The 128,692-nt window shown below is 32.9% G+C and overlaps 9 protein-coding genes and 1 pseudogene across 13 annotated transcripts; 5 read left to right on the top strand and 5 right to left on the bottom strand.

The window, feature by feature from the left end:
• Nucleotides 1-24,263: 24,263 nt before the first annotated feature.
• LOC103490989 (F-box protein PP2-A11) lies at nt 24,264-26,395 on the bottom strand. Its single transcript, XM_008450756.3, has 3 exons — nt 25,753-26,395; nt 25,543-25,661; nt 24,264-24,849 (listed from the first exon to the last, which is right to left on the bottom strand). The coding sequence occupies exons 1-3, from the start codon at nt 26,077-26,079 to the stop codon at nt 24,429-24,431; spliced, it is 867 nt and encodes a 288-aa protein (XP_008448978.1). The 5' UTR covers nt 26,080-26,395; the 3' UTR covers nt 24,264-24,428.
• An 8,249-nt stretch (nt 26,396-34,644) lies between these two features.
• Nucleotides 34,645-37,845, top strand: LOC103490990 (scarecrow-like protein 28). The gene is made up of 2 exons (XM_008450758.3): nt 34,645-34,812; nt 34,933-37,845. Exon 2 carries the CDS (start codon nt 35,540-35,542, stop codon nt 37,523-37,525), a length of 1,986 nt encoding a protein of 661 aa, XP_008448980.1. The 5' UTR covers nt 34,645-34,812; nt 34,933-35,539; the 3' UTR covers nt 37,526-37,845.
• A 1,327-nt stretch (nt 37,846-39,172) lies between these two features.
• On the bottom strand, nt 39,173-45,070 carry LOC103490991 (plant UBX domain-containing protein 8). Of its 2 annotated transcripts, XM_008450759.3 has the most exons (11): nt 44,801-45,070; nt 44,262-44,332; nt 43,530-44,112; nt 43,349-43,429; nt 43,156-43,268; nt 42,044-42,251; nt 41,731-41,931; nt 41,516-41,647; nt 40,097-40,240; nt 39,960-40,016; nt 39,173-39,628 (listed from the first exon to the last, which is right to left on the bottom strand). In XM_008450759.3, exons 1-11 carry the CDS (start codon nt 44,882-44,884, stop codon nt 39,521-39,523), a joined length of 1,782 nt encoding a protein of 593 aa, XP_008448981.1. In that variant the 5' UTR covers nt 44,885-45,070; the 3' UTR covers nt 39,173-39,520. The 2 variants fall into 2 exon arrangements, with proteins under 2 accessions (XP_008448981.1, XP_050942484.1); XM_051086527.1 differs by lacking the exon at nt 44,262-44,332 and having other exon boundaries at nt 44,801-44,962.
• A 9,230-nt stretch (nt 45,071-54,300) lies between these two features.
• LOC103490992 (uncharacterized) lies at nt 54,301-55,942 on the top strand. Of its 2 annotated transcripts, none has more exons than XM_008450761.3 (2): nt 54,301-54,668; nt 55,103-55,942. In XM_008450761.3, exon 2 carries the CDS (start codon nt 55,105-55,107, stop codon nt 55,834-55,836), a length of 732 nt encoding a protein of 243 aa, XP_008448983.1. In that variant the 5' UTR covers nt 54,301-54,668; nt 55,103-55,104; the 3' UTR covers nt 55,837-55,942. The 2 variants fall into 2 exon arrangements, with proteins under 2 accessions (XP_008448983.1, XP_008448982.1); XM_008450760.3 differs by having other exon boundaries at nt 54,302-54,548.
• Nucleotides 55,943-57,655: 1,713 nt separating this feature from the next.
• LOC103491133 (uncharacterized) lies at nt 57,656-61,270 on the top strand (annotated as a pseudogene).
• A 3,015-nt stretch (nt 61,271-64,285) lies between these two features.
• Nucleotides 64,286-68,275, bottom strand: LOC103490993 (WPP domain-interacting protein 2). Its single transcript, XM_008450762.2, has 3 exons — nt 68,008-68,275; nt 66,480-67,700; nt 64,286-65,290 (listed from the first exon to the last, which is right to left on the bottom strand). The coding sequence occupies exons 2-3, from the start codon at nt 67,603-67,605 to the stop codon at nt 64,602-64,604; spliced, it is 1,815 nt and encodes a 604-aa protein (XP_008448984.1). The 5' UTR covers nt 67,606-67,700; nt 68,008-68,275; the 3' UTR covers nt 64,286-64,601.
• Nucleotides 68,276-79,661: 11,386 nt separating this feature from the next.
• Nucleotides 79,662-83,794, top strand: LOC103490994 (uncharacterized). Its single transcript, XM_008450763.3, has one exon. It carries the CDS (start codon nt 80,670-80,672, stop codon nt 83,622-83,624), a length of 2,955 nt encoding a protein of 984 aa, XP_008448985.1. The 5' UTR covers nt 79,662-80,669; the 3' UTR covers nt 83,625-83,794.
• Nucleotides 83,795-86,901: 3,107 nt separating this feature from the next.
• LOC103490995 (uncharacterized) lies at nt 86,902-94,137 on the bottom strand. 3 transcript variants are annotated; one of them, XM_008450764.3, is made up of 4 exons: nt 93,845-94,137; nt 92,588-93,041; nt 90,554-91,724; nt 86,902-90,248 (listed from the first exon to the last, which is right to left on the bottom strand). In XM_008450764.3, exons 2-4 carry the CDS (start codon nt 92,755-92,757, stop codon nt 87,300-87,302), a joined length of 4,290 nt encoding a protein of 1,429 aa, XP_008448986.1. In that variant the 5' UTR covers nt 92,758-93,041; nt 93,845-94,137; the 3' UTR covers nt 86,902-87,299. The 3 variants fall into 3 exon arrangements, with proteins under 3 accessions (XP_008448986.1, XP_016900617.1, XP_008448987.1); XM_017045128.2 differs by having other exon boundaries at nt 93,978-94,073; XM_008450765.3 differs by having other exon boundaries at nt 93,803-94,034.
• Nucleotides 94,138-103,307: 9,170 nt separating this feature from the next.
• On the top strand, nt 103,308-112,375 carry LOC103490996 (chloride channel protein CLC-f). Its single transcript, XM_008450767.3, has 9 exons — nt 103,308-104,148; nt 104,894-105,299; nt 105,431-105,625; nt 108,537-108,991; nt 109,128-109,232; nt 110,313-110,546; nt 110,650-110,856; nt 111,304-111,524; nt 111,802-112,375. Exons 1-9 carry the CDS (start codon nt 103,684-103,686, stop codon nt 111,881-111,883), a joined length of 2,370 nt encoding a protein of 789 aa, XP_008448989.1. The 5' UTR covers nt 103,308-103,683; the 3' UTR covers nt 111,884-112,375.
• Nucleotides 112,376-112,806: 431 nt separating this feature from the next.
• On the bottom strand, nt 112,807-118,432 carry LOC103490997 (probable WRKY transcription factor 2). The gene is made up of 6 exons (XM_008450768.3): nt 118,028-118,432; nt 116,659-117,158; nt 114,825-115,013; nt 113,804-114,678; nt 113,552-113,710; nt 112,807-113,474 (listed from the first exon to the last, which is right to left on the bottom strand). The coding sequence occupies exons 2-6, from the start codon at nt 117,124-117,126 to the stop codon at nt 112,922-112,924; spliced, it is 2,244 nt and encodes a 747-aa protein (XP_008448990.1). The 5' UTR covers nt 117,127-117,158; nt 118,028-118,432; the 3' UTR covers nt 112,807-112,921.
• Nucleotides 118,433-128,692: the final 10,260 nt, after the last annotated feature.

Consider the following 128,692-nt stretch of genomic DNA (forward strand, 5'->3'; position numbering starts at 1 on the left):
CTACATAAAAGATGGTAAGTAATGAAAAGTACTCAAACTCAAATGGAAAGTCTGAAATAAAGATAAGCGGAAGCGGTAGTCCCTATGGCCCTTCACGGTCTCACTTCGGGTCGCTCGCCAGCTTGCCCTTGCCCTTGCCTCGTCCTCTTCCTGAAAACATAAAATGGAGAGAGTGAGTATAAAAATACTCAGTAAGGGACCCACTACTAGTCCCACTAGGTGCCTGTTAACTTCCTGTTAGAGTCCTGATAACTCGTACCCAATCTCTGGCACGTTCCCGAACACGTGCAATCATGCGCTCCCGTAGGAACGTAGCTCTGGTCTTCGGTGCCCCGGGGGACACCTAGGACAGTCGGGATGCGAGGACCCCGTCGAGTCACTCGAGTCATATCTATATCCATGCTAGACTGGTGTCCCGTCGGACCACACAGTCCTCAATAGGTGGTGATCCCGAAGGACACCCATGCAGGTACGACTCTAACAGATTAAGCTAACAAGTACCCCAATTGCAGCATACATACACATGGCATCAGCATATAACATGTCACATAAATCATCTCTACACTCTCCGTCCCGACATTCGTCGTAGCCATAACAGCTCTTGCCACACATAACAGGCTATAGTATAACTATATCGTCATTTGCATCATACTAACATTTATCTCAGACAACGTACTGTCTAATTCTTAACATGAAACGTCGGGGCATACATGGTCTCATACTTCTAAACATGAAGCTAGTAGTAGAATCTCTTACCTGGAGATCTACTTGTCGAGTCCTAACCGCGAGGCAGTACGCTTTCCAAGCGACGAAGTCCTAACTGTTTAATATGCCAAAATTCGTAATTAGGTCGCCAACGACTATCGGTTCAAGACTCATTTGAAATAACTTACCCTAGAGAGGTTGCAGTGCTCGAGCCCCCCTGCTGAAGAATTCCCGCGCTGCAGCAATTACTGGGTCCAAGACGTCCCTTAAGGAAAATAACTTAATTTTAGTCCCAAATTAATTTAATTGACGTCCGAAGCATGGAGTCTTACTGGGAAATGCCACAATAATTAATTAAATTACCAAAATTTAGGTGGATGGAGCCAATTTGGTCTTGGCGGCTCGGCTGGAAGAAGACAGGGACCGGCTCGGCTTGCAACAGGGAGGAGATGCGGCTCGGCTACGCGGAAACGCGCGGCGCGGCTTCCCACGCGGACGCGGCTCACACGCGAAGAGGGCTGGACGCGGCGCGGCTTCAGTTTCGGCTTCGGGCGCGCGGACGTGGAGCGGCTCCGGGTTCGTTCGTCGGCTGGAGGCACGCGTGGCGGATCGGCTTCGAGTGGCGGCTGCGGGAGACGGCTGTGCGCGGATCGAAGCGGCTCCCTTCGGCTCGATCGGAGCGGCGCGGCTGGCTGAACTTCTCAGATCGACGCGGCGCGGCGAGCTTCGGCTGCACGGATCGGCTTGATCGAAGCGACGCGACGCGGCTCGGCTATCCACCTGATCGGAGCGGCGCGGCGTCGGCTGTCCTCCTTAGGTCGAAGCGGCGCGGCGAGTTCCGGCTCGGCTGGCGGCTGCGGATTCGGCTGCAGACGCGCGGAGGATGGTTCGGCTTCCACTCGGCTTGCAGACGCGCGGTGGATCGGCTTCGGCGCTTGCTTGAAGCTGGCGGCGTGCGGCGGCGGGCGGCGGCGGCGCGGAGAGTGGCGGCGGCTAGGGTTTTCTCCTTTTTTTTTTCTTCTTTGGGGAGATGAGGAGTCTCACGTCTCCCAATGCCTCTTTTTAAAAGAATTTCCAAAAATGATAAAAGAATTTAATAGCCCCCTTTTTCTCTCTCCACCCTTGACCCTTTCCAAGGCAAATAATTAATTTGCCACTCCATTAATTGACTAATTTACCCCTAACTTCAATAATTAATATAAAAAGAAAAAAACAGCTTTAGTTTAATAAGAATAATATTAACCACACTTAATATTAATATTAATGGTCAAAACAATAAAAGAAAACCGAAATTGTTGGGCGTTACAATCTTCCCTCCTAAAAAACTTTCGTCCTCGAAAGTTCTAATCCTCGAACAGCTCGGGGTGTTGGGCTCTCATGTCCTCTTCTTTTTCCCACGTTGCCTCTTCCACTCCATGGTTCTGCCAAAGGACTTTAACCAGTGGAATTTCTCGACTGCGAAGCTTCTTGACCTCCCTTGCCAGGACCTCGACAGGCTGCTCCTCGTAGCTCAAGTTCTCGCTAATCTGCAGTGGCTCGAAGTCCACCACATGTGTTGGGTCTGCGACATATTTCCTCAGCATGGAGATATGGAATACGTCGTGCACTGCAGTAAAAGATGGGGGTAGCGCCAAGCGGTAAGCCACGGGGCCAATCCGCTCCAATATCTCGAACGGCCCTACGAAGCGTGGACTCAGCTTCCCCTTCTTCGCGAACCTCAGAACACCCTTCATGGGTGCAACCTTCAGAAAGACCATATCTCCCACTTCAAACTCGAGGTCCTTACGTCGTACATCAGCGTAACTCTTCTGTCTGCTCTGGGCTGTCAGAATACGAGCTCGGATCTTCTGTATGGCTGCGTTGGTAGTCTGCACTAACTCGGGGCCTAGCATCCTCTGCTCTCCAACCTCGCCCCAGCAGACAGGGGATCTACAGCACTTGCCATACAGAGCCTCGAACGGTGCCATACCGATAGTAGCCTGGTAGCTGTTGTTATAGGCGAACTCCATCAGATGCAGATGGGAGTCCCAACTTCCTGAAAACTCTAGCACGCAGGCCCGCAGCATATCTTCCAAAATCTGGTTCAATCTCTCTGTCTGACCATCAGTCTGGGGGTGAAATGCCGTGCTGAAGTCCAGCCTCGTACCTAATGCAAGTTGAAGTCCCTTCCAGAACTTCGATGTGAAACGAGCGTCTCTGTCTGAAATGATGGATACGGGTACTCCATGTAGTCTCACAATCTCTGTCATATATAACTGCCCCCACTTACTGGCAGTGTAAGTGGACTTCCCTGGCACGAAATGGGCCGACTTCGTGAGTCTGTCGACCACAACCCAGATCACCGTGTAGCCCTTTAGGGTCTTGGGCAGTCCCGTAATAAAATCCATCGACACACTCTCCCACTTCCACCCTGGCACACTCAGGGGTTGCAGCAACCCTGCTGGATGCTGCCTAGGTGCCTTCACCTGCTGGCACACCAAGCATCTACTGACAAAGTCTGCCACATCCCTCTTCATGCCCCTCCACCAATAGACACTCCTTAAGTCCTGGTACATCTTCGTACTTCCAGGGTGCATGGTAAACGGGGAACTGTGAGCCTCGGTCAAAAGCTCCGTCTTAACTGCGCTGTCTCCCGGCACACACAGGCGTCCCTCAAACATAAGGCCATCGTCAGAGGATATGGAGAAGTCTTCACCTTGCTCTGTCTCTACCATACGACGTTTCTCTGCCAAGTAAGGATCATTCAGCTGAGCAGCGATGATCTTTTGCCTCAAGGTTGGCTGAACCGACAACTGAGCCAACTGTGCGGTAACCTCACCTACTGAGACTGCAATCTCGGCTCTCTCAAAATCCCTGAGTAAGGGGGTCTGCTTGGTGATTAGCGCTGCTGAATGTGCAACCTTCCTACTCAGCGCGTCAGCCACTACATTTGCTTTACCTGGGTGGTACAGGATCTCGCAGTCGTAGTCTTTCACCAACTCGAGCCACCTCCTCTGCCTCATGTTCAACTCCTTCTGAGTGAAGAAGTACTTCAGGCTCTTATGGTCGGTGTAAATCTGAATCTTCTCACCGTACAGATAGTGCCTCCATATCTTCAGTGCAAAGACTACAGCTGCCAACTCCAAGTCGTGGGTAGGGTAGTTCTGCTCATGAATCTTCAACTGGCGGGAGGCATAAGCAACTACCTTACCTTGCTGCATCAGGACACAGCCCAGTCCCTTCTTGGAGGCATCACTATAGATCACAAAGTTTCCCGAACCATCGGGCACTGTCAGGACTGGTGCAGTCACTAGCTTCTGTTTGAGCTCCTGAAAGCTACGCTCGCATGCTGGGCTTCAGACAAAAGGGGTTCCCTTCCTGGTCAACTGGGTCAACGGGCTGGCTATACGTGAGAAGTCTTCCACGAACCTCCTGTAGTAACCTGCCAAGCCCAATTACTTCGAATTTCACTAACCGTGGACGGTCGAGTCCAGTTGGTCACCGCTTCAATCTTTGCGGGATCTACTGAAACTCCCTCACTGGAAACCACGTGGCCAAGAAACGTCACCTTCCTTAACCAGAATTCACACTTGGAGAACTTGGCATACAACTTGTTGGCTCGAAGGGTCTCCAAAACCTGGTGTAAGTGCTCCTCGTGCTCCGCCTCAGTTTTTGAGTAAATGAGGATGTCGTCAATGAAGACTATGACGAACGAGTCTAGAAAGTCCTTAAACACCCTGTTCATCAAATCCATGAATACTGCAGGAGCGTTAGTCAAGCCGAAAGACATCACAACGAATTCGTAATGTCCGTACCTCGATCGAAAGGCCGTCTTGGGAATGTCACCATCCCTAATCCTCAACTGGTGATAGCCTGATCGCAGGTCGATCTTGGAAAAGACGGTGGCTCCCTGCAACTGATCGAACAGGTCCTCAATCCTGGGCAAGGGGTAGCGGTTTTTGACTGTCACCTTGTTCAGCTCTCGGTAGTCAATACAAAGGCGCATCGACCCATCCTTCTTCTTCACGAACAATACTGGGGCTCCCCAAGGCGACACCCTGGGCCGGATGAAGCCTTTGTCCAGCAACTCCTGTAACTGGACCTTCAACTCCTTTAGCTCGACTGGAGCCATTCTGTAAGGGGCCCTCGAGATAGGGGCAATGCCCGGCTCTAACTCGATGGCGAAGTCTACTTCTCTGGGAGGCGGAAGTCCTGGGAGTTCGTCTGGGAAAACGTCGGGGTACTCCCTCACCACTGGTTCAGACGATAGGGAAACTTCTGGCTCTCTAATATCCACTACGCTTGCCAAGATGCCCCAAGTTCCCTGGCTGAGTAGTTTACTAGCCTTCATGGCTGAGATGACCTTGGGTATACATACCATGCCTGCCCCCCTGAATTTGAAGCTAGCCTCGGAGGGAGGGTTAAAGACAACTTCCTTGCCAAAACAGTCTATATTTGCATGGTTGGCTGACAGCCAATCCATGCCTAGTATCACGTCAAAATCCTGCATGTCTAACACTAGCAAGGTCACGTCTAACATACGATTCGCTATCTCTACCCGACATGCCTTTATTTGTTCTTTGGACAACAGGACCTCCCCAGATGGAGTAGAAACCGACAAAACACTACCCAAAGGCTCTACCTCCAAACCCACATGCTGAACGAAAACGGAGGATATAAACGAGTGGGATGACCCAGAGTCAAATAGCACAAAAGCATAATGCCCCAAAATTGGGAGCGTACCTGTCACCACTGTGCCAGCTCGCTCGGCCTCCTGCCGGGTAGTGGCGAAAACTCTCCCCTGCTGCGCCGCAGAAGGCTGGGGCGGTGTCGTCTCAAAGGGTTTCCGAGGACACACATCAGCAGTGTGCCCCGGCTGTCTACATCTGAAGCAGACTCCACTTCCAGCTAAGCAACGACCTCCGTGGACTCTCCTGCAGGTAGTACAAGCGGGTAGCTCTCTCAGAGTCCTCCCGGCTACTGCAAGCTCCCGTCGGTGTCTCTGGAAGACACCTCCTGACCTCAGTGTTTGCTGCGGTGCTACGTCATGCTGCGTCTCAACCTTTCTCTTCTGTCCCAAGGCTGACCCTCTGCCGGCAGCCTTAGACGAATCGGCTCTCTCAGGCAGGCTCAAATCCAGTGCTATACGTAGTGCATCAGCATGCGTGGCTGGGCGGAGGGCTCTGACAATGCCCTGAAGGTCTAGCCTGAGTCCTCTAACGAATTTCTCCGTCCTGGCAGCCTCATCCCTTACCATGTCGGGAGCAAAGCGGGACAGCATATCGAACTCGGCGTCGTACTGCTCCACCGTCATGTCGCCTTGCTCCAAGTTTAGGAACTCTTGCAGCTTGGCGTGCTTCACATTGGCAGAGAAGAACTTAGCATAGAAGTTCTCCTTGAACTGCTCCCAAGTTATTTTGCTGACATCGCCCCCCAGCATTCTCTCAGCGGTTTCCCACCAGGCGGTGCCCCTGTCCTCCAAGAAGAAGACTGCACACTGCACCTTCTGGTCTTCTGGGCACTTCATGTACCGGAAAATAGTCTCTATGGATGTCAACCACATTTGGGCCTTTGTGGGGTTGTCCATGGATCCGTCAAAAGTCTTAGGATTATACTTCCTGAAATCCCGTAAGTGTTTCGCCTCGGCCGACAGTTGAACTGGTACTGGTTGAGCTTCCTCAGGGGCTGGAGGAGCGACGGCCTGGGCCTGAACAGGAGCGGCCTGGTTCTGTTGGGCGGCAAGGAAGGGCGCCAAAGCAGCTTGCAGCATGTCTTGATAACGCTGCTCCATCGCGGCGAGATCCGCCTGGGTGACCGGTGCGTTTGGGTCGACTGCCGGTGCAACAGGTGGCGCCTCCGGCTGGCCACGACCGGCTCCTCTGCCTCCCCTACCACCTCCTCGGCGTGCACCCCTACGTGGCGGCATTCTCCCTAAAATTCACCAACAAACTTTTCACCACAAGAACTTAACACCCTATATCTAGGTCTTAGACTATTAAGGCAAAATTGTAATCTTAACATTAGCAAGGCTTTAGACATACCTGGCGAGTGCCGAAGGACCGTATAGCCATAGGGTGAAGTAAAACCAAAACAAAAAAAATGACTTACATCGTAGGTCAATCTACAGAACCTAAAACACTGTGCTCTGATACCAACTGTAACGACCCAACTCCTTATACTGAATCGAAGTCATTACTCAATATAGAACAAGTGGTTTGAGTCATAAAATTTATTAAAATGCATACGGTTTAAGAAATTTCATTTATGAAAAATTAAACAAGGTAGCCATGCAAAAAAAAAAGAGTGTAAATGCGTTCTGAAGTCCTACTCGGGCCCTATCTACATAAAAGATGGTAAGTAATGAAAAGTACTCAAACTCAAATGGAAAGTCTGAAATAAAGATAAGCGGAAGCGGTAGTCCCTATGGCCCTTCACGGTCTCACTTCGGGTCGCTCGCCAGCTTGCCCTTGCCCTTGCCTCGTCCTCTTCCTGAAAACATAAAATGGAGAGAGTGAGTATAAAAATACTCAGTAAGGGACCCACTACTAGTCCCACTAGGTGCCTGTTAACTTCCTGTTAGAGTCCTGATAACTGGTACCCAATCTCTGGCACGTTCCCGAACACGTGCAATCATGCGCTCCCGTAGGAACGTAGCTCTGGTCTTCGGTGCCCCGGGGGACACCTAGGACAGTCTGGATGCGAGGACCCCGTCGAGTCACTCGAGTCATATCTATATCCATGCTAGACTGGTGTCCCGTCGGACCACACAGTCCTCAATAGGTGGTGATCCCGAAGAACACCCATGCAGGTACGACTCTAACAGATTAAGCTAACAGGTACCCCAATTGCAGTATACATACACATGGCATCAGCATATAACATGTCACATAAATCATCTCTACACTCTCCGTCCCGACATTCGTCGTAGCCATAACAGCTCTTGCCACACATAACAGGCTATAGTATAACTATATCATCATTTGCATCATGCTAACATTTATCTCAGGCAACGTACTGTCTAATTCTTAACATGAAACGTCGGGGCATACATGGTCTCATACTTCTAAACATGAAGCTAGTAGTAGAATCTCTTACCTGGAGATCTACTTGTCGAGTCCTAACCGCGAGGCAGTACGCTTTCCAAGCGACGAAGTCCTAACTGTTTAATATGCCAAAATTCGTAATTAGGTCGCCAACGACTATCGGTTCAAGACTCATTTGAAATAACTTACCCTAGAGAGGTTGCAGTGCTCGAGCCCCCCCTGCTGAAGAATTCCCGCGCTGCAGCAATTACTGGGTCCAAGACGTCCCTTAAGGAAAATAACTTAATTTTAGTCCCAAATTAATTTAATTGACGTCCGAAGCATGGAGTCTTACTGGGAAATGCCACAATAATTAATTAAATTACCAAAATTTAGGTGGATGGAGCCAATTTGGTCTTGGCGGCTAGGCTGGAAGAAGACAGGGACCGACTCGGCTTGCAACAGGGAGGAGATGCGGCTCGGCTACGCGGAAACGCGCGGCGCGGCTTCCCACGCGGACGCGGCTCACACGCGGAGAGGGCTGGACGCGGCGCGGCTTCAGTTTCGGCTTCGGGCGCGCGGACGTGGAGCGGCTCCGGGTTCGTTCGTCGGCTGGAGGCACGCGTGGCGGATCGGCTTCGAGTGGCGGCTGCGGGAGACGGCTGTGCGCGGATCGAAGCGGCTCCCTTCGGCTCGATCGGAGCGGCGCGGCTGGCTGAACTTCTCAGATCGACGCGGCGCGGCGAGCTTCGGCTGCACGGATCGGCTTGATCGAAGCGACGCGACGCGGCTCGGCTATCCACCTGATCGGAGCGGCGCGGCGTCGGCTGTCCTCCTTAGGTCGAAGCGGCGCGGCGAGTTCCGGCTCGGCTGGCGGCTGCGGATTCGGCTACAGACGCGCGGAGGATGGTTCGGCTTCCACTCGGCTTGCAGACGCGCGGTGGATCGGCTTCGGCGCTTGCTTGAAGCTGGCGGCGTGCGGCGGCGGCGTGCGGCGGCGGGCGGCGGCGGCGCGGAGAGTGGCGGCGGCTAGGGTTTTCTCCTTTTTTTTTTTTCTTCTTTGGGGAGATGAGGAGTCTCACGTCTCCCAATGCCTCTTTTTAAAAGAATTTCCAAAAATGATAAAAGAATTTAATAGCCCCCTTTTTCTCTCTCCACCCTTGATCCTTTCCAAGGCAAATAATTAATTTGCCACTCCATTAATTGACTAATTTACCCCTAACTTCAATAATTAATATAAAAAGAAAAAAACAGCTTTAGTTTAATAAGAATAATATTAACCACACTTAATATTAATATTAATGGTCAAAACAACAAAAGAAAACCGAAATTGTTGGGCGTTACAACCTAGACCTTCAAGGGTGTGAGGTGGATGATGCAACATGGCAACTGCGTGTAGTAAAACGATGGTAAATTGAAATGGCATAGAAGCTCAAGTATCATCCACAGGGATAAAATTTTAGTTTTGCTAATCTACTTTAAAATCCAAGTGGCAAAGTGTTCTAGGATGTTGATTACATGAACTACCTCAATAATTCATGTTTAGTGCCCTTATTATTGGCTATATATACTTTTAAGTCGTGTAGCCTTTATTCTTGAGTTGTTTCATGTTTCTCTTGCAAGTTGTCTCCTAAATGGTCATGTATCGATTGCTGTTTCAAAGATTGTGAATTCTAAAGGTTGTTCTTTCCATGTTTACGATATTCTACAAATTGACTCTACGTGGATTATTTCCTTTCTTTTCCATATCAATTTCTTGTGAGGATTCTTTCCTTGCCTTGGTCGTGCTATTTAAGCTTAAGGAAATCTTTATGCTAAAGTTGTCGCATATGTTTATATTGTTATCCATTTTTGTAATAAAAAAAAATTGTGATCAAGCCTTCGTTTCATCTGTGTATGTGGCCGTTTTTTATGTTTATGGTATGTCGAAAACTTCTATGAAACCAATCTATCTATATTGCTTTAGGGAAACATAAAGTTCATTCTATTGAGAAGGAATTCTCATCAACTTAGGGAAAGTTTAAGTCAAGCTCGTGAAAGGAACTCACAAGTGAAAAGGAAAGATGTCAAGATAGAATAAGTTTTACTCATTTAAGGGGAGTCTAAGTGTATAATTCACTAATAGCAACTACTTAGAGGGAGCTAAGTGTTGAAAAGAGAAAGTATCACACCTAGGGAAGCTTAAGTGTCTAGGGAGTTAGCTCTATGATTATTTTGTAGTCTTGAGAGCTTACAGATAAGTACAACTTTGTAATCACGTAACTTATTGATATTAGTGAATTATTTTTTCTGGCACTCTACCCTTCAAACGTAGGTGTTGTATCACCTAACTGGATTACCAATTTTCTTGTGTTCTATTGTTTTACTCTTTGTTATTTTTACTATTGTGTTTTGCTTACTATGACATATTGTGGATATTTCACACTCTACAAGAGAACCATCATTACGTAATTTCAATTCATATTTAGATTATTCATGAAATTTTGTATAAACAATATATGCTTAAGTCTAGACATTCAAAATCATATTATTTTCTATAGAAAACAATCTTTTCCCATACAACTTAATTGATAACTAATTTCTTGAAACCAAATAAAGAAGTATAAAATTAAGCAAAGTTTTTAACAACTTTCACTATTAACCTAACAATATTCATGAGAGAATAATAATGAATTTAATGATATTCTTTTGGATTAAACATGCAATTCATAAATTAAACATCTAACCTAACATTCATTGAAGGTCGATCAATAAGAATCAAAACACGATAGTATAGTATTCAACAATATCCATGAAAGCACTAAAAACTAACTTAATTAAATCTATAAATAAATTCATCAGACTAAAGAGTTTAGCAATTCGTAATAGCTATTAAACACATATTTTCATACGAGTTCACAAGCGTAAACAATAAAGAAATAAGGAAAATGATAAAGAACCATTATCGAAGTACTATGTTGTCTCAAAAATCTAGCAAGAACGCCTTAATCTTCACTTTGGGAACTAAATCGACCTCCAAAATAAATTTCTTGCACTTTCTACTCCTCTCTATAGCAAAACTCACTTTAGGACCCTAGAACTTTATGATTGTGGATTAAAATTTTCAAAAATAATTACGTTTTCAAAAAATAAACGTAAAGAAAAATATTATAATGACGCTCAATGTTGCATTGCTGAAAGCTCATCTACACATCTGATTGTCATAACGTCGCAATGTTCTAATACAGCATTAGTGTAACGCCCCAAAAATTTAGATAATTTTGGAGTCAGTTATCTTAATTTTGTTTAATTAGATTTAATTTTTTGGGCGTTATTTTGAATCCATTTAATGAGAATTATTTGATTTAAGTGGGAATTAAAATTAATTAAATATTTCTTGGATGAATATTTAATTAATTAGAGGTTTTGACACGTGGTGCTTGTTGAGTTTTTATTAAATGGTAGGTTAAGAGGATTAAGTAAAGTTGTGGATTTTAGTGTTGTTGAAGTTGAATTTAATTAAATAATTATGGACGTTATTTAATTAAACCGTAGGGTGGAAAGTTTGTTGGATATTTGATAATTATATGTATACGTGGAAATATATATATAATTATTATGTTAAAGGAAAAGATAATTATATTTGTTGAAATATAATTATTTAAGGAAAAGATAGTTGTATTTTGGAGAAAGGATATTTATTAAAGGAGAAAAAGTAAAATAATTATATTTTGGAAAAATATAATTATTTGTAAAAGGATAATTAATTACTTTGGAGAAGATAAATAATAATTAATTATTGTGGAAGATAATTAATTATTTTGGAGAAAGATAAATAATAATTAATTATTGTAGAAGATAATTAATTATTTTGGAGAAAGATAAATAATAATTAATTATTGTAGAAGATAATTAATTATTTTGGAGGAAGATAAATAATAATTAATTATTGTGGGAAATAATTAATTATTCTGTAGAAAGATAAATCTTGATTATGGAGTGGAGTTGATATGGTTGGGTTAAGATAATTCATGTTGAAAGTTATATACATATAATTATTATGTTAAAGGAAAAGATATTTATATTTGTTAAAATATAACTATTTAAGGAAAAGGTAATTGTATTTTGGAGAAAAGATATTTGGTAAGGGAGAAAAAGTAAAATAATTATATTTTGGGAAAATATAATTATTTGTAAAAGGATAATTATTTTGGAGAAAGATAAATAATAATTAATTATTGTGGAAGATAATTAATTATTTTTGGAGAAGATAAATAATAATTAATTATTGTGGAAGATAATTAATTATTTTAGAAGAAAGGTAAATAATAATTAATTATTGTGGATGATAATTAATTATTCTGTAGAAAGATAAATATTGTTTATGGAGTGAAGTTGTTATGGTTGAGTTAAGATAATTCATGTTGGAAGTTATAAGTGATTTATTAGAAAAGATTTGATTGATTAAATTAATTGAGGACTTAAGTTAATTTGAGATTTTGGAGGGAAAAGTTAGTTTTGGTGGAATTGTAATTAATTGAGTATATATATATGGATATATATATTTAATTAATAATTTGGAAAAGTGTAGTTAATTATATTATGGAATATAATTATATTTATTTGGAAAAGAAAATAATTCATGAAGAGAGAGATGATTGATTTTGATTGGACGAAAAAGATATATATTTATAAGAGACAATAATGGTTTAAATAAATATATATTTATTGTAGATTTTGGTGAGAGAAAAATAATAATAATAAAGAAGTATTATTATTATTACTGATGGTTATAAATGCCTAAGATTAAGGCATTGATTTAGGAAAGATAATGGGAATAAAGATATATGTATATTTTTGGTATTATATATATATATATATATATCCTAAAAGGAAAAGGAAAAGGAAATAATAATAATTATTATTATTATTGTTATTATTTGGGTCTATAAATAGCATTGGAATGCTTAAGATGGAATTAAAGGAAAAAGAAAAATGTTCTTTATCTTCTTCTCTAAGATAACAGATTGGTCTCTTTGGAAGCTTGAGGATTTAAAGTGATGAATTAAGAGGATTTTTCGACCTCCATTTGAGTAACCTTGGTAAGCAAATAAAATTAAATTAATATTTTATTAATTTAATTTTGGATCTATTTGAGGTTTCTTTAAAGGTTCAATTGGCTAAACTTTTTAAGATCTAAATCTTGGATTTTTCCCAATCAAGGTTGAATTGGTTTCAACCCCAATTTTTAGAAAGTTAATTAATTTGGGAGGATTTTTGGATGTTAGCCAATTGCTAATTTCATTAATTAAGATACTAAGTGTTCCTTTTATGATTAGGATCAAGTTAATTGGAGAATTTTACTGTCAACTAGGGAGTACCTTTGTTTGGCTAAAATCTTCAGGTAAGAGATTCTCCTACTAGACCTTCGAACTGAATTCAAGAGACCGCATGTAATTATGATTATGCATTGATGGTAGCTAAAATGCATAACTTGATGCTACTGATAATGACTGTCATTGTATTGATGTTGATGATGATGACTGAGATTATTATGTTGATGATTGTTAATGCATGATATATTAATCACATGATTAAGGACGTTAAGATTAATACTCATGCCATGTTATGATGTTATGTTATGCTACATGCTATGGATAGGGTGTTCTGTTAACTTTGTCTATTAGAGTCGTACCTGCATGGGTGTCCTTCGGGATCACCACCTATTTAGGCCTGTGTGGTCCGACGGGACGCCAGTCTAGCATGGATATAGATATGATTCGAGTGATTCGACGGGGTCCTCGCATCCCGATTGTCTTAGTGTTACCCCCGGGTTCACTACAGACCAGCATGTCCTAGGTGCTCCCCCGGGACACCGAAGACCAGATTTTCGTTCCTACGGGAGCGCATGTTGCACGTGTTCGGGAACGTGCCAGAGATTGGGTACCATTTTCAGGACTCTAATGGGAAGTTAACAGACACCTAGCGGGACTAGTAGTAGGTCCCTTACTGAGTATATGTTTATACTCACTCTTTCTATGTTTAACATTTCAGGCGAAGGTAAAGGTAGAGGAAAGCTGGCGAGCGACAGAGAAGGATCCGTGACATGCCATATGGGGACTCAGTTTTGCTTCCGCGTTTATGTTTCAGTGTTTTAATATTCCTTTTTTAATGAAAATTTATTCTTCCCTCGTTTTAAAAAGTGTCTCTTGTCATTGTTTCTTTTTAGTAACGACCTCAGCTTAGTATAAAGAGTTTGGTCGTTACAATTAGAGTGTAGTGTGTTGCATTGTATATAGTCTAATATTTTATCAATTCTCTCGAATTTTGAGGCCATGGTCAGTTGGTGGAGCATCGCACCGTGCCTTGTTTTTTGGCAACTTCGGGTTTTCTTCGCTTCTTCTTGGAAATTTGTTTCGGCTTAGTTCTATTAACTTCCAACACTTGTTTTGTTGACAAATTTTCTAAAAACACTACAAAATACATTAAATCTAATAAAGATAACTTTAAAAGAAAGAGAATAAAGCACTTTCCAATGTTTTTTAGCAAGCATATTGGGTGGCTCGACAGGGCCTCAACCTTGGCCTTATAGGCAAGGCAGGCATCTTAGTAGTCTCTTCCTCACGTTTTTTTTACCTTCCTCCAACTCTCACATGACGATCGTTATTCTAATTTTTTTCTTAATAGTTTGAACTTTTGATCTTGTGACTTTAATCTAAAATATTTTAACCAAAATTAATACGTTCACTTTTTTCATGAAAAAGTTGCCTAACACACTTAATTTACATACAACTACATACTTTGATACCACTTGTTAGATGGTGAAGTAAGTATACATATATCTATATAATTAAATCTACCACAATAAAGAGCTCTACAACTACCAATCTATCAATAAATGAGAAACCCTTATCTAAAGTATGGTGTTTTTCCACAATAAAAGATTAAATAACTAATTTTATGTCCTCTTTTTCTTATTTGGGAGGGTGTGAGTTAATTTTCACATATGAGTTTAAATTTGGTCTTACCTTTTTTAGGATTGGGGTTGAAATTTTAGCTTTTTTTTTTTCTAAACAAAAAATATTGAAATATTGTGGCTCCTTTTATGTAGTATATATTGGTATGATATTTAAATTCAAAATTGATTACATTTTAGAGAAATGAATAAACTTAACATTGCTCTCTCTTCTCAAATGGTGAAGTCTGGGAGTTCTACATATACTTTAAAATTTTTGTGGGTTTGAAATTTTGTTCGAGAGAAATTTGATTTTTCCTAATAATTTTCCAAAGTTTCACGAATTTTCGAGATTTTTTTTCTTTTTTTTAGCTCAAGGAAATGCATAGATTTTATTTTTTCTATTTTACTATACAAAATCTTTATTTCCAAAAAAACCAAGTCTTTCCATTCAAATATTTTCTATTTGGTAGAAGAGTTAAAAGTCATTCGCTAAGTTTTAGAATATGAAATTTTGTTATATTTTAATTTTGTTACACGATCATTTAATTTGGTTATGTTTAAATTTAGTTAAATGATTGTTAAATGATTTTTTTTTCAAAATTTGGTACACGATTTTTTTAATTATTTTGCTACACGATTTCTTTATACGATCCTTTGCTTTTTTTACACAATCATTTACATTTTTTTACACGATCGTTTACATTTGGCTACTCCAATTCAAATGATTTTTTTTCAAAATTCTTTATACATGGTCTTTTATTTTTCTAGACGAACGTTTACTTTTTTTAAAACGATTTTTTCAAGATTCTTTATACACAATCTTGTATTTTTTTTACACGATTGTTTACTTTTTTACCCGATCATTTACATTTGGCTACTCCAATCTAAATGATTTTTTTTTAAGATTCTTTATACACAATTTTTTATTTTTTTTAAACGATTGTTTACCTTTTTACACGATCATTTACATTTTGCTACTCCAATCTAAATTATTTTTTTCAAGATTCTTTATACACAATCTTTTTTATTTTTCTATTTTTTTACACTACGTACAAAAGGAAAAGAAGAAAGATGATGGAAAGAAATCACAGTGAAAAAAGAAAAGAGGAAAAGTAGAAAGACCATGGAAAAGCGAAAAAAAAAAGAGGAAAAGAAAAAAACCAATAAAAAGATTAAACGACGTAAATAAATAATTGACAAATAAGAAAGATGATGAAAAGAAATTGCAGAAAAAAAAAAAAAAAAAAAAAAAAAAAAAAAAAAAGACGAAATCGTTGGAAGGAGACGATGAAAGAAATAGCAAGAGGAAGACGAATCGTAAGAAAGAAAATAAAGATGAAAAGACAAACCTGAAATATTTAAAAAATGACTAATTTTATGGGCTTTGTTATACAGATCGTGAATAGTTTGATCTTTTGTTACATTTACAGAAGTTTCCCAACTTTAAGTCTCCTTGAATAACTCTTTGGTTTTGAAAAAATCAACAAATATTTAAAATTGACTTTGAAAAATACAAGTAGCAATTAAATTCATTTTGATCTAAAATAATGAACTTTCCATGGCGTAGCTTATTAAAAGTTATAAGCTATAGTTTTAAGGATATATATATTATAAGTAAAATTAAAATCAAAGTCATAAATAACAAATATAATTAGTAGCATGAGGTCAACATCTTTTTTAGTATTAAGTTTATTAATTAATTAGTTATAATATCAATGAAGACTAGAAAGAAAAGAAGTATAATAATTCATTGATGAGAAGATATTTTTATAAGATAAATTATTTAATAATTAAAAAGGTAGTTTTAAAAAAATATGATTTAGTTCTTGTATTTTGGTTGCTATTGATTTATTATTTGTATTTTCAAATTTGCAATAATTTAATCCATAAATTTACTAGGTTACAATTTACTTTTTAAAATTTAAATTTGAGAAATTTTCATAAATATAATAAACTATTAAAATATTTACGGCCGGTAACAAATTCGTAAAATTAGTCATTTTATAAATATTCCAGATTTGTCATTCCTCGTCTTTCTTCCTTTAATCTTCTTTTTTTTTTTTTCGCTGACATTTCTTTCCATCTTTCTTCTCTTCTTTTCCTTTTTTTCTACATTGTTTAGATTAGGATAACTAAATTTAAAAAATAGTATATAGAGAATCTTTAAAAAAAATCATTTAAATTGGAGTAGCTAAATGTAAATGGTTGTGTAAAAAAGTAAACGAAACTGTAAAAAAAAAAAAATCATCATGTAGATAAATCTAAACTATCGTGTACAAAAAAATTAAAAAAATGAATATTGAGAAAATAAACGATCATGTAAACAAATCTAAATTATCGTGTAAAAAATAAAAAAAACGATCATGTACCAAAAGAATTAAAAAAAAAATTGTTTGGTTAAATCTAAACGTACCAAATTTAAAAAAAAATCGTTTAGATTTGAACTAAAATCTAAACGATCACGTGTAACCAAATTTAAACGTAATCAAATTAGTGTACCAAATATATTACGTGCGATATATAATTGAAAAAATAAATTGTAGCCAAATCTGAACTACCAAATTTAAACGATCGTGTACCAAATATATTACGCGCAGCAGGTTGTTGATGGTGTGGTTGACGAGACATTTTTTGTATTTTTCCGGTGTACCTGTGGGTTTTTTTTGTTTTCGAAATTGTTTTATATATCGTAAATATTTTGTCAATTTGTCATATTTTTTTAAAAAAAAAACCTTTAAATTTTGTAATTTAGTCTCAATCATGAAATTGTTACGTAAAATAAGTCAATAAACCAACTAGAGACTATATTTTTATAAAATACATAGATTATATATATCGTACAAGAATAAAAATCGACCTCTAATTTTAATGAATTTATTTACGTCAGGGATTAAATTGTTACATGCTAAAATATATTAAGCCAAATCGTACAAAAATTGAAAACGTGGGAACTAAATTATTACAAAATTAAAAATTTATAGACCAAAGTGTTTTTTTAATTGAATATTAATATGTAGGACATATATTATTGCATCACAATCTTATTAGGTGAGTCGAGAACTAAATCTCTAACCACTAAAGAAAAAGACTATGTCACCTATCATTGAATTAAGTTCACTTTAATCATCAAAATTTAAATTTATCTACGTATGTCGTAAAATAATAGGATGATTGTTAGAGTTTATTTGAAGTCTTACAAAGATTTTTTTTCTTCTTTTATATGTGGTAGTAGATAGAAGAATCAACTCTCTAGCTTCAATGATAAAAGTATATTATTCATATCAATTGAATTATGATCATATCCAACGTAGCCTTACCAATTATAAATATGGAATACAAATAAATTCTTAAAGAATTGTCTATATGCATTTTAATTAAAATGTTTCTAAACTTTCTGGGGTGACTAGATAAATCGGCAAAATTAAAGGTTTACACAAATAGCAAAAGAAAATTTAATTATTAAAATAGAAAAATCGAATAAATAATAAAAAAAAAAAGTGTGAAATTGTCAAAAAATACACTCACTTAATTAAAACGTTAAAGAATAACTTGGAGAGTTTCTAAATAGTTCAACACTAAAATACCCTATAACACAACCAAATACCATAGTAATTGATTGAGATGCACCTACTAAACATCAAATATAAAGCATGTGTATGAGAGGGAAGTCGACGATGGACTTCTTCCACGGTCAGACAAAGCATAGTTGATTATACAAATGAATTAAGTTGTTGTTGGTAAGTGAGTATTTGAAGGAATTGTAACTTCACGACCATGTGACTATTGGAAATATGATTGACAACAAACCCGTTGTAGAGAGTTTTGTCGTTTTAATTTCTTGTGACCAGTTTGCTTATAGGATCTTAAAAGCTAAATTTAAACACCATCAATTTTAGAACATCACTATTAGAAATGATGCTCAAAATAAAAACAAAAGCATAAAACATGTGTGCGAGTAATCAAGATCGACAACTTAGAAAGGATGATTATAAAAGATTTGCCAGAGATGATGGAATTCGAGAAAGGGTTGTTGAACCAACCATAAAAGACATGAGGTTGGGAAGGTGAAAAAGAGATTTGGAGGAGCGGCTAAGTGAAGAAGATGAGATTTAGAGTTTTTTTTTTTTTTTTGTTATACTATTTTATTTAGATTGTTAAATAATAATAATAATAATAATAATAATAATGATTATTGTAGTTGTTATTGAATAATGATAAAAAGAGTGGAGAGAAAAATAAGTTTTTGTTGATCGTAATTAATTCGAAAAGCAGTTAAGTAGAATCTAATTCGGATAATAAAATATAAATTCAAATAAATTTGAAGGATATTATAATTTCGTTGTATTCATAATTTTATTTTCATTTAAGTTTGAACAATTGTCCGTAATTTATAACTCCATCAACCACAAAAACTATGAATGTACAAAAAAAAAATACATAAAGAAGCCAAACTCATTGTAAGTGCATAACAAAAACAATAAAATCAAAGATGAACATTTAGGATGCGATTGGGGGAAGGATTGAGTTATGGACGGGTTAGTGTTATGCTAAAATTAGTGTTTTGATAAACCTAGTTTTATCATAATCCTTATTTGGAGAAAAGGTAACGTGGAAAGAATTATAATAGTGTTATGAATAAAAATATGATTGGAGAAGGGTTATGTGGATTGGGTTATGAATATTTTTTTATTTATTATTTTTTTAAAATTCAAATTGTACATATACGAAATAAATTACTATTGCATTTTTTTTTACGAAAGCGTCGAACCCCTCTTATTGCAAATTGTCTTTTTTTCCATGTCTAATGTTATTAAATTAGTAAACACAGTTGACCAATTTTGAAATAATTTATTAACAAATTGTATTGATTTTATTCTAAGTCATTTTTTAGAAATACAAACTAGTTATTGCGTTTTTGTACTTAGCTATAGCGTCGTACATTTGTTTTTGTTCCTAAAATCAAGGGGATATCTTTTGATATATTGTTTCTATAATTTTAAAAAATAATTAAATAAACAAATAAATAATTTATATTCACAACTGTATCTATATATAACCTATAATTAAAAAAAATATTATACATTTTACATGTTTCTTTCTAACCTTGGAAAAAATTTAGAGATCACTTAAATGTGTTTTTGTTAAGTGTGAAAGATTCTCAGTTAATATTGTTGTGCATGCCACAATTAAGAAGTATAATGGTGTTGAGAATAAATTTCCCTAAGAATCAGAGCTCAAACAAACGAAAGAAGAACTGCGAAAACAAACCTTTGCGCCGATGAAGAAGCTCACTTGAATTTGGAATTGTTTTGATGAAGAAGATGGTCGGCAAGAAGAAAATTTTTTGATTTGTGCCAAATATATGAAGACGTTAAAGATTTTGAAGGGGACGAAAATGGAAGGTCCAATCGTTTCTGCAACTAATGAAATACATTGAAGGTTTGAAGGGGACGAAGGGTTTCAAGAATATTGTTCGGTGGAATCTACGAAAGCAAAAGATAGGGAAGCTGAAATCTTTTCAGTTTTGAAGAGTTTCAATGTTTTCAAGAATATTGTTCGATGACCCTTTTTCTCTCAACGTTTGAATGCTTTAGTGTTTGAAAGGTTTGTGAAGAGATTGATAAGGTTTGAATCCCTGAATGCGCACGATGTGAAGAAGATATGAAATGGCTGAAGAATTATGGGTGTTAATTTTCAGGTTTTGGGGGGAAATTGGGATTTTGATAGATGTTAATTATGTGCTGGAAGTTTGATTTATATATATATATATATATATATATATATATATATTCTTTTAAGTAGTGTTTATATTATATTATCATGTTCTTAATTATTCTCTTTTGTTTTTCTTAATTTGACTTTTTTCACCTTAGTATGTTCTTGTAGATGCATTTATAAATTATTAGAATATATTAACGTGTGTTGCACGTGTGGTAATATTATTATAAGTATTTTAGTATAATAATTTCGAATATAAGAATCAAACTTTTGACTTTTAGAAAGAAATCTTATTTTATTCTTTTAATCTAAACACAACAAAATTATCAAAGATTTCAAATATTTCAAATATTTCAAGTAAATATATTTATCATAAAATTTATTGTATCTTCCGTATTTTTTTTTTCTGACAATACGTAGGATGTGGAGATTGAACCTCTTACTACAAAATCATCATACATACTTGACATTATTGATTTAGGTGCATCCTAGAAAAAATCATTCTTGAAAAGTAAAAAATAAAATAATTAATAAATTATAATTATTATTGTTTAAAAATTTTGATAATTAAAGACTTAGATGCTTGTCTTTGCTTCAAAGAGTTCTTATATTATATTTGAAAAACTCAAATTATTTTAAGAAAGATCCAAAACAATATGTACGAGCATATTTCTAATATGTTTGAGATTTTGTATTAATATATTACCAACAGCCTATGGGTAGATTAAATTGAAACTTAAATAAATAATTATAAATCTCAACTGGTAGTTTAAAAAAAATCAAAGCACAGTTTCTCAAAATAAAATGTAAAGGAAAAATAAATATAAAAGTTAATTAGAATTAAGAGATTGAGATTTGCCTTGAATCAATCTGTTTTGATACCCAAGAAAAATAATAATTTTTTCCTCAAAATTATTTTATAAATCTAAATTGGATATTTAAATAGTTTTTTTGATGGAATTTGAAAATATTAATAAAGATATATCAAAATAATATAAATAAAAAATTGAAATCACTTTTTTGTTATTTTAAAATTAGGAGTATAGAATTTAAAATCAACATAAAGATTAATAAATCAATGAATATAACGCAAGTTGAATATGGAGGAATTTTGAAATTTGAAAGAATCGCATAATTATAGAATTCTCTATAGATTTTATTTTTAAAATAATTAAATGAGAGATATAATTGAAACTAAGAATAAATATTTGGACGAAATATAATTTACAAATGATTCTCTAAGTTTAGAATATTTTTTATTAATTAAATAATAATAAATAATAAATAATATTAACTATTGCATGTAGTAAGATTTTCGTTAAAGAAAAAGAAGAAAAGAAAAAGAATGGAATATGTATTTTGTTTTCTAATTATCAACCTAATAACTTAATAGTACTAAAAAAGCATAAATAGTCCAATGAGAATAATTTAAGATAGAAAATCAAATGATAATATTGTAGATTAAAAATTTGACCATGAATAGGATTGTAAAAGAAAAGATGATTCTTCCCCTAAACCACTTTTAATATAGTTGATCGATCGTGTTACTTGGTTTGAAACAAAAGACTCAATTGTGGTTATTTTATATATTCATGATCATCCCCTTATTTAATTGACGTAGAACTTTGATCGCATTTCTAACGAACAATGTGATCGTTCACTTGACCACCACTCTCTCAACGTATCCTTAAACTAATTCAACGTATTCACATTTAATCACTCAATAAACCAAATAGGAAAGTTCCACTTGATTTTAGCTTTCCAAAATCATACGTGAGTATTAACAAAACTTCAAATACCTAGAAACTTACATAAATGCTCAATTTGACTTCGTACTTTAAACAAAAACTTCAACGTGTTACAAACTAAGATTGTTTGATTTCAAAAATAGAAATAGAAAAAAGAAATTAATAAAGGTGTAAACATTTTTAGGGTGCAAGAAAAGCCACAAATTGTTTAATTCATAAATATTTTGTAAGACTTAGGCATCCCATGAGGAGCATGGAAGTTCACATCTATCAAATGTCAAATATCAAAGTATAATTGTAATTAATGTCAACTTATTATTTCAACTATTGTTAAAAATGACATCTCACTTTCTTTGATTTTAGGCAAAGAGAACTTTAATGCAAATAAAGAAAAGACATCTCATAAAAAATATCTCTGTTATTTATTTTTTAAAATGTGTTATTACCAATTTAATGCTCATTTATTTAAAGTTCTATAACTTCATTTCAATGTGATTCAAAGTTTACTTTTTTTTTTTTTTCCTTTTGAATGTAGGGTAGAAAAATTGAACTATTTTTAGTATACATCTTATGATTATTTGGGAACATGAAAAAATTTGAATTTTTTCTTTTAAGTTAATAGAAACATAAGAATAACGTAAATAAAAAAAATGTAATTCTATCGTGGATGGTGGTTTTCAAGTCACACAATTGAATGTTCAAAACATCAAACATAAAAAGCTAAATCATGAGCAACAAAATTACAATTATTATCAACCTAAAGGAATCCCCTGATAGAACCATTTAAATAGGGCTCTCTAAGTGAATCAATGAAATTCTAAACTTCGGTTTGAAAACTAGAATTCTTAACCAAAAGATTTCAAAGAATTTTTGGAGTTAGTTTCGACTTGATAAGGGAAATACTAGCTTTAAGAGTTTTGAAAACATTGTTAAACATGATAATGGTTTTTGCTAAATCCTTGGTTCCGTCGAAGGCAAATAATTTTCCATAGCAAGCATAACTTAACCTCATGAATCAACGACAACGATGTGGACACTCACTCCGCCATCTCGAAAAGTTGCATCATAGTTCACCTTATAGGAGCCTAGGGAAGGAGTTGACTAAGGAGGGGCCTTCTTAATGATAAGGAGAGGACGACCTAGAGGTGGGCAGTGAACCTAATGAAGTTCTCATGTTTTTAGTTAGAAAAAGATAACAAAGTTACATTTTGTAAATTCAAAACCAAACACACATATTTTTCGATATTCGAACATTAGAAAGAGGTAAATTTTCCATCAAGCACTATGATATTTAACCACAAAAAAATTTTCACTAAATACTCAGTTTTATTCTTAACGTTAATGTCTATTGGATTACATAATTTTTATCACTATTAAAAGTAATTTTCAAATTTCACTTCATTATTTTAAATTGATTAATAGACATTAACATCAAAGATTGGGAAGGATATTTGGTGAAAAATCAAGGATACTAGTGTAAATATTGAAACCTAGGGACCAAATTGAAACTTTCCACGCCCATTGTGTCAATCCCAACTTATAGTCATAGGATTACGTGTGTAAAATGTAACAATTTGATACATATTGGCCAAACAAAAACTAAAAGTAGAAGTATAACATTTTAAAACATATTGGTCAAACGAAAACTAGACCCAATTTATGAAGACCAAAAATGACTTTTTTTTTCCTTCTTTGGAGTAAAGTAACGAAACTTAAAAGCTAAATTGAAACAAAACTTAAATTTTAAATATAAAATTATAACATTTTGAAACTTAAAAATTAAAATTGAACCAAATTCAAAACCTTAATACCAGGAGTATAAGGTTTGAAATGGTTCAAAATATTAGTACCAGAAGTATAAGGTTCGAAATGGTTCAGATGGAAACTAAACCAAAGATATCAGATTCAAACCACCTAAACCAACGCTTTGATTGTTTAAACATACGGTTCAAAAGATTTTGGGTTTGGTTTGTTGCAGTCTTAGGCTATAATTTCAAAGAGACAATAAACAAAATTTAGCCACTGAGAAGTTGTTTTCAAATAATATAATGTTTGTGGAAACAAAAGAACTGATTCAAGAACCACTTTGATACAACCCTGCTTATTCAAAACATATATGAGATCTGCCAATAAATAAACATTAACGAAACAAAATTAAGTAATCAATCATTTATGTAATTAAACATTGCCTCATTTCCAACACAAACAACTATAGGCTTAGAAAAAATAAAGCCAGTCATTTGAGAAGCTTTCATAACCTCATTCAGCTATATATTTTTACAATAATCTCTACCTATGACAAAATTCAGACCAAACGAGTCAACGACGCTGGGATCTCTGTTTATACTCGACTGGGAAAATCAGCACCGAATCTAAACAGAGGCCACCTTTCGTGTGCGTGCAGTCAATCTGAGTCATAGAGAATTTGATTCTTGTCGATTCGTTTCGAGCATCGACATTGAAATTACCTGCGTGATGTAGCGTCCATTTCCCAGCTTCGTCTAAATAGCATTGAGTTTTGGCATGCTGACCATCTGAAGTCCAAAGCTGGAATTGCACGGGCTTTATATTCCAGCCATGAACGTGCTCAAGGTTATAGATTCGACGGCCAAACCTCTTTGATGTCCGACCCAATTGCAGCCTGAAATATAGGCTGTAAGTTCCTGGTGGAAACGGAAACTCGACCTCTCCACCAACTTCAAACCACCATATTTGCTGAAGATATGCAACAGTTTGGAACCTACAAGCAAGAAAACGAAAAACCATTGTCAGTTCCAACTCACCGGCGCAAGCGATAAAACCTTGAATGGAATGTGAATTAGGGCTCAACAGTGATCTCAAGATTTAGATAGTTCAAGTTCTTCAAAACAATTAGGTTTATCTTGTAGTTTATCTATTAATATATTTGGATTCTATCAATTTGATATCCATACGAGCCTTGAACAAGGCAAACCATGCATCTTATTTCAGTGATCACACAAACTTATACATATCCCTCCAGTTCTATCAGCTTCAAAAGATCATTAAATGTCAATGAGATAACAAGGCTTCATCCAGAATACTACTGAAAACGGTATGGATACACATATGAAACGCTTTGAATAAGCATTCCATTTAAGATGCTTAGGGGGTAGAGAGTTAGATATATTTTCCAGATGAATCAAGATAAAACCTAACATTAGGCCAATCATTGTTCTTACAAACTTGGAATGTTTGTTTCAAAATGAATCAAGCAGATGTAACAAAATGAAATTAATAAAAAGCAAGATCCAGAAATATATTCCATGAAATTGATCACCAATTTAAACAGGAATGATAAACAATAAGCATAAATTGATTACCACATCCTAATTCCACAAGATTCATTGCAATGCAATCAAAAGACAAAGACAAATTAGTTCATTTTCAATATTGATAGAAGAATTTGACTTACCTCGATTCTTCGGTGGAAATACGATTCCAATACCTCCGATCATCAATCCCAGTAATCCTCAAATCCATAGAAGAAATCGATAAGCAAATACCACCTGAATATTTATCCAGCCAAACATTCTGAAACAAAAACGAAAATAACAAATAGTCTTACAATTTGCCCTAATTTAACAAAACCAAAGAACACCCACCAAAACATAAATGAAATTACCTTATTTCCACCATCTAATTGATTCAGCTGACAAAGTCTCGTATAAATCTCTCTTTTACACATAACCAAACCAACATCCCCAATCAGTCGTTGAACAAGAACCCTATAATTAGAGGGCAATTTAGAGTCCCAAACGAAATCAGCCCACGACGCGCCGCGAAAAGCCCTATTCATCTTTCCAAGAATACAAATCTCCACCGGAGTCAAATACTTCAAAACATCCGCCGCACAGCTCTCCGGTAGGTCCCCGAGACCGGGGAACGGCGACGACGACGGTGGCTGAGACCCATTATGGAGGCGGAAAAAAACAGAGAAATTAAGACCCATTAGAGAAAGAAGATGATCATGAGAGAAGGAACAAAAGGGGTAGTTTGTATAAGGGAAAAAGAGAGAGAAGGTAATGGGGTTGCTTGGATTTGTCAGATTATGAGAAAACTGAGGGTGAAGAGGTGTTTGTTTTGTGAAAAGAAAGTGAAGGGAATCCAGCGAGGAATGATATGGACGGAAAGCAGAGGGGGATGCTGAGTAGATTTTTGAGGAATTGAAGATTATTTAAGAAAAGAAAGGAAGAATTTTGGTTGTGGATTGTGGACTTTGATGCCAATCTCTTTCCGTCCAAGAACAAATATTTACATTAATGGCTGCTTTTGTTTTTAGAAAAAAAAAAAAAAAGGATAAATAAACAAGTTAATACAGTTGTCCAATTTTAATTAGGATAATGATTTTTATTGATTTGTTTTTCTCAAAAAAAAAAAAAAAAAAAAAACATTTTTGAGTTCCTACGCTTTTATGAAAATAACATTTGATCTTTAAATTTTATTTATTAACATATTCGTCTCTTACATTTTTATTTTTCTAGCAATGTAGTCTTTAAATCCTTGTGGGGAACAATTTAGTTTTTTGTATTATCAAATTTATAACAAGTCAATTTTATTATTTTGCCATATAAGATATGTATTTGATAAAGATATTGAATTCCTCGAAATATTGAAATTTATAGTTTTAGTTATAATGAATTCGGTGGAAAATGTATGATGTGGATCCATCTCATATAATTTATTTTCTCTTAATTTATTGGATGGTGTTGTTTGTGTTTGGCTTTGGAAAAATTGCTTTTTTAAGTGTTTGAATTTTGAAATATAGGTTGTTGAATTTTTAAGAATTTGTTTATTTGAGTATAAAAAGTTTTCAAAAAAGGGTAACTTTTTAATCCTAACATTTCTTTTAAAAAATTGGGTCGATCTTTTTTTATTATTATTTTAAATAGGTGTATGATATTTTTAAATTGGAAAAGATCTTCTATAAAAAAAAATATATATATATATATATCTCTTTCCCTCGAATTACTTTTTAATTTCTTTTTCTCATATAAAATGGCATATAATTAATTAAATAATTTAAAACAATTTACTGTACTTTAAAGGTTGAGATTAAAAGAATGTATTTTGAGAATACTCTTAAAAACTTAACTAAAACGAAATTATATATATTCTTTGAAATTCGAAGATTAAAAAGTAATTTTCAATGTAAGTTTATCTTTTTACTTAGAATTTTGTAAGAGTGGTAGGATCAGAATCTCGTTTGTTATTGTCAAAATCACTTTTAAAAGAATTGATGTTTGGAAAATATTAAAATTGATTTTTAAAAAATCTAAAATTATTTAGAATTTCATTGCACTCCTAATAGGATGATGAACATATTCCCTCTCTATTACTCAAATGTTAAACACGTTGACGTGTGTAGTTAGCAAGGTGTTTAAAGGAAAGTGAGCTAGTTCGAATCAGAAATTTTGTGGTCAATAATACTCTCGTTTATAATTAAACCACTTTGACTCTAATCAAAAAAGAAAATTGTTTGATTAAAATCTTATTTTAAGATGGTCATTTTTTCAATACGTTACTCAAAGCTAATATTCATAATCTAGTGCGGAAGGATTTAATTTGTCAAATTAAGTATATCGTTACCATTCATCTTTTATCTTATAACCCATTGGAAAATTCTTATTATATCAATGAATTTTTCATAAAAATGTTAATGATAGTTAGCATAAAATAATTGAAAAAAGAAAACATTGCATAAAATAAGAATATATAACACATTTTCTATTTGTTCAATTTTTCATAAATAAAAGTAAATATGTATAACATTAGTATAGTTTATATTATGCTTTATATTATACTTATTAATGTTCTAAAAGATAAAGAATTTGGAGGACTAATTTTCTTTATTAAAGAAAATGGAGCACTCAATTGTTCCATTGATTATTTTATGTTATATTCTGTATTATTATCAAATGTATTTCTCAAGTTGGATTAGAAATATTCCATCAAATTGTTTAGTTGGGAATCAAGATAGGATAAGGACCAAATAACAACCAGAATCAATTCTTACTTCTTCAATCATTAAAAACAACGATAAAAAAAACATTATAAATTAAAATATTTATAAATACAGTAAAATTTCATCATAAGATCGTGATAGGATACTGTAATAGATCGTAATAGACTTATCACGATCTATTATCGTTTATTACTAAAATGATCACTAAGATAATTAGAATTAGAATTTATAATATATAGTAGGAGAAACAAGATAAATGTAACCGATAAATTTACTTGGCTTAACCATAGAAGGAGATTTCAATAATTACAAGTCTCTAGTTATTAACAAACTCAATCGATATCTCTCGTATCAATTTAGCTTTGCCAAATTGATTTTTATTTCATGTATAATATAGCATATAATCATTTATGATCGCCTTCTTAATCTAACCTAACTAATTAGATTTTTTCAAGAGAAAAAAAAAATCTAACCTAACTTAGGTGGACTTATAATAAAATCTTAACATCCCTAAAATAGTTATATAAGTATAGAATGATTTAAGTTCGAGTCTTGCTTAACCATTCTTGTCTTTTTTCAATAAATATATAAACTTCATGTGATTTTTCTATATATTATATCAAATATTTAAATTTGCTAATTCTTAAAATATCTCTAGTATGAAAGATATTGTCTACGTTAAATATTATTCTCACTTCTTTATTTTTAGTTTCGTCCAAAATTAATTATCCAGGCTATTACAATTCATATCAAACATGGTTGTCTACTCAAGTCACTGCATTTCATATATCTTCGAATATGTGAATTGAAAAATATAAATGAGATTTTCGTTTATTTATTATTATTATTATTTTAAGAAAAATGGAAAGATTTGGCATAATGAAATAGTTTTCATAATAATTATTCTAGAGTGGAATATTGTGTGAAATAGAATAGGATGAAATTTGGTTTTGGTGTGTGGTTGGATGGGCACACTGATTTGTGTTTTCAAAAACCCAACCATTGCCAAAAAGTCAAATTAGAGCAAAACAAAGTCAACAAAGATGAGCCTTCAAACTCTCCAAATTTTATATATATACCTTTCAAAAAAAGCCCCTTTTTTTCTCACTATATATAGTTAATAAACAACTTATATAATATTAGAGTCAACGGTGGTCACCCATCGTCAATATATTTTTATAATTTTATAATATTATTTACTTTTAAGTATAGAAATCTTCATGGTTCGTAGATTTGGTCCAACTCAAGTATTCACCATTTAGCCAACTAAGCTCCTTGCCTATGAGGTTGAGGCTAATTAAGAGTTGGTCTCAATCGTTCAACTTCCTCTTCCTCTCCATATTGCGTGTCATTGTTCTTTCTTTGTTCTAATTTAGTTCATTTCAACCATTTTTATTAGATTTTTATTCTTTTGATTCGAAATCACTCTAACATTAACTTTCAGTCTCATGCATATTTGGTTCATTAAGATTTTGCTTAATGTTGATCTTTTCATAAATGTCATACCAGGTATCCTACATATATTGACTTGACTCATCATCTTGATTGGTATTAAGTAATTCTTTGAACAATACTCTAGACTCTTACCAACAAATAATCAAGGTGTGATCCCTGGATTATTATATTTGATGATGACCCATGATTACTTTGCATTAATTTCAATTTCAAAAAGCAATATTCTCTCAACCATACAATTCTTAATTATAAAAGAAAAAAATAAAAAAGGAAAAAGACAAGCAAAAGACAGCAGCAACAAAAGAAGAACATCCGACATGTCGTCATCATAATAAGACCCTTTTTAAGCCCATTTATTATAAAACTCTTCCTCTGAAATTACACGTCAAAAATAATAAAAATGTAGAAATCGTAACGTAGAGAAGTAGAGTTTGTACTGTTTAAAAACTTTACACGTTTGTGTTTGTTCATACTAACCTACTACCCTTCACATATCCAAATTTTCACACGTATTGTCTATACATATATAATGAATAAGGCATTAATTATTATTTTAGATATGAATGCTTTATTCTCCATTAATTAAAAGGATATATTTCTTTTACAAACTTCATTTATTTTTTTTCATACAATGGATCCTATTGAGAACGTAGTCGACCCATGGACCCCGGTCTCCTACTAGTCTCATGCTTCTTGGGGATGTGTGGTTTGTGACTCTATTAAATCTCTAGTTCTCTTGTTGGATGTCAACATACATTCTTGTTGGAGCACTAAAAACTTGAAAGTTTCGACAAGTTTTATAACTATGTATTTAACATATTTACTTTTCACAATTATTGATAAACTTAGAATGTGTTTGAATTATCTAGGAAAAAAAGTGTTTTTCTAGAATACGTTTTCTTTTAAACACATTCTTGAAAATGAATTTAAAATATTTATATGTTTGGTTAAATCTTTTTATAAATGTTTATATATATAATTTTGTTTGGTTTGAGATATACAAAAGTATTTATACTTAAGTCATATTAGCGTAAAGGACCGCTAAACATTATTTTTTTCGTATTAAATTTTTTTAAACAATTTTATTTTAGAAGCAGAAGTATTTTTTTCATATTTAAATCCACAATCATAAAAACTATAATCGATCTTCAACAGCAAAACGTAATAGTAATAAATTTTCTTAAATAATATAATATCAATTAGACATGAGAAGTAATGCAATTCGATCATTTTTTCATTCATCTCTATTTCACAAATTGAACCTTTGTTCTTCATTGACATTCTTATAATTTATTTCATCATTTGAAGGTAGTTAGGAAATTTTAGGTAATTTTGAGAGTTTGAGCCAAATCATGCAATCTCGAGGCTAATCCTGGTGATGACTGGTTGAGGTCAAGGCCAAGAAAGCTTAAGAAGATATATCCTAGGACATATCTCAGAGCTTTTTAGGTCGAGTTGAAGGATAGAGTGGTTGTTGAAATAGAATTCGGGCCAACTCGGGAAAGTTTCCGAGTGAGATTGCCTAATTAAAAATGGAGAAGAAAGATACATGGGAGGAAGAGGGGTAGTAGTATGAAGGGTATTCTCATAATTTCAATATAAGATGAAAAAAAAACTATGAATTATTCCAGTCAATCACTTGATAATTCATTTTTCTAAAAAATTGATTTTGACTGATTTCTCTAAAATGAATTATTTTAAAAACTGGTTTTCTAAAAATACATTTTGTGAACTTGTTAAACAGTACCACATTTTTTTTTCAAAGTTAACATTAATTTTTACAAATTTAAGCACTTCAAAACGTGAATCAAACACACTCTTAATCTACAATTATGCATCTTCGACCTATTAACTCTCTATCTAGAAGGTCGAACGTTCCTTTAATCTCTATAAAGCTATGGGTCTAGTAGTGCTATATTTTGCTTCTTGAGAGCCACCTATATGAAATAGACCATATAGTTTCAACTGGTTTCCCTTCTCTCTACCACTTATATTTAACATCGTCAACATATATAATGAACCTTCAAACGTTCAAATTTCTCCGCGACTATGTCAACCAAAAACAAGTTATATTAGATCTTCGTTTATTAACTATTTAAATTTGTATCTTTTTAAATGTATTCATGCATGACCAATAATTTCCTCTATTAATGTTTTGTTTTGTTAATTATTTGTTTCTTAACCATATTATTTCTTTAATCTATTCAAGTTATATATAAGAAAGTACAAAAAAGAAAAGAAATTTACTAAATTTTCCTTTTTCTATGAAGAAAAAGTGAATGCTATATTATACAAAAATAGAGATAAAAGAAAAAAAGACAATTATTGGATGAGCCTAGAAGTCTCTTTCTTCTTTACTTTTTTTTTTCTTTTTTTTTTTTTTCTTTTTTTTTTTTTTTTTGCCATCTTAAATATCTAAGACATAAACCATTTTTAATTTTCAAAATCACCTAAATTTAAATTAAAATTTTAATACAAATTCTTAAATTGATCGACAAATAAATGATAAGAATTAACCCAACATTATACATTTGACAAAGCATAGCATATACGACAGCGACAAAAGAAGATATTACGACATGTCGTCATCAATAGTACCTTTCAATATCCCCTTTTCTAACAATTTATTGTAACCAAACATTTTTCCTTTGGAGAGAGTTTGGATCGTCAAAATTTAAATAATAAACAAAAAAAATAAATTTATTTATTAATTAAGTATTAAAAATGAGGAATTGACATTTGGGAATAATGTAGGCCATTGTTGGATTATGAAGTGTGTGAAAAGTTTACACGTGTGCTTGCTCATACGAGCCTACTACAATCACAAATGCTCAATTGGACACGTTCTATGTTTCTATTTCTTTGGCTCGTCTTCTTTTAGTATATAAGAAGAAAAAATGCATCTTTTAACTTTTACTCGATAGCAACAGCAAATTTGTAATTTGGGGAAGAGAAGATCTGCCAAATAAAATAAAGTGGTTCTGATACCTAAATTAGTAAGAGATCTAGAGAAGAGAAAAACATTAGAAACTTAGATACCTCATATGGAGTTTGTTCTTGCGAGATTTTTTAATAAATCTAATTCGTGGAAAATTAACTTTTACATTTATATTGGATTAGCTTCTAATTTGTTGATTAACTTGAATCTGCCTCACAACTTTTGGAGCATTATACTCTTCATATCTTCAGAGTTTTCGAGTCTTATATGAACTTACGAACTTAAGAGTTTGAGTTCCGATCTTCGAAAGGTTATAAATTTAAAATCAATTTAAGCTTGAATCTTAAAAAATTCACGGAAGTTTTAGACTTTGAAGTATTCAATCATCAAAATATTTATAAAATTAAGTTGGATTTGAGTTACAATCTCTTGAAATTCAAGAAATATTTAACCTTTTAAGTCTTCAATTTTTCAGAAACTTGAAGGTTTTGAGAACTTTAGAGCTTTGATATTTAAATCTGGAGACTCAATACTTTGTCATCAAATTGTTCACCCCTCCCCCCTAAATGAAAGGGGAAAGCAAGATAGAGGTTTTACATGGGCTTGGGCTTCAAATGGGCCCAATATCTTCCTGGCTCAATTTTCTTTCATGGGCCTGAATTACATTGGTTCTAAAGAAATTTAGTTACCCAAATCAATCTTGATTTTCGTTGGAATGAAGTTGTACAATTTAGTTGGTTGAAAAAGAATTGCTCATTCAACATAATCATAAAGTTTATAAAGAAAAAGTCGACTTAGATTGTTTTTTAAGGTTTTTAAGTTACCATAGGAGTTTCTTATTTGACTAAGGTCGGTTTCAGCCTCGACCTTGATCAAGCGGTTTTTCTTTCTTTTTTTTCCCTTTCTTTTGGCTATATCTTGGACTTTAAGTGTGACTTTAGGTCAATGCATGCATAAAACATGTCTCGTTAGATATTTGCTAAGGGTTAGTTCTGACCATCAAAAGAATAAGATAAAGATGGTTTGCTTCTCCTTCAAGATTGGGGCGAGCTAACTTGGCCAAGAATTGATTCAATTACTTTGTCCTCTCTTCTTTGGCAACCATCAAAAGGAAAATGAACGAGTTGGCCTCAACCTCAACTTTTAATGGTGAGGCAGGTCAATTGGGTCGAGAAACTTAGTAATTGCTTCGCACGAAACTTCATCAACATCTCTTATATGGTACGTCACATGCTTAATTTAGGTTTGTTCACAATGAGGCAACACTCTTAGTTTTGACTTCTTCCCACAAGTCTAAGAGGCCTTCCTACATGTCTAAAATTGTCCTCCACAATAATATTGATAATCTTTGTACCAAAATAATAAATCTAGAAAATAGTAGAAAATTGAATTGATATGTTAAAAATAAATCTAAAAAAGAATAAGAAAATAGTAAACAAAAAATTGAGACCTAAGACAAGCCAAAAAAAAAAGAAGAGAATTGGGTCTTTTAGGCCAACGGGTGTCTCATCATTTTGGTTAGAGATCATTCTTTTAAAAGAAATCTAAAATAAGATATTTAAACTTAAACCATAAATTTTTAACTGCATCCGATCAAGCAGAAGCCAAAAGAATGGAGATAGAGGAAAAATGATGTTAAACAGCGATGAGATCATGTGTTGAGGGTATATTGATAAATGTGTGCAATAAAGGTATATACAAGAAAATGCTAAAATAAAGAACAACAAATGAGAGTCAATTTGAAATTTCATTTAACCTTTGCATATTTTTTGTTGAATAGCAATGCGACGTGGAAAGGTTATTTATAAAAAAGAAGGAAGGTAAAGGAAGGAAGGAAGGAAGGAAGGAAGGAAGGAAGGAAGGAAGGAAGGAAGGAAGGAAGGAAGGAGGGGGTAAAATTCCAAAGGTGAAAAAGCAAAAATGTCATTCTAACGTAACCCAACGGTCGGTCTACGTAAGAAATAAATAATTAAATAGTTTATCGAGGAACTCACGTGCACCGCACGTGAAGTGGAAAGAAATAGAAACTGTACTCTCCAAATTTTCTTCTTCGTTCAACGGTCATATTCCACCGACATACTTCAACGGTCACTTACACCCTCTTTCTCCACCCTCCGATCTAAATCCAACGGACACCCATCATCGTCCCCACAGTCCATAATACTCTTTTCTCCCTCTGGTCCATCGTTTTTTGTTTCAGTGCTGCTAAATCAAATCAATCACAGATAAACTAAGAAGAGAAGAGAAAGGAAAGAAGAAGGAGGAGAAGAAGAAGAAGAAGAAGAAGAAGGAAGAAGGAGGAGGGAAATTGACAGAGACAGAGACAGGTAAAATTTGGAAATTGAATTGAACACAAAAAAAAAAAAAAAAAAAAGAGACCAAGAATTTCTGATTCTCTGTGTGTAATCTTAATGGGTTTTTGTGTTCTTCTTTCTCTGTTTGTTCAGTTGTTGGATTTGGATGAATGTTGTTGTGCGGATTTGGGGATTTGGTTGTTTTGATTAGATTTTGGTGTGATGGCTTCAACCTCTGTTCTGAGTATCAGATTTTGCTTCGATTTCAATTCTCGAGTATGGTTCTTCAATTCTCTTCTGCATCGGTTTGTAAGTAAATCTTCTCTCTGTTTTTTGCAATGAACTTCCTCTGAAACTTTGGGAATCCGATGATTTTCTTTTCCTAGGCAGCAGCAACATTCTTTCATTCTTTCTTTTGGGGGTTGGGATTGAATTTTAGGACACACATTTTGATATACACACACAGTGTTTCTTTTGATTCTTCCTTTCTTTCTCATCGGATTCCTCTTGTTTTTTCTTTTATTTTTTTTGTTCATATGATTTTTTTTTCTTTTGTAGAATTCTTCACACACTCACGTAGTTTTATTCTTTGTAGTTCTTAAAGGGAATTCTTTTTTTTTTTGTTCTTTTCTTAGATTATAAACACTAAAAGGAATTTAGAAAAAACAGAGGGAAAAAACGGGAAAATAGAATTGTGGGGGTGTGTTGTGTTGATTCTTTTTAGAAAAAACGAAGCAAAAGAGTTGGAAGAAGATAGAGGATGTTGGCTGGGTGTTCTAGTTCAACATTGCTCTCACCAAGGAATCGATTGAGAAGCGAAGCACAGCCGCCATTTCCAGCTTGCCATTTGCAGTTGCCAACTTCGATGAGCACACAGAGATTGGATTTGCCCTGCAGCTTTTCCCGTTCCAAAGACGCCTCTGCCTCAGCTCGATCCCCGTCAATCCGTCCAGTTGCGCTCTCTGTTGAGAAGCAGAACATTAGACTCCCACCGCTATCCGCCACCAATCAGCAGATCAAGCAAGAGTTTTGGAAGGGGAAAGGTAAGAACTTGAAGAGAATTGCAGAACAAGTTGGGTTTGATGATGATGATGATTCTTCCATTAGCAGTGCCAAGAGGAAAAGAGAATGCAGCAGAGACGACACCGCCGCAGACGGGTTAATTCTCAGCCAATTCGGAGGTGGGGGTGGGAGTTTCTGGTTTCATCAGCCTGATGTGGATGAAGGATTCTGTTTTCTTCCTGGAAGTGAAGTAATTTCGTCGCCGTCGCCATTTTTGTCGGAGATCGCCGATTTGGGAGAAGGAAATGATGGAGAAGAAAGCAGCCATGTGAAAGCTCAAGAAGCCTCCGGTTCGGGTTCGGGTTCGAGTTCATCATCAGAAAGTGAGAGATTTGCATTGAGAAGAAGAGTAACAACAGAGAATGTGTCAGCAGCAACAACAACAACAGTGCAAGAAATTGGGAATGGAAGCTCAAGAAATCCTTCATATCATCACCATCAAGCTTCTGATTTGGAAAATGAAAGGGAAGAAGAAGAAGGGTTTGAACTGATAAGTCTTTTAATGGCATGTGTAGAAGCAATTGGATCAAAGAACATTGGTTTGATTACCCACTTGATCGATAAACTTGGAACTCAAGCTTCACCAAGAGGTTCATCACCAATTACACGTTTGATTGCATATTACACAGAAGCTCTAGCACTTAGAGTGAGCAGAGTTTGGCCACAGGTATTTCACATAACGACACCGAGGGAATACGATCGGATGGAGGATGATACGGGGACAGCGCTACGTCTGCTAAACGAGGTGAGTCCAATCCCAAAATTCATCCACTTCACAGCAAATGAAATGTTCCTAAGAGCATTTGAAGGGAAAGATAAGGTTCACATCATAGACTTTGACATAAAGCAAGGCCTGCAATGGCCAAGCTTGTTTCAAAGTTTGGCATCTAGAGCAAACCCACCAAGTCATGTCCGAATCACTGGGATCGGTGAGTCGAAGCAGGAATTGAACGAAACGGGAGACAGATTAGCAGGATTCGCCGAAGCATTGAGGCTGCCATTTGAGTTCCATGCCGTGGTGGATCGGTTGGAGGATGTGAGGCTGTGGATGCTTCATGTCAAGGAGCAAGAGAGTGTAGGTGTAAATTGCATACTCCAACTTCACAAGACTCTCTATGATGGCAATGGAGGAGCATTGAGAGACTTTTTGGGGCTTATCAGAAGCACAAACCCAAGCATTGTTGTCATGGCTGAACAAGAAGCCGAGCACAACGAACCGAGGTTAGAGACACGAGTTGCAGCTACACTGAAGTACTACGCCGCCATATTCGATTCCCTTGACACAAGCCTTCCACCCGAAAGCTCGGCCAGGTTGAAAATTGAGGAGATGTTTGGGAGGGAGATAAGGAACATGATAGCATGTGAAGGAAGGGAGAGGTATGAAAGACATGTTGGATTCAAGAAATGGAAGAAGGATATGGAGCAGCAAGGAGGGTTGCAATGCATCAGGATTCACGACGATCGAGAGCTTCTCCAGACTCAATTCCTCTTGAAAATGTATTCATCAGCAGCTCATGGATTCAATGTAACGAAGATTGAAGAAGAAGAAGAAGAAGAAGAAGAAGAAGGAACAGCTCAAGCAATTTGCCTAACTTGGGAAGATCAGCCACTTTACACTGTCTCAGCTTGGTCACCAGCAGAAGTTTCTGGGAGTTCATCTTCATTTAACCATCCAACTTCTTGATTATTTTTTTTTTTTTAATACCATTCTTTTGATTTCAATTGTAATTTGTTATACAAAAAGGAAAATTCTTTGTAGGGGTAGAGAAAAGAGAGCATAGAGAAACGGGGTGATTTGATTATTCTTTCATTCTTTTGTTAAGTATTAATATTCTATAGAATATCATATAGGCAATGTTATAAAAAAAGAGTCTATATTTGATTTGTTGTAATTCTTTAATTCTTTTGTGCAAGTGTTCATTACAATTTCTTTAAGTGATGTTAGTTTTTGAAGGTCAGCACTACTTCTTCTATTCAATAAAGAGATACAACTTCATTGATTTATATTCATATTATTTTGTTCCTTCATTTTAATTCCATTGCTTTATCTTTCTTTATGAGTATTCATGTTTTCATCTTAACCTCCTTCATTGAAGAAAAATAGTGGAGGTTGTGAGAAATAATGTTCAAAAGAATTGGGATACTTTTGATTGTCAAGTATTATATTTAAAACAAAGATGTAGATTAGATCATAGATGAATATCATTTTTAGATTTTCCAAACATGATACTTGGGTTCAGTACTCTCGGTTTACATTGATCATAAAATTTGGTTCTCAAACTTAATATCTCTATAGTTTAAAACAATCTAAGCTTTGATATCAATTCTTTTGAATCAGATATTTAACTAAAAAGATGAGGAAAGATTGGTCAATAAAAAAGGTTGCCACATGAATTTTCTAAAGAAAAAGATACTTGTATCCAAGGACCTTGATAAATAAAAAAACACAGCCTAATTTAAAAGTTATTTTAAGAAAATAAATGTTTATTAAAAGAAAAGGGAAAAACTATCTTTTCTATTCTCATTTATTTTAAAAAAATACTAGAATTAATCAAGCATGAATTTTAAATATTGAATTGGTTTTTTGCATAAATTATTCAAATTCCAAATGTACCCCAAAGTAGGGACGTCATGTAACTGAAATTTGTTCTGTATGGACAAATTTAGGACTCAGATGGGTTACATCTAAATAGGATGGGATAGAGTTGGATTAGAAAGTCTACACTCTATGAGCCCACAAAAAACGATAAACATTGTCGGATGAGATCAATTCACGAGAAGATTTCCCAGATTTCCCTTTTCCATAGTCTTTCTTACCCCTCTTTCACCCACCCTCGTACATGCACCATTAAAATGGAGCAAAAATGCTGACGAAGAGTTCATGTGGATTTTCCACTTAAAGAGTCAATCCTACCCATCCAAGAACTTCAAACCCATGTCTTGAATTTTGAAACAAAATTGGCAAAGTGAAAGTTGTAGAACGACAACAAAAGACAAAACGGTAAGTGGCAAGAGCGAGAGAGTTAATGAGTTGAGATATTGTGAAAGAGGACTGAATCACACCAATGCGCCAACCTGGACCAAACCAGTTCGAGTTCTTACACTCCTCCTACCCCAAAGCATGCCTCGTCATTTGTTCAGAATCCTTGATTAATAATAATAATAATAAAAAAAGCTTGAATCTTGTCCTAAACTCTTAAACAACTTGACTTGAGCCATCACAGACCTTACCCCATGTTTTCAAAATAAAGATCATCCTTCCAATGACAAGTTGTAATTTTGTGAAATGACTAAAAGATGAGAAAATTTGAGATACCAAGACAATGTAAAATCAGAAACAAAACAATTTGGTGAATCTATTCTAAAGATTTTTGGCTAACCATCATCTGATATATGCAATGTTTGAGAAATGAATCGAACTAGTCATGTACAAAGCAGCAGCCACAGAATCCAATAATGATTTCTAAAATCATCGTATTAACAGGAAAAAGCTGCAAACAGGCAACCTCCACGGCACAAGGATCAAATATTTTGCACTTCAAACACCATTATTCCGCCTTAATGGTTCTATTTTATACCTTCAAATGCCCATCTCTGTTTCATCCACACAGAAAGCTCCAACAGAGAGGGAAGATGTAGTAGTTTTCATGTATATATCATTTAACTGATGCGGTTTCAACTAAATCAACTCGAGATACAATGCTTCTTGTTTGCTGTTTAGTCCGAGTTCATTCAATGTTAATGAACCCTCTCCATCTCCAAAAGCTTTTCGAGGATATGGCCTCACCTGTTTTATGAATATAAAAATCAGATGAAATCTCCAAAATATTAAACCATAGGTATAGTCTTTAGTCTCTGTATTAGTCCCCATAACTTCTGATGAATAAGTATTTCAATCATACAAAAGTAAATGTGTATTCTTCAAGCAAATGATCAAATAATCAAATGTCTCTGTTAGGTTTTAAAAATAATTTTGTTTGTTTATGGACAAAAAATCACACCCTTCCAATTTTTGAGAATATTATGGTCTTGAGAGAGAGACAAATAAAAGTAATATCTGTTAGTCCAGAAACAGGCCACATGATATTTGCGCGTCAAAGCATATGGAATGTACTCACCAGTCTGTAGGAGCCAGGCTTGACAACTCTACCAATATCAATGAAGTCCAAGAGACACTACAAAACATATCACGGGCGGTTAGGCAAAGAGGGGTATAGAATTCAAATCCACCATCGGCAATCTTTATAAAATTCACCTGTAGCTTATCAGTTTTGAGAAACCGACGACCGCGGCGACTGCCATCTGGCATGCGCACTAATAGTGTCACAGCATTCTCGTCATCTGTTCTTGGTTCACTAGGAAGAGAAGCTTCTATTTCTGCTAAGCGTCTTTCAAGTTCCTGCTAATTAAGAAACCATGGAGTGAACATTTCGAACAGACAATTGCTCATTGTTACTAAATTCCAGAAAGTGCAGACATTCTACAAAGCATCATACTTGAAATAGTGGGGATTGAAATCTCAAACATCCTCAGGAAAGGAATTACAGTAGAAATTACACCTAATCAACTCAAATAAAACGTTTTGGAAAGGAACGTTTGTTTGAAAAACAAATTTCAATTTGAATATCCTCATATTGATCACAACAATGCTATGTTATCCAAACCCTACTTTTGGACCATTAAAAAGCAGCCTTTGAATAAATAAGAATGTGAGCAACAACTTCAGTTTGGTATAGAAAAAAATGATAACCTCCAGTTAATATCAAGTTACTTAATAGATAATAAAATAAAGCAGGGATATCGATGTTAACAGAAACCACAAGGACATGTCTATTAAAAATATGTAATATATAAAATAATTTTCGTATATTTTAATGAAACTCACACTATGAATTCTGACAGTACTACCTTCTGATATTTTCATATTAGGCATCTAAAAGAAGTATTGAAATATGCAATGCACTACTGCTCTAAGAGGTCGAAGAAACAAGTTAAATATTTCTAGTAATAAAAGCCATAATCATTTAACATTCTATACAATATTCCAAAGTACTTGCGCATTTACATATTCCTTTTGGAAATAATAAGCCTGATGGTTTACTCTAAAATTTATTGTGTACTTTACCTACATTTCATTTTATGCTCATTGTATAAAAGTATTATCAAATGACAACCAATTATCTGAGAGGAAATGAATTTCTTGATGCGCTGTTCTGGTTAACAATTGCTAGTGATATGTTTTGCAATCATCCAACTCGTGATCAATTTTTCAATTAGGTGTTCAACATGTGTTGTAAAAATCACATCTGGTGAGTCTAACACAGCACATTATTACACCACTTTGTCCCCTTCTTAAATCACCCAAAACCTCAAGGTGATGTGATAGGGTAAAAATAAATTTAATTATATATCATCTAACAAGCCTATACACCACATAAGATAAAATTCATAGCTATAATAGTCACTAGTAATATGTAATGTCAATAGTGAGTACTCAGAATAGAGTACAATGTTCCGTGCGAGAGTGAATTCCCTAAGAGCACAAAAAGAGAGCATACAGACATAACACACACATAACCTCTTTAAAATATTTATGTATAGTATTCTATGAATTAAAAAGGTCGGATGGGAAAAAAAATCTACACAAGAGAGATACACAAATGATCACAATTACCTTCTCAGCATCCAATTTCTGACGGGATTCTTCCTCTCTTTGTCTTTCTTGTTCACGAACAGCTGCAGCTTCTTCCATGGCCTTTAATTCTTTTTCTCTGTCAGCTTGCAAGGCCGCAAGATACTCATCATCCTGCATGGGTAAGTGACTTGCAATTAGACACAACAAATAGCAACAAACTGAACAGCTTTTCAATTAAAACACCAAAGCCAAACCTGCTGTTCCCTTATCAAACGCTGAGCTACTAAAGAGGGAGAAGGAGGGCGAGGGGCTGGCTGGACATATGAACCTTGATTTCTCATGAATTCATGTGGTGCAGATGGAAAATGGAACGAACTTCCTTCAGAAGCTCCACCAAACATGGCAGCCTCCAGCATGACTGCTTCATCATGTTCCTCTGAAGAAATTCCACCCCACTTCAATAGAGAAGTGTCAACAGTTAAAACGGATAGTTATAAGACAGCAGCTAGGAAAAAAAATCTCAATATAGAAATTAAGGTAAAAGCACGGGCATGCCAAATGCTGTACCACATCAGAAGGAAAGATATTCCCATTGTGCTGTGGATTATTGCTAGTATCAGAATGCTTGGGACTAGATGCAAGGTTTACATCTACTTCACCCCCCTTTGCAGGCTCTACATAGCTAGTGGACTTGCGTTTAGACCGATGCCTAACTAAATTATCTTCCTCTAGGTCTTCAACTTCGTCTTGAGCAGACGTGCTTCCTGTTTCCATCCTGAATTTTTCCAATATAACATCATCAGACTTTTTTGTCAAACAATACAACACAAATTACAGACTCTTCTCAGAAGGCATCATAATAAACAAGGCCATCAATGATAATTTATGTTAAGGCTTAGATTTAGATTCTTGTACCTTTTAAAATAATTGTGGCAACTCTACTTTTAAGAAAATCCATTTTGAAATGAAGTAAATTAGTTTTTGGTTAATATTAATTTAAACCTGGAAATATGATATCGTGCTTGAATTTATTTTTTCTATATCCATGAGTGTCTGGACCAGCTATACATACATTGACTAATTTCACATGGCAAGCTGCGTGACCCTATAACATTTGAGTGTCAAAGAAACTTGTAGGAAATTAATCACTGCGTAGTGGTCACCATAGATTGAACTCATGATCTCTTAGTTATCCTGCTTGAAAAATTAATACTAAATTGTTGTGCTTTAACTATAATGACCAAAATAGGCGTAAAACTCCAGTTATTTTTACATTGTTATTAACGTCTAATTTATTATAGGATAATTATTTAAAGTTCTATAAAATTAAAATTGCAGGTAAAATTTTGTTTAACATAAATTATTTGATAGAAAGTTTGGGAAAACCAATTGTTACAAAAAAAGAACATTTATGGAAGGATGGAATTGGATTTAAAAAAATATATATTGTGGAGAAGATACAAAATTTTAGGATGATTGATTTCGAAGCTTCTATCCACCTGATAGCAGCCAGATTGAAAAGTGATTCAATCTAGATAAATGTAATAAACAGTCATTTTACCAAATCAAGACGGTTAAGATTTTCTCATAATTGCTTTTGGTCACTCCAAAAGTGATCCAAATGCTCCCTAGATCTAGCTAGAATAGTTTACAAATAATACAATTGTTGAGAAGAATACCTTCCATTCAGTCCTCTGACTTTCCTCAGCTCCACATCCACCTCAGTTGACTTGGAAGCTTCTACCTTCGACCCTCCAATATTCTCCACTCGCTGAGGAAAACCCTCCTCTGGCTGTATTGTCAATACAACTTAACCATGAGACGGTATAGGCTTTTAGACAAAAAAAAGGGTTTTTTAAGATAAAAACAAACCTTGACAGATGAAGCTTCAGGTGAAAATTCAAAATTATCTACGTGAGAAAGGTGTTCTTGAGTTCTAATGTTGCTTAAATCCTGTCATTAATGTAAAAAGCCAAATCAGTATATACCACAATACACTCAATGCCTCACATCAAATAAAAAACTCCACCACATTTTTAGCGTTACTGCATACAGTGTGCGTAGTTATGGAATCACTCGGGTAAGCTTGCCCAACATCCTTCTTTGAAGCCTCAATTGCAGCACGAATCATTTCTTCTTCAATATCATTTGTGTCCTGAAACTCATCACTTTCAAAGGCACCAGATATAGCATTTCTGTCACGAGATATGTTACTTGCAACAGCCCGATGGTCTAAATCTGGTGCATGTGCTATAGACGTAATGGGAGGTTCTTCATCTTCCCCATCATCAACTACTACAGTCCCATGAACCTCTGGACCATGGGCATCTGGAATCCCAGTGACATCCTCAATTGTCGGCTCATGGGCTGATTGGTTAGATGGTCGACTACCATCTCTAAATTCTATGGGAACCTCCCTCAACTCTCTTGGATGAGTCACAAGTGGACCAGACCTTGTAAAATCAGAAGAGCGGTCAAAGAACCCCTGGCGCAGATTTTGATCAAGTAATGAAAAGGGATTCATTATCTCTCTAGCTGTAGATAGAAGAGACCGAGGAGGACCCTGGGGTTCAATTTCAACTGGATCATCAATGTCCATGAAATCATATTCACCAGAAACAGAGGCTTGACGTGCGCTGGAGAAAATGGGAAGAGTTCAAGTTCATCATTCAAAACATGGTTAGATACAATACACGCGAAAATAAAAAAGTATAGATATTCAGGTAAGCAATTCAATTCCTTTTACAAACGGAAAAATAGAAGTTTAAACGAACTAGTAGCATACTTTACAGACGAACTTCTATCTCCTTCATTGAAATAAGCATTCACAGCAGCATTGAGATCAGAACCATGTGCCTAAATGTAACACCAAAAGAAAAGGAATTGATTTATTGAAGCAATTCACAACCAAAAAAAGAAGTCAATCTCACCACCAATGCTTTAACATTTACATTCTCCTAATCTCTACTATCCCACATCCCAGCAAAACACACACCCCACGAACTGCCAACAAATATATCCAAGAGACCAAAACTTACCAAATTTAACTAAAAATTCACAACCCACATATCCATACCTAAAATTAAACAAAAATCCATAAAAACAAAGTAAATTAAACACTCCCATTAACAACCCACAAAATCAGCTTCAGAAGCAATGACCTAAACCTAAAGTCCCGAACTTCCTAAACATCAAACATCAACAACAGTAAACAAAAATCAAGCTGAGGCAAAATCATCATCTTCCCATCAGCAAGAAAGAGCAGAAACGCGATTATATGAAACAAAAGAAAAAAAATGGGGAAAAAGAATATAGAAATGAAACCTCAAGGCTTTGAACGGCAATGGCTTCAGAGGCACCAGTGACGCTGATGAAAGTATCAATTGCTTCACGAGAAGGCATCGCCATAGAAATCAGAGATTAAAGAGGAATTAGAGAAGGAGGGGAAGTTGATCGGAGAAGTATAATGTTGGCGAAGAAAAATGGCTTGAATTGAAGCGGACGTAAGGAATATAAAGAGATTGGTATTGGAAGCGGAAAGCGCTGGAGAGGAAACGTAACGGACAATTAACCTAGACACGTGTGTTCTACAAACTTGTTGGCAATCCAAATACCATCCCTAAACTCTCCTTATTTACACCATTTCATGCCCCAAATTTATCAATAACTTACCATCTTTATTAACACTTCATTTAATGATATATATTATTTGCCATCCTACACCTTACCTCAACTATTTATAATTTCTAAACATGACGTGTTATTGATGGCTCCAATGAACTAGCAGTCTTCAAGAGCTCTTGATAATCCCACATTCCAATGGGTTCAACAACATGATCAGCATGCATAAGGCTAGCGTGTAGGAGATCAACGAGAGTCAAAATTATTCACCCTGTGATGCACTAGCATTGATTCATAAATTGAGGGAGGAGACTACTTACCTAGACTTGTACGACTCTCGAATCTCGTTGAACTAGGGAGAAATGTGTCTTCAAGATTGAAAGCATGGAGTTATCATCAACTTCTACTCATGTTGGACATTAGACTTAAGGAAAGTTTGGGGTTGTAATAGAGAAGCTTTTGAAATTCTTTTGAATGTGGAATTTTTCTTTTAGAGAGTTTTCTCCAATTTTAGAAATATCCATATCCCACATTTGCCTATATATTTAACCTAAAACAAAAACCAGTTGCATTAGCTCATTACTCACTGAAGTACATGATATTTACTTTGTCTTTTGTTACTACAAGAAATTTGAGGATTCTCGACACACAAAATGGCGTCAGAAGAAGGAACGTCGTGATAGATGGCTATTCTTGATGTTGTGTTGCATATGTCGGGACACGATGAAAACATTGTTTTAATATTATCTTTTCCCGACGTGTCATGAAGAACGTAAAAAAAAAAAAGCCAGACCCGACTATTCTCAACGACTTACATGAGACGTCGGGATAAACTCGAAGATTAATTATGTGTTAGAGCAAGAGTTCTGATGCCATGCATGTAGCGTCGAGAATGGGGACACTTGTTCCCGACAGTTCTCAATCGACGTCGAAAATAGGAATATAGTTCCCGATGGCTTGCACGGGGCATCGGGATAAACTCAAGCATTAATTATGTGTCAGAGCAAGAGTTCTGATGCCATGTATGTAGCTTTGAGAATGGGGACACATGTTCCTAACACTTCTCAATCGGCGTTAGAAATAGGTAATATAGTTCTCAATGGCTTGCACAGGCCTCGGGATAAACTCGAACATTAATTATGTGTCCAAGCAAGATCCTCGACGCTCCATGCATGGCGTCGAAAATGGTATACCTACTCCCAACGCCATTAGTGATTCATTAGGACTGTTTCTAACTATTTTCAACGAATCACTAATGGCGTCAGGAGTTTCCCTATATATTTTGTTTCAGTTCTCTAAAAGACAGAACTAAAATTTCGAAGAGAACTAAATAGAGGAGAAGAGGAGAAGACGTCTGTCGCGCCGCTGCCTCACCCTCGCAGCTGTCTGCCTCGCCGCTGTCGTCTCCCTCTCCACCGTTCTTCCATTTTTGGTAAGTTATAAACCATTTCTTGTTATAAAGTGTAATTTTTGAAACTTAGTTGTTACTGTAAAGATATTAAACCATTTGCATTGACTTTCTTTTGATTTGGTTGCATCAAATTCGTAAAGAAAGGAAGGATTTTAGTGTGAAAGACGAGAATTTGGGGAAGTAATTATTGGAAACTTAAGCGAATCAGTTATTTTCAATGATGTTCAAGGACGAGGTTTCCAAAGAAATACTCGCGCAATGGATTAATCAAGGCATAAGGTATACTAAATCTCTGTACTATCATCGCTTTCTATGGGAAGTCTTAACTATTAGGATGAGTATTAGTCTTCTATTATGTTCTGCTTTTGCTGTATTTATTAATATTGCTACTTGATTTCTATATGGTAGAGGAATGTAATTATGAATAAGAGGGCTGCAAGTGGTATAGATGACTTATACCTAGAATAGGATGTCACAATTTAGAAATTTGGAAGGTGCTGTTTTCTTGTTGATATACATCATGTATCTAAAATTGATTTTTGATACATTACAACGTTCCTTTTTTTTTATCCATGAGTTCATCAATAGTGGTTTTCTTGCACTTGTTTAAACTATCATTGGGAAATTTGAATTGAATTCCAGTTGAAATGTATCATTTATTTCCTTGGGAAAACTAGCTCAATAAGTTATAGTTTGATTTTAAAAGAGTTAAAATATATGGCATGCTCATTTTAATACCCTACTCTTGATGGTTGTTCTGATGATTGTTGTGTTGTATGTATGTTAAAATTCTGATGGTTGTTCTATTGTATGTGTATTAATGCTTTTGAATGTATATTGTATGTATTTTTTATATCAAACTTGTTGTGTATTTCATAATTATATACAATGGAGGAACTCAAACAAAGAAAGGGAAGTTAAACATTATTTTAGCTAGTATGATCAAAGAGACATGGACAACATGTGTAAAGAGGGTAGTTTGACATTATTACGAGCCGCGTCCGGAGAAAAATACAAGCTTGCTTCAAAGAAAGACCCTAACTCTGGTGGTTCAGGAAATTGATTCGGAAGAGAGGAGCAGAAAATGAATATACAAGTGGGAAACTTTCTATAGCTTACCTGTTCGGTTGTCGATCTTGTCATTTTCTGCTCCTCTCTTCCTAATCAATTTTCTAGAACCACATGAGCAAGGTTTGTTTCTGTTTGAAGCAACCTCGTGTTTCTTCTAATGCAACTCATAATAATGTTCAACTTTCCTCTTTGCACATTCTGCCCATGTCCCTATGATCATACTAGCTATAATGATGTTGAGCCAATGTGCAGAAACTGGCGTCAGCGATTAGAACTATGTTTTTAAGTTTTCATTTTTACTTTGTATTATTCATGTAATTTATATTTGAATTACTGAACGTATATTTTTTTAATATTTCAATTAATAATAAATTTGATTTGATATTTTAATAATTTTTTTAATTTTACGTTAATTCTAATTCAATTTGGAATTATAATAATTTTTATTAATTTTAGATTAATTAATAAAATATAAAATTTTAATAATTTTTTATTAATTTTACGTTAATTAATAAAAAAAATTAAACCAGAAGCCAGTCTCGATGCCGCGTACTAGACGACGCCGATGTACATGGTGATGTCAGCAGTGAGGTATTTGCAAAGCCGTTAACAAGCGTCGATAGTTCACCACTGCTGACGTGTTGACCATGTCGGCGAAGAGTGCGTCGACAGTAACCATTTGTTGACGTCGTCCCGTTTGCACGTTAGGATTACCTCTCACGACGTTTTTGTCGACATTGGTTTCTGTGTCAATGTAGTCTCTCTTGATGCATTTTTAGCTTCTACTAACGCATCTCTACGTCGGCATACCCCCTTCTTCTTGTAGTGTGCATTGTCCATAAATTTGACATATAATACAAAAATCTGCTACATTAGCTTATCACTCACTTGAAGTAAATGATAGTTATTTTCTCTATTACATTAGCCATAGATTTGACCTAATACAAAAACATGTTGCATTAGTTCATCGCTCAGCTGAAGTAGATGATAGTCATTCTCTTTTGTTGCACTAGTCGTAGATTTGACCTAATTATATCAAAAGCCCTCTACGTTAGGATTATTAATCATATTATGCTCGTCGTTTCTCACTTTTAATTTGTGCCCCTTTGAAAAAATATCCCAACTCGATATGATACTACAATAGGTCCTTACCATATTATTGTGTTATCCTCTCCATGCATATTCTAAGAATACAGTTAATGTTATAATGGAGTTGGCTTATTGTGATGGTGTCTTTTCTTTTGTTAAGTGCAATTTTGTTGCCCACCCTCGCTCAAGCTATTTATAATTGTGCTTGTTGTCTGCTATCTTTTCCTTTCTAAGAAGTGCATGACGCTTATTGAGACTCTTATTTTACTGATTACGTTTTCTTTTTTTCTTTGTAAGGAGTTTGTGGTTAGCTTCTTTGGCTCGATGAAGTTTTCTTTTTTAGAACAAAAATAAGCAATATCATATTCTAAACTTTTTAATGAGAAATAATGAGAAATGTATAATGATAATTAAAAAAAATATATTGTTTATTAAAAAAGATCAAGTTATTTAATAATTATTTTTTTAAAATATATTGTTTTCAATTATTTCGAACTTGTTTAGATTCACTTTTTAAATGTTCTCCTATTTTTACTTATAAATACTTAGGGACCGTTTGCAGCGAGTATTAGATAAGATTATAATAACCTCATCCATCTATCGTAAATACTATTTAAAAACCCCCAATTCGCTATAGACACCATTTCAAAACCTCCATTTGCTACAATATTTGCTATTTGTTATAGTTTTTGTTACAAATTCTTGCACTAAATTAGAGTACGCAGCGCCAAACCAACCAGAACACAATAGCCATATAATCACAAAGTAAGCGATAAAAGAATAAACGACACAAAGATATATAGTGGTTTGACCAGTTCGATCGACATCCATTTTGAGAACCAGCTTGGAGAGATTTTATTAAGAGTAAATTCAAGATACAAATTACAGATCCAAAATAATATGCAATCTGTAATATTACCGCCGTATCCGACTTTACCGTCGATCAAACACCAAGAAACTAAGAGAACCATGTGTCGTATGTTGCCTTTGATATCGAGACCCAAAACCATTGAAAATTGCCTCCTTTGACCGGAGACGCACGTGTCAAACACCCACTGCAAACTACCATAAACCAGTCGAAGCAAGCTGTCCCAAATGGTACCCAAACATGTCAGAACCCAAATGTCGTCGAAGCTTGCCGTGAGGACGTCGGAAGAACCTAGCTGAAACCAACTTGTTGAAACTCACTGTCACTATCTGAAAAACAAGACCCAACTCTGAAAAATGCCGCCGAAAAACCAGTTGCTACTATTCTTTATTCGTCGAAAAATGCTGCCAGAAAAAACACCAAGTGCACCCCAAACGTAGACTACCGTCAGGCCGTCGCGATCTCTCTTCTCTCTTATGGTGTGTGCAAAGAAAAGTCTCTCTCTCTCTCTTTTGTGTAACTACGTGTGGCTACCCCTATCAATTTCAACCTTATTCTTTTCTTTTAACCTAAAATAAAGAAGATTTGACATATTTGCAAAAATGTCATTAGGTATAATTACCATTTTGTCCTCAACTTAAAAAACTCATTTTAACCACTTAAATATTTATCACTTTTCTACAAATCTCCCTTATGACAAACTATTTAAGACACCTAATTGATTCTCCTAATCACCTTATTATCCAGATTTAACCTTCAACTCATCTAACTGGTAGCTAAACCTATGAGCTGGAAGAACCTTGTCTACAAAACTAACCTTATGCCTAGGCTTACTGTCACCTCCTGGCTTGAACCACTTTAGTTGAATGAGTTTTTGATTAGGAATCTTTGTAACCAATGACCATGTCTGATTCTTTCGCAAAATGAACAACTTTGCTTCCATAGCATCCTTTTGTTGTTTCTTCGAATCAAATACAATATTGTCACTACAAACTCCCTCATCAATCAAAGTCCTCTCCTATTGAAACTGTACACCATCAAATTCAGACTGCTTTGTACCCTCTATTTGTGAAACTAGTGGTGACTGATCACTAGATACATCTGAACCTTTGCCTGATAATCGTACTCTAGAATCAATTCTAACCTTTGTCACAACGTGATCAACTGTCTGCTGTTTTTTGTTGCTCTAATGTTGTAGTAGCACTACCTGAAACTGTAGTACCTTCAAACACATACAGATCATTCCTTGATGTTCCCCTCAGTTTAACCAAAGAACCCTTGGTAACTTTCATAACTCCATTCTTAAATTTTATGGTATAACTTGATCTATCTAACTTACTAAGAGATATTAGATTACGTTTAAGTTCTGGAACATACCTCATATTAGTAAGCATTCTGATCATCCCGTCATTGTGTTGCAATTTGAACCAAACTAGTTTCCTTTACTTCACAAGTACCATTATCACCCAATAAGACTTTTCCCCCATCGCTTTTTTGAAAGTTAATAAGAAAATTTCGATTATGAGTCATGTGAAATGTGCACTCTGAATCCATGATCCAAGCATCTTGTATATCCTTGTGAGACACCATCAAGACCTCTTCTGAATCATACTCATCAGTAACATTCGCTTCATTGTCTGCATGCTTGCTACTCGATGCTTCCATGCTCTTATTCAAAGGGCAATATTTCTTAAAGTGTCATTCTTTATGACAAAGGAAACACTTTCTAGCTTCCCCCTTTGAATTCATCTTGAAACTTTTCTCTTTGCCTTTCCAACTATTTTTATCACTTCTTCCTCTTGCCATAAGTAACTCTCTATCCTTGCATTCTTTCTTAATTTCGAGATTTCTAGTCTTCAAAGCATCCAACACTTTACTCATGGTCAATGAATCCCAATCATATTTAAGAGCTGTTTTAACCTCTCGATATGATTCTGGTAATAAATTTAAAAGAATCACTATTTGATTCTCATTCGACATCTTCTCACTGGTGTTATTGAGATCAACTACAATCTTATGAAATTCATCTAGGTTCTCTTCTAAGCCTTTACTTTGGTTCATCTTATATCCAAATAATTTCTCCTTTAGATATAGTTTATTTGGTAAGAACTTTGTCAAGTAAAGACTCTCTAGCTTTTTCCACAACTCCCATGTAGTAGTAGCCTCATCCACTAGCCTAAGCACTTCATTTGACAAATACAGAAAAATCGTTGAGTATGTCATTTCATCCATATCCCTTTTTTCACTTTCTGTAATATTTTTTTGGAAGTCTCTCTTTATCTAAGATTTTAGCTACTTTATGTTGAACCAAAATAGCTCTAATCTTTTTCCTCCAAAGAGCGAAATCACCTTTCCCATTAAACTTAGACACACTTTAAACCGTGTCGAAACCATCTTTGCAAAAAATGATTTAACCAAGATATGCCAACGGCGAACTACTACATAAAACCCAAATCTTCTTTGGATCGAATGGAGCTCTGATACCACTTGTTACGAATTCCTGCACTAAATCAGAGTATGCAGCGCCAAACTAACCAGAACACAATAGCCGAATAATCACAAAGTAAGCAATAAAAGAATATACGACACAAAGATATATAGTGGTTCGACCAATTCGGTCTACATCCACTTTGAGAACCAGCTTGGAGGGATTTTATTAAGAGTAAATTCAAGATACAAATTACAAATATCAACAAAGTAATATGCAATCTGTAATATTACCGCCTTATCCGACTTTAGCGTCGACCGAACACCAAGAAACTAAGAGAACCACGTGCCGTATGTTGCCTCTGATATCGAGACCCAAAACCATCAAGCATGGACTATCGCCAAGTCATCGCGATCTCTCTTTTTCTCTTTATATGGTGTGTGCAAAGAAAAGTCTCTCTCTCCTGTGTAACTACGTGCGGTTGCCCCCTATCAATTTCAATCTTCTTCTTTTCTTTTAACCTAAAAAAAAGAAGATTGACATATTTGCAAAAATGTCATTAGCATAATTACCATTCTGCCTTCAACTTAAAAAACCTATTTTAACCACTTAAATATTTGTCACTTTTCTACCGTTTTTACTATATGAAATTCACAATTTCTTTATTCTTTGCTATAGTATTTATTATTTTCTTCTCAAACTAAAATAATCCATGCCCACAAACACATAATATTATAACTCAAACTAAAATATTATACATTCCAAACATAAACTATTATAACTCCATTATAATAACCTATTACTATATAACTCACTTATTATCCCAAACATCTGTTAAAAGTAAATTCAATCAAAATTTACCCAAAATGAAACTAATTTTTTAAAATATTTAATATCGTCTATGTTTGATGTAAAAAAAAATATGATAAATTTTTTTAGAGTAAAATAATTTATTCAAGGATTTAAAATTTGATATTACCTAATAACCATCGAGGAGCAAAACGAAAATATAATGTTTCTCCCCTCAACCCTTAGATTCTATAGATAAAGATGAACTATTATTGTTGTTATTACTAAATCAATTTGAATGAAATTTAAATTTGAACCTTTAAAATTTTAGACGTATGAAAGTATATAGACCAAAATCAAACAAAATGATCAAAACGATATTTAAATAAAAATTAATTACCAAATCATAATTGCATCTCTTATTATATAAAACAAAATTTTAACTTACACTCTATGTTTAAAGCAAAATTTTCTAGTACTAGATTACATATGACCTCCATTATTAAATTAGTTATTAATTATTAATTATTCTTAAATATAGTTTATTGTTATAAGTAATAAATAGAAGTAGTATAAAAAATGTTCCTGTAATAATAATAATAATAATAATAATAATAATAATAATAATAATTATAATTATTATTATTATTATTATTATAAATTTAGGAATAATTAATGAGAAAATTTTATAATTAATATTAAATACCAGGAATTAATGAGAGATAAATTAGGAAAAAATAAGGTCATATTTTGTGGTTGAAGCTAGAAGAAAATGAAAGAAAATTCGATTAAGAAAAATAGTAATTAATTTTCTCTCTCTTTTATTTTGAAGTTTATTTTAGGTTAGACATTATACTAAATTTGTTTTTAGCTATTGAATTAAATAAGTAATTTAAATTCATATCAAAGTAAGTTGCAAGTAAGATATATTCCTACATCTGCAATGTTATTTTCTTTTATTTTAAAAACAATTAAAAATAGCAAAGAAATTCCATATTGTATGTGTATATATATATTATAACTCGAGACCAAATGGTCAAAATTAGAATTCATGACATAGGGAGGGACGATTAAATAAATTAGTGAAAATTGTAATATATATTTAAAGTTTTTAATCCAATTTAATTAAAGCAATAAGTTTAATAGGGGAGTCTAAATAATTGTTCAACATCCCAAACAATTTAGACTACCTAACCAAAAAGTAAGGGTTGAGTTGGATTAGTTTTGTCGTTTGATTGGATTAAACATTTTCATTTTTCTTACCGGGTTAGGCTGCAAGTTGGCTAAAAATACTTTGAGAGTTAACCAACTTAACCTGAATTTTATATATATTGACCCTTTTCTTTTGTATAAAGTTGGACTACTTTTTTATGGATTATTTATGAAATTTTAATATTTTTCTTTTAAGATGGTTGATATTTGTAATTTTGTATTACATATTATTAATATTGTATATTTAAATTTAATAAAATTTTAATAATTAATTGTATATTATCGTATTTAAAATTTAAAGTTATAATCGACCATTCAACTCAACCAACCTCCCAATTGGATCGAATATTATTTGGGTTAAACCAAACCCAACCATCCGACCAACCCAAATTTAGGGTTCGAATTCGTAAAAATTTGAAAAATTTAGTGCCAGATTTGAGTTTTGATCCCCTCCAAAACCTAATTCTTTTGTAAGACCTCCGCCTTCTTCTTTTTCCTACGATCTTCTTCCCTTATCCTCATTTATTCTTCACCGGCGACGGCAACGGGTCCTTCCCACCAGCCGGATTCTGACGATTGAACGGTACAAATTACATTTTTATTAAGATGGTTTAGATGCGTTTTGATCCTCGAGACACTATGTTGTTGGAGCTTCTCGAAACACCATGGTTGTTGGAGCTTCAAACGATTAAAGAGTAATAGGGTATATGTTTAGAAGTAATTTTATTGACAGTTGTGATTTGAATCTGATTATATAACCATTTTAATATTTAGTTTTTCACTTTTTCAAAGGTAATTCTGAATGATTTTGAACGTGTTTTTTTTTTTTTTTTTTTTGTGACTACTGTTTGTTTGTTTTTGTATATATTGAAAGTTTGATGATATGCTGGATTGGGAGAAAGAGTTTTCTGTACAGATTACTCAAATTTAGTTTCGTTAATTTCAATGACCCGAATGAAAGCTAATATTAGACATCAGTTTGTTTGACATTAGTGCAACCAAATTTGGATTATCCGTTGAGAAAAAACACTCTCTGCGAAATGAGTATCGGTTGTTTTTGTTAGGAAACATGGTAGAAAGCAAATTATTAGATACTCCCAACATCAATTTGTTTGAAACACTATAATGTTGGTGCAGGAATGAGTAAATCACAAGGGCCATCATCCCTCAAGAGAAAAAGGCCAGATTTGGGTACGAAAAATTCCTCTGGAGGAGCTCTAATTGGGCAAGAAAAAGTTCTTTATGACCTAATTTGCAGCAAGCAAAGCATGGGGATTTGCACTTTTGATATGAAAAGAGAGACAAAGTTTGCTGAAAGTGTAGTAACAAAATCCCTCAAGTCTCTTCAAACCAAGGGCCTGATAAAGATAGTCCAACACTATCAAAACAAAGGCAAGAAATTCTACCTATCAAACGACTTCGAACCGGCTAAGGAATTAACCGGCGGTAACTGGTATCGTGATGGGGAGCTTGACAAAGACTACATCAATACTCTCAAACAAGTTTGTGCAAGAATGATACAAAGGAAGAAGTTGATGACCATTGAAGGAATTGTGGAGTCTTTCAAACAGAGTGGGGCTTTCAAAGTAGAGTTGTCAAGAGAGCAAATTGAAGAGATTGTAAATGCTTTGGTGTTGGACAATCAAGTGATGGAAGTGAAGAGCTCTGGATTTGGTGAATTTGAATTCATTCCAATTGGGAAGATTTGTTATAAGTATTGTACTCAAGGAGGAGGCCTCAAAGGGGAGCCTAAAATAGGAGCAATGGCTTCCATTCCATGTGGAGTTTGTCCAAGGATCACTTATTGTACCCCAAATGGCATCATTTCTCCTGCCACCTGTGTCTATTATACCAAGTGGTTAGATTTTTAAGTTTAAACATTTTGAAGATATATACACATAATGTGCATATGTATTTAAACTTCTCCAAGTTGTTGGTGTTTTTTTCCTATTAATCTATTAGTCCTTCAAGTTTCAATTTAGGTGAAGGAAACTTTTAAGATATTAATCTCAGCTAAATTCCAAACATGGATTCAACTCATTTTTTTGATGAGAATGGTCATTTTTTATGTGGAGGAGAAATAATGATACGAAAGGAAGGTTTTTAATAAACAAACTAAACCATCCTGAGTTGGCCTAGTGGTAAAAAAATTTAAAAATTTAATGGGTTCAATCTATGGACGTAGAACTAATTTTATAACACCCAAATGTTGTAAGTTGACCAGAAACTCATGGATATCAAAATTAAAAAAAAAAATCCTATAAAAAGTAACAAAATAAATCAACTATGTTTTCTCTACTTATAGTAACCAAATTCCATTTCTTAATATATATAATCAGTATCTTCCACTTAATCTAACAACCAAACTCTACTTCTTTAGAGATTCTCAAGATTAAAAAAAAATGCACAATAGTTTTATAAAAAAAAAATCATTAAATTATATATCATACGAGATAATATTGATATTATATATCTTTTAAAAAAGTATTATTATATAAAGGGAACTTATTTTCAATAGGGTAATTACTATATATTTATGAAAAATACCCCTTTATATAAATGAGATAAGGGGTATCTACCCTAATTTGATTGATTACTTCTATATTATTACAATCAATAGGAAAAGACAAAAAAGACAAATAGTTAGATCATAAGATTAAGATAGTATTCTTAACGAGATAAAGTTAATGAAAAAAGGAAAGAAAATTATTTTCATTTCCTTTAAAGAAAATAACAACAAAATAATCAATTGCAATTTCCTTATTAGCATACATTGAAGTTTAAAAAAAATTATGTTTGCGACACCTAAATGATAAGGAATTGTTAGCTTTTTTCCATAAAAATAAATGTGATTTAATTTGTAGGTGTTCTAACAAATGGTAAATGTAAATTATTTTAGTCACATATATGTACAAATTCAAGTTGGACCTGATGAAGAAAATCTATGAACTCAAGAAAACTGATCCGAAATTGATCAACTCAATTATGGTTTGGGGGTTTCGGTCAAGTAGAATGGGTTGGTCGGTTCATCCGGTTTTTTGAACAAAAAATCTTCTTAGTTGGTCCAAAAGGTTAAAGATTGAAATTCTGGAGCCCCACGTTTAGAAACTAAAAAAAGAAAATTCATTTTTTGCCCTTTGACAACAAGTGCTATATATATACAAGGTGGCCATCAAACTCTAACATTGATTATGAAGCCATGTTTAAAATTTCCCAAACAGCAAAAAATTTTAAATAATAATAATAAAAAGAGAAAAAAGAAAGTAGTTTAGTAAAAAATCAATCCCTAATCCGTACACTTTATATATATATATATATATATATATATATATATATATATATATATATATATATATATATATATATATATATATATATATTAAAAAAGAAATTGGTTGAATAATGGTTATGATGATGCAACTAATTGGAAGAGATTACAAAAAGTAATTAATCCCCTTCCATATTTTCATCCTTTTAAACAAATCCCTATGATTCTCTTGGAGATTATTTAGTGATTTTCTCCAATAAACTTGTAGATTTCCTTATAAGTTATATTCACTTATAATTCAATCACACTTAATAGGTAGATTAAGATCATAAGAAACCCTAAACTCATATATGCTCTCTTCCTCCCTTTGAGCTTTTGAGCTTTTGAGCTTTTGAGCTTTTGAGTGTTCTTGATTCAATAATATGAAGTTTTATTTGGAAGGTCATGAAGAAGAAAAGTCTACAAAATGTAAATGCGAAGTATGCAATAGAGAATTCAATTCCATCAAAGCATTGTATGGCCATATGAGGTCTCATCCTGATAGATCATGGAAGGGTATCCAACCACCAATCTCCATCGCCTCCTCCTCCTCTTCATCTTCCTCTTCGCCTCTGCCCTCTTGGTCTCTTACTGCCAAAAGGGGCTGTAAGGGCATTAGCTGTGTCACTGCTGCCCCCTCCTCCTCTTCCTCGAGATCTTCCTCTTCAGAAACCGAAGCTAAACTCGAATCTCTTTATTCTAATCCCGATGTGGTGGAGGATCAAAGAAAGGTGAAGAAAATGAAGAAAATAAATGAAATTGAGTTGAAGAAAGTATATAAATGTAATAGTTGTGAAAAAGAGTATTTGTCTCACCAAGCTTTGGGAGGCCATAAATCCCGTCACCGCAAATCCAAAATTTTATTACGTACCAGTTCGAATTTGACGACTCGTACTCATCAAGAGAGGAAGATTCTTAATTTCGATCTCAATGAACTCCCAACTATGGAACACGACGACAACGAAGAAGTTAAAGCAAGTATAGGTTAGCTGGTTAGATAGAAGTATGTGTCTTCTATCAAGATATATATATATATATATATATATATATATATATATATATATATATATATATAATTATTGTTCATTGTTCCATTTTTGTATCCATATATAATGCTAGCTGCTGCCTTCTCTCTTGCTGTTTGTAGATTTAAACTAAGACTCTACTTCAATCTCTATATGGATTCTGAAATTTGGAGCTTAGAATTCTTCTTCTTTCATCTTGTTTTTGTTCATTAATTCAATTTTTTTCTGGGATTGTGTTCATAATTCTTGTGTATCTTCTTTCCACTAATTCATGTTTTATATATAAACATGATCAGTCGGGATTGAAAAGAAATTTGATTTTGATTCTGAGATTTTGCTTCGGCTCCTTGTATAATTGATTGGGTTGCTATGTTTATATTTGGGGTTTCCTTTTTTATACTTTTTGAAAATATATGTATTTGAAAATAGTGTCTGCTTCTACTTTTTTGACGAATGGTTTGGGAAACGATCATAGTATTCATGAAAAGCCTTAAGAGTGAGCATAAGAGGCTTAAAAATAAGCACAGTGATCTCTCTCATGGTGGGTGAATGCTCATATGAGGTTAAGAGGGAGCTTGGGTGAACTTTAGAGCTTTAGAGCTCAAAAAATGGAACCAGTACTAGAGAGTTCTTCAGGATTAAAGGAGGTTTGAAGAAGCCTAGAGTGAGCTTAGAGTGAGCACAAAAATGAGCCTAAGAACCCTAGAAGAAGCATAAGGAGCATGTACCATGGATCAGCTTATCTTAGACCACGCTATGAGTCTACAGAAGTCATAGGAATGAGAACTCATGGAAGCTTAGTTGGAGCTCAATATACTATAAGATGTTCAAACTTAGCTCAGAAGACATGTAGAATTCATGGGAGCTTAGTTGGAGCTCAATGGAACCATGAGGTGTTCAGGTTCAATAATGGACCCATAAGAAGTTCAGTTAGCTCAGAAGTCGTGAATAAAGAGTATTCATGAAAAGTCTTAAGAGTGACTGCTCATATGAGCTTAGGAGGAAACTTGGGTGAGCTTCAGAGCTCAAAAAATGGGATCAGCAGAGAGTTCTTCAGAGTTAAAGGAGGTTCGAAGAAGCCTAAAGTGAGCTTAGAGTGAGAACAAAAGTGAGCCTAAGAACCCTAGAAGAAGCATAAGGAGCATGATCTGATCGGAGACCAAGCTGTGAGTCTAGAGAAGTCATAGGAGTGAGAACCCATAGAAGCTTAGTTGGAGCTAGCTCAATAGACCTATAAAAAGTTCAAAGTTAGCTAGACATGTAGAATTCATGGAAGCTTAGTTGAAGCTCAATAGAACCATAAGGAGTTCAAGTTCAATAATGGACCCATAAGAAGTTCAATTAGCTCATAAGACGCAAATAAAGAGCTCAGAGTTAGCTTTAAGGGCTTAGAAAAATTTTAAAGTAAGATTAGATGATCAAGTTTAATATGTACAATCTAACTTGAAGTTATTTTCCTAAATCTGGTAAGCGATGTTAATAATAATTTGTCATATATCAAGATTGATATATTACTTTAAAGTTATTTAAATATTATTCTAAAATTTATAAATATATAGTATAATTAATTAATTTAAAGACTTCATGAAGATTAGTTTTTTTAGTGGGGAATAATAATATATGCTATTTAAGCTAAGAAACTCCTTTCTAACTTAATTAATTAGCCGACTCTTTTTTAATAACTTTTAATTTATTTGATATTTATAGAGAAAAACAAGGTAATTATATCTACCTACAAAGATTTTCTTTTAATCTAAAAAAAAAGGAAATATTAGATAGAGAATGAATTTATTTAATTAAAATGAATGAGAGATTATTATGGAAATATATATAAATATGTAATATTTATTTTATTTATAATAAATTTTAGAACACACTTTTACGTTTTGTTTTTATTATAAGTTATATTTTCCTCACTTCACTAAAAAAATTAAATTCGATTCAATAATTTTTATAGTTAATTAATAAACATTATTAAATCATAAAATATTTCAAATTAATCATTAATTTTTTTTTTTATTCTTAAAATTTATGAACCAAATAAAAATTAAAACTAAAAATTTTAAAAATAGAGATGTAATACCTAAAATCATTAGGAAACTAATTTAAAATTTAAAAAGATATTATTTTTCTTCACTTTTGTAGTTTCCTATTTCCTTATAGAGTTGGATTTTGATGTATATACAGAATCCAATCCAAGTGAGTAGTGAGTTTAAGTTCGATTTGCTCACTTTCTTTATACATTCAACAATATTGGATGAATAACAATGGCAATGCACACAGGATGAAAATCAAGCTTAGGAAATGCATGCAACGTCGCCTCCACGGTGGATGGCGACAAAAATGATGATAATAAGCAGTTCTGGTTCCATTGGTGATCATATATGAGCTGGTTTGATTGTGAAACAACAATGGAGAAAGGATTATTAGTCCAACCTCCAACCGCCACTGCCACCCGGCCACCAAGCCCCCTCTCTTCCTCTCCGTCTCCTGCCGCTTCTAACGTTGTTGTTGATTGTCTTAAATTCGTATCCTCTTGGTCTCTCAGGGGTCGGAGAGGACGGAAAAGGACACCTCCTCCACTACCTCTCTCTACCGCCACCACTATTTATGTTATCGCTAGGGATCAACTCAACATGAAAAGGTCGAAAATTGAAACACATTCTGATCACAAGAGACCATTGAAAAAGAATGGGGGTTTTGGAGAAGGAATATATATGTGATAAATGCAGCAAAGTATTCACAAATCCAAGAGCATTGGGAGGACATAAGTCGAGCCATTACAAACTCAATAAAACAAACGATACTCCCATTAAAAAGGAAACTACTACAACCTCTGAACCGAAGATTACGATGTCGTTAGATTCATGGATTTTGATCTCAACGATCGGCAACCCAAAGACGAAGAAACAACTCTTGTATCTTTCTGTTTGCATCTTTGAGTTTAAAATGGATCAACCTTGGTTTGGTTGATGTAAAATACAAAATATTTTAAACTCTATTTTCTTCATTTTTTTAAGTTCAGCAATATAGATTCTTGGTCTCTTAATTATAAGAGTATGTTATGTGGATTGAACTAATGTTTGTTAATGTTAGTCAGTTGTTAAGTTAATTGTATGAAGTTGTTAATATTAATTGCAGTATATGAAAATTAGAACACTCCAAACCAATATATTATTACCTCAAAATTAGTTTTAAATGTTAAAATATAATTATTTTGAATTAGTTTTTTCAAGAGAGAATTAGAGGCCGATGGATGGGACACACTCATACATCTCAATTAGGTTGACGCACGATGCAAAAGATACATAAATTTTACAAGATGTGCCAAAGTTTGAGAATACAAGAAGAAGAAAGAGAAGTCTTCCAATTTAAGGATATGTTATTTGCATAATAATTACAATAGAGATTAAATATAAGGTGTGTTTGGATTACATTTTCAAGTGTTTAATTTAAAAGATAAGTTATTTCGAAAAAAAATTAGAATATTTGAAAATCACTCAAAATAGTTTGTTTTTTAAATGTATTTTAAACAATTTTCACAAAAAATGAACTTAATCAAAAAAAGAATTTTTTGAAAAACATTTTTTTCTTAAATCACAAACAAACATATCCTTAAAATTTTTTTGATATTATTTTATTTGTATTTTCCTTTTTAACGAGTGCAAAAATGGGTTTCATGTGTTAGTGTTAGAGATGTCCAATTTGGGACATTTTCAACTATTTAGAAAATACGTAAAATCTATCAAATTCTCACGTTAAATTTAGTTTTTTTTGTTATATTTAGTAAAAATAAGAATTAACTAACTTAAAATCACCACGTTTGAAAGGAAGAAAAACTTATCAAATGGTTAAATTGCTCATTCGTATGAAATATATTTAAAAGGTTTAATTTTTTTTAAAAAAACTAAAGATTAAAATTTAATTATTATACAAAACATTATATTTTAATATCAACTATATATATAATATATAATATATAATATATAATATAATCAAGGAAAGGTAGGGAACATAATCCTATTGCTGCTCCTTTTCCATTTTTCATCCAATTAGAAATTGCTTTGACTCATTCTAAAGAAATAAAAGTGATGTAATTTTGAAATTAAACCTAAATTGATTTGGAAAACTCTTCAAAACTTAAAAATCTAAAATATATAATTTTCTTTTTCCCTCTCTCTCTCTCTCTCTATATATATATATATAAAGCAGTCTTTGTGTCGAAGTCCGATTCGTTGACTTCCCTAAGCAATACATTAAACTTCTCAATCCTTTTAGTTTCTCTTCGTATTATTATTCTTCTCATGAACCCCTAAACCCTAATCTCTAATTCTTTCCACCACACCTCTCCATATCTTATCTCTATTCTCAATGGATCACAATGGCAATTCACTCCGGATCAAGATCAAGATCAGAAACAGCGATGTCCCAGCTGCCAAGGTGGACGACTGTAACGACAACGATTGCAAGAAGCAGTTTTGTTCCATTGATCATATGGGGTTTGATTCTGAAACACCAATGGACAAAGGCTTATTATTCCAAGCTTCAACTCCGATGATCATCGCAGCCACCCGAGGAAGCTCTCCCTCTCCCTCCCCCACCTGTGATATTGTTGATTGTTCTAAATTTTTACACTCTTGGCCTCTCACTGGCCGACGAGGGCGGAAGAGCATCTCCTCTGCTACCACCTCCTCCTCCACTACCACCACCGATACTGTAGTTGATGTTATCTCTAGTGATCGACTCAACACAAAAAGAGTGAAGACTGAGACTCATTCTGATCACGAGAAGTCTGTGCGTGCTAAAGAAAATAAGAATAATGGGGTTTTGGAGAAGAAATATAAATGTAACATGTGCAGCAAAGTATTCGCAAGTCCAAAAGCATTGGGAGGGCATAAGTCTGGCCATTACAAAGCCAATAAAACTGTTATTGCCATTAAAAAGGAAAATGCCAATGCTGCCATTGGAACGACCATTGAACCGAAGATAATGGTGTCGACAGTAGCTTTGTCAACTGATCGAACCGATCAGAAGAGCCTAGTGATGGATTTTGATCTCAACAGGCTACCACCCAAGGAAGCCATTCTTGAATCTTGCTTTCTGCATCTTTAAGTTTGGGAGGGTCATTCTTTGGTTGGTGTAAATACAGAATAGTGAAAGTGGGGATTTTTTTTAGAAAGTTAATGACTTTTTTATACGATTTAGCAACAAAAATATTTCAAATGATAAGAGAAGAGTGTCTTATGTTTGTTAGACTTTAGCCTTTTAAGTTGAGTTGGGTGGTTTTTTATTAGCCCTTCGACAAAAAGTGATAAAAAAGTGCATTATTTCTTTAACTTTCATAGTACTAGTCTCACCTCGTATTTCACTGTTGAATAAAAATGCCATGCAAAAAGGTCACAACTATGTAGCCAATCTTTTGCAAGTTATCCTATGAAATTCTCACCCTCTTTTCTAAAGAGAAATACTCTTCTTGTCTTACCATACAAACCTTTCAAATTCAATTTAATATTTATGAATGCTTTAAACTAATTCAATTTGTAAGAATTATTATTATTTTTTTTTTTCCCTAAAGTCAATACGAAAATTGATGAATCAAAAACTAAACCATTCGTTTGAATATATCAGAACTAGTTAAAATGCACCTTCTCAGCTAAAAAGATCGACAGAGTCAGGGCAATTACATTTCCCTAAGACCAATGGCTAGTCCTTTGGAATTGTCTTGTCAGTCACCATAAAGCAAAACATTTTAAAGAAAGAATAAGTTTCAGTGCACATAATCAACATCAATACCATGTCTTCAATAATTCACAATATGGCATTTCCACCAAGTAGTATGCCTGCAGTCTTCCCAAAAAAGCAAGGGGTTGTTCCAATAAACTTGACCCGAGGGTTGAGTTACAGCCACCTCGAGTCGATACAGCCATAGATAATAGTATCATTACATAATGTTTGTTCATCAAATACATCAACTAATAACAGAAAGTATAATCTCAATGAATGAATGCATTCGATTCCGAGAAGTTAATACTGTATACCAATTCATCGAGCGCTTGCAACGTTTTTAGAGCTCTATTAGTTGTCTATCAAAAATCATGACTACAACAGTTACAGCAGAAGAAAACAAAAGGAAAACAAAAAAACCCATTAAACAACTTACAACTGAGATTCCTACTTGCCCCTTTCCTTTTCCTCCATTTTTTTTTCTACGCACAATGATAAAAGGGAACAAAAAAAAAAAAAAACCGTTTAGTTTAAACACTGTTCAATTCACAAAGTATGTATCTCCTTTTTCTAGGCTTAATTATGTTGGTACAACTAGTTCAGCAGGTGAAGGCATTTGCAAGACAAAAAGCCAAAGAACGAGGATCAAGAGTATCAACTGCAGAAATGCACAAGAACTAACCTTGAATACTTCCCCTCGAGTCGTCAAAACCTCCTCGGTTTCCAATACATCACCACAGTATTTTTCCAATCCCTCTGCTCGTTTCTTAAGCGCTGTAGCTTTACTTTCAGCTTCTCTAAGTCTGTTCATCACCTCTACTTGCTCATCAGCCAAAATCTTTTTACCATCAACTACTATTCCACATTGTAGATTCTCAATTGCTCTTACTATTGCCAAATATTCAATTTCTGCTTCGAGTCTTTGCCTAAAAAACCTCTCAAATTCCTTCTCTATTTCCATTACTTCTTCCTGCTTGGGTGACTTGCTGGTGCTAATGGATGATTCCAGTTCAGCAACTCGGGATTCCTTTGATTTGAGTATGGACATCGTCTCTTCTAATTTGGTCTCCAAAAGTTTCACCTTTCCTGTCAAGCACAGAACTGTGGCTTCAGAGGAACTTGTAGCAGCCTTCCCGGGACCCATTTTGAAAGACGAACTGGATTTTTGTGTTTCTAGGTTGTCATGCGCAAAACTTGAAGGTTCAGCATCATTGATTATGCTGGAAGATGCTATCTCGTCCTTTCCAATCTCCCTCAGCTTCTTGATTTCTAGCAAGCGTAGAATAACATATTGTTAGATGTCACATTGTTAGCTTAACCCAAAGTACCAGAGAAGCTGATAATCTGTAGAAAAATCCAGCAAGAAACAGCCAGATTGGATGAATAAATTCCAAATTCCATGGTGTAGAATAACATATTGATAAGTTGGCAGAATTTCACACACAAAAAGTCACATCGGATGTGGAATGAGAACCTAATCAACCATCCTGACACTTATGTAATAAATAAAAATATAATATTCGTGACTGTTCATACAAGCTTGCTCAAATCTCAATTATTCTACGGGGTAAACATTTGACTCTCTACTACATTTGATTGCTTGGAGAACTTGTAGGACATTTTCTTTTATAGAAACAATTTTTACTCAGAAAAAATGAAGGAATGCAATGACATAGATTGGTCGCTACAATGGCTTGAGCACAACATGGGCACTAGGTGATATTTTCAAGTCAACAAACATGTTCTAGATATCAAAAATCACACACATGAACTTTTCCATACCAACAGCTTCACTCCTCTACTTGTTAAATGGTACAAAGTTTCCCGCCGCTCTATAAGTACACAAATGATCAGCTAATGATTGCTAACTCAACGACATGTAGACCTAGTTGGGGCACTGAGGTAATAAGTCTCAAGGCCTATTTAGATACAAGTCCGTCACGAAATTTTTTTCCAACAATCGCTACAGAATATCAGAGTGCTAGCTATGTAGAAGGGCAGGGACTAGAAAAGGAAGGAAAGATTTCAGTTGAGCATACTTGTCACAAATAATGCATCGATGTACATATTGTCCAAAAAGTGATAAAATAACGTTATCCAATATCAACTAGAAGCCAAAGCATGAGGGAGATGACGAGAGATTCGAACATCCATAAGCTTTATGAAAGATAGTGATATGTTGATGACAATTTTAAAGGCTTCCATGAATTGGCATGCCATGAAGAAAACTTCAAGAAAGCCATGATGGATGATAAATCATTACTTCATTATCAAATCATGAAGGCTAAAGAAAAAAGTCTTTAAGGGGAAGAAATTGTTAGTTAGAATTCAATACCATGATCCTTGATTAGAAAGAGTATAAAATAACGGATATAAGTACATTTGCCTAATAATCCCATCTCGATAGCAATTAAAAACTATAGGGAATAAAATTTTTTTAAAGAAAGAGTATATGAACCTTTTTCAAGCGCATGTTGCGCAGACTGGAGGCTGAGAATAGACTCATCCATGGGATCCTTATTCAAAGGTGACCAGTGATTCCTATCCTTTTCATCCTTAACTTCCCAAGACAAGTCCGCTGCCAAATTATCTTGAGTAACATCTTCAGCTTCTACCTCATCCTCTTTCCTATATGCAGTTTCAGCTTCTTCACTAAACTGTTGATCACCTGCATAAGCTCCATCGCTGTTGTCCCCATCGTCCGTAACAGACCTTTCATTTTGGTTCCCATTGCTAGCAGCAGCAAGAGTGCCCTGCCTAAACACAAAGCAGGAGCTCCTTGAGTCAGATTCAATGCTAGACTGAGAATTCTCCTTCTCAACTTTGATTCTTTCTCCCCTTGCCTTTTTACTGCCTTCGACACGTCCCTTTCCCTGTTGACCCTTTTGGCCAGAACCACCCGTACTTTTCCCACTGATGCTCTTTATCCTATTCTTTTCCCGCACATGTCCTAAGACGGTATTCAGATCGTACCTCGCCTTTGGAACACTGGCTGCTGTAGAAGATTTGCTACTTCGATCTTCACTGTTTTCAGAATCTGTGCCGGGGTTAAAGGCAGACCCCAAAGCAAACCTGGAATTGGAACTAGAACCATGGAAAACCAAGCCATCAACATTTCCGATATTCCTCAATGGGGTTACAGATCCAACGGAACCTTCATTATTTTGCTTATTCTCGGTTGGAGAAAGTTGAGGTTTAATTGGATTCCCAGAAGTAGAGAGTGCCCTCTTCAAAATTTTACTAGTATCATCACTTGAATTCATATCCTTCACAAAATCTCTAGGAATACGCTTCCATTTCTTCAATCCATACCCTTTTGTTACAGGAGAAGAAGTGTCAAGAGGAGATTTGGTTATGGAAGGAGGTGAATTCACAGCTTCTCCACTTAAATCCTTTCCCTTAGCAGCCGGTGAAATGGATACACTATCATTAAAACCACTTTCAGCAGCACAAGACTGGTCAGCATCATTAGCACAGGTGCCATTGATTCTGATTCGGTTGACATCATCAAAAGGAATAGCTTCCTGGTTCACTTCATTGTCTTCCACAGATTCAAGAGCCGAACATTCGCTTTCAAAATCCATAAAACAAATCCAAAGAGATCTCCGACACCCCAAATACTCGAAATGTAAGTCAGATCAAGACAACAAGAATCCTTCCGCCTCAACAACACTTAAATCTAAAAAAAACATAACGAAACAATCAATTAATAACCCAAATAATAAAAAAAAATACATTGAAAAAAAAACCAAAAAAAAAAACGAATCAACCCAGATATCAAAAGCAAACGAAAAACAAAACCCAGAAACAAAATCGAAAGTGGGTATTCGATCGCAAGTAAAACAGGCAAAACAGGGTTAATAAATTGGAAGGAACAGGAAGCTTAAACAGTCCAAATTCTTCAATTAATCAACACAAGTAATCGAAGCTTAGTAAACCCAAAAATGAAAAGAAAGAGCAAGATAGTGGAAGAAATGGGAACGTACCTTGAATTTCAAAGCCCCTCCACCTCCAACCAAAAGTAGAAGGTTTTGGAGAGGGGATTGAAAAGGAGCAGAGAGAGGGAAAATTAAAGGGAATTGGATACCCAAAATGAAGAAGGGAAGTGGGAAATCAATAGAAAGAAAGGGGAATCGAAAGAATCAAAGCCATGGGGTAAGAACTGGAGAAGAGAAAAAAAAACAGAGAAAGGGAAAAAAAGGGAAATTTGTTAGAAAGAAGAAAGAGTAAGAACGTGGAGGAGAGTGATGGGGCCACATGGCAAGCAAATGGGTTGCGTTAAAGACCACACAGTACAAACCCACACCGGTCAGCCATCCTTCACCGTCTGATCAATCTCCTCTTGTGATGAACAAATCAACTATGACAATGGCCTTTGTTTCATTCATCTTTTTTTTTTCTCTTTCCTATAATCTTTTATTAAGGTATATTTGTGTTTAACTATATAACAAACATATTAAATTACAAAGTTTGATTGTTCAACATTAGAGGATCATGATCTTTTGTTGGTGGAGGTGTGGGTGATAGTTGATGGATTAAGGAGTAATCACAGTTGTATCTTGAGGGTTTGATTTGATTAGAGTAGATTTTGATATAATATGATTGTTGAAAGAGGATATTGATTTTGTTGTTGTGAAGAGTCTTTGTGGAGGAAGTTATTGAATTAAATGTAGGGAGACGATACAATTTATGCGCGTTCATAGAATCATGTGGTGGATTGTTTGGTCTCCTTGGGCATATAATGGGACATTCTCTCAAATATGGTGAGAAGATTTCTTTGTTTAGTCTTTGTTCGTCGGCTTGTCAAAGTGGATTAGCCTTAACAATTTTTGTTTGTTTTTTCATATATGTTATTCTAAACTAACTGAATCTAGTTATTTGATAACCTAATTGAATCCTATGTGGTATTTTTGGACTCGGGGGTATGTCTATCCAAAAGTTGAGCTCTTCGACCTTGGCCTCCAAGGCCAAGTCATAGGAAAATTGGGCGAAAGACCCAATTTAGGATCATTAGCCAAGTGGGCTCCTCAACCTTAAAACCCAAGGCTGAGAGGATACCAACTCCCTTTCCTTTGTCTGTCATGATTCTGTATTAGACTCGATTAGGTTTTCTTTTGCACTTATTATCTTTTCTGATCCAAAATCACTCACAACATGTTTGATAAAGAATTGAATTTTATGTCTAATAGAACTTAAATTTCAATGTTGGAGTTTCTTGAATATCTTATCTCGTACTTCAAATGATCAAGTACGAAAATTTTGAGAAATGTACTATATGAACCCTCTAACACTAGAGGCGCATCTATTATGTATTTTGAATTTCTCTCTAATAAATTTTGGTATCTCTCTGCCCATTGAACATAGCTAACGTACTATTAGTAAATCACATAAATACATTTGTCAATTCTTTATCGTTTTAGGTTTTTCTATTATTCTTATTGGTTAAGATTCATAACATTCAATTTGTGTATAGTAGATCTATGAATTTTTAGAAAACGTCGAACAATTCAAAAATTTATTAAAATTAATTTTTAACAACCAAACAGAAAAAAGAAAATTAGTTTTATGATCACTGAACATTTTTTAAAGTCAAAGTTCAAGTAGACATTGTTGATGTACAACTTGGCTAAGAAAAAAAATATCACTTAACTTGCACATGCTTCAATTTCTTTATTAGGAGGACGACGTAACCAATATAAGGCAACTAGGATTAGGTGATTGGCAAAAGGTGACCGTGACGTGGTGCTTGGCACATAAGCTTTAAGAATTGAATTGAACAAGACAATAATGGTGTAGTAAGCTTCCACATAATTGAAATAAATTTAACTTCACTTGATTTTCAATTCTATATGTATGCGTGTGTATATATAGATGTATAGGATGAGCCATGAGTTTGTCCTACTTTTCGGTTTTGTGTCCACTAACCACATGTATCTCATTCGAATTTGGACGAACATCATGGTGTTCTCTTTATTCCTTAAATGTTCTTTTTAATAGTCATTAAGGTTCGAATATTTAGTTATAATTATTTAGGTATCGATAATCATTTACTTTTTTAAAAAAATTGAAGTTTATTTTCTCAAAATTATTCTTATCATAGTTTGCATATTCCTAGAGTAAAAGTGTCAAATTCTAAAAAAAAAACTTAACTTTTGTGTTTGGAAAACATTAGTAGAAGATAGGCAACCACACAAAGAGTTTTGAAATGAAAAGATTGATCATTAATTTTAAAGGACAATTTTGAGAAATATAGTTTTTTTTAACACTATTGACAAAAATAGAGTAGGTTGAGAAGAAATGGCAAATATATGATAGTTAGGCAAACTATTGTCAAAAATAGGGTAAAATTGCTTTTTCAAACAAAGTTGTATATAAGGTACATGATTTTCATTGAACATGTTAGTATATGACCAGCATTTGACCGTCCCACGTGGAATGAGTATATGGAAATCATGTGCCGGGTACACGACTTCCTTAAAAAAGATCTATGTAATCATATTAATAGTTGTTATTATTATTGTTATTTTTAAGAAAATGGAGAAGAGATGGAGAAAATGTAGAAGAAGATTTTGTTGGGAAGAGATGGGGAAAATGAAGAAGAGGTTTAGGAGAAAAGAAAATGGAAGTAGAGAGGAGGAGATTGAAATATAGAAGAAGATTTCTGTTGACAATAAGGGAGGAGAAGAGAAATTCGAAGGTTAAAGGAAAAATGAGGGATGCGCTAATAAGGCAGAATGAAGAAAAACTATGATTTTTATAGAGGGGAAGTACACGACTTCGCTGCTATGCGACAAACTTGGCAGTCAATGTTACTGTTGACTACCATCTGGTAAGCGTTAGATGGCAGTCTGCCATCTATACCGAAGTCGTATACTCGGTACACGATTCCGGTTCAAAGATGTAAACTCGGTCCATGATTTAGCGAAGACGTAGATTTGGTATACGACTTCGCTACTCTATTTTTTTTACATTTCTTTTAGAATCAGCCTATTTTTGACAATATTTTTATAAATTACATTACTCTTTTAAACAAAATCAATTTTAAGAAATAAAAAATGAACATCAATATTTTAAAAAAAAATCAACACCAACAACCAATGGTATTTTGAATTTTGCTAAAAGATTTTTTAAGAAAATCCTTTTAATTTATGAGAACTAAAATGGATCATTTTTAAAAATAGAAAAATAAATTAAAATATTTTAAAGTTATAGTAAAACTTTTTGATTTTATAAAAAATAGAAACTAATAGACTTGTCTATCAATGACACTATAGAAGAATATCAGTGTATCAAATGTTTGTTATTGATAATCTAAAATTTTACTATGCCTTGTAAATACTTTATCAAATTTACTATTTTTGACAATTTACCGGCCAAAATAGACTATGCAGTGTCAGTTTAGATACTAAATCTATTATTCAAATGGTACTATATTTTGCATAAAGTTATTTGTATTAAGAAATTTCAATTATCTAAAATTAAAAGTTCAATCTTCATTCGTAACCAACTCACATAAAACAAACATATATACTTGACTAATCTTCATTCATAATCAACTCATATAAAGCAAACATATACACTTGCCTAAGAGAGGAAGATTTAAATCCCACCTCCACTGATTTTAATATGAAAGTTTTATCTTTTAGTCTCGAGTTGGGAAGAACATGTCTTTTTTTTCAGTTTGGTCTTGGTTTTCAAAATGTATCTTTTAGTTGCGGACTCTTTAAGAATACGTATATTTAGTTTTTAAATTTTTAAAAGGTATCTTTTTAATCTAATAGTTTTAGATTTAAGAAGATCTTTCTAATAAATTGTCTTTTGGTAATTTTATTATATAGATTATAAATAGTTTTCCAATCTTTTCTATTTTTGAAAAAATCCTAGTTTCATAATTTTTTTTTTTTTAATTTTAGAAGTTTTCTTCGGAGGAAAAGTTGTTTGGAAAATTATTGTGTTGGTTTTTTTTATTTATTTAAACATATAAGATAAATTTTCTCAACGTTGAAAGTCTCACTCATCTACCATATATATATCCACTTTCTCTTCTCATTTGATACACCACCGAAATTCCAAGCTCTCTTATTTCTCTCTCTTCTTTCTGTATACTCTATTCCATTGTATTTTTTAGTTTTTCGAGCAACTAAGTATCTATTGACTGTTGGTATACTGGTTGGTTCCAATGCAGTTCCTACTGACGAATTAGAGACTGTTTTATCCTAAGGAAGATGGGATGTGTGATATCCGCTTTCACATCCGAGTAAAGCTGCAAAATGCCTTAAAGAGATGGAGCCATTTTTCTTAACGTGCTTCTATTTTGCAGACTTTCATCTTAAATCATTCCTTTAAACCACAAACTTAAATTAATAGATAAAAGTTAAATTTAAAATTTTATTGTCTACCATTTTAAAATCAAAATGCAAATATTTTAAATCTAACTTCCTAATCAAACTTGTTTTGTTTTGTTTTAAAATTACGTTAATTTGATTTATTTTGGTCAAAATTCATAAATATTTTCTTTTTATTAAAAATTCAAAAATGGTATAAAAACAAACCATAGCTGTCACTTAAAAAATTACTTCTTGATCATTTTTGAAATCTGATTTTGGAAACCCTTAAAAAAGAAAAACCAAATATGTTTTGGAAGTGAAAAAACCACTTTTATCCCTTTTTAATTTCAACTTTTGGTCAAGAATTTAATTTTGTTTCTAAAGGTATATTAATTTACAACCCAGATAGTATTTAAGATATGAATAATTTTGAAAAATACAACCAACTTAATTTTACATATGGTTAAACATTTTTTTTAAAGATGAAAAAACAAAAAGTTCTTTTCAATTTTAAAAAATTATATTAGTTTTAGATAGTACCTCTTCAACTTTTAATTGAAATAGATGTACTAAACTAGTTTACATCGAACTTGTTGGCCCATTTTTTTTAATCGTAAATTTGTCATTTTCTATTTTGTTTAATGTTAACGAGAATCAAACCTCTAATTTTGAAGTTGATACTATATGTTTTATGTCAACAATTCGATTGATCTATACTTATCTGAACATGTTAAAAAAAAAATCTTTCTTTGATTTTGAAATAAAAATTTGAAAAATAATAGCTTTATCCAACTGAGAAAGGCAACTTTTATAAGAGGTAATTTAAACTTTCATAAAAGTAAAAAAAAAAAAAAAGTCTGCTTTTTCAAATCAACATTCTAATGTTAAAAAAAAAAAAGTAAAAGAAAAGGTGTATTTAAATTTGTAAATGATCAAGTAAAATTTCAAACCTATAATTGATAGACATTAATGGACTCAAACCTATCATTGATAGACATTAATGGACTCTACGGATATTGTCTATCAGTGGTATTGATAGTCACTCATACATTTATGAAATGATTTGAGATCCAAATTGATACACTTATAAAAGTTAAAAGAGTTTATAATTAATGTAATCTCTAAAGATTGAGACATTTTCAAATATAATCTAAAGTTTTGCTTTAAACATTTTTAACATAGTTTGTCATCTACAACAATTCTTCTGGGACGTTTAAATCGGGTCATTCCCGTTTTCAAAATTTAGGAGTAAAAAATTGAGAATTAAAAAAGGGAAAATAAAAAAAGAGTGAAAAGTAATAAAATATTTGAAAATTGAAAAAAGGGGTTGGATGAGAATGTTGTCATAATTTAGGATAATTACAAAGAGGGACAGAGAAAATTGATTGGGCTTTGGGGTAGTACTTCTTGGTCATAATAATAATAATAACTAAGAAGAAGAAGAAGAAGAAGAAGAAGAAGAAGAAGAAGAAGAAGAAGAAGAATAGGGTGCTTTAGAGCTGGTCTCTATGGGCCACCCATTCTCCAAAATATTCCAATTTTTCATTTTAATAAACAATGAAATTATTTAATTTTAATTTGATTTTATGAAGATTCCTCCTCCATCTGTCTCTAAAAAATCAAATTCAAAAAGAAAAACCAAACAAACTTAGTTGGACAGAATACTATTTAAATAGTGTCCAATAAATTAAAATGAGAGACTTTGCCTTTTGTTGTCTTTAGCCTTTTTGGAGGGCTTTTAATGTTCCATGTGACTTTACCTCTAAACCCACATCTCTTTTTCACTAACCCATTCAACTCACCTCTCAATCCATCCATCTATAAACTTCCCAAAATAATATATATCTATCTAATTTATATTTTTTAAAAAAATCATACTCTAAAAACATCGATGATGAAAAAAAAAAAAAAAAAACCTCGTAGAAATAAGTAGAAAAATTACCGATTAATTAAAAGAAAACATAACATCTCGAACTTAGTCGAAAAAAATTTAAATTCCAAATTTTGGTTGTACATATTGTTTAAAAATTTTATGTTTATGTTATTTATAGGTTTTTTTGTTTAGACGAGTGGGTGTTTTTTTTTTTTTTTTTTTGAGAATTTTTTATGTGATATTAATCATTTTAAATGTTAAAATAAGCTTAAATCAACAAACATTGGTATATATTGTTTTTCTAGTGATTAGATGTTCTATTTATTGTACTAAAATAATCATTTAAATAAATTTTTAATGTAAAATTACCGATTCATTATTTTAAGGAAAAAGTAGATTCCAATATAGTTTATTTTATTTCTTATTAAAAAAAACTAAGCAAGACTCTAAGAAAATCCAATAGCATGAATTTGTCGATCATCACAGAATTAAATTCTGTGAATTTTAGGAAAAATACTAGAAGTACAGTTGTTTTACATTAAGAAAAACCAAAGAGGTGATGTGTTCCAAAACCTATATAAAAAAAGTTTATATGATCTTTTGATCGGTCATCATTTTTCTTTAAATTAATTAAAACTTGCTTACGTAAATTCGTTTGTTTTCTTTAAATTTATCTATTACATTTCTATTCATTTGTCGAGTAGCAACGAATCTTTTTTTCCAATACTCACATTTCTTCCCTCTACATCGAGGATCTTCTTAGTGAACCAACCGAATTAATCAAAGATAAAAATTCAAGTGAGACTCAACTATGTATTAAAATTTAAATTAAACATATTGACTTTTGTTTATTTTATTCTTTACCCAACTAGTTTTCAAACCAAATCAACCAACTAGATTTTAGCTGCCTTCATCTTTTTTTTAAAAAAAAAAAATGGAATATAATAAATGTGAATAAAAAATAGCAGTTTGTATTTTTTTTATGATTTCTTAGAAAAAAGAAACCCTTTTTTTTTTTTAGTTTGATATTTTTCATAAACATTCTAGAATTTACCCTAAAATATATTTTGAGTTTCCTAATTAATTGTGAAGATTGTAAACAATCCAATCAACCTTCCATCATTATTCCATTTTCTTTTATCTATTGAAAAACATAACTTAATTAAAACCTTAATGTTCTTTTATATCTGCATTAACAAATTTTTAAAAAATTAAAATTAAGCAATATATATATACATATATAATATTTTAGGAATATGATTGTTTTAAAAAAGCAAATTTTTGTTATATTTGTAATTTTTATTATTATTATAATAATTAGTTTTCTTTGTATAAAAAGAATCATTATAATATAAAACAGAAATATCCTTGAAATCTCATATATTCTTAATCATAGGCATAGATGGATGGCCTACATCTTAAAAGATATCTACATTATATATATATATATATATATAATTAATGGCTAAGCTAAGTAGAATCTATTTTAAATAATAATAATAATAATAATAATAATAATAATAATAATAAATAGAATCACATAAACAAATAAAAAAAGATTATTAGTTTCCTCAATCATTACTAATCAAAATTACTAAAAGTTGTATAAAATGAAATTAAGACAAGCAAGCACATGGGATAATCAATTCATGCATTATTATTTTGCTTTGATTTTCTAGCTCATCAACCAATAAATTAAAATCTTCTTTTATAATTATTTTGGATATAATTTTTCATTTCCTACAATTTCTATTATATATTTTTTTTTTCCTCTTTGTCCAATGTAGGTTATTTCTAGATCAATTTTATTACAAATAAATGAAAGGACCAAATAATTTTTTAGTCAAAGTATATACTCATTTATCATGATTTTGAAGTGATTAACTTTATCTATCTGTATACTAATTAAAATCATTTTCTAACCCTCTTTTAATCTTATAATTTGAGTTTTGTTTTAACAAAATTATACAATTATTTCTTTTTTATAGTTTGGCAAATAAATCATACCCACATACATGGTTTCATAATTTGTTTACATATTAAAAGACCTTTTTCCATATCGAAGTTTGATAAATTCTCATCTTATGATCATTGTACTAAAAAAGAATATGTTTACGTATATAATTAATGAACTAATTTTAAAACAAATATATAAAAGGAAAAAGTGCCTTTTTAGTCCCAAAAATTTTGATGAATACGTGTGTTTGGTTCTTGAGTTTTAAGAAAGTGTAATGAGTTCCTAGGTTTATAAAGATAAATTCATTTGGTTCTTGGGCTTTGAAAACGTTCTTTTTTTTTTAATCCTCGAGTTTATAAAAATAGGCTTATAAGGTTTTGGAAACTAGAAAAGTAATTCTTTCTATTGAAACTTAACCTAGTTGAGTTAATGCTCATAAGCATATATAAAGAAATGTAGTAATAAATAGCCCTAGATCTTTGAATAAATGATTTTCACCAAATGGCCAGAGGCTAAGTGGAACATATACTTAAATTAATTAGGTCAATTCATAGGAAAAATGTGGGAGATTGTTGTAAAAAAAAAAAAAAAAAAAAAAAAGATACAAATAGAGAAAATATAATTTTATAATAAATAAAAAATTAAGAAAATAGAAATTTTCATCATGTGATGTCACATAAAATCCATCAATGGCAAAGTTGGGAGATGTTTTAAGTTAAAATAGATACTTGACAAAGTTGAATGTGGAAGAAAATGACACATGGCAATGTAACGGGATGTAGAAGGAGTGACACTTTGGCAATTAGGGACATTAAAGGGACCGTGTTTTTCTCTCAATATTCATTTTTTATGACATGATAAGTAGAAGGAAGTTGAATCCATTTTTGTGTATACGTTGTGAAGGAAGATGTTCGTTTGGGACAACTAATTTTCAATTAATTAGTAAACCTAGTGTACTTAGGTCACGATATTCTTTATCATACAACAACAAACGAAACAATGATAACATATATCAGGAAGATAGCAAAACTTAAGTCGAAAGTAATAACTTAAAATCAAAACATGTAAAGGTAATACATGCTCATCCTCGATTTCCAAAGAACGGAAGCAACACATAAGATCTAGAATAAGATAATAAGATAATTTAGAAATTAAAGCCTACCTTATTGGAAAAGATTTTAAGCTAAAATAAACATTATAAGTACACACAGTGAAAGACCAAGAAAATTAAAATTCATTCTAAAACTCAAAATTTCTACTTTTACAAAGATATACTTTCTAACTAGTGTTAAAATTTGTAGGGTAACAGACACTTCAACGTGCATATATTTCCATCTTATAAGTCAATTTTCTCCAAATCTAAATTTATCGTTTATAGTTTCACAATGAAGATCGATTGTGTTTTTATTTATTCAGATTTTACCATGAACATGAGAGATATAATTAGAATAAATCGAGATCACATCTAATTAAACGAGAGAGTTATGAGACAATTCTCTATGTGGATGATCTCTTAAAAATATTCCTAAAAAACAAGAATCGTGTGAAAACTAGAAAAAAATGTAGCTACGTAGAGACACAAAGAAATCCTCAACTTGGTGTAGTTAGTTCGCCTAACAAAAACTATCGATTAAATAAAGAACATTAAAAAATAAAGACAATAGATACGAAAAATAGGTATTTAGTAAAAAATTGAAGTTAAAAAGCATAAAAATTCTAAAAAATTAAGAATAAAATTATAATATTCATGGGAACTAAATGAAAATTGAACCTAAAATTATTTTTTTTTTTCCCAAGTAGCATTTTCAAGAAAGGGGTTTTCTTTTAGAGCATACACCAAAAATTGAACCTATTGTTTTTTCTTTTCTTTTAAGAATAAATTTAAATTGTAATTTCTATTCATTTATTTAATGGGTCCCCTAAATTAAATAAATGTCCATCCTTTCTTTTTCTTCTTTTTATCATTTATATCCCACTTTTTTTAATATCTATATCTTCATGTTCTATTTTTTAATACTAAAAAGTATTTTTTTCCCTTCAAAAAGTATTATTTTAATATTTAACTATATGAATTTTGACAACATTATTTGAAGGTTAATAAATAAATTATTTCATCGGTATATATAATTGCAAAAACTTTTTTTAAATTGGTGATAATTACAATTGTGACTTTAAAATTAAATTACAAAAATTTCAACCATCAAATGTATATAATTAGAGTTTAACTTCTATGAATATTATAATTTTTGAAGATTAAACTTGTAGAATTTGAGGATCCAAATGTTAAAATTGAAAGTTTGAGACTGTAATTGCAACTATCACTGCAACATATGTTTCAAATTGTTTTTTTTTACAATTTATTTTAATTCATATATTTTAAATTTATTTAGATATTTTTCTAAAGATGTTGTTATTTTATAGAAGCTAATTGTTTCTTGATATGAATATTAAATATTTTATGTAATTAATATTTGGAAGTTAGAGTATTTGAATTCCATTTACAAATTAAATAATTTCTCAAATTAGATTTTAGAGAAACATTAATGTAGTCATAAATTATACTTTAATTTATTGTTATATTGATTAATTATTCAAATACTCAAAATAAACTAGTATTTTAAATGGATATTTTCAACTATCGTAAAATAAACTAAAATATTTATAACATATAATAAAATTTTAGATTCTATTCGGAATAGAAATGGATAAACTTCTATCATTATCTATTAATTTCACTGATACAAGTATAATCAATTTTCTATTATGGATAGAACATGAAATTTTATTATATTTTGTAAATAATTTATTAAATCTACTATTTTTTTTTATAATTTTCCTATTTTAAATAGTAATTATTAATTATTAAAAATAATTAAATAAAAAATAGTTACAAATATAATTATTAGATTTAAAATATTTGTATATACAACGACATTTTAAAAAAAATAATAAATATGCAAATATAAAAAATCTGTAAAAACTTATAGATAATAGTAGTCTATCAATAATAAATTTTGCTATATTTGTAATTTTTAAAAATATATTTTCATATACTTAATAATCAATAATAAATTCCATATTAAATAGTCAGGAGATCATGATTTATTATTGTGATTATATTTGTCAAGGGTTTTCTAATGCAAGTCCAAAGCTTATAGGCGAGTCCAAACTTAAAAGAATCGAGAAAGGGTAAAAGGAAGCATGCGTATGAAAAGGAAGATGCTCGTATCTTGGGTCTAGGTCATCGAGTCAGTAAATATATACTAATCAAAAAATATTTGCGTCGAGATAAGATTGATGCCCTACAACCTCGAGTGCCATAAATGTATTTGAGAGCAAAAGGATGTGTGTTAGAATTGAATAAATGATGTAATATTAATATAATTTCTTTAATAAAATTGAAAGTAGGAATTTTAATTTAAGGAAAAAAAGATAAATAAATAAATTAAGGAGAGAAAAAGAAGAAGGGAAGAAAAAAACAAAGGTTGGTATCAAACAATGTCTACTACTGAGCATCTGGTTCAGTTGGACTGGTCTTAATGGGTACAATTTCCACAGCAGATTGTTTCATTTCTTGTCAGATTCAACACATTATTATTATTAACCCAATCCCCTCTTCTCCCTCTTCATTCAAATTTCATCTCCCCCCTTTCTCTTCACCATCTGATTCCCACTACTATTCTCCTTCTCCTTCTTCTTCTTCTCCTTCTTCTTCTTCTTCTTCTTCTTCTTCTTCTACTTTTGAATTTGTTTAAGTTTCTCTTCACTTACAGCCCATCCATGGTGATGGATGAATGGTTCCACTCCCAATACCCTCTTTCTCTCTCTGCCTCTGTGTTCTTTCTGACTAATTTTCGGTCTCTGTGACTGTGACCCATTTTTCTTTTGACCCTTTTCTCCCTTTTCTATTGTATATGGAATTCAATCGCACGTAAAACAAAAACCCATTGCCCCATTTCGAGACAGTTTTTCTATTTTTTATTCCAAGCTATGGCTGAGGAATATGGCTAAACTATTCACTACTCTGTTTTTTTATCTTTATTCAAATGCCTCTCAGATCCAACTTGTAGTACTTGTTTCACAGTGAGATAGAGATAGAGATAGATAAAGAGAGAGAGAAAGAGATGGGGTTTTTTGGCCGTCAATGAAGCAGTGCCAAGGTAACTTACTGCAACTTTCTGGGTTTTTCTTTTTTCTTGTTTTTGATCGTGGGTTTTGATTTGAAAATGTGATTAAGGGTTCCTGCTTTCTGTTCTTCTCTTTTCATTGAAAACCCATCTTTCGTTTTTGCTCTTAACTTTTTCTGTTTCTTTGATTTTGAGTTTTGGGTTTGGTTCTTTATTGTTTCTGGGGCTTTCCATTTTGTTTTCTGTTCTTCCATGGCGGTTGAACAGAGTAAGGCCCGGGTTTTTTCTTCTACTGTTGCATTAAATCAGAGTGAATGAGTTGAAAGTTTCTCAAGTTGGATCCACTTCCAAGTTTTTTAAAGCTATGGATTCTGATGGGGTCGAATCAGAATCTACTCCGGCTATTTCCACCTGTCTCACCATTAAAATAGCTCAAACTTCCAGTAAACCGCCGGGGATATCTTCCGATGCGGCATTGCCGGAGCTGAAAAGCTCAATCGAATCGTCTCCTTATAACTCCCCTTCCCTTTTATCGCCGCCGTCGTCGGCGTTTGTTTCGGCTTTGCAGTCGCCGTACATTTCGCCGAGGGCGGTGGTCCATAAACCAGAAGAGAAGCCTATTCCGGCGGAGAGCACGGCGGCGCTGACTTGTCACTCGCCGCTGGTTTCCCAATCTGAGGATATTCCGAGTAGTTCCTACACTCCTCCCTCGGACCAATATGAATATTCCGATGACCCTTCTGATTCTAAGGTTCAGTTTGTCGCCTGTGTTCCGGTCCCCGACTCCGCCCCGCCTCGCATTTCGTTCTCCTTTCCCGTTCCTCGGACCTCCTTCGCCAAATGCGGCGGCCCCCTGTCCCCGGTTTCTACCTCTAAACTCAGAAGCTGTGATGTCTACATTGGCTTTCATGGCCAAGCCAATGGCTTGATACGCTTCTGTAAGTGGCTCAAATCAGAACTTGAACTTCAAGGAATTGCCTGCTTCATTGCTGACCGGTCCAAGTACTCCGACAACCAAAGCCACGAGATTGCTGACCGCGTTATCAGCTCCGTAACATTCGGAGTCGTCGTCCTCACAAGCTCTAGTTTCCATAACCATTTCACCTTGGAGGAGGTGAGATTCTTTGCACAGAAGAAGAACTTGATTCCATTCTTTTTCGACATGGAGTCGTCCGAGATCTCAAGCTTTCTCAACTATAATTCCATGGATAAAGAGTACAAAGAGACAGTGCAGGGATTGATGAAGTTCCATGAATACAAGTTGGAAGCCAATGAAGGTAATTGGAGAAGCTGTATAGCTAAAGCAGCTGGGATTTTGAGGGCAAAGCTTGGGAGGATGAGTACTGAAAGTGATGTTGAAAGATATGAGGAGCTGCCATTTCCAAGAAACAGATGCTTTTTGGGGAGGGAAAAGGAGATTATGGAAATGGAAGCTACTCTGTTTAGTGGTCGAAGCTATCATAAGCAAGACGGTACGGTTTCTACTCCGATTGTTGAAGGGAATTCCAGCCAGCAATCTGAAGGCTTAGCAGATGAAGAAAGTGAGCCAGTTAGTGTGAGGGGAAGTAGGTTCATCAATTTGGAGATAGGGAGGTCTGATAATCCAACTTTAGAGACATGGATTGAACCAGTTAAAGGAAGAAATTCATTCAAGAGATCAAAGCACAAGGAAATGGTCAAGAGTGGGAACCACAAGAGCTTGAGCAGCGGCATAGTGTGTATCAATGGAATCCCTGGAATTGGAAAAACAGAACTTGCTCTGGAATTTGCTTATAGATACTCCCAAAGATACAAGATGGTTTTATGGGTCGGTGGTGAAGCTCGGTACTTCCGACAAAATATATTGAACTTATCTTTGAACTTAGGGTTAGACATAAGTGCTGATGCCGAAAAGGATAGAGGGCGGTTTCGGAGTTTCGAGGAGCAAGAACTAGAGGCATTCAAAAGAGTCAAGAGGGAGCTGTTTGGAGACATGCCGTATTTGTTAATCATTGATAATCTTGAGGCAGAAGAGGACTGGTGGGAAGGGAAAGATTTGAACGATTTGTTGCCGAGGAACACCGGAGGATCTCATGTGATCATCACGACAAGAATCTCTAAGGTGATGAGTTTTCGGATGATTAACATTCATCCATTGCCTTTGGCTGATGCAATGGTTTTGATGAGAGGAAGAAGGAAGAAAGAATACCCAGCAGATGAATTGGAATATCTGAAGAAGTTCGATGAGAGGCTTGGGAGATTGACATATGGACTTTGGGTGATCGGATCGCTGCTTTGCGAGCTTGCAATCACCCCGTCCTCTCTTTTTGAAGCTATTGAACAAGTACCGATCGATGAATGTTCTCCCTGCTCTTATATAAGCATAAACGAAGAGCACTACTGCAAAAGCAATCCCTTCCTGATGAAGATCATTTACTTTTCTTTTTCCATATTGGAGCAAACTAATGGACCGTTAGCATCCGGAATATTTTTGGTTGGTGCCTGGCTCGCCCCAGCACCCATCTCAGTGTCTGTACTAGCCACAGCAGCAAAGGATATGGCTGTCTCAAGAAAAGGGTTGAAAATTTGGAGTAAATACTTGAGTTTCATGTTTGGTTGTTGCTCCTCTTGTTTAGCTTCACAAGCTTGGAAGAGTGAGGAAGAATCAGCTCTTCTTCTGATCAAGTTCGGACTCGCCCGGAAGGCGAACAAGCAAACTGGTAGTTGGATCCAATTCCATTCCATAACTCAACTGTTTGCCAAAAGAAAGGAGGGTTTATCACCTGCCAAATCTATAGTTCAAGGGATAAGGAAATGTAGTAGTAACACAATGGCAAACTTGGATCATTTATGGGCATCTGCATTTCTCGTCTTTGGTTTCAAATCCGAACCTCCATTCGTACAACTAAAGGCTGTTGATATGGTCCTATACATAAAAAAGGCTGCCCTTCCTTTGGCGATTCGGGCCTTCACAACATTTTCGAGATGCAACTCAGCACTAGAGTTGTTAAAGGTATGCACAAATGCACTTGAGGAAGTAGAGAAGTCATTTGTATCTCAAATACAAGACTGGTGTGAAGGGTCCTTGTGTTGGAAGAAAAAGTTCCAAGGCTATCAACGAGTCGATGAATACGTGTGGCAAGATGTGACGTTGCTAAAAGCTACATTGCTTGAAACTCGAGCGAAACTACTACTAAGAGGTGGACACTTTGACAGTGCTGAAGAACTATGTAGAACTTGCATAAGTATAAGAACAGTCATGTTGGGACATAACCATGCTCAAACCTTGGCAGCACAAGAAACGTTAGCAAAGATCGTTCGGCTTCGGAGCAAGATCTGATGTAGTTAATCAATCCAGGCACTTGGTAAACTAGTTTTGACAGTTCAGTAACCAAGTGTTGTATGTAAAATCAGATTAATGGATCATAAATGCTAGTGTTTTTCTTATGTCATTTTTGCTGAACTCACACTTGAAATGGAATGAACATATCACTACTTTAGTTTTGTAAATTCTTCTTCAAAATGCTTGGCTTGAATCACAAATGCTAATGTTTTTCTTATGGCCTGCTTGAATTGACTTTTTAAGTATCTATAGACTCGATCCAAACATAACATAAACTATAATTATTGGTTTAAAAATGACATCAGGAAGCAGAAAGGATATTATTATATAAATGAGAAGCCCCATGAGAAAAAGATGGGATAAGGTTATGGCATTGATTATATACATTGGAAAGCCTTTCACTAATGGCAAAATGCATATCTTAATACTTGGCTCAAAAATGACTTGCCCATAAACTTATAGCAGAAGAGGGCAATGGCTAAATTAATTAACAATATATAAACAGCCGGTTTCATCACACTATAAATCTAAATCCATTTTCTATTAGCCACTTGCTGTACGTAACACATATTTTTAGTTAAAGTGATGTATTGCTTGTCGTTCAACTCTGTCAAAAGACTTTTAGCCCTGGATTTTAAAATTTTAGTCATTCAAAATAAATGAGAAAAAAAGAAAAAGTAAAAGAACAAATTGTCAAAATCAAAACAACACAGTACTGTTACCATTCATTTACTCAAAAGAGGTTTCGTAGTACTTCAAAACCGATCTTTTTAACTTCTAACCAATACGAGACTTTGGTTACTATGAAAATGATATAGACATATTTCGAAGGCGGGACAGGGACAGGTTTACGGATTCCAAGGTAAGTTCCTGAGTGTGGTCAGAAAGGGAAGTGAATGTTAAGAAGGGTGAAACCTGTGATGCATGGAATTTGTATATGTTGGGGATGTTGTGAGTGGGTAATATGAAATGTTTGAGAGAGCCCCACGAGTGGGTTAAATTGTTTAATGTTGTTGAAAGCTTTTGAAGGGGAGAGTCATGTTGAGGCAATATGTAAAGTAAAGTGGAAGCAAAGCAAGTGGACCACAATTGCAAAGACTCCATTTTCTAGAGTAGAGTTTTGGGAATAGTCTAGATTTCACCATGCAAAGTATGTATTTATTAATCACATACATATAAAATAATTCAATTCACTCCTTCCAATCAATTTAGGGTTTAGGATTTAGCAATAAATGAACATAATATCACAGCAAAAAATCCATTGTAGTGATTAGTTTGAAAGTAAAGACATGTTCTTAACTGAGAAGTACTTAGAAATGTGAATTTTTACATTTAAATGTTCTGTTATTGAACTTATAAAAGGATTAAAAACAACATATTGTAATTGAATTTCGTGTTCAACTTTCAATCCCATAAATGAGAGGATGTATCGGAAAGGTTTAAATGTTATTTTAGTTTTTATACTTTTTGGATTAGAAATTTTCGTATTAGTCTTAACTTTAGCACGTTCACTTAATGCATTAAATTTGTCAAGAAAAAAATATATAATCGAGACATGTATTTACATGGTTCACTAACAATGTATTAACTACGTTCACAACAGATAAATAGAAAAAGAATATATTATTAAAAAGAATAATTTAGGTAATAGATCATGAGCGTTTCTAGGGTTAAAAAATTTATATAACACCCTACTCTAAACCCTAAAGTCAAATTTGTAAATAATACATATATGACAAATGCTAATATAGGTCGTCCAAAATACCAAATATTACATCCTAAACATTACCGACAAAATTTCTTGAAATATAGTCATAAATTTATATTGAAGAGTTTCCACTATGTATACATTTTGTATTAGAAAAATTTGCAAATATAGATTAAAATGGTCATTAAAAGAAAAACACTGAGACCGACCAAAATGGACGTTTTGAAAATTCATAAATTAAATAAACAAAAGTGTTTAAAAATAAATGTATGAAAATAAATTAAACCTATATTATATAAGAATTTAAATTTATTAAATATATAAATGAAAAAAGAAGATTAAATATATCAATAACTTACTCTCACTTTAAACATTTGAGTTGATTGGTATTGCATAGTTATTTTCTGTTCGACTAATATTAATATTAATAAGCATAACATAATTCTGGTTTATAAGAGTCAAACCTACATCTTTTGAATATTTTAGTGCTAGTTTAGCTGTATGAATGAAAACCATCTCATCAAAAGTTAGAAGCAGCACTTGGGAACACAAAATATGGCTTTAATTATGGTTTTAGCCAAAGATAAAAAGGTTTGGTTCCATGGACACACACAGGAAAAAAAGCAGTAATGAGAGAGAGGGAGAGAGAGAGCTTTAGATCAAAAGTAAAAAGGAATAGCCCTCCATTTCCATTCTTGTCTCCAAATATTCCCAACATCCGTATCACTTCCCCTTTTTTTTTACCTTCTCTTCTTAAAGTGCTCTCTCTCAGCTAATCAATGCTTTAACGGATATACATAGATATATACACGCATGCCACACACATATATATATGGTCCACCTATCACTTTTGTCATGCGAGAACATGTTCATCTATCTAAGAAAATTTCTACTACTATCGTAATATAAACTATGTTTTATACTAACTCCCATTCATGCGTTTCTTGCTATAAAAGCAATGTTTAAGAGTTGTGTGTGAAGAATGCATATAGAAGCTTTTACAACCTGACTTAAATCCCTCACTTCTTTGACAACAAAATTCTTCATATAGAGAGAGATCTTGTGTGACAAGAAAATGACATCAATATACAAAAACAAGACTTGCCCATCTCTATTTTAAAATATAGTTACTTATATCATCAAAATGTGAGCTTGACTAAGAAAGATAAAGACTGCATCAAATGACAAAAATGTCAACTAATTATGGGATCTCATCAAGTTTGGCTTGTTCTGTTCCATTCATTGTACAACTAATTTTCATATTCAATACAGTGATATGGAAGTTAATCTATTCTAGTGCAGCTTAATTATATTCTACTCAGTAATGGTTATTGCTGCTATTGATTTGACTATGAAGGAATCTTCTTTTTCTCTTTGTTGTCTGTTTCTTCTTTTTTCCTAGTCACGTGTATAGACTAATATGTCATGTTTGTATTAAATCTGCGCAACCTGTTAGACGAGCACCAAAACGAACGGTTGTCATGAATTCAGACCTATCAAGGTTAGGTAAAATGAGAGATTAATACTTATTTACTTGGAAAAATGAGCTGGAAAAAACGCTTTAAATATCGGGAAAGCTCAGTTCCATTGTGTTTTGGTCAAAGGTTCAAGACGATTATTCTTCGAAAACCACTTGTACAATATATATTATCTACTCTCTTCATAGCTTTAGAATTGGCTAGTAACAGACCCCCCTCTCTCTGATTCTCCATTGTATGTATCTTCTTCATCTGGTAAAATGTATCGTCACCCTCTGCTTTCGTCATCGCTTGATGGTTTCTGTAAGTCAGCACAAGCCTACAAGCATCTCAAAAACATTTGGCTACTGGAAAAAAAATGACCAAACATTTGGAAGAAACATTTGGATATTAGCACTGATTGTTCGATGGCAGGAACTCGCTAGCAAAACCTACGACGAGCAAAGATCTCGAGTAACTCTTTACTGTGGATATAATATATAGTTATTAAAAGACTCCCCTCCTGCAGACGTATGGTGGTTCTGAATTGCAATCCCACTTCACAGGACTGGCACGATCTTTTCGAGAGGGGGTCGACTGAAAACTGGAATTGTGTATTGGTGCGGGTTTATCGAGATTTAAAGCATCCTTTGGCTGATAACAAAATGCATTTACATGCAATGGATTGCCACTGGAAGTGAAAGGGATTGAAACAGCAGGTGCTATTATCTGAAGAGTAGTTCTCATTCCTCCAGGGTACTTTGGATCATTGGCAATGAATCTGGCTTCACAGTAAGAAGCATCACCCATTGCATTAATTTCCTTAATGGCATTGGTTGTAGAAAGTGAATTCATTTGCTGATGATCAGGCATTTTGAGGGCTCTACTAGTGTTGTACATAGATGCTTCGCTTTGTTTGCGCTCAGGCCGGCTCAATGCTTCGTTTGTGTAGTCCCTTTCATATGCTTGGGAGGCTGTATGCCCACCATCTGTCTGCTGCTTCAGAAACAAATTGGTCTGTTCCCGCCCATGTGATAATGGCATATTCAGATTTCCAGGGTTCCTGAAGCCCTTCGACAACCTTACATCGAGATACTGCCCCAACTCGTTACCTGCATTTTGATCTTTCAAAGAATCTTGATGTGGCCACTGCGGAAAGGAACCAGAGGCTTGATTTCGAACATTTTGCAAGGAACCACTAGAAAAACTTGGAACCTGACTTGAGACATGATGATGTTGTGGTTGCTGTTGTGGATGCGGCTGGGTCTTCTTAACTGACATAGCTACATCTTCCTCATCTTTGTTTACAACCATCAAGTTCTTACCCATTAACCTCAGCACTGGATTAGAGGTAACTGGACTGGCAGGCTCACAATTACCCCTTGAAAACTTTGGTCCTGGATCGGAGAAACCATCAATAGGATAGGACTTGAAAGGTGACTTATTGACTGGGAACCCCATATTCTCTGGCGTTGCCTGTCGGCCATTGCTCAAAGCAGGCCCTTCGGGCATAATATCCAAGTTGTTCGGTCTAACATTCAGACTATAAGTTCTCTGCTTTTTGTCCATGGTTGGCATGGTTTCCAAAGTCGACACCTGATGCCTTGTCAGTTGTGGTTCTTGATAAGTTACGTTGATGCCTTGAGAAACTCTGTTGACCCTCTGACAACGGCAAGGTTGGCCATCGTTTACAACAACAGGAGTTCCCCTTTCAACAGATAACTTACTGACTTTAAACTTATCACCGTTTATCCTTCCATCTTCTGTACAAACTACATGAGGCAAGCCAACATCAGTTTCGACAGAAGGCAATGCACCAGCTTTTGAAGATACAGACCCCAGTTTATCGTGAAATATATCAGAAGACACTCCAGATGAAATGTTATGCTTAAAACAAGATCTAGATGCTGTCGAGTTAGAGATGGTTGATGTTGCAGAAATAGGAGAACCTGATGAATCCCCATCTATCAAATCATGCTGATCTTGACAAGAATGAACCCAGCTATTGCTCAATGAAGAATTTCCCCGATATTCTTCTGATCTCATATCCCTGGGAGGGCTCGGCAAAAATGATCCTGGAGGTCCTGGAATAGATATTGGATCTACCTCAAAACAAGAACTTCCTTGTCGGGCTTCAGAATCCAATTCCCTTTGAGCATCATGCCCCATCATAGCACTGCAGTCTTCATCGGCAAAAAACATCTCTTGTCCATGACCAAAACTGGATTCACTGAGACCACCTTTTGTTCCATCTGATCCATAGAAGGAGCATGAACAATTCTGACTGGATTGTAGCATGCTGCACCGAGTCTTGACATCATTGTTCGTCTTCTGAAACTGTGGATCCATGGATTTACAAAAGCACATGAAGCCCTCCTTTGGAGCTAGTTTTGAAGAAGAATCTACACTAACATCTTCGTGAAATGAATTCTCTTTACTACCAAGCTCAAGGTGCTTCATTTTTTCTTGAAACTCGGAACCCATTCTAACGTGAGGATCCATGTTTTTGTCCTTGAGGTGTCCATCGTACTCAGGTTCCGAATCTGAACTACTCATCAAAGCTATTGCTTTGCTCATTGCTTCTCTATTACTTCTGTTTTTGAGTTCAATGCTTACTTTGGGAGATACTACTTCAGTAACCTCTTCCTTTGCAGATTGATCACTTTCAATACTCCCATCGGATGAACTATGGCTATGATCAAAACTCGAATGCCAGGCAATTATCTCTTCTTCTACATGTGACCCAAAATGTTCATCAGGCTTTTCATAAGTAGAAAATCGTTTAAACTGAGGAGACTTAGACCCAGTAGATGATCGACCACTGACATGTATCTCCTTTCTTCGGGAAGAGTTCAAATTTCTGGTTTTCACTCCATTTGCATGGTAATTTCTTGATAACTTGTTAAAACCAGGTGGAAAATCAGATGGCTGATAATCTTTTATGATTTTACCACTGGTACTTTGAGAGTTTACCATATAATTGTTGTCAACATAACCACCACCTTGGCTCAGATGGTTGGTAGTCTTTTTTGTTTGTGTTGGAGAACCACTATCAACCATTTCTCCAGAAAATGAACTCCTCAGATTCCTCCTGACAGGAGACCACCCACTTTTGTCTGAAATATGGGCTTCGTATTCCGAGTTATCAGTTTTCTCACTGCTTTCAGGAGATGAAACACAATGCTCAGAAAAATTGGTCTGATCCCGAACTTGACTTCTCTCGATAAAAGAGTCAGCTAAAACCGAGCGATCAGCATCAGCCGCCATTCCATGAGACAAATGCCATTTAAATGTAGAAGGTTGATAGCCCTCTTTTCTGGAGCTCTTACTGGCTCTAGTTCTTTTTGAACACGCCCATTGTCGTAAAGTTCCAGAATCATGGGGTTTCGCTTGCTTTGTTATTTTATGTGCCTCCAAGCTACTACATCCTTTCCGTTGAATCTCTCCTTCTTGAACCTTAACAGTCAATCAAGAATAGATAAACTCAGAATCCATATGACGCTAAATGAGAATATCATATTGGTAGAAATTTGCAGGAATGATATTCTAAAATAATATCTCAGTTCTAAGCATTGCATGATTAGTAAAAAATTCATCATAACATAACCTAAACAGAAAGAAGGTGCATGAGTACAGAAAAGACCCTAACTGTAGAAACATCGATTTAAAAAACAGAAACTGCAAAAATGACCTTGATTTTTCAAAAGCATAAAATATTCACCATAAATTCATATGAAAATTTAGGTTTCCAGTATATATACCTGAGAAATGCACTTTTGAGGCGAAACTTTGCTACCTTGAGCAGCTAATTTAAAATGCTTGTGATGTTTAGATGCATGGTATTTCTTCTTTTTGACTGAATGAAACTTCCTTCCTTTTAATCCTCCGAGTTTCTTTGAACCAAGATCATTTTGCACTTTTGGCAAATTAGATGGAGGAGAACTAAACTTGGACAAAATTCGAAGTTTGGTGCCATTGGCATCGATATAAACTGCGCCTGCATTATTACCAATGTCATCCTCATCAGGATGATCGGGCATCACTCTCTGCTTTTTCCCTCCATTAGTCTGACAATTTTCAATATCCTGAGCAGGAAGACCTGACAAACTAGCCCAAGCTGTACCATTTCTCCTGTCAAGCTCTTCCAGCGTGCAAGTACAAGCAGTAGCATAAATATCAACCATCAACTTTGTCTTCCTCGGCTTGATCCTCAACCTTGTGAGTTTAGAGTCTGATGTACATTTTGGAGTCGATGCTATAGAAAGACACTGATCAATATGAGCATTTAAAGTGGTGTTTGATGAAGAGGAGAAAGTTTTGCAGACAGGGCATATTTTTGAAGCCATAGACTCTGATAACGTACTAAAGCTCATAGCAATATCTGCAGCCGATGTTTGGTCACCGTGATTGGTAGATTTTCTTATTATCTTACACCTTTTACCCGGGATTTTAATTTTACTTTCGTTCTTTTCAGATGCTGGAAAACCAGAAGGCTGTACTACAGCTGGAGTTTCCAATAAATGATTGGGTTTTAAAGACGAACTAGATGGTCCACTTGTGGAAACCAATTCCTTTTGGGGTAGCGAGATGCTTGTCATGGTGGAAGAGAAACCATTTTCTCCTTCACATCTACATGAACTTGATTCAATGCAAGTGCTTACTTGCTTTCGATCCAATTTAGCATCTGATATGTCTAGTTCTACATGTTCTTTGGGCTCAGAAAACTCCTCATAAAGAACACTTGTATTTCGGAACTCTGATGTCGAACTTCCACCTCCAAGCTCCACAAGGCGCTGATTTCTCACACAATTAGGAGACTGAAAAGGTGGTAATAAATCCTTTACACCATGTTTCAAGCAAAGCTGCAAACTTTTGAGGGAAAATGGCCAGTTGTTTCGTATATCCTTGCCCCGAGAACCAAAGACATAATCTCTGCATTTCAAAACCATTTCTTTTCATTAATAACAATAATGATCGATGTATTCTACTCTCACAAACCCACAAATCTTCAGTTTAGAAGTATAGGGACCCAAGAAATTAGCAATGATCAAAATCTTGAAAAAATAAGATTCTCCACACTGATACATGATTGAGAAAGCAAATGAATGGTTCCAAAAGAGGATAAAAGTGAATCAAGAGAATCAAACGATATTGACCACTCTGACCTGGTGAATGCAAATCATCAAAATTTGTAAAATACATGATATGGTGGGGAAAAAGAAGACAAACATTAAAAGTTCCCAAAGGCAGCTCTAGAGACAATGACCCTGACTGTGAAGTCGACATCCACAGTAACATCAACGAAGAAGAAAGGCAAAGAATATCAGTAAAAAGAAATAATATAAACATGTTAAGAGAATATTGAAGAATGAAACAGGTAAAATGAACCCATTGAGAAGCAAAAGTTTTCAAGTATAAACAGCTTAAGAGGTATAAGAATAGGGACAAGATAGGTATCTTGAGTTTGGCCCCATTGGTGGGGCAAACTACAAGCAAGCAACAATTTACCATGTGGATCTACCCCAGCAGAGATCTTTCCCAGATGGGGGGCTCATATAAACTTTGAGATCATCAAAGAGAAAAACAGGAGAAATTTACGGCTTTGAAGTTAAAAAATAAACAAATATATAACACAAAGACAGAAGAAAGTTGTAGACATGATTAATTAATTAAAGTAACAAAGGGGGTTTACAATTAGGTTGAAAGCACATAGATCCACTATTCATCAAATCAAAAGGCCTAAACATCAGAAGAGAAGAAGAAAATGATGAAGAAGAGGAAGTTAAAATCATTACCTCAAGGAGAAGTTTGGGAATGTGGAGTGGTCAAGAACAGCGGCGGCGGCGGTGGCGGCGTTTGATAGATCTTCCTCTGGCAAAGGGAAGTTTTGAGAAGGTCTCTCATCTTTGTTGGCTTTCAGTTGCTGATATGGGGGATCTGGTGGAGGGTTTTCAATGGATAACATCTGATGAAAAGCTTCTCTAATGATCTTGTGCTGTTCTTTAAACAGTCACAAGCTCTACTTCTACTACTACTACTATCTCCACTACTAGGCCTTATCTTTAACTTAGACTTCAGCATATATAAAAAGAAAAGTACAGTCCTTTCCTTCTCTCTCTCTTCCTGATTTCTTACTCTCTTTTTTTCAGTCTTCTTCCTTCTTCAGTCTTCTTTTACACAAAATCCTCACAAACCAAACCCTGATGAAGAAAGATCAAAACAACCCCACCAGAATCTTCATCCATTAACCTACAGGAAGTAAAGAAATGAACATGAAATCATGAATTATAAGAGAGATCGAAGCAAGTTAAGGCAGAATAGAAGACTCTAGAACCAACAGAAACGTTATTTTATGTGATGAGAAGGAAGATGAAGAAAACCTTTGGAATGAATAGTCAAAGAAAACAACCAAAAAGATAAGCAAAGAATAGTCCCAAAAGCAGAAACAAGAAGAAAATTTACTGAGTTTTGAAGATCATTTCATGTGGATTAAACCCAGAAAATAAAGCTCAAAATCAACACTGAAAAGTTTCTAAAGTAGCAACCATCTCCAACAATAAGTAGATGATAGCAAGAGGAAAGATCAGGAAGAGAATTAATCTGAAGAGTCAGATGACCAAACTCAAAAAAGGCATAAAATTTGAAGAAACTTCAAAATCAAGACAAACCCCATCAAAGAACCATCAAGTAAACAACCGATTGAACAAACCAATCAGTACAAAAACTAAAAAAACACCAAAAACAACCATAGTGAAAGAAATCTACTTTATTTTCTTAGAATAACCCCAAATTTAAAGAACCCCAAATCTTGGTAGAGTGAACAGTGAAGCTCAAACGAAAGAAACCCAAATCCAAAAAAACAGGAATCAAAAACAGAACTCAACCCACAAAGACCAAAAACAAAACCAAGACAGGAAATTCTAGAGATAGATCATGAAATAACCCAAAAGGCAAGAGATTGAAAACAAAAACAAGAAAATTAGTGGGAAAGAAAAAAAAAAGGAACACACCCATCAAAGGATCCACAGAAACAGAGATGTAAAACCACAAACCTAAGCATCTGATGATGAAATTAGCAGCAAGTTCACAAGAAGAAAAATGAAAAATAGGGTCTTTGAAATGGGGTATGGACAAAGAGAAGTGTGAAGAGAGAAAGAGAGAGAAAGAAAGAGAGAAAAACAGCACCACCCACTAACACATCAAACGGGCATCAGGTTCTTCTTTTTTTTTCTTTTCTTTTTTCTTTTTTTTTTTTTTTTTCCTCTCTATCTATCAAAAAAGCAGGCTCTGTGAATATGCGTCAAGAGACCGACTTTCCAAAGAAAAAGAAAAAAAAACAATAATTAAGAGAGAGAGAGAGAAAGAAATAGAAGAAAAAAGTAAGCTTTGGCTCATAAATTTATCTTCTTTCTTTTATCTCTCTGTAAAATTTTGTAATTAAAATGGCATGGATACAAAGAAAAAAGAAAAGCTGTCTAAACACTGAACCTACCTGCACTGCCACTCTCTTTATAAAAATCAAATCTTTTTTTTATTATTATAATCTTAAATCTTTCGTCTTATTATACAATCTGTTCTTCTTTCTATTTAATTTCTACTGTCTTGAAGGATTTTGATTTGGTTCCAAGTTGCTTCTATCTCTTTTTACTCCATTTTGTCTATTAAAGATTTGTTTTTTCATCATGTCTTTGTTACATGTGACTGATGAAAAACACTTATATGATGTATTATTGATTAAAGTTTCGAAATTTTAATTCAAAAACTAAAGTAATTAATGGAGGTATGTTGGATTATTGGATGGAAGCTTCTCTCAAATTTCTTTGAAATTTGGGTGAAGAATCATTATACTTCTCTTTTAAGTTTGTTTAATTTCTTAATTTTTATTATGTCGTGTAAACTTTCATTTAGATGTTAATTTAACCAACTTGTCTTTGATACATATCGTATTTGACAATATTTGATTTTGATATTTTAAATATCTCTTAAAACTTCTAAATTTTAAATGGACTAAATTTTCTACTACTTTCTTTAAGAAATGTAAAAAATATGAAATTAAAAGAAATACTTAATTCTAAAAATCAGATGCTCACCAAACTTATTTTCAACTTATGTATTTTTTTCATTTTATTAGTTTTTATTATAAGATTTGTATTTCATCCCATTAAACCAACTCAATTCAATGTTGCAATTTTTATTCTTTTTATTCCAAATTTTGCTAATTTATCTACTAATTTTAATTTTAAAAAATAGAGTAAAAATCTTCCTAAATCTGCTTATTTTTAAACCTTTTTAGGATTTTTTTAATAGAAAAAAAAAACAAACTATTTACGTTTTATATAAAAAGATTCACTGCACTTGTACTGTTCCTAAATTCGAACATTACATATACATATATTCAATTCATACAAAAGGGATTTTTAATCAAATGTCAAATTGCATCATTTTTTTAGTTTGAGATTATTTTTGTTCTCTTAGGGGAAGAAATACTTTTGTAATAATGTAATGTAATTGGAGGTTAAAAGATAAATTAGATCATGTTTACCTATTAGTAATGTAAATTTGTGTAGTTGTAATGAAATTTATTGATAGATTAATCATAATGAACTTCAATTGTAAATGTAAATAGATTGTTTTTATTACATTTACCTAAAACTATGAACTTTGTCAAATTTAATCGTTATTATTATAGTTTTGGATAACGTATGTTAAGATTCATAGCTTTTTTTTTTCTATAAAAGTGTAACAATAATTGTAATCATAACTCAAATCCAAACACAAAAGCATAACAATAACGATAACATAGTATGATATGGTTTTCGAAGCACAAATTTAAAAGTGGGTCTCATGCATAATTACAAATGCAAACACACAGGTAAACAACATCAAATATAATCATTCGAAGCTTGCTTTTTTTAATTATCGTTTTGATTCATTCTCACTTTTAACTTACTAATATTCATTATATTTAAAATCAGTCGGTAAGGGTTAAAAATAAACTGAAAAAGAAAAAATAAAGAAATGTAGAAAAAGAAGAAGAAAAAAGAAAAGCAAAATTATCATGAATAAAAAGAAATTAAAACTATTTACAATTCTATAATCAATTTTACCACATATTTTTTTAAAAAAATAGTTTTAATTTTTTTAATTATATCGGAATATATATATATAAAAAGAAATAGAGAGAGAGTATAAGAGTGAGGGATCCCCCGAAATGTGGGTTTTTTGGTAACTTTTTCACTTGAGAAAATTTGAGAAATAAAATAATAGTAATAGTAATAATAATAATGGTAAGAAGAGGACAAAAAGTGTGTGTGTGTGTGTGTGTGGTTTTTGACATTGAATATTTGTTGGGTTGGAGTATTCCCATTTTACCCTTTTTCTACAAAATGACTTCTCTCTCCTCATCTTTTTCCTTAAACTTTTCCCATTATTTCAAACTTACCATTTAATGTGTTTCACATTATTTAATGCCTCTCCCCCCACCCCCCTCCTCTCCCCCCCTAGTTTTTTTTTTTTTTATTATTATTATTATTATATCATGATGTGACATTTTTTTTAATTTACTTACATCTTAAATTACATGTTTTTTCCTCCACTACCTAACTTCCATTTCTCTCTCTAACCTTCCTTTTACCTTTCTTTTTTCTTTTAAGTCTTTTAATATTAAGTTTATGAATAATACTCATTTTATACTTTTATATTTTTTTTTATTATTTCTTATCTATTTTTATTTTTATTAAGACTATGGTTTTGTTTTATAACAATTATTCGTTTTTTTTTTTAAATTAAGAAAAATGCATTATTCTCGAATAAAAATAATATTGAAATCTTAGTCAAATATCAACAACAAAAATGGTTTTTTTTAATAAAGGTTACCTTTGTCTTTAATTCCTTATCGTTGGTTAAAAGTAGATATAAAGGTGGAAGTTTTGTATAGGTTTAATTTTCAGAAACAAAATAGTTACCAAAAAAAAGGATGAAAATTGTTGTGAGAAGTTGAAGGGAATATGATTTGATTTTTAAAAACTAAAAACGAAAGTAAAGGTAGTTAAAAATATAATAATTAAGTTCAAAGTATTTGTAGATACAATATAACACAAAAAAAAAATGTTGATATGGCAAAATTTTAGATCTAGTTTTTGAAGTCTATTAGTGGTAAGAGTTTATTGCTGATAGAGTTAATAGAATTTATCACTTGTAAATTTGCTATTATTAGTAATACTGTTTTTTTCGTAATAAATTCATACAAGTGATAGACTACTAAGATTATGTTGGTCGTATATGTACATTCTCTCTAATTGAAATATATATATATATATATATAGCCATTCAATAACCATTTCATTTTTTTCGTCTTATTGTTTTTAAAAAATCAATCTTAGTTTTTCTCGATTTCTACAATGATTTGGATCTTTATATAGTTTTGAATTCTTGACCAAATTTTTAAAAACGAAAAAAATAAGTTTTAAAAATATGCATTTTCAAATATAGTGAAAAATTGAAACGGTTTACAACGATAGCAAAACCTATCACATTCTCTTTAATCCATTAAAATTAAATTCTTTTGCTACATGTGAAAAAAGTTTTAATTTTTTGGAATTCAAAAAATTTATTGTTTAAAAACTATTTTCCTTTAATTTTCAAAATTTGTTTGACTTTTAGAAACGTTGGTAGAAAGTAGATCTTATTAAAGGAGAATTGATTGTTTCATAGACTTAACTTTAAAAAACCTAAGAACTGTAATCCAACTTTGTTTTAGTTTTCAAATTTTGACTTGATTTTTTAAAACAGGATTTTGCAAGGAATAGCAAGACTTTGATCAATCTTCTCAACAAATACATAATTATAACTTCACACAAGATATCTTGAATCCTACGTTCAAACTTTATAACTTCTTTTTCAATCTTTGACTTAAACATTATAGTCGTGTGATGTAGTAAATAGTGCCTCTCTTTTTTTTCAAAACTTGTATTGTTGTTTTAAAACATCGGGATATATGTGTTTATATATATATATATATACTATTAAACATTTTTTCCATTCAAGTACAAATTATAATTTTTTAACGGGAAATATTAATTAATTAGACATGAGTACATTCATTTACTTTCTCTTCTAACAAAAATATTAATTTACTTTCAAACTTTCAATGATATATGTGAATTTTAATATACAACAAGAAAAAGTAGTAACCTTTTTTTTCAATCAAGTACTAAATATATTTCTTTTATTGGAAATGAGAAAATATATAAAAACGAATAATAACTTTCAAAATTCAGCCATATATATGAAATATAATATAACAATGAAAAAATTATTAAAAATTAAAATTCACAGAAAAGTTGATGGAATAGACTATTATAGCTCAACCTAAAATATAATATAATGACAATATTTACAAACAGTATTTACAACTATTTGTAATATGCAATCAAGTACTATACATATTATTCTAAATCATATTTACTATAGTATTTACTATTTTTTTACTCATCCTTTCTATCGTTGTTATCATGTTCATACTAAAATAGTTTGCCTCCAAACATAAATTAAAAAAATCCAATACTGTAAAAGAAAAACTATTATAATCTATAGGAAAATTTTCATAAATATAACAAACTACTAAAATAATTACGGCCCGTATAACAAAGTCCATAAAGTTAGCCATTTTTTTAAAGGCTGACAAGAAAAATAGCAAAATATAAGGTTTATTTTCAATAAATGACAAATTTTTATTTAAATTGATAAAATAACAAAATAAAAAAATATAGAAAACTAATTGCTATAATAATGTTTTAAATGCCAAAAATTGAATCCTAAACACAATTATTCAAGAAACTACAAATACCCTATAATTAAAATCAAACTCCCAACATATGATTAACACATCAAAATCAAACTTTCATCAGTTACAGCTCGTCTCCTTCAAACCTTTCAAAGTCTTCATACTTGGATTTTTTTCTTGTAAGCTCCTCTAACTAGACACTTTGGGATTTCGTCTTGCTTGCGGTTAAACCCGTGAAAGTCGACTAAACCCGACTCCAATAGACGTCGAAATGTTAGAACCATCAGTCATAAACCCACGACCAACATTGGATGCTGTCAAACGCTGCTAAAAAAAGCGTGTTGCCGTTGATGTCAAAACTCCAACGTTGTCCTCTGATGGCTAAACCAACCTCTAACGGTTCCAAAACCATGGTTAAACTAGCCATTAAATACGTTGCGAAGTTGTTGAAACGAACGTCGAAGCTGTCATAAACAGCTCAAAACTGTCATCTTCTGTCTGCCTCGAAACCCACGACTAAACCTCCAACGTCTTCTTCTCCATTGACCAACGTCTCTTTTCCTGTTGGAACGCTAGAAACCGTCACACCACACTCTTCTCTATCAATCTTTTTTTGCTAGAAAAACTCTCTCTACTGTGTTTTTTCAACTTGCGGCTGACCCCTCTTCCCATTTTTCACGTTTCTTTTCTTTTCTTTTCTCTAATTTAATTTAAAAGACATAAGGAAGAAAATTCAATTAATTGCAAAAACGTCATTGAGGCATATTTAAGGTCATTTAAGAAATTACAATAATTACCAATATTATTATTAAATTGTTTAAAATATAATAAACCCCATAATCTTGTAGATATATTTGCATCATTTTAGGGATAATGTATAAAATTTGAATTCAAAATAACAATTGCGTATTATGTATTATTTATGAAATTATTGTTAAATCAGCAAAATTTTGGGATGAAAATGTGTAAATGAAGTTTGTTATTTTAACATTATTTTAGGGATGAAAATCTAACTTAAATTTAATTAAAAATAAGGTTAAAAATTGATATTAAAACTAACTATTCTAGGGTGAGATATATATTTCTAAACTAAAAAAGAATAAAAAATGTAAAATAGTTGAATTTATCTTTGTGTTATTTTAGGGATACGAAATTTGAATTCAAATTGACGATTTTAGGAGATGATATAAATTGTAGATTCAAATTGTTATTAAAAATTTATAATATGTAGTTAATAAATTTTTGATAAATAATATGAAATAAAAAAATTGTGAATCAATTGATTTAAATCCTAATAATTAGTGGATGTTGAAACTAAAACCATATCTTTAGGGATGTTGGTGAAATCCTACGCAACAAGAGAATATTTTTTGATTTAGTTAAGATATACCAGAAGTGAATGTGTTTAAAAATACATTGATATTTTGTTTGATTTTTTTGACCTATACAAATACACTATGCAAGAAATTGTCCTTTGTAAAAGGTATACTCAGGCAAAAAAAAAAAAAACAAAAAAAACCAGGCGGTTTTGCCATAAATCAAGATATTTTTAGAATTTGCTATTTTTCTATTTGCAATCTAATATTTTGCTATTTTGAAGGTTAATTTCAACGGAAATAGCAAATTGAAACTAATGGCATATCTTTATGGATTGTTGAAACAATATAATATTTTTTTGATTTAGTTAAGAATGATAAAATGGGTTTGTTTACGAATACTGATATGTGATATTTTGTTTGATTTTTTTATCTCAACAAATACACTGTATTTGTATATGTACAATTGTCATCGGGTAAATTCGAGTAGAAAAATGAAAAAATTATTCGCAGTTAGTTTTACCATAAATCAAAATAATTTAACAGTTTACTATTTTTCTTTTTTTATCCATAAATTTGTTATTTCCACTGTTTTCGCCTTTTTTAAATAGTCCAGGTTTTCTCCTCCATCTTTCTTCTCTTTTCTACATTTTTTATCGTCTTTCTCCTTTACTCCTCTTTTTTAGCTACGATTTCTTTCCATCTTTTTTCTTTTTCTCTTCTTCTTTTTTTACGTCGTTTGCGTAACCAAATCTGATTTTTTCTATCGTCTTTTTTGTTTTTTTTTCGCTGCGTGCATGTCTTTCTTCTTTTCTATTTTTACAAATCTAAGAGATTGTGTAAATCTTGAAAAAAATCGTTTAGCTAAATCTAAACGGTCGTGCAACCCAATTAATTAAACGATCATGTAACCAAATTAAATGATAGAATTGAAAAAACAAATCTACACAATCGTGTACAAAATAATAGTCAAATATAAACGATCCTATACCAAATATATTACCCGTGTTGTTCACGCGGCATTTTTGTATTTTCCATGGCGGGTTTGTGGGTTTTTTCTGTTTTTAGAATTGTTTTATACAGTGTAAATATTTTGCCGTTTTGTTATATTTTTTAAAAGACCCCTAATCTATAAGGTATTATAACTATAAAATATAATAACCACGTCTCGCCACTCAAACGTTTCACTAGTCACCTTGACTTAACAAAACTATACATTAGCTTGAAATAGGAGTCTCTAGGAGATAATTTCATGCATATATAATACAAGTAATTATATATATAGAGATAGAGGGGTAAAATAAGTAATTAATAACTTTAGGAAACAAATAAGTTTCTGAATAATGAAGAATCAAGAAACTTTTCTATAAAAAGATTATTATTTTTTCCAAGTAAGTTAATGAATTGAAAAAAAATATTAAAATCGTTTAAAAATTATATTTTACTAGGAATAAAAATTTAAAAGTTTTTATAAATATCGGTATTAAAATATAAAAATTAAAAAAAAAAAAAAAAAGTGACGGGCTATTCTATAGGCCCAATATTAGCTGGACTGAGAGAGGCCCAATCCATGAAGTCATTCCTCTTTTTGTTTTTTTCTTTTTAAAGTCTAATATTTGTGTAAAAATGGTTAAACAAATAATAATAATAATAATAATAATAATAATGATGATAATGATAATAGTGCCAAATAGGTGTGCTTTTAAGATATATTTTTAAATTTGTCCAATATTATATAATATTTATCTTTTCCCCCAAAAGTCATGCCACGTGCGTTGTTCTTGATTTAAATATCATATTTTATATATGTCTTACTTTTATTAATATTTTCAACTTTAGATTTTAGCAAAAATCTACATAGTTAAATTCAATAAACCATGGGATAACTACATAGATAAACAATTTATGGAAATTGAAAATTTTCCCTATAACAAATGTGAAACTCTCCCTGGAGATGGTAAAAATGAATAGATCTCTGTTAACCTTAATCGGTTACAGACGTATATAAGTTTTTATTATTAATAAATTTCTACCAATTTTTATAAATAATAAATACTATTAGACTTCTATCGGTCTCTCTGATGATAAGAAATGTAGAAAATTTTTCTATAACTTGTGAATAGTTTGACTAATTGTTCTATATTTAAAAAGTCTCGTTTATAGAACCTAATTTTATAAATGTGGAGATTTTACCAATCTTATAAGATTGTTGAATTATGAGTGAATGAAGATCGTGTTCGTTGTATAATTACAATGGTTATCTATAGTAATTTGGTTAAAAAAAAAAGTCAATCCTCAAATTTTGAAGTTGATACATTTGTCAAATATGATATTGAAAAGTTTGTTTATCCTATCACAAATATATGTCAAAGACAAGAGAAAACTCACTTGACCTTCACATTGTATCACGTGTAGTACTTACTACATACCTTTGATGTGTAAGTTAGGAAAATGGTTTTTTTTATTTTTGATAGCGAGAAAGTTTTAGAAAGGAGAATTTACTTCTTTTGAAGTCACAACGATGTATTTATAATAAAATTCCGGTGAGGGGCATCCAATTTTTTAGTTATAGTATGTTAATTCTTAAGCAAAATAGATAAATGCATGCCCCATTCATCTAATGGGAAGGTTCAACCTCATCATTGGCCAAGGACAAGATCAAGCAAATCCTTCCCACGTTTAATTTGGATCATAAAGTATGATTTTTTAGCTAGAGTTTCGTCATTTCTTAGATCGAGTAATTTGTGAACTCATTAAAGTCGATTATGTCATCTAATCCAAAATCTCTCCATAACAAATATCGAATGTTTGAGTTACGAATGTCAACCATTCCATGTTTTGAGGCAAATTCATTTGATCAAGACCTTTTTCAAATTACTGTTCAATACTCTTGTAAGTTCTTGTTTAAAAGAGGTATAGCGTAGTTGAGTTACTAATCGAAGAGATGAAACAAATTTTGTGTAAATAACATATATAGTCGATGTTCATGAATTTTTATAACTTTTGTCAACTAAAATGGTCCTCTCTACCTACTTAGACAACTAATCATTTCTTCAAACATCAATTTAAATATAATTTGACAAATCAATACATGTGCACTCCAAATTCTTTTGTATCAACGAATTTGATCTAAAAGAAAATAGATATGTCAATTGATGAAAAAGATAGTAATTATAGGTACTCCTAAATTCTAAACCTATAGACAATTTCATAGTCTTTCTCAATTAAGGCTTTCTTAAAGGGCTTTAGTTTCCACCTGATACTAAGTAATCATGTAATAAAGATTTTTCCAGCCACATATAATTTGATCATAAAAGTTAATTCAACAAACTTAGAACTTTGAGGCGTGTAACATAGCCATGGCTGTTATGCATTGATGAATTGACCCACTAAAACATTCATATAATAGAGCTCACATTTTGAACATGTAATATTATAGATCTTCGATAAAATTAACACATATCAATCCAATCCAGGAGAAAATTTGGAAATTAGTGCCTCCAGAATTTGTACGAATTTGATTCTTGAATTCATCCCATAGCATCTAATACGGAACGTGAAGCGGCGTTGTTCTTTGTTTACTTTTACGAGTTACTTCCTTTCGCCGGGTTCCTTCCCGGCTTTCACCACAGAGCTCGTCGGAGTTTGAAAATTTGAAAATTTCCCATTTGAAATTCGATTCCAATCATTACCCAATTCGTCTTTTTTGTTGATTTTGCCTTTTTGATTTGTGGGTCTGTGTTAATTTTCAAGAGGGTCGTCGTTTTAGAACTTGGGGAGTAATTGGGGTATGGCGGAAGAGGAATTTTCCGATCAGAATCGTCTTCTTAGATCTATGGAGGATCATAATGAGGAAGATCATGATTTAGAATCGCAAGATGTAAATGGGGTTCATCCATTGAGAAATAACAGTGGAAAAAGAGGTGGGTTTCTGGATCTGCTTCATCATCTCAATCGAGGGAGCAGTTTCTCTGGTCGTCGTTTGAGTTATAAGCGTATTGATATGGATAATCATAACGTTAATTTCAGCCCTTCTTCTGTTAATATTGTTGGTAGAAGTCGTACGGCTTCTTCTTCTTCTTCTTCTGATCGTCACAACAATTTCAATTCGTATTCTCTTCATAGTCCAACTGCAATTGATGGCGAAATTGATGACAATGGTGATGATACTGCCCCTCCTGAATGGGCTTTGTTGCTTATTGCTTGTCTTCTTGGCCTCGCCACCGGTCTTTGTGTTGCAGCTTTTAACATTGGGGTTAGTTTCTTAGTTTTGTTCTTCAATTGGCGGTATCTGTATATTTTTCGTTACTTGCTCCATTTGCCTGCGTCTTAATGTTCTGGTTGGTGTCTACAATACTAGTGCAGCCTTTTCCTTTCATGCCTTCACATTTTTCTGATACCAGATGTTTTAATTACCGATGACTTGATTGTTATATGCTTGTCTATTTAATCAAATTTGTACCTGTTTTTTGTTTGGTTGGTTAGGGAAGATGTTTGCAATTTTAGGATGAAACCTTTAGGTGCAGACGCCCATTTTGGCTTGCCAAATGTTCTTAGTTACCAACTCTTACAATGCTTTTAATGTTAATAATTATAGCAACGAGATAATTAGCTGTTAGTGACTTTATCTGACTTATCGTCTTGGAAAAAAAAAAAAAAAGAAAATAAAAGCCAACATCAACTCGTAAGCTAAATTAGCCCTTAATTGGAAAGACACGTCTCCTAGCTCAGTTTTAGCATCAACTCAACTTGATGCTAAACTTTGTTACTCGCCTTTATGCAACTATGATTGACATGATCATATGGCCTCTTCGATAAACTTTTTGTAACCCACATTGGCTTGTGTTGGATTCCCTCCATTTTTTAAACCAATTATTATATTTTGTTGTAATCCTCATTTTTTCAATGAAAATGTGTTTTCTATTATAGAAAAGCATGATCAAGCACTTAGATAGCAATAGGAAATATGTGAATTTGCTGATGCCATGGTTCTCAAGTAGGTACATGTAATCCATGAGTGGGCTTGGGCTGGCACTCCAAACGAGGGTGCTGCTTGGCTTCGGTTACAGAGAATGGCTGATACTTGGCATCGCATTCTCTTGATACCAGTGTGTGGAGGTGTTATAGTGGGTATGATGCATGGTTTGCTTGAGATACTCAGCCAAATAAAACAGTCAAGTGCTTCTCAAGGACAAGGATTTGATTTGCTTTCTGGAGTCTTTCCTACGGTTAAAGCCATACAGGCTGCCATCACTTTAGGTACTGGCTGTTCGTTGGGACCTGAAGGACCTAGTGTAGATATTGGAAAATCATGTGCCAATGGATTCTATCTTATGATGGAAAATAACAGTGAAAAGATAAAAATAGCATTTGTTGCAGCTGGTGCAGCAGCGGGAATTGCTTCAGGTATTAAATTTCCTCCTACTAATTATTTGCTGATGTGGCTTAATCTTTGAATATACTATAACTTGACCTTTCCTCTTGATAGAGCCATCTACTTGTTGAGTGGCTAATTTGTTTCATCTTCTTTTCTTTAGGCTTCAATGCAGCTGTTGCCGGTAGCTTCTTTGCAATAGAAACTGTATTGAGGCCTCTGCGTGCAGAAAATTCACCTCCTTTTACGACTGCAATGATCATACTGGCATCTGTTATCTCATCTACAGTCTCAAATGTTTTACTTGGGACTCAGTCTGCTTTCACAGTACCTACGTATGATTTGAAATCTGCTGCTGGTATTTTTGTTACCCTAACGCTTCGTTTGGTCATTTCAGTTATCCAACATCATCTCCAGTTTAACTGGCATTTTATTTTGGTGTAGGATAGTATCTATCCATGTCGCATCCTATATTTGTATCAATTATCTTTTTGCTTCTAATTTTGATGAGAACATAACAAGCTTCATTAATCTTGAGAAAAGGAAAAATAAGTACAAAACAAAGGATGGGGAATAAGAAATGGCTTTGCACATGATCTGGTGCCAATTTTATGAGATGATCATGTTAGAAGATCTCTGCATAACGTCATGTGTGCTTATGACAGTGTGGTTATGCTCCTAAAGGAAAAGCTTGATTTTCTTAAGATATTTAAGCATATCTTTCTGTATGTGTTTCTAGACATCTTGACTGTGGGAGAGTTTCTTGAACATAAATCTTACAGAAAAGCTTTTTTTTGACTATATCTATTTGTCATCCAAAGAGGTCGGGGAGATCGGAGATGGAAATCCATTCAGGACTCTTTTCCTCATTTAATAACATTCGGAATTTGTTATCCCATGTTTGCGTGGCTGATGACCATGGATCCTTAGTCATTTTTGCCATTATGGAGTATATGACTCCTACCCGTCATGCCAAAAAATGATACTGATAATCCTTTTTGCAAAAGGATCCACCCTTGATGAGGTCAAAGAACTTCAAATTAGTTATCGATGAAGCATTGAGGGAGTGGAGTTTATTTAGTTATAGGCTAAGAGATTGCTTCTGGCTTAAAAAATTTCAGCTGTTGCATGCCTCTTAGGTGTTGGACACATGTCGGGAGCGTGTCGATGTCTGACATTGACACTTGGCCATTTTAGGAGTGTCGGTGTTTGGGGAGATATTAAAATCTCCTCCAATAAACCATAAGTCACTTCATAGGTACAAGGGATCAACACCTAAATTTCTTTGAATTCTACTCTCAGCCTGTATGTCTTTTGTTAGAAATGATGATCTGAAAATTGTGCTGGTATGGCAATAAATACAAGAGATGCAGATGGAAAAACCATAAGCCAAAACAAGATTGATAAAAATGAAAATATCTTCTATGACCTCTTTGGAAATGAAAGAAGGGTCACTCCAAAGAACTATTATGTCACTATGCAGTATAAAGACCCCAAGAGTAGACCAACTAACACTGTGAGAGCTCCGAACAGATTTATCAACTTGGTAGAGAATAGTTTCTTGGAAAATCATGAAATTTGGATTAACTTGGAAAATGATCCATTTGATGAGATCTCTCTTCATTCATGATCTGAGCCCTCTGACATCCCATGTTAGGAATACCTATAATGACGATGACCCAAAATCATGATATTTGGATTAATTTAGGAAATGACCTATTTGGTGAAAACTCTCTTCTTTCCTGATCTGAGTCCTTAATATCCCATGCTAGGAATACATACAATGACAAATGACCCCAAAGCAAATGACGCTTAAAGTGGATTTATTCACAATGCTTTCTTTTTCCTAGATTTTGCATGGGCTTCTTGTAAAAAAGGCTTTGCATGGGCTAGAGATCTGCTTCTTATGTTTAAGTTTTCCTTTCAAACTACAAATGGATTATTTTCAGTCTTCAATTATGTCAATTTGTAAGCTAGTTATAATCCAAGTTAGATGCCATTTAATGAGATTCAAGGAAGAGTGCAACTTTTGTTAGATGATATATGAGAGTGCAACTTCCTACCTAGACAATAACTACTTCCTTCTCCCATATGTGGTTCTATGTTTAATCCCACGTAGCTAATGACTTATTGATTAACTTAAATAGATCTCACCACCAACTACCTCAGGGATCTTAGTTACTGTAGCTGTTTATTATCCTGCATGCCCGATCTTTTAGTTAGACTTACGAACTCTGTTTGTGAAAGCATATCAAAGGGGAGGCCTATCATCTAAATTTGGATTTTAAAAACAGGTACATTTGTAAATGGGTAGGGATAATGAAGGCTATCCTTGGTAAACAATCCAAATAAAATAAGAGAAGACGAAACTTAATTGATCTTAAACTGAGGAATACACTAATCTTGAAGACCTATGCTCCTACCTCCTTTTCTAACTAAACTTTTAAAGAAGTGTTCATGCGATGGAGTATGGACGACATTTTCATGCATTTCCATAACTCTCTTGAGTCAAACAAAAGCCAAGATGCTACACAGTTACATAAATGGCTTCAATTCAAAGAAATGACAGGTAGAAAAGGACAATCACAAAATTTTTTAGCAACAAATTTACTAAATCAACAAAAGTAGTTTCTTGTTAAAAGTATCCACAAAAGATGTTGACAACAAGAAATTCCACAAAAGATGGAAACTACTTTTGTTGTTAAAGGTAAAATGAAAGCTTGGTTATTTTTTAACAAGAAACTACTTTGGCTGTCCAAAATCTTCAGAACTTTGTATTTTACCTTTAATGTAGTTGTTTTACGTAATTAGGTTTTAGTAAGAATCTATTAAGAAAATTGGCCTTAGATGAGTTAATGTTAAATTATTATGCTATCAATAGATTTAGACATGTTACATGCTACTTCAATGTTGCTTTAACACGTGGATATGCCTACACAAATACCAAAACTGACCTGCATGAAAGCAAATTTGCCCAATTTATTTATATGAATCCAGTCAACATAAAAAAACAAAGGCACTTGAATACGCTTTGCTTCATTTTAGAATTGCTGTGCCACAAATTAATTGTGAAGTGTATAGATTGATAAATAACATACAAGGCGTATGTATCTTGTACTTTACTTTGAGTTTTATTATGCAATAATAAAGAGTCTCCTTTTAAAATAGGAAAAAACATACAAGGCTATTTTTTTTCCAAACAGAAACAAGAATAACATACAAGGCTATTAATTTTGATTCATTACTGATTACCTTGTGTTTCATTGTAGAACTCCCACTGTACTTGATATTAGGAATGCTATGTGGTGCTGTAAGTGTAGCAGTGACACGTTTGGTTGCTTGGTTCGGTAAATCATTTGAGTTCATCAAGGAAAGGTTTGGCCTTCCTCCTGTTGTCTGTCCTGCTTTAGGTGGTTTGGGAGCTGGGATAATAGCTCTCAAGTACCCTGGAATCCTTTATTGGGGTTTCACAAACGTGGAAGAAATCCTACATACTGGGAATCGTCCTTCAGCTCCTGGGATTTGGTTATTAACTCAAATAGCAGCTGCAAAAGTTGTGGCTACAGCTCTGTGCAAGGGTTCTGGGCTCGTAGGTGGCCTTTATGCACCTAGTCTAATGATTGGTGCTGCTGTTGGTGCGGTATTTGGGGGCTCAGCTGTTGAAATCATTAATATTGCAATTCCTGGAAATGCAGCTGTCGCACAGCCACAAGCATATGCACTGGTAATTTCCTTTTTCACTGTTTTTCTTCTGTTCTTCTTTTTCTGGTTAAAAGCAAACGATGCACTTGTTGATTCCTTTGGTGGTTATTTCCTACATTACTTTTTTCTATTCTCTATAATCTGATGTCTTTATACAGGTTGGGATGGCTGCTACGCTAGCCTCAGTCTGTTCAGTGCCTTTAACATCCGTTCTACTTCTGTTTGAGCTGACAAAGGATTATAGGATACTCCTTCCTCTCATGGCAAGTATTCCGTGATATCTCTAGTACATTCACATTCTTCTACATATGTATTCTTTTTCTAAAAAAAGCTTCTGTTAAAATAACCATGTCTGGTTGAGAAACTGGATACCACTTTTCCTTGGGGTAAATATGTTTGCTCTCCCAAAAATCTAACTATTTTTTTAATCCACTTCCACGAGTTACCAAATTACCTTCATATAATACTCCCTTGCTGGCCCCTTCGTGGAAACCAAAGGAACTCTTAGTTAGATTTTCTCTGGAATTAAAGGAGATCCTCAACTATTTTTCCCATAATGCTTTTGATTGCAACATTTTGTTAACAAAAAATGTAAATATGAACGGTGTTTGTAAATTCATCTTCTGTAATGGATATAATGACATTATCCTTTTAAATTATTATCTTTAAGGCTTTATTTTTTATTTTTTTTTTTGAAATGTTTATTTCTGAACCTCTTTGCTCGGTTTATCATCTTTTAATTCAAAACCAAAAGTACGTTTGCCAAGGTAATGATAAAAAATAAAATCTTGGTTTTTTAGTGTGAATGGTAGTTTTTTAGCAGTTACGTTAACAAGTGAGTAGCCATTACTATATGTTAGATGATATATAATTAAATCTACTTACACCCGTAAACTTAAGCTTAGCTTAAGCTTTTGGGTCAATCGGTAATTTAAGATGGAATTAGAGTAGGTGGTATCCAGGAGGTTCTGTGTTCTAGCCTTTGCATTGTTGTTTCCTCCTAATTAAAATTAATTTTCACTTGTTGAGTCTTTCACATATTTTAAGTCCACAAGTGAGGGAGAGTGTTAGATGATAGTCAAATCTACCTTTATCCATTAGCTTAAGCTTACGTTCATCTTTTGGGTGAATCAGTGATTTAAGACTACAATTCAAACATAGGGGATGTACCAGTCTCGGACAATAGTGCAGGGCTACCAATTGCAATTTCAGAACTTTTTGATTTTTTATAATTCCAACACAGTATAATCAATTTGTATCAAGTATTTCTATTATACTACGCATATTGTGAAGCATATACTTCTCAGCATCTGGTTCTTATTTTCCTTCTGACATGTGCGCAGGGGGCCGTAGGCTTAGCTATATGGGTTCCTTCAGTTACAAAACAGACCAAGGAAAACGAATCGTCCGATAAGCGGGGTTTTGCAAGAGGTTATACTTCTCTTTCACCATCTGAACGTAAAGATGGAGCATCTTGGAGATATGATAATGGTGGCAATGACTTGGAGCTCTCTGAGGTAGTAAATCCATCCGGCCATGAATCTAATTATGAAGATAGTATTCTCGAAGACCTAGAGGTACTTGTTTCTCCATTTCTGAAACCCTGTCCCCTACCTGCTTCCCTCTCTTGTCAACTTGTTATTTATCTTTACTTTTATTCTTGATGCTCCTGCTTTCCAGGTTTCGCAAGCAATGTCAAAAAACTATCTGAAGGTTTCATTGTCTACGTATTTGAAAGATGCACTTAAATATATGAAGGATAACCAGCAGAACTGTGTATTAGTGGTTGACGATGAGGATTTCCTTGAGGGGATCTTGACACATGGTGACATTAAACGATATCTCTTCAAGAAGTATGGTGATGCTTTCATGGGTGATTCACTGAGTGTATGTATTAGCTATGCCTATCATTTTTTGTTCCATGCTTTCATTTCTTTCTTCTGTTTTCTTGTAACGCCCAGTTGGTTGAAGATTATTTTTCATGTCTTACTAAATTAATTAATGGAAATCAATTAGCATGAAATCCAATGTCTACGGACGGTGGTGCTATATATTTGAGATCGTAAGTTCTACATGTGAGATATCTATGAGTTGGTATAGATGCCTCAATATCTTGTCTCCAGAAGAACACCCTATCAAATAAATGATTTTCCTTGGCATGCATTCTTAAGATCTGTACATTGACCGATGATCTTGTGTTAATTCACGTAGTGATTTTGTTCTATATACAAAACCAGTTCTCTATATAAAATTTGTTCTCAATATAAATTTTCTTTTTCGTTTCATTTGTACTCAAGAATACAAATAACGAAGAAACCCCTGAAATCTTCGCAGGTGGATACCTGTTTTGTGTCCTCTATTTATACTCGAGGAATCAGATACCGTGGTCGAGAACGGGGGATCTTGACATGTTATCCTGACACTGCTCTGGCAACTGCCAAGGAACTAATGGAGGCCAAGGGTATAAAACAATTACCTGTTGTTAAGCGTGGTAAAGAAAAGAAGAGAAGAATTGTAGCCATTCTCCACTACAACTCACTTATTAGCTGTCTCAGGTTGTTAATGATTCTTAAATTTTGGTGTTCTATAAACAAATTATCGTTTACCTGTACATTAATTGGTATTTACTGGATTTATGCTCTTAAATGGCTCAGCCTTCCTGAAATACCAGGATGGTTTATCCTGCGAAAAGAAAATGTAACCAATAAGAAAATCTTTCAATCTTTTTGGGTGTTACGAGGTCATGACTTAATAAAACAAAGTCTGTTTCTTGAGATTAATGGTTTATCCATCTGGATTTTTCTTGTAAGAAGCATTTTTGTTTATGTGCAGAGAGTTCGTCAATCAAAAGGAAACAGTATATCCTAGTGGAAAAGAGATAGTTGTCCAGGAGAATGTTGCTGATGGTCATTAAGGTGCTGTGCAACATATTCAAAGCTCAAGTTTTCCAGCATTCAGTATTAAGGAACAAACTGAATGATGGACTACAGTGATCTGTTTTATTCAGAATTATTCCCTCTGATGACAGAACATTTGCAACCCTCTTGGTTGATCTTCAGAGAAGTGAGAAATTATATGGTGAGTAGTTGATAAATGTAATAATTTTCCAAGTGATTTTGCGAATTGTATTTTACACAAATGTCAACTATCCAACATCTGTAACATAGTACACAGATTCATTCAGAAGCAGAGATGAACATTGAGAGAAAAATATGTTGGCCTTTGATGGTCTACTGAGAATTTAGGCTGTGAGGGATCCATATGGTTTATTAGGGTATATATGGGCCAGACCTGTTGAAAGGATTCGGCCATCTTACATTTTAGGTTTCATTGTAGCCAATTAACTTTCACTATTTTTTGTACTGGAATGTGATCAATGAATTAGCTCATTCCTACTTCTCTTGAATTGTTTTGGATTGTTTGCTTGGAAAATTTAATCAGGCAATGCATTCTTCCCCACCCCTTTTTTCATATTGAAAATATCACTTGGTTGTCTTTGAATAAAAAAAAAAGCATAAAGTGGTCATCCCACCAGTTGAAATAATATTAAGAGGGTCAATCTACCACATTCTGAGTCTCAAAAGACCAGACTCTTCGGTCGAAAAGCAAAAAGAAAATTAAAGGTTTTGAATCTTTCACATTGATGTCTGTGTCGACAAGAGATTTGAAGGAAATCAGAGTTTCTTTTCTTCTTTTCTCCTTTTCTACAGTAGTTGCAAGTTATGAACCCTATTGGTTGAAATGCTTGGTTTCTGATTATGCGAATTCTGTGTCATAAACCAACTGTTTCCACCAGAATTATGTTGTTGCATCAAGCCAAAGAGAACTTTTAAGAGATTTACCGGTAGAAATGTCACACATGTGTATTCATATTATAATGACTATGTGTACTAGTAAAGACTTTTACTTTCCTAGTGAACAAAGATTGAGAGAAAAAGGTTTTAATAAAATCTCACATCTCAGGTCCAAGTGGAAGCCTACTCATAATTTGCTGATACACAGTTGAACCATTGGAAAAGTTCAAGCCAAGATCAGATGTAGGTTCTACATTGGGCTCTCCTTTAGGCAACAAGAAACCCATTTCATTAACATGGTGTGCTTGTCCTAAGTAAGGATGCATTGGCAAGACGGGAAGCTTGGGTTGCCCAACTGCTGCCATGGTCAGATTTCCCAATCCAGGTTGGTTCATTCCAAAAGCAAAGCCATGGGCAGTCCCCATTTGCTGTCTTCCAGCAAACCCAAAAGCTGGCCTTTCAAATCTTGGAATGGTATTTTGAGGCTGGGGTGGCCCTGGCCTGTGAGCATGAGTTTGAATTGCCGCGGTCGAGTTTTGACCAGTTACAGGACTGGATGTACCTGAACTGATGTGACTACTGTTGCGAGCTGCAGGAACATCATGATTGTGTTTTCCTTCATATGTGGTTATCACGGATTTCAGGTCATGTGATGCCCGCTCGACATGCTTCCTCACTGTGCAGCCAGGATTTGTGCACTTGTAGTAACTCCTGTTGGCACATCACAAACTTGTCAAAAATACACTTACTGACAGGATAAGAGCACATAAACATATAATTTGATGTACCTAGGATTTGGATTTCCTTTAACAACCTTCTGTCCGTATTTGCGCCAACGATAACCGTCATCCAGAATATCAACTTCACTGGTAGTCTGGACAACAACTCTAGGCTCACGGATAGCTCTAGTGGCCCCGCTCATCTCTGTTACATAGGCGTCGAGTTTCCTGATATATCAAACCAAACCAAGTAAATTGCATGCTTCTTTCCATACCTAATCAGTTCTATCATTCATAAAACAAGATGGTAATGTGAAGAACCTTTTCTTAGACTCAGATTCATCTCCTTCCCCTTCATATCCCAATGTTATACTGCCATGTGTTCCCCTATCATCTTCATCTTCATCATTAGAGAATGTGGATGAGGCATCAATGGCCTCAACTGTTTCAATATGACTCCCATTTTGAGCTTGTAAAGTGTTAGGCTGATTGCCATATTCAGGACCCAAAGATGCTGAAGAAGTCACCTCAAGGTTCTCATGCATCCAATCAGGAGCTCCACTTGGAACCCCTTTTTGTGAATCTTCCCAAAGAGGAACATCAGCACTTTGTTGACCTGCTTGTGCAGGGATGTCTAGTTGCATATTCATATGGGAATCGGAAGATCCGATTGCTCCTCGTCGGGTTGGTGAAGGCTTTGGGTGGTTATGTGCTCCTTTATAGATGATCTCTGTTATATGGCCCTCGTGAGATCGCTCGACCTTCTTCTTGACCTGACAGTTAGGATGTGTGCACTTGTAATAACTCCGAGGATACTCACTTCCTTTGACCTGTTTTTGTCCGTATTTTCTCCAATTATACCCATCCTCCGAGGGAGCACCGCAAGCACCACCAGCCATAGAATCCCCACTGCCTCTTTGCTCCCCTTCATCCAGTTGCTCGTCGAGAGGCGAAGAATGTTCACCACTACCACCACCAAGAGAATCAAAGGGTCTTTGCTCTTCTGACACAGCCTTACTCCCATCGTCCTTCTCAACGTACGTTGTAGAGAGTCCCACTTGAGGATGGTGACCGATTCGATTTTGGGGTAAAGACAGAGATGGTTCAGCAAGATGAGATTGAAAAGAATTTTCTGAACGTGGAACTGGAAGCTCAATTCTTGGACAAGATTGTGGAAGAACAGTAGCAGAAGCTGTCTACAACCATATGTTGGAGGGGAAAAAAATTAGCAAACAATAACACAATATGTAGTCTCTCGGTGTATATGCATCTTATAAATAGGCTACAAATTTCTTTTTTTTTTTTTCTTTCCTACTTTTTGGGGAGATGGAAATGAAATTACTTTGCTTGCTGCATTGAGAAAAAAGGAGGATCCAGATTCCACACTGGGTCTGAAAGCAAATGATGTATTGTTATCGTGGAACGGATTGTTGTTGCCTTTGTTGTTGGCCTCTGGCATCATCGTCGAGCTCCGAGTGCTACTTACATTTGGTAAAAATGGGAACTTCCCAGTTGTGGGAGATTGTTGAGCCTGCATCAAGACAGATGAAGGAAAACATGTCAAAGTGACAGAAGAAAAATGAAAACAAACTGCATGAAGAAACAAGTAATTGACAAACAGATCAACAAGATTATAAATGTTCTTGGAGTCTATTTACAAATCAAGAATAGAATTTAAGAATTAGTATTATCGTCCCTTTGGTTGTTTAGTGAAAACTAAAGAACGTTTTTTATTTAGAAGAATGAAGCAACATTAGACTTTCTTTTATCAGACTCTCTTTCATTTAAGTCCCATTTGAAAAACAACTTGGTTTTCTGTTTTTAATTTTTTAAAATTACGTCAATAAACACTAATTCCATCTCTAAACTTCTTCGTTTGTTATCTACTATCTACTAATGTTTTAAAAAACCAAGCCAAGTTTTGAAAACTAAAAGAAGTTAGTTTCGAAAAACTTGTTTTTGAAAATTGGCTAACAATTCAACTCTTACTTGAGAGTAAGTAAGTTTTAATTTTCAAAACTAAAAACCAAATAATTACCAAACGAAAGGTTAATAATTAATAAGTAATCAGAATTTAAATTATTAAAGGTGGTATTAAAAAAATCTTAATAAATAAGTAGTTAAAAATTTAGAGTAACTTACAACAGATTTTGATGAAATAGTTGAGAGATTGATTATCCAAAAACGACTTTAACATAATCAACCAAAAATCTCTAAAATATGTGGTAAAAAGTGATTAAATTACTTTTGAATACACTGTTTCCAAACAAAATTGATATTTAAAAAAATTCTGGATAAATGTAAGATAAAGTAACATTTTAATTGAAAATATTGTATTCTCTAGAAGAAATCATGACATGTAAACCATTTACTAGCAAGATGAGTATAATTAAAGTATTAGGGACTAAATAAAAACAAACATTAAGATGGAGCCTTAACTAAAAACACATCCAAACACTAAGAACAAAAACATTGTAATATTAATTTTAAAAAAAATTTAAGCATATTATTAGAAGCGTTATTTCTCATTATATCTCTTCTGATCATCCTCAAAATTCATTTTCCCTTGGTAAATAAAACTTTTGAAACAAAATTAAATTTTTTATAACTATTTTTAATTAAAGAAAACTAAAAAAAAGTTGACAACTTCACCCCATAACTATAGATATTAAAAAATAAAATTTAAGTATATAACATATTAAATTATAAAAAAATAAAAAATAAAGTTTTAGGCTCTCTTTTGTAACCATTTCATTTTTTTTTTTTAATTTTTTTTACAATGATTTTATTTTTGTTTACAAAAGTAAAATGGTAATTATTTGGTTACTGTTTTTTGTTTTTAAGAAATTAATTTACTTCCTCCAATTTTTATACAATATTCTCCCTCATTCTAATTCTTAACCAAAAGTAAAAACAAGTTTTTGAAAACATGTTTCTTTTTTCAGTTTTCAAAATTTGGTTTGAAAACATTAATGGGTAGAAAGTAGATGACAAAGTAAGAAATTGATGTTTATAAGCTTAAATTTCAAAAACCAAAAACAAAAAAATCAATTAAATAAACACAATCATCTATATTTAATCAACTAGCAAACAAACAACCATAATGATTGTATGCTTCTCTCAACTAGAAGATAAGATATAAACTCTCATATATATTGAATGAAGATTTAACTCACCAGTGAATTTGAAAGAAAAACTGGAGAATCTAGCAATGTAGTTGGACTGAGACCAGGTGGTATTGTCAAATAAGGAGACTTTACTTCTGAATTCAAAGAATGATCTGTTGATCTAATGCTCTCTGTATTCAATCTTGGAGCATTAAAGCCAGCTCTAGCTGCAATCCTTTCCACGAGTCCCCCACGGAATTTCTGCTCTGAGAACGTACCGAACTCCATTCCCCGGTCCCCTGAATTGACACCCGGGATCCCGCCTCTTGCAATGGCGTTTTCGGACACGGTTTGTTCTCGAGGCCTGAGAAAGAGTTCTTCGGTTTTATGATCACTGCTGGTAGTAGTGTCCATTGAAGGTTTAGAAGAACCAATATCCTCCCCTAGCATTTGCATTGCTGAGAAAAAGGTTCTTGGGCTAGGACTTGGAGGTACCCAATCCCCAATAATAGCAACATTATCATCAGTTCTCCCCATTACTACTCGATTCCGAGCCCGAACGACGAATCCTAAAGGGAAAAGAATGTAAAACAAAATCATGTAACTATTTGTACTTCAGCAAGTAATCCAAGTTCAACATCATAAAATCTAGTCTTCTTTGCAACAAAACTAGTATTTACATTGCAACAACCTTACTCAAACAGGAATTTATTCTAGAGGTAGTAGAACTGTGTCCTTACGTTCAAAACTCAAAAGTATTTACATCGCAACAAAATCTAAGTTCAACATTTAGAACAAATCATGTAATAATTTTGAACTTTAGCCAGTAATCTAATCTTTTTAGCAACAAAATTAACATTTACATTGGATTTAAAAGATGGAAATAGCACGAACATGCATGATCCAATCCTAGCTCTCAAGCAACACAAAGCAAAAAAAGGAAAACTAAGCTGAAAAAGGTTAAACAAAACATCAAATTGTCTTTCCATTCTTGTTTCTTCCTATTCCATATTGTCTTTATGTAAATAAATGGTTTTAGATTCCTTAACCTTTTTCATCCTGGAAAAAAAGAATCAAACCCCCAGAAACCAACAAGAACATGATAATTATCGACTAGTGATTTTTCAAAGAAAAATAGTTAGAATCACTTTTTGTCAGGTTAAGAAACAGTCCTCAACATATCCTTCGTCCTTCAAAATCAATTTAGCGTTTAGTCTTACACTTTCAAGTACAATTTTAAATAATTAAAAAGCATATACAACAATGATATTAACCATTTCAAAATCACTAAAACCTTCAAAATGGTGTTGGATCCAAAGATCCTGTAAAGATCTAAGCATTTTAACAATGAAGCTAAAAAAAACACAAAACTTCAAAAGCAGAACAAAAATTCTCAGACAAAATTCAGACAAACAACAGATTTCCGACATGGGATTACCTGAGTGGATTTGGAAGCTGGAAAATGAAATCAAATCAAATCGAAGAAGAAGAAGAATAACAAAGAAATGGGCTCCAATCAAAAGAGGGGGAAAAATCCCAGAAGATGAATCAAGGTTTAGGGATCATTTGAAAAACAATACAATCACCACCCCCAGAAGAAATTGGTGTTTTTTTTTTTTTTTTTTGTGATTTTGGTCAAAACCCAATTGATGAAGAATGACCATAAGTGAGTTGATACAAATTACAAACAAAAAAAAAAAAAGATAAAAACTTTCACTGTTTGTAATAACACAGAAAGAAAGAAAGAAAGAAAGAAAGAAAGAAAGAACAAAAAAATGGTCGGACCCTTTGAAGAAGAAAAGGGGAGAAAGGGGATTGTGTTTGGACGACAGGGAATGGAAATGGATGGAATCTTTGAATTTCAAGAAACAAAAGCAAAAAAGTGAAAGAAGATTTTGAAATTTTCCCTTTTTTTTTTTTCTTTTTTTCTTTTTCTCCTTTCAAAAATATAAAATAAACATTCGTTCATTCATTTATTTATTTATTTTTAACAATGAGTATGTATTACTATTGTTTGTTGTGTTCTTCAATCAATAATAACAATTTGTTTGTTTTAATAAATTCTTCTAACTAAATCATTCCAATTTTTGAATAAAGCAAAAAAATAATAATAAATAATAATAATCCAAAATCCTTTTTTTAGGGACCCATTTTGGTTATGTTTTTCTAACACTTTATTGATTTATTTATATAGTAATGAAATTAACAAATATAAGCTGTATGGTCAAGATGAAAAATGAGAGAGAGAAAATGAGGAATACCCTAAATGTAGTTATTACAATAATTGGTTATTTTGCAGTATAGACAATAATAGAGTTTGATTTGGTGCCTTAAAATCAGCAATAATATTTTATTTCATTTCATTTCATTTCTTTAAAAAAAAAATTAAACAAATAATAATAATAATAATAACAACAACAATAAATTGACAATAATACAAATATATAATGTAATAGATGTTTTAGGTCTTCAACTGTACTATGACCTAACACATGTAACCTCTACCTTTCAAATGGGAAGGTGTGTTATAACCATACTGCAAATTTTGGGTTCACTTTTTTTTTTTTTTTCGATTTTTTGAAATTTCGAGATTTCCATGGAAATTTAAATAACTAGCTTTCTTCTCTTACGATTAGACTAATTAACTTAGTTGATGTTTTCTAAGGTCTGTGGACTTGTCTTGATTACATCATCACACAACAATGTATAATTTTATCTTGAAATTGGATTGATGTTTGTTCTATTTATTTACTATATGTAACAAAGTTTTTGTTTTCAAATAAATTAAAATTGAAGAAAAATAACATATATTTATTATCAAATTCGTTGTTGAATTTTAACAATGGATCTCGAGTGAGAGGTGAAGGGATTGTTGGAGTATTAATAAATCATTTCACTGACAACGATAAGCAAGATATTTTGGTGATATGAGAATTCCTTGATTTCAAGTATGAAACTCACGAGCCTAAGCAATCGTAATACACAACAAAATTATGGTGAAGATGATGATTATTCTTACAAAAATTATGATAATCCTTAACAACGCGACCATAACAATTTCTTCTCTAACTTTGTAGAAATAATGATTAAAAATGGTCAAATGTAATCTAATTAGACCACAATCGAAGTTTCATGAACTAATTATAACAATTTTCATCGATATTTCCATAAAATTAAGACCTCGATATTTCAAACCTTGATTATAACTTATAACTAATCCGTTCTTATAGAATTGTCAAGAAAAGGTCTAAAACGATACGGTCAAGTGTAATTTTTCAAACCTTAATATATGTATATATAGATATTAAAATTGATTTTGAATGATAAACAAAAGTATGCTTTATTTTAATTTTAAAAATGAAAATTTTAATTTTTTTTTAGTGCAAACAAATATCATTGTGATTAAATCTTTCTTTTAAAATGAATTGAATTTTCTTGTGTGAATTATCATGCATTTAATGGTACCAATTGATTTTGAAATAATATGAATATTATTGAGATCACATTTTAGTTAGAATTATTTTCAAAAGAATCAACCAATAATAAAACGCAATCCAAACTATATATTATTTTTTATGAAAAGAAAAACAAACAAACAAACAAACAAGAAAAAGAAATACAAATACGAACAATTTTCAATTATGGTATTTTATGCGACCAATGTGCTTAAATTTTGACGAAAAAAAAAGAGATATAATTGAATGGGACATATGCCCTCACTCCCTATTATTGGCCCTCTTACCATTACACATCTTTAACGTCATATATCTCCGATTCGTTATAAAAATTGGTGTAATCATAACAAAATTATTTCATTGATAGATAAATCGTAATGGACTACAATTGCATACATATTTGAATCAGACGTGATTTATCATATTTATTGTTATTATTACTGTTACTATACCTTAGAATTACAATAAATGTGACAAATTCATAATTCTAATATTATAATAACAATAACAATATAATATAGTGCTAGTAGGTCTCACGTGAATTTCAAATGGAATTATCGATTAGATTACGTTATTTGATTACATAATTTGAAATAGACTATGCATTTCATTACAATGTATAGAATACATATGAGCTTAACCAAACGTAATCAAATAGAATCCACCTTTTATATAAACGTTCACGTTAACAAAATATATCTATATGTTTCAATTTAATAGCATAAAATGTTGATTCAACTAATAAAGGTTGATTTAGCCTAATGTGACAATAGGTGACATAAAAAGAAATATCAAATTAATAAAGTAAAATTATTAGTATACTAAAATTTGGCCTTTTTTGTTTCTGAATTTATAACTACAAAAGGAACTTAATTTTATCAGGTACTTAATTTCGACATTTAGCTTAATGTAATTAAATACAAAGATCTAAAAAAATGAATTTAATTTTTAGGGCAAATATCAAATTACATCTCCGAACTTGATAAAATATAAACGGAGTATTTAAAATGACACATTTATAAAATTTCAAGGTTAATCATTAGTTGGAATTTAAATTGATACAAACTCCATAGTTAAGAGATATAAATTAATATTTGCCGTTATTTATATTACATTACTATTTTAAAAGAGAAGTAAGATAGTAATTAAATTACTTAAAAAAAATATATGTTTTCTTGTATGAATGTAAGTCACCATCCAAAGTTTGAAATAACAAATTTGAGTAAGTTGTTTTAGGGCAAATGGAGGGGACAACACAAGTGAGGACAATATAACATAGTTTAAAATGTCCTTTTAGTATTAATGCCTACCAAAAAGAATCATGAAAAAAGTCGAGAGCAAACCTTTTATTTTTATTTAATTTTAAATTAACCTTATAAACATCGTTCTATCGATTTAGTTTTATCGTAAAAAAATTATTGAGATTTAATAGGATTTCATGTATATATATAAGTTAGCTATGGGATCAATTGATCTAATTTCCTTGTCATTAATTCTAGACTCTCTTTTGGGTCGTAAGTGATGAAGATTTTTTGAACTCGAGGCATCTTGTAATGTCACGGTTTTGTCTTCTTTGGTTTGGAGGTAATATCTCTGATAACATTTCTTTCATTACTTGGCTTGTTATGTGGAATATAAGTGGTAAACATGTGATCATCATATTAACTGTCGTACCTTTGTGAAATTCCTTGTGTTTGTGTGTTCTTTGCAACGATGAGATATAGTTTCGAGATTGTTTTCTTTTAATTATCCCTCTTTAGTAGTTGGACTATTTAGAATATTATGCTCAAGTTGAGACAGTTACACGAATAAAATCAAGATAATTCAGGTAAATCCCTTATGATAATTAAATGTTTTTTCTTTTTATCAGGTTTGTGTATTAATTTCTTTGTAAATAGAGAGTTCATTCTCATGTCTCACACACGCTATAGATGGTGGTTGCTCTATTAAGAGCGGTTCGGTTAATGATTCTTGTGTGAGATTAGAGTAATAGGCAGAATTCCCTTAATTTTCGATAATTTAATTATAAAATCCCTAAGTTAATCTCCTTTACCTTATTTTTTTTTTACTTCTAATATATATTGACAAAATTCCAATACATATTTACCTCTTCGATAATTTAGTGCCAATCTTAGATTTAACTCTTACAAAATTCCAATATATATCGAGAAAACAATTAAAAATTCAACTCAAAAAATTATAATTTTAAAATTTAAAAATACTTGGACTAAATTTGCCATAAACTAAATATATCACCTAAAAGGTTGCTTTTATAAATCTCATTATGAGATAAAAGTGTGTTTTGAATCTATATACTTAAATTATAGAATTTTCATAAAAATATAAATAAGTAGATGAAAAATCAAAAGAAACACATCATTAAAAAAAATTCAGCTTTAACACCCAATTTTTTTATATAAGGATATTATATTATATTGTATGTATGTATAATTGTGTATAACTATACATTTTGAAGATAAACTAAAAACTATCGATAATTGTATGGGCTTAAACTTTGAATATCGGTGAATGTATTAATTTACACTTTCACAACTTTTTTTTTCGAAAAATATTATGTGAAACTTATAATTTGTTTAAACTAAACTTTAATTAATTTTTTAATAGTAAATCAATTTGGATCTTTCATTATGAATCTTCACACGTGTGGAAAGTTTTTCCAATGTTATTTTCACAAAAACGGATGATTAGAATGTATGCATCAACAATTTCCTACCAATTATAAATTAATTGATTCTAAAGTAAATCAATTTGGAATTTTGTCTTGGCTGTTCCCTTCTCTGTTTAATATTGTTTTGTTAAACGAGAGTGGAATATTTTGGATCTCACACTTGCTTGACGTGGTTAGTGATTTCTTCTATGCATGATGTATCTATTTTTCGCTCTTAGATGGGTTGTTAGTTGTATTTTGTTTATATTAAAAAAAATCCCTAATTAGGATTCTAAATTGATACAAATATGAAAAATTAAGAGCTTACTAATTTGATACAAGTCGTTAATCTCACATGATATTTATTTCAAACGAAACATGTATAAGAGCACGTTTGAAAGTATTTCTAGAAATAGCGAGTTTAACAAAATTGATTATTAGCACATGATTTATTTAAAACGTTTGGTTCTACAATTTTTTTAAAAAACTTTTTGCAAGACATTTTAAAAAACTTAAGAGCTTAATTAAAAATGGCCTTTAGAATACGTACGCTAAATTATTTAATTAATGAATTAATATTTGGTTTTATAGTTTTCAAAATGATTGAGTTTTGATTTTTTTTTTTTGAAATATTTTAAATGATTAATGTTTATTATTAAAGTAATTATAGAATCATCAAATGACTCAACTAAACGCTTCATATACTTCTTTAATAATTTTGAAAACATCAAAATCATTTTTCGGATCTTGCCAAACATCACAATTTTATGGAAAAAAAAAACGGTTACTCTAGATACATCTAAAAAGTGATTTTAGTCATCGTTTGAGAGATGAAATTGATAATATTATTAGTTTAGACGTTATATAATATATATATATATATATATATATATATATATGTTACAATGATTGAGAGAATGAGAATGAAAGGAACTAAAGGACACTTTATTCCATAAAAGCAAGTCACAATCAAAAGTTTGAGCACTTTGTTTTAGGCCAAACCTAAACCGGAGAAGGAAACAGCCGGTAAATACAACAAAACCCAAAACAATAAAAGAAAAATAAATTTATTTTTTTCTCAGAGATAGTAATTTAGAAGGAAGAAAGAAAGAAAGAATGAATAAATGAATAAATAAAAGATGATGTATTTGTATATTTGTGTAGCCGGTCGGAGCCGGTCAAAAAAGAAAAAACAGGGGGAATATGGAAATCGGACCAAGTCTTCGTCCTTTCATACGTTGATAACGTCACGGACTGTCACCAATGTTGTATGAACAGCCACACCAAAACGCGTCACGTGGAAACCAAACGGCGTGCTATTCGTAGGTAACCCACGCGCACTCACCTTATGTTGCATTCTTACCAACTACTACTACTACTTCCTCAAGAAACTACTCCCACTTTCCAAAGTGTTCTTTTTCTTTTTTTCTTTTTAACTATTTCATCTTTTTTCAATAATGGTTTATATATTTTGTATAATTTTTTCCCTTAAATTACATCGTTTTTCAATATATATATATATATATATATATATATATATATATATATATATATATATTATTTTTTTTAGCTTTCATTAACATAAAAATCGTTAATATTTACTTAGAAGTATGTGGTGATAATCTAAAACGATGCGACGGTTTAAATTTTTATTTTTAGGTTATTGTAAATTATTTTATATCTCATTCTTTATCTAGAATTGGAAAGAATTCATTGTTGATGAATATTTTGAAATATTTACAAAAGTTTAGGAGTATTATTGATACTTTTGAAATTTATTGGTATCTTTTTAGTCATGCAACTTTAAATTTCGAGTTCAATAAGTCTTTTAGATTTAGATATTTGTTACGTTATTATAATTTCAATTTTGTGTCTATTGTTGACCTATTCAATATTTAAGAAAAAAAATTATGAATTTGATTAGCCACCAATATAAAGGTTCATGTTTTTATTAGACGTAAAATTCCTTTTTATATTTTATAAATCAATTAATATTTAAAAGTAATTTGAATTATGTGAGAAATCTATCGAACATACAATTGAATTTTAAATATAAAGAAAATTTTGTATGAATACACAACAAAATAAAACTATTTACAAAATATAGCAAGGTTTTCAAATGAGCTACAGAGAGTTTGATGAATTTTTACTATATTCCGTATATAATTTTAATATTTTGTTATTTATGAAAGTGTCTCATTTATAAAACTCATTTAATACTTATAGATTTTAAGAACATAATAGACAATTTTACAAGTTTTTCAAATAGGTAAACAAGATTAAACACGTAGAGAATAAATTTTGTAATTTGCTAAAAAAATTTGTTGGGATGCAAAGTGTACTTTAAGGGTCATTTTGCCTTTTTTAGAATCCAAAACTTAAATGTGACAAACATCTAGGTCGTTTTGTTTGTTTCAAAACTTAAATTCTTACATCGAAAACATTTCATTTCACTTTGTCCTTGTGTACCCACATTTAAAACTTATTTATTTATATTTTTCATTTACATTAAGGGCGATCCATCAATCAATCAGAGTCAGCTTTTTTTAAAAATCGACTATAGTCAATTTAATAAAATGTCAAACTGACCTCAACATCGATGAGTAAGGATTGATCGGTTGGTCGATTGGTTTTTGTTTAGTCGATTGAGTTGGTTTTTAGAAATTTTCAATTTAAAACTTTTTGAAATCGACCCTTCTTGTTTTTTGATCGCATTTGTCGGCTTGATTTTTTAGTTTATCGCGGTCACCCTTAATTTATAGACATGTATAGAATGTAAATTATATTTAAATTGTATAATATGTGGTTGAATTTATTCAGAATTGAAACGTACTCTACATTTTCGATAGTGATGGTAAAATATTTTCTATATTTGAGCATCTACAATATTTGAAACTTTGTTTTTTCCTTTTGGATATTTTAATTTCTAAAAAACATAAAAAGCTCCTGAATTATTTGTATATTCTTTATATTCAATAATTCTGAAAAAAATGTGTATAGTGGTTTTAGTGAAATCATGGAGATGGACCATTTTGGACATTATATTATATTATAATATATATATATATATATAATGTATAATTATTTTTCTTTTTTAAATTAATTAATTTTTCTACATTGTGCCAAACCAAATCACTACTTATAATTATAATTAGTTACTATATGTCAAATGATACCAAAAAGGAGGATTTATTATACTAAAATTTGACCATGGAAAAATAGTAATTTTAAAAGTCAATGATTAAACCCTAACTTTTGTTTTCTATATCTAAAAGAATATTTAGAATATGTATGAATGGACTTAAAAACAAAAATATTCTTTAAAAGAATTAATTTATTTGAATTATATTTTAAGATTTTTTTTAGTAATTTTCAAGCACTCTAATTTTTATAAATTGGATAGTTGAGAATAATGTATTCTAAGCACAACCTTAGTCTATCTATGTTTTAGTTCTGAATTTTTTTAATAGTGATATAAAAGTTTTGATTAGTCCGTTTTATTTTAACATTTCTCAAAATTAATTAAGATATTTTTTTTGGTCGGTGAAGATTAAAATGTATTGTAGAAATAGAAGTATTTATTATAATTTTGTATGTTTGAAGTGTATTAATGAAAATGTAAAAGTTGAATGATACTTTTAAAACAAAGTAGTAAACTAAGGATAATTTTTTTAATTTAAGGGTATTCATACAACTTTTTAACTTTTCAAAAAAGTAGAAAGTACATGAAATATTAACTATAATTTAGCAATAAAGTTTACGAAGGAAAAATGAACAATGATTTGGATAAGATCTAGAAGATTATTTATTTTGAAAATTAAAATTTTAAATTTCAAATCGAAGGTATTTGTTTCTCTTTCAACTACAATAAGGAGGGGAAGGAAATATGAACTACAAATCATGATCCTTGAATATAAATAAACTGTGAGTTGAGCCGAGCATAACGCCTTAAATTTGAGGTAATTTATTCGTAAATGTCTTAAGTTTAATTTTGAATGTTTGGTTGTTATTTAATTGTTGAATTTTATTGGAATTTATTAGATATTTTGGAAAAATATCGAATAGTTTGTATTTGAGAAAATTTGATTATAAATGAACCACAAATCATGATGCTTGATTATAAATGTTGAGCCAAGTTCACTTAAACCGTTAAGTAGGTGACTTTATCATGCAAGTAAAAAAAAATATTATCATTATTGGATAAAAATTTTTGGAATCAATCACAAATTGTCATGTGCTAAAATAATTGCACTAAAAATTGGCATGTGTCTCAAATTCAAATTGAGGATATAAATTGACCAATTTTTTATGATGACACATGTCTTTATTATAATATTTAATCAAATTAATTATTTTAGTTCAATTAAATATTATTTACTCGCCTAATTTAGGGCGAGGGTTAAATATGGCCTAAACTCATATGGTTGAGTCCATGGATCAACTAGGCCCAAGTTTATAAAAATCCGTCAAAAACTCTATAGATCGAGTAGTTATTCTCCCAAGAAGACTTTCGACCAACCGAATCAAATTCTAGAAATCGAACCAGCTTTTAAAGGATCCAAGTTTGGTCTTGTGCTGATATTATCTTCTTATGAAATTACATTTTGACCATTTCTTTCTTCTTCTTCTTCATTTTGCATCCGTTCTTTCTTTTTCTTTCTTTTCATTTTATTCTTCTTCTATTTTTATGCTTTCTTTCTTCTTCTCTGTTCTCCAAATTTTTCTTCGTTTTGTAGAAGCTAAAAGAGAAGGAAGATTCTGAACAAAGAAAAAGAAGCGAATTCAAAAATAGGTACTTGGAAAAAGAAAGAAAAACAAGAAGTTATTCACGAGCGAGAAATAGTACTTAGGCATGAGAATTAGAAATGAGAGATAGGTACTTGGAATGAGAAAGAGAAACAAAAAGTTTTTCACGAGTGAGAAACGGGCAAATGGTGGAAAGTTTGGGTATTATGTTAGGCAAGAACGGGTAATAAAGAACAAGAATGAAAAGAAGTTTGTAGCGAATTGGTCTTGCATGCAGATAGAGTTATTTTGATAAATTCACAGGCAACTGATGCTATCGTAAGACCATTACTCAGGAGTCAAATCTCATTTTGGAAACCACCATCTGCACGAAAACCCCAAAATCAAAACTTTTGAGGTCGGTAAACTGCACCCAAAAGTTAAAAGGATAAATATCTAAAATTTAAAATTTTTCTAAAATAGAACATAAGTTCCTTTTAATTTTTAATTTTGCATCTAACAAAATGATAAATTATAAACTTTATTTGTAATTGATTTTTTTAACAAATTTTGTATGTTATCATTATCTGGCCTATGGTATGACATTTTGATAACTCACAAACGTATTCACACAAAATCAAAAGTTAACGATCAATTGGATACTAAACTCAAATTTTATTAATAGATTTTTATTGATTCTAAAAGAAAAACAAATTGTTAAATACCTCCAAACTGTTAAACACAAAATTGAAAATTTAACACCTATTTGATGTTTGTAGAATTAAGTACTATCTGATGGAAAAAAAGAAAAAAAAAAAAAAGAAAAAGAGGTTCAAAGAAGGCATAAACATAGGATGAAACTACTCAAAGAAAATTATCTTTTCATTATGAGGGGAAAAATAGAGAGAAGAAACTATACAAACCTTATGAATTGATATGAAGTATGGTCCTCGGAAAAAGAGAGCTAAACTTTCTCAAATATAAGGCAACAATTTCCTCCAAATAAAGTTAAGTCATCATTTCAACAATAAATTACAAATTTTACAACAAATCTGAAATTTTTAACTTAACTAAAAACTTAGATTTAAAAAAAAATTAATAAATAATGATAAAATTGATAAAGAAAAAGAAAAAAATTGGCAAAAATAGGTGTCGAAATCGTAGACAATTATGTACATGTTCATGACGCCACCCATTTATTAAACGATGGAAATCTTGGACCACATGTTTTCCATTTTTGATATATAAATTTTAT

This window comes from Cucumis melo, chromosome 6, assembly GCF_025177605.1.
Source record: "Cucumis melo cultivar AY chromosome 6, USDA_Cmelo_AY_1.0, whole genome shotgun sequence".
Classification (NCBI taxonomy): Eukaryota; Viridiplantae; Streptophyta; class Magnoliopsida; order Cucurbitales; family Cucurbitaceae; genus Cucumis; species Cucumis melo.

What these genes read in the sequence shown, in the direction of transcription:
- LOC103490989 (XM_008450756.3), bottom strand. Translation starts at nt 26,079, where the DNA reads ATGGGTCTTAATTTCTCTGTTTTTTTCCGCCTCCATAATGGGTCTCAG. An exon ending in AATTAGATGGTGGAAATAAG is followed by an intron (nt 25,662 to 25,752) that starts GTAATTTCATTT and finishes TTTTTGTTTCAG; the next exon opens with AATGTTTGGCTGGATAAATA. An exon ending in ATTTCCACCGAAGAATCGAG is followed by an intron (nt 24,850 to 25,542) that starts GTAAGTCAAATT and finishes TCTTGCTTGTAG; the next exon opens with GTTCCAAACTGTTGCATATC.
- LOC103490990 (XM_008450758.3), top strand. Translation starts at nt 35,540, where the DNA reads ATGTTGGCTGGGTGTTCTAGTTCAACATTGCTCTCACCAAGGAATCGA.
- LOC103490991 (XM_008450759.3), bottom strand. Translation starts at nt 44,884, where the DNA reads ATGGCGATGCCTTCTCGTGAAGCAATTGATACTTTCATCAGCGTCACT. An exon ending in TTGCCGTTCAAAGCCTTGAG is followed by an intron (nt 44,333 to 44,800) that starts GTTTCATTTCTA and finishes TGTTACATTTAG; the next exon opens with GCACATGGTTCTGATCTCAA. An exon ending in GTTTGATAAGGGAACAGCAG is followed by an intron (nt 41,648 to 41,730) that starts GTTTGGCTTTGG and finishes TTACCCATGCAG; the next exon opens with GATGATGAGTATCTTGCGGC.
- LOC103490992 (XM_008450761.3), top strand. Translation starts at nt 55,105, where the DNA reads ATGAGTAAATCACAAGGGCCATCATCCCTCAAGAGAAAAAGGCCAGAT.
- LOC103490993 (XM_008450762.2), bottom strand. Translation starts at nt 67,605, where the DNA reads ATGGATTTTGAAAGCGAATGTTCGGCTCTTGAATCTGTGGAAGACAAT. An exon ending in GCAACATGCGCTTGAAAAAG is followed by an intron (nt 65,291 to 66,479) that starts GTTCATATACTC and finishes TACGCTTGCTAG; the next exon opens with AAATCAAGAAGCTGAGGGAG.
- LOC103490994 (XM_008450763.3), top strand. Translation starts at nt 80,670, where the DNA reads ATGGATTCTGATGGGGTCGAATCAGAATCTACTCCGGCTATTTCCACC.
- LOC103490995 (XM_008450764.3), bottom strand. Translation starts at nt 92,757, where the DNA reads ATGTTATCCATTGAAAACCCTCCACCAGATCCCCCATATCAGCAACTG. An exon ending in TTCCCAAACTTCTCCTTGAG is followed by an intron (nt 91,725 to 92,587) that starts GTAATGATTTTA and finishes TTTGAAATGCAG; the next exon opens with AGATTATGTCTTTGGTTCTC. An exon ending in CTCAAAAGTGCATTTCTCAG is followed by an intron (nt 90,249 to 90,553) that starts GTATATATACTG and finishes TTGACTGTTAAG; the next exon opens with GTTCAAGAAGGAGAGATTCA.
- LOC103490996 (XM_008450767.3), top strand. Translation starts at nt 103,684, where the DNA reads ATGGCGGAAGAGGAATTTTCCGATCAGAATCGTCTTCTTAGATCTATG. An exon ending in TTGCAGCTTTTAACATTGGG is followed by an intron (nt 104,149 to 104,893) that starts GTTAGTTTCTTA and finishes GTTCTCAAGTAG; the next exon opens with GTACATGTAATCCATGAGTG. An exon ending in AGCAGCGGGAATTGCTTCAG is followed by an intron (nt 105,300 to 105,430) that starts GTATTAAATTTC and finishes TCTTTTCTTTAG; the next exon opens with GCTTCAATGCAGCTGTTGCC.
- LOC103490997 (XM_008450768.3), bottom strand. Translation starts at nt 117,126, where the DNA reads ATGGGGAGAACTGATGATAATGTTGCTATTATTGGGGATTGGGTACCT. An exon ending in TTCTCAATGCAGCAAGCAAA is followed by an intron (nt 114,679 to 114,824) that starts GTAATTTCATTT and finishes ATATGGTTGTAG; the next exon opens with ACAGCTTCTGCTACTGTTCT. An exon ending in AAAGGAAATCCAAATCCTAG is followed by an intron (nt 113,475 to 113,551) that starts GTACATCAAATT and finishes ATGTGCCAACAG; the next exon opens with GAGTTACTACAAGTGCACAA.